The sequence below is a fragment of the Ambystoma mexicanum genome, chromosome 11, assembly GCF_040938575.1.
Source record: "Ambystoma mexicanum isolate Mex_15411 chromosome 11, UKY_AmexF1_1, whole genome shotgun sequence".
NCBI classification, from domain to species: Eukaryota; Metazoa; Chordata; class Amphibia; order Caudata; family Ambystomatidae; genus Ambystoma; species Ambystoma mexicanum.
This window is the reverse complement of record NC_090934.1, coordinates 467802015-467946193: the sequence shown is the minus strand read 5'-3', so window position 1 is coordinate 467946193 and position 144179 is coordinate 467802015. Positions and strand designations below refer to the sequence as shown.

Genomic DNA, 144179 nt, shown 5'->3' with positions numbered 1-144179 from the left:
ACATGGGATCTGGTGATGGGGTGGGAGCAAGAGTTGCCCATTATATTTATTTGTGTTTTCAAGGAAGGTGGCGTGTGTGTGAGAATGTATATGTGTCTAGCTTCGAGTTTCTGTGACTTTGATGGTGTGTTGAGTGTGTTTGTGGCTATGTGAACTGTAGGTGGACAGATGTTCCTTTGACTTTATATACATATATCTGGCTATGTCCTTGATTTGCATGTGTATCTTTTGTTGGTCAAAACAATAAAACAATAACAATTTGTAAAGAAGGTAAGTGCAGGTGCTTCCTTTAAATAGAGTGAAGCAAGTTTTTACAAAGAGCCATGTTAAGGGGGTGAAAGGTGGGCTTCTCTGATTGCCCCCCCCTCACCCATGTAATGCATACACGGGTCAGAAAGGGCTCTTTTGTGCATACCATTTTTCTACAGTAGTAGTAGGAGCCACTGCTGTACTTTATCTATTTGTACCTTCACAGTGAAGGTGAACATGGCTGCAAAACGTTTCAAAACACCTCCACTGGTGATTAACTTTGAATTGGCTGCTTTTTCAGAAATTCCACCAGAGGAGGTGGTAACAATCTCCAGTGGTATTTCATTAAAAAGTCCACCCAACTCTGAATGACCCCCTTTAGTTTGTATTCTACTAGTAGCTAATACCGGAATATTACATCTATTTGTGTGTGTTTTTCAGCTATGTCCAAAAGTGAGTAAAACAAAGAGTCCAGCCGCCATTTCCAATAGCACCATATAGTACCTCTACGGCTGCTATTAAACTCTTTTTGTAATGAATACGTGTGTGATTAAGAAATTCAACAGAACATAGGGGAAGCATTCTTACAGAATGAAATATAAAATCAAATGTCAAACTCCAATAAGATAAAACACTACTAATTTGGGAAGTAGCAGTTACGATAAGCTGCTAGCAGTTTTGCCGTTATTTATTTATTTTTATTTATTTAGTGTTTGCTTGTTAGGCACGTATACAATAAGAAAATACTGTGGGCCTCATTACGAGGTTGGAGGTTGCGCCATGACTACCTCCAATACCTGTACCGAGTCCGCCCTCGTTCAATGGGGACTTACCGGTCTAGTCCGACCTTTGCGGGACCGGCAAGTCCCCATTGAAAAAGCCATTCCCCATTCCCATTTGAGCCCCCATTGAGCCCGCAATTTGCGCTACCGTTATTAGTTAGAAAGTCCCTTAAAAGGCCCCATCCATAAAGGCTGGTAAAGCCAGGCATTAAGGAAGGGACCCGCTGAGGGACCTCGAAATAGGGCGCAAAGGGATTACCGGCACCGGTGTCCTTAACGGTGCCTAGTATCCCTTTGCGCCCACCTCGTAATGAGGCCCTGTTTCAAAGTGCCCTTACCATCCAGGGTCACAGAAACTAAAGGTATACATTGCTTCTGGGTGGGATGGGCATGCCCCTGCAGCCCAGACTCTTCTCCCTTTTCCCGCTCACTGACTGTGGAGGCCCATGGATAGGGGGCACGCAGGCACAACCACAACATTGCTGAAATCAAGGCGAGTGCCTCGCTTCATCGTCACAGAAGTCTAGCAGACCTTGTAGCACTTGGATCCTTTGAGGCAGGCTGGATTCTTAAGGATTTCGTCTTTTTCAAGGTTTTCATTTACATTTTGCAGCTCTGGCCCATGGAGCAACAGCCCGCCTGCCTAGGGGGCAATTGTCCCCTTGACCCACTTCCCAGCATGCCCTGAGAGCTATTAAAAAAACAATAAACGGGTATAACAGCGACGACAAAATTCCAAGGACATATTTCACATTTTTGGGCCAGCACTTTTCCATTAAGTTACAGCATGAATTTCTGTTTGATGAACCCTCTACGAAGATTGCATGTCTGTTATCTTACTCATGTGAAAGTCCAGAGGAAAACAGACTGCTGATAGACGATTTTATTTCTTTAAAACCATAACATAACGCCGTCACAAGCACCAGCTCGGGTTCATTCCGCTTCACTTAATGGGGCCCACGATTTTCAAGGGTGATTGATCTCTCCTCACACGTCGATGCTTTGGAAAGGCCATTGGGTCTGGACTTGCCAGTGGCGTATCTTCCGCACGCACTCTGGCCAGTGCGGATTCTTCAATATTTATTTATTGTGTTACAGTTTAAAATAAACTTTTCACACTGCGTGATTTAAAATACGATAATAAAGTATACACAAGGTAAAACCACCTCATGTATGTAAAACAATTAAAAAACCTACATAATATGTAGGTTTTTTTATATTTTATTTTTATTGTTATAGTTGTCTTTAGTTCAAAGAACTTTTACAACTTAATACACATTATCATTCACATAAAATAACATACACAAAAAGTTAAATCTTTCATTCAATCAACCATGATATGTATAATGTGTGCAATCATGTGATTGCCTTTGTGGAGTGGCATTTGTGCAAGTCATGAACTGAAATGTAGTAGAGTGCACAGTTCTGCTGGATGGTTTGCGATGGTAAGACAGGCAGAGAGGACTGATGGACTCAGGCTGGTAGACAGACTAAATAGTTACCCGTACAGCAGGGATTAAAACTGCTTTCCACTAGGAGCTATTTAGTTCCTGCTTGAGCCTAGAAAAACCTGGTTAGCTTGACACCAACATCTACAGGGAGCTACTCTGATCTTCCCAGTATATCTGGTGTCATATAAACCTACCTATGTGATATTAACTCTGTCCTTGGCAATATGTATAAAAGAGCTCCAGGACACGTCTAGAAGAACTGTGACGCAAAATGGGTCATACATATTGCACAAAAAGAAACAGGTGCATTTTGTCTGGAAGTTAGATATGAGGCACGCTCTGAGCTAGCTCGCGGTTTCCCAGGGGTAGCTCAGGCTCACTGGGTAGCTGCGGCTCCTAGCTAGGAGCTGCTTTTTTGATTGAGAGAGTGCGCGAGTAAAGGGCCTACACCTCATCAAAGTTGGAGGTAATGGCATGGTGATGCGATGGGACATGTAGATGGCTGTTCCCCTTCCCTCTCAGCTTTTCAAAGCCATCAGCCTGTCATGGAAAATGTGTATATTTACCTACCGAACAGTCCAGCTACACTGCCCTTCCTGTTGTGAACATCATCTCACAGCACCCTTCAAATGGACTTCTGGCTCAACAGATTTGATGAGGCAGGACAGGCGTGCCTTGCGATTTGGGTCAGGGCCGCTCTCACTGCCCGGGGCTATTCGTGTTGTGGACGCGGAGCCCCAATTGAACGCGGCCGTATCGGCATCACCCTACGACAACTGGACGGCAACCTGTGAGCACAAGGCTTAGACTGGTCCTATTGATTCAGCAGCACTGCCCGGAACTAAACTGTCCCGACAAGCGCACTGCGCCCTCAGTAATGAGGTCGATATCCCTGGGCCTCACCCACATCTGGCAGTGGTTGCATGAAAGGGACAGCCTCCTCAACCTCGGATACTATTAACGCCAGAGTCTATGGCTCATTTACAACAATTTTCCATTTTAAGGAATGCACATCATTTCGAAAGACTTTTTCAGGATGAAAACATTGTCTGTGGTTGCCATAAGTAGCTCGATTTTGTTTGATCATTAACAATCCCAGGTTATTTGTGTGTTTTCCATTATTAGCAAGAGATCCCCAGGGATTGCGCGCAATATGCACCCTGGTATGCTTTATGGGAGGGTGGGAAACATTTCAGGATATAGTTGTGCAGCTGAAATACCTCCATAGAAAATCCCTCTCTTTTCGTACTAAATTGTAAAGCTATGAACTTGGCAAAGACCGTTTCTTCCCGCTGTTACTCTCTCTCTTTTGCCTTGCACTGCTAGATTGATTCACTGTACCCTATGCCCCTTTCCCGTAGAGCACTCTCAGCGCAGGAAATGGGCCGGAACAGGGCTCCGGCAAAAGATCTCTTGCCACTCTGTCCCCAGACCCAGGAGCTTGCCTGCAACACTAGTGTTTCAACAAATAGGTTGCCTCGTCTTCTGAAAGCAGCCTGCTCAATAAAGTTCAGTTTGTTTGTGTGGTTGACAACTCTGAACATGATGCTCCCAGCAAGATTTCTCCTGAAGCCGAATTATCACAGATACGATCAACTCACAGTTCAACAAGCAGTCATTTTCACTAGACTCAGCGTGGGCAACTGAATACAGAAACAGCCAAAGCCTCACATAATTGCGGTAGCGGTCCAGACTGGTATAGATGTCCTGCAATGTAGAGACATGTATTCTTAGGGTGAGTAGTGGGACCAATAAAAAAACTGCAGAGCCCAACTTCCATTATTCGCTCAAAAGGGTTTCTTACTGAATCACAATAAGACAAGTTTCAAATTTAAAATTCTGGATATACTTATGTTCCCATAATGCTCGTTGCTTTTATGCAAATCGCCAAGGATTGGGTTCTATGAAGAGATACTGGCCCTGATTCATGGAATTATTTGCATGTAAAATAGGGATTTGCGTACTTTTGTGCCCTCAAATCCCTGTTTGAGGAATGGGGGTTTGCGGGCTGAATGGCATGCAAATCCCTGTTTTACACGCAAATAATTCCATGAATCAGAAAGACTGCAATGTGAGACTTGGCCTGGGATGACATCCCTCGACCCCGCTGCCTCCTCCCTACACCCCCTTCCTTCCCATGGCCCCAGCCCTCCAAGGATGAGTGTTCCCCCAGTTCATTTTTCCCATTTCCAGAACTGAGCACTCTGGTGTTTCCAAGCTACATTTTACACTCAAAGCATCAATATAGACACATATGTACATCTCCACAAACTCAGAGGACAGTTTCCGAACAGAGACTCTCACGCTGCAACACTTTTATAGTGTTGGAGATCTTTGGGACTAGTCTTCTGACTACCAGGGCTATCCTAAGTGCAAGTTTCATTTGAATGGAGTGGGATCTGGGTCCAAATGATAGAATTGGGTTTCCTACCAATCTGCAGGTGTGCGTGTGCTTTGGCAGACATTTCCAATGAGCAGTCAGACCATTATTGGTTAAGTCTGTGGTGCCCACATTTAACACTTTGATCCAACTCGATAGCAGTGGCGCTGACTGGGGTTGCACTTGCATTTTTGGGTTTTGAAGGATCAGATTTTGTTTCAGTAGAAAATACAAACCTTCAGTTAATGGGAAATTTGGACAGTGTCTTGGTTTCTTGACAATCTGCCTGTCACCCCTTAATCTAAGGTATGACAAGGAGTTAAAAACACCACTGTTGGACAATAGGTATCAAGGCTGAAAAGTCAAGCTAGACATGAAGAATTAATTGAGGGTTTGTAAAAAATAAAATTGGATAGACAAACCAACAATATCATTTTGGATAAGTTACTTGTAACCGAAATAACATGGGCAACCAAAACACATCCAAATAAAAAGAAATCACAAAAGACAATAGGCATAAGCCAGAGTTTGCCCAGTCACTCTATCTGGCAGTGTAGTCATGTAGCAACGGTTGGAAGACTTTCTCGTAAGGGGTAAACCCTCTTACCATAGCCAGCTGCCCAGTTTGTGTGGTGGAGCTATGGCTTCAGCCCATCAAAGGGGTTTCATTCTGGACTTAAGTCCATGAGTGCAAGGAGCGGCCAAAGTTAAACTGCATTATGCTGCTCAACACATCTCAGGCTTCTTGCTGAGGGAAGGCTGGCATGAACAGGGCGGTAGCAAGATGATGAGGATGTTCCCCTGCGATTAGGCAACGTAGATTCTGAGATAGAGTTATTAGGCTGTTAGGAGGGAAAGAATGACTAGTGTAAGATTCATAGGGTGATGTACACATTGGTACTCGCATCAAATATACACACTAAAGAAATCTGGATATGCAAGGATGAGGCCTCTCACTGAACAGTCACAGCAGTTCATTCCAGGCTACCTTTAATATGCTGTACATGCTGTTTCAATTGTTATCATTTGAGGTGTCTTCTCAGTGACAATGGTGACCATTCTCAACTGCTCATTATGCGTGTTTGCTTGTTTTTCAGTCGGTCTTCTGGTCCTGTGCCAACTGTCTTGCCAGTTACCCTATTCGTCGGAAAAGGAGACCCTCTCAAACCATAAGAACATCAAGGGAGATGAACGAGGGCCCACTACAACGATACACATAGACATATGAGATTGAGTTAAGGGAACTACATGCAGAAGCACCACTGAATAACATAGCACGAAAACCATGTAAAAGCAGGTCTCAGTGTTGTTCCATTCGCAATGCCCTCGCCAGGCAAACTGTGGACTCTTGCGCTGAATGTACTGACCTGTTAGTCTCCCATTCTTCACTGGTCTCCTATACCCTCCAGACAGGGGCGCTGAGTACGCAAGTGCTCCGGGGCCTGGGCAACCCGGCAAAGGCAGTCTGCACTATATGGTCATATACTTTCAATGGAATATCCCTACATTCTGGTCACTGGCATCCTCCTGGGAAATTCAAAAGTTGGCGCTGCTGCCGTCTCCAGATATGATATGATAGTTTATTTATCTTGCATCCATACACAAGTGTTTCAGGGTGTGCCAGGGCAAGGGGGGGTACAAGGGAGGGTAGAAAACAATAAAAACAAAAACGACCTTACTAGGCCCAGTGACAATGAGAACGCGCAAGTGCAGGTGAGAGGGAGGAGGGGAAGTGCAAGGGGAGGGGAGGAATGGAAAGTGCAGAGAGCAGATATTAAAAATGATAAATAACAATAATAAATAACAAAAAAAAGTGCATTCGGCAAGTGGCACTATAAGCACAGACACGAGTGTCAGATAAGTGCCAGTAAGGGGACTGTAGGGTTGCAGATACAGACCCAGTGCATAGATTGCCAAGAGACAGTGCAGGTAAACAGATGGGTGGGCAGGGAACAGGGTCTGGATACAGAGAGTAGACCAGGGCAGAAAAGGACAGATCAGCAGGGGAGTTGAAGAGAGAAGACAGAAGCAAAGAGGAAGGTCTTGAGGTGCTTCCGGGACCGAAGGTTGTTCTCCTCGAGTATCAGAAAGGCAAGGTGGCTATTCCAGAATGAGGCCCCAGCCGAAGAAAGAGACCTGCCACCCACTTGTTGCATGGAGAAGCGACTGACCCTGAGGGAGTTGGAGGTAGAGGAGCGAAGGGCTCGGTTAGGAAGGTATTTCCAAAGGGAGAGCTGAAGGTATTGTGGACCAAGTCCCAGAAGGCTTTGTGGACAATGCAGAGAGTCTTGAATCTAATCCTTGCAGCCAATGGGAGCCAATGGAGATATTTCAGGGCAGGAGAGATATGATCCCTGGGCAAAAAGCCATGAACAAGTCTTGCAGTCCTGTTTTGGATGAGTTGCAGAGGGCAGAGAGTGGAGCCAGGCAGATTTAGAAAGAGGCTGTTGCAATAGTCCAGCCTGGAAGGAACTAGTGGTCTAGAGACAGTGAGCTTGCGGGGGAATGAGAGGAAAGCAAGAATACCCCGGAGGAGGTGCAGTCGGTAGTTTGATTTCTTAGAGATGTCAGAGATGTGTGGAGAGAAGGAGAGTGTTGAATCGAAGATGACCCCAAGGTTCTTAGCCTCAAAAAAAGGAAGGGGGCCATGGGAGGCCGGCCAGAAAGTGGTAGGAAAGGAAGGTGCAGGAGTGCCAATGTGAAGGATCTCTGTCTTACTATCATTAAGGCAGAGGTCATTGGTGGCACACCACTCCTGGATTGCAGACAGACAGTCAGGGATGAGGGAGGGAGAGGAGGTGGTTTAGGGGAGCCTGAAAACTAGCTCAGTGTCATCTGCATAGCAGTGAAAGTTGGAACAGAGAGCTGCTATGCGGTGAGAAAGGGGTGCCAGGTATTGGTTGAAGAGCCAGGGAGAGAGGTTAGACCCCTGGAGACCACCGCAGGTGGAGAGAGAGATAGAGGAAAGGAAGGAACTGAGTTGGACCTGGGAGGGTCTGTCAGATAGGCCAGGGCCTGATCGATGATACCCAAGTTATCACAAAGGCAGTTGAGCAGGATGCAAGGTTGATCATGTCAAAGGCAGAAGAGAGATCAAGTAGGATGAGGACAGAGGGGATTTTATAATCAAGGTTGGAGAGCAGGTCTTCACGGATGTTCAAGAGAGCAGCTTGCATGCTCCTGGCAGCTCTGAAACCAGACTGATGGTCATGAAAGCAGCCAACAGAGTCAGTGTGGAGGTTAAGCTGGGAGATGGCCAGCTTTTCCAGCAGTTTGCCCAGGAAAGGGGTGATAGAAATTGGACAGTAGTTAGCCGGAAGGGAGGGGTCGGCTGAGGGTTTCTTGAGAAGAGGGTGCATGAGAGAGTGCTTCAGAGAAGAGGGGAAGGCGCCAGTGGCGAAGGAATGGTTGCAGAAATCAGCCAGGGCAGGATTGAGGGTGTCTATATGGTTCTTGATGTTTTTTGAAGAGCAGGGAAGAAGCTGTTTTGACAAGAGTTTCATAGATCAGTCTTGTCTAGAAATCTCATCAGGGGAGAACAGAGGAAAGGAAGAGAAAGGGGGAGAGGCAGATGTGAGGTTGTTGGAGGTAGCGGAGAGAATAGTAAGAAGAGGAGGCAAGGAAGAGCGAGTGGACAGGATGTCCTGATTTTTTGTGATTAAGTGCAAAGCCAGGGCAGTTAAGTGGGCCTGGGAAGGGACAGGTGAGGTGGGTACTTCAGCAGGATTGGCCAGCTCCTTCCAGATTTTAAAGAGTTCGGCCGAGTTGTTAATGCTGCAGAGACGGGGCTTGGATATGGGCTCTCTTCTTAGTGCGGACAGAGAGCCGGTAATGTCTTAGGAGCAGGCGGCAGGCCAGTTTGTCAGAGGATGCACATGAAGCCCACCATTTCCTCTTGGCAACCCAACACTTGCGTTTCAGGGTGACGAGGTAGGAGTCATACAAAGAGTTGCACTTGGCTTTAGGCTTCAGGCGAATCCTCATGACAGGGGCAAGAACATTGAGAGTGTCAGAGATAGCAGAGTGGAGCTTGGAGAGGGCAGTATCAGGATGAGAGTCTCCCGGAGGTGGAGGAGGGGGAGAGAAAGGGGCATATAAAGCTGCAGCTGACACATGCTTCATAGGTTGGGTGACTGAGAAGGTAGGTGGCAGTGCCGGAGCTGGCTTGGTCTGCAGGGAAGAGAGGGAGAGATGGGAGGAGAGGAGAATGTGATCACTCCAGGAGAGAGGAGTGGTGAGAGGGTTTGAGAGGGGGAGGTCGGGGGAGATAAGAACATTGTGAGTCTGCCCTGCAGAGTGAGTCAGCCAGAGGGAAGAATATAGAGAGAGAGGGAGTCGCATAGGTTGCTAAAGAGTTGAGAGGAAGGACAGGAAGCATCCATGTGGATGTTGAGGTCTCCAAGGAGGAGGAGTTGAGTGGTCGAGGGCAGGAAGGAGGAGGAGAGGTCAGCCCACATATTGTTCCCTGTGTATCGTAACACTCTTATGTACTGTCTTGTTGGAACCCGTGGACAGAATCTTTGTTTGAAATTATAAAATGACACAAAAATCCAAATATGAAGATCTCAATGCAGCTCACAAGGAGAGAGAGTTAAATATGTTCTGTCAATGGAGGTAAGCAATGGTATCCAGTCATTTATTTGCAAACATTACATAATGGTACATAGCAGAGCGGACAATAACACCGAAAAACAATGAAAAGATTAAATAAATATATAAAGGGAAATGGGGTAAGAGGTTAAAATGGATCTGGATCGGGTTGGGGTGGCATTATAAGGGCAGAAAATCAGAGGGCTTGGGAGGGAAACCCTCCAAATTAAAAACAATTTAAAAATCAGTGTTTTGCCAGCAATGAAATGTACCGCTCTGTAAATGTGGTCGGTAAAATCACATATAATCGTAAGTAATATATGTTGTTCGGAGTCCGGACTCCATGACTGATGCCTTAACCCATTATAGATCTGAGCTCCACTTCGTGGTGTCCTGGGCGCAGAGGAAAAATCACTGGTCCATGACAGCATGAACAGAAGCTCTGCCAATTGCGAGTGCTAACCTGGGAGAGCAAAGAAAATAGAGGTAGAGAGTTACAATTTTGGATCTACAAAATTTGTAAATTTCACTTCCCAAAAATGAATCAGTATATTTTCAGTAAATGAATTCCACAAAAATGTGTTTTCCAGTATTCAAAACCCACCAACATGTTAGACAGAGACGGTTGCTGATGATTCTCTCATAAAAATAATGACACTTTTTAAACTATTTTGCTAAGAAAATCTGCAGCATAATTTTATCTTTTAGTTTAGAGTTTGCTACAAATGATTGCTTGTGGATTTATTTTCAGCATACAAAATGAACATTCTTCATTTGAGTTTTACAATCAATTTGCTGATAAAAATCCAGAAAATCTTTATCAGACGTCACCACTTATTCCGCAGATAAAATCCTGCACATTTATTTTTGCAGGCTTTTAAAGCTATTTAGGTGAAAAACCCTTTTCAGTATTTTTGTTTTGTTTCTGTTAAAAAAAAAGCTGAACAATGTTTTGTGCAGGATTTGTTTTCTGCAATGTCGCCAGAAGCATACAGGAAAGAAACGTTCTATTTTTGTTGATTTAATTAAGTGAAAAATTAAGAAATTCAGCCAATTATGCTGGCGGAATGTACTTTTTGCATTGCTTTAGCATCCATCCCTGTTGGTGTGCTGCCTGTGGAGCACTGTTTCGAAGAGATCCCAGGTTGGGCTTCAACCTCTTCTCAGATCTGGTGTGTGATTTGAAGAAAGCTAGCATCGTGCATTCTCGAAAGTTTCTAGCTACTTTACAAGGGTTAGACATCCTACTCTGGACCAACAGGAGAGTGCAACCTGCAAATAGTCTCTCCGCTGCCGGTCCAGACAGTGATAGGTAGAGGCTGAATTCCTGACGACAGGAGGTCCCTTCCGGCACTGCTCTGCAAGTATCCCTTCTGTGTGAGTTTGTGCGCAAGAGATCTACTTCTCGGGATCTTACAGATCTGTTGATCTGTCTGTTTATGCATCTATTGGACCACACCTGTCTGTCTAGTTCTCTCTCTCTCTCTCTCTCTCTCTCTCTGTTATGTTATGCTATTTGGCATTTATATAGTGCTCTTTATGTCATTGGTATGACCTCAAAGCATTCATAGGTTGAACGCCCTCGGGGACCGTAGACCAGATCAGTCGAGAGAGTAAGGTGTCATAGGGTGCATGGCTGCACCAGTTATGTGTGCAGCTGATGCAATTGCACGATGGTAGCTGCATCCTAGCATTAGGTGTGGTGGTATTGATATCAGTTGAATGTGTGCAGTCTGGAAGATGGACACCAAGACTAGGTTCTGGCTGCGTTAGGTCTGTGCGAGACGCTTATGTGTGCAGCTAGGCCGGTTTGTCATGGGATGTAGCTGCGTTTTATTAGAATGATGAGGTAGCTGCATATTTGCATAGGGGTTTCTTTGTACATAGCTCCATGTTGGCCCTTTTGCAAGTCCCCTGCCTGTATCTCTGTCATAGCTTGAGGCTGTGGAAAAATATAAGAAAATATGCACTCATATGGTACACATTTCTATGGGGAAAATGGTAAAGTCTGCAAAGAAAAATTATAAATATGAAGACACGTGCAATGTATGTAATTATACCTCAATCTACATGAAAGTGCACTCACTATCTATATTTATTGAATGCCAAGGGTCCCTGCCTGCTGTGTTGGCAGCCTAAGCTTAGAGCTGACATTTCAGCTCTGCTTCCTGTGCTCCAGTCCTTTCCTTTAGGGTGCTACTGGCATTCTCTATGCCTTGAAGTGCAGCAGTGCTGGACATTACCATAACACTGTGAGAAAATCTGCAGGAAACTTCCAGAATGTTCAGAATTAGCAGATGATTTCTAAGGTCTGCAGAGAATTTGAAAGGCTGCCCTAATTAAGAAATGTGTGCTGTCTGTTAAACTGAACGTAGTACGAGTGTGATTGACCACACTATCTATTTTACCACAATGGGAATCTCAAAGTTAAGATTTCTAGACATTTAATACCTTTTTTGTACAATGCCGAACCAAAGATTGTTAGGACAGTAAAAAAATTAAGAAGTGACGTGTCAGGAGGATTGTGTCTCTGAGGGTCAGGACTTGATGTTAAAGGGAAGGGCCAGTTTCTCAACAAAATAGGGTCCTTCCCACTCGTCCAAAAGGGCGCACCAAAGTAGTGGTCAGTCTCATCCAGTTCAGCAAAATAGTTCAAATAGTCAAGCAGTGGGTGCAAACCAAAGAGCTCAAAGGTTCCATGCAGTCTCTACAAACTATAAAGGTCAAATCGAAAGGTTCAGTTATCAGGGAGGGATGTGTTACTGCTCCGATGGTCAGATCTGTGGGGTTCATCCCATCCTTACATTTTTACTTCAGAGTGAAGATTCTTTCCTGCCACAGATCCCTGGCTTTCTGATGTCCAAATGCTTTCGGGCTTCTCCAGCTCACTGTTATTTCCTTTGTGTACCTGGTTTACAGCTTGGAAAACTGTTCTGGTTAGACTGGGCAAAACAGTGGCGCCTGTGAGGGTTTAGATTTGCCTTAGGTAGTCTAGTGGAGAAGCATGTCCCTACCTTCTTCTTGCTTGCCCTGCTTCTCTCTAGTCCCACCTTGGGCTCTGCTCCTGCCCTGTGTACTCCGGTGCTCTACTTTTGGTCTCCAGACATTGTCGTGCCTTCTCATTACTCCACCTGCCTTTTCGCTATCTTCTTACTAACAGTCTCCACATATTACCCTCTATCTGTCATCTCTCATAGGGTATCTGCTTCCCCCTCTCTAGGATTTCAACACTCCTTTATCCCTCTTGTATTTCCACATACCAGTCGCTATGCTTGCCTTTGGTCTCCACTGGCTGCTCTGCAGTTTCTCTCCCTTCTCGTATCTTCTGTAATTGAATAGTTTCCAATTTCTTTCTGCAAATTATTCTCTAGTGTTTTCAACCTTAGAACCATGCTTAGTTCTGCCTCCCTTTTAACACTCTCTTCATCCCTTCCTTTAGGATGCACATACATCTTCCACATCGAAACAGTGTCTTCCAAATTCCTTCGTCTGACACCATCTAATTCTATATGTTTTATACAAGTCAGTTCTACGCTTTGTTTAGCCACCTCGCTTAGCCACCTTGTCTAAGGGAGAATAGCTCAGGGGCAACGTGCTTGACTTGGAAGCAAGACGACACAGAGCAACAGGTTTGATCCGCAGTCCACGCTTAGAAACCTCTGGGTATTAAGTGCAATTATAAATAATGTATCATATCTTCCTCACTGAGGGATGTCTTTCCTGTATGTGTGTCTGCTCTTCCACTTTCCAGGTGATACCCATCGCCTCATTCTCGCATCTCTCCATTCTTTACCCACAACCCCCTCGTGGGTACATTTAGTAGCTTTCTTCCTGGCCACGCCCATTACATTCTGCTTAAAACCTTCCCCTCCCCACACTTCAGTAGACTTTCCTCTATGCCCTCCAGTTCTTTGTTTTCCTTAACAACCAACTCTGTCTCCCAAGGACTTGATCTCTTGATCTTCTCCATTATATTCCCTTTCAAGTTCCCTTCTGACTCAGTTCTGACTTTTCCTTTAAACTAAAGGGTCTTTCTAACTTCTTAATACCCCCCCCCAAACCTCAGCACATATTTCCTTAAAGCATCAGAGTTCCGTATTTCCCTTCACGCTTAAAATTGTTCTCTAAAAGACTTCCTCTCTGTATTTTTAAGTTCACATTCACTTTCTGATCCAATTCCCCAACTTCCTGATTAACCAAACTAGTTTCTTCCTTTTTCAAACTTTCCATTTCCAAATAGGATACGAAACCTCTATTCTTTACGTACAACTTTTAAATCCTTTAATCATGTACACACCTTTCTCCCAGTATCACTCTTCAATACCTGGTTCATAGGCTCCCTTGCTGGCCCTCTTTTGAAAAGGTCTTCCTGCATGGGGTCTCCTCTGAAGTGATAACCTATGGCTGCTTATAAATACATTGTCTGCACCTATCTTGCAGCGGTTGTTTGTTTTCTTGATTGGGTCATATGCAGAGGATCATATGGTGTGTCAGGAAACTGGTTTGAAGGCGAAAGAGGGCTAGCAGCCACTTTCCTCTCTACTCTAGCTTCTAGAATGGTACAGTCTGCTGTCTGCCTGTGTGTGCTGTTTACTGTTTCTTAGTCCGTGATTAGCTTAGAGGGGTTTTAGATTGGTCCTTAAGGTTGAAAAATAGTTGAAAACAATTTTTGACTTTCCCATATGTTTACGGGTTTGCAGACCTTTAAAGCAAATTCAAATACTTTTTCTGTGGATTTGTGGATCAAAAAAGTCTGTGAATCTGACCTCTGGATCTGCCAATCAACGCAGATCTGTGAATACCGAGAATGCATGAAATTGTGTGTCATGGGCATTCAGCGTCTTGGGGACCCGCTAGAGGTTTCCAGTAAGGCACAATGCGGCGTTCCGAGAACTTAGGGATTGGGAACTCACACAGCTGTACGTATATGGACTATAGTCATATCTATTTATGCTGTCTCTTTGCCTTCTCTGCAGTTATGTATACCTTACCAGTTGCCTGTTTATAGGTTATTTTGCTAGTCCCCTTTGTCGCTTTTTCCCTTTTTTGGTCCTGCATGGAGCCTTTTATAGCTGTCAGTCCATCATACTGTCTTTCTATGTTCATCTGTGTCTCGCATGCTGTCTGTTTGCTGTCTGCAATATGTAAGTGAATGTATGGGTAAGTAAGTGAGGGAATATGTCAGTGAATGCATGAGCTAGCTTGTGGGTGAACATGTGATCAATGAACTAAGTGGGTGTATGGGTGCATGCCTGAGTGAATGTGTTAGTTGCCAGTTTGTAAATTGGGGTTGATGTTTATGTGAACATATGTAAGCAATAATGTTGGTTTCCAAAAGACTTCATTGGGTGATAATGACCCACACCTCAAGTTAATATGTTTGAGAGCCACTCAGAATGGGGGCTGGCGGAATAGGGCTTTTAGCATCCTTTTCAAATGGCCAGGGTACTAAAAGCCACTATTTGGGACGTAAAAAAGGACCTGTAATAAATACTATGGATCCCTCACTAAACCCCTGCCTAAAGTCTCCTCCCAAGTGGCCAGGGGAAGACTGACGCTTCCTGATCCCAACCTTGTGGGTGGTGTTCTGCGGGAGGATCACGTGGGAGGAGAAAAGGCCCAGGGGAGTGGGAGGACTCCGTGGGATGAGCACAGTATGTGTCTTTCTCTAAGGAGGATGTCACCTTAATGCCAAGGTATGTAAAGGCTTGTTGTAATAATCATCATTTAATTCCGTGTGATACACATATAAATAGGGATGAATACAATCAACTCCGAGGCCTTGGGAGAAATAAACAGCCATCTAAAATCCAAGAGACTTGTAAAGCTAAAAACCTCTATAAAACCCAATGCTATAGTGAAAGGTGCCCACTAAAGAAATCTTGGAAGTCAGGAAACCTAAAGCATTGAGAGATTACGCTTGCAGATGGTGCAGAGAGCAAAAGGAGACTCTGCACCACCTGATTATGATTTGCCCTAGTCTGAAGAACCAGAGAAATAGATGGATGGGAACATTTCTTGGGAAGTCTGTAACAAGAACAGCTGATCACTGGTGGTCTGCTGTTCTACAGGGGGAAAGCACTGTGCTGGTGCTTGCTGTTCTTGGCTTTGTGAAAAGGATTATTTCTGAGCTCGAAATGATGGAGGAGATTAATGATTTAAGCTCAGCTTAAGTGTTGTTTTTTTTCTTTTCTTTTTCTGCATGGAGAAATAGCCATGGCATGACTGTATAATGCACATTTAGGTCCAGCATAATTGAATTTTAACCTATGTGTGAACTCTTTTTCAAATTTTGATAGTGGGCTGATGATGATGCTGCTGTATTTCTTTTTTAAATGTTGCTCATTAATTTAATTTCTTTTCTTTTTACTTTGTAAAAGCTTATGGTTTTCAATTATAAAGCCAAATGCTTATAAATAAAAAAAATAGTGAAAGGAAATGTGTGAACAACAGCCAAAAGGAACTGCCCTCCTCTTTTCAATTCGTCTTGATAACAAATCCTTGTGATATTCCTTTTAATAATATTGTAAAGAACAGACTGGGGCTTAAAAAAAAAAGCAAACTCAAACTGATTTTGACATTAGGGACCTTAAGTCCCATAATTCCCTAGGCAATGGGATGAAGCAGAGGCCTGAGAAGGTACAATGTTGCAGGAGTGGCCGGTTCATTAGTTTGAATGACCCACACCTGAGGCAAACCAAGAGCCTTAAAAAGGCCCCCTGGTGAAGGTTTTAGAGAAAGCAGGAAAGCAGAGGAGCAGAGAATACAACCAGCAGAAGCAGTGCGGTACTTGCTTGCAGCCTAAGCAGAAGCTGGGAGAGAGAGAAGACACTGGGACTACTGGGCGGCAGAACATGGCTGCCAGTCCTGAGAAGATCGGGGACTCTCAAATCCTGAAGTGCAGAGGCCGCACAGCGGGATGCGAATGAAAGGGAAGCTTTCATTCCCAGGAGGCCATCTCAGGTGGCTGGCGTGCACCCAAGAGGCTCACAGCTATTTCTGGTGGCTGGCGTGCACCAGAGGGCCTCAGTAGCAAGAGAGAGACTGTCTCTGGTGGCTGGCATGCACCAGAGGGTCTCCTGAGTGACAGGGGCCCCCCGTTTCAGGTGGTATGGGTGAAGGCGGACTCCAGGAAGAGGTTTGCTGGGTCACAAGGAGCCACAGAGGAGGACGTCCTGTGAGCGGTGAAGGGTCAGGAGACGCAAGGCTTATCCGGTGTCTCTACATGCTGGTAGTAGCCCCGGAGTGCTCCTTACCTGTTTGCGTGCCCCAGACAGGCATTCACTTGAAGAGCAGCACTCGGGTATGAGTGAAGGTCACCCTGAAGTTAATCTTGGATACCGAAAAAATTGGAAAGCGGCAAACACAGTACTTGCGGTTGAGTGCAAGCATTCCCCAAAGCAATTGTGAATACTGAACCGTTGGGCAGCAGCGAAAAATGTAAGGTTAAGCCAAGTTACTATAAAACCCAACCACCCAATGGGGCAATATTGTTGAAAGGCATGCACACAAGTATTGCCCAAGCCAAAAGGTGCAAAATAAAGGCAGATACAAACTAATCAACATTACCAAAAAGTGCCTATATTTTATACAACATTGGGTAAATGTTGGGGTAGAAAAGACCCTATGCCTGTCAATGTTTGGTTGCTGTTGTAGTGGGAAACAAGAGTGACAAAAAGAGGCTGCCCCTCTGGAAAAGATATTCAGAAAGAGAGGAGCATTATTTATTGAAGAGTATTAAAGAGCACAAATGCGAACCTTGCTTTCAATAAGGAGTTGTTAAGAGTTTTGAAGATGCAATTTGTTGAATACTGCAAAGCTCTTGTGAACCTCTTGTAAGTTGACCGTAACCACAAAAGCACTTGTTGTTGTGAAACACTGTTCGGGCAGGGGAGTATACCCAAATGGCACACCTTTGGAGGTAGTGGGACTGGCATGGGAGTAAACCATGTGGAAGTTAAAGAAGTGCTACGAAGTGGTTTTGACAGAGACATTGGGCCTCATTATAAGGGTGTCAGTCACTGTATGAACGGTGCCGGTAAGGCACCGGCACCGTTCATACCGGGTCACCGCAATACGAGTTCTGCTTGCGGGTTCCTGACAGCCCACCAGGTCTTACCTGGCGGCTGTGCGGCACCCGCGAGCAGAACTAGTGATTGCACCAGCACCATTATCAACGGTGCCGGTGCAACCATGCTCCCCACCCCCATTCTGCCCTATGGTGCAGAATGGGGATCGGGAGCACAGCATTACCGCCACCCGCGAATGGCAATTTCTGGCCCATTCATCTCTAAATTGGCTGGTTATTGCCCAATCGCAGGAGGCGGTGCCGGTAGCGAGCATGGTGGTAGCCGTGCCTGCCATACAGGCACGGTTACCGCCATGCTCGTAATGAAGCCCATTGTATGTGCTTGTGCTACTGAAGCTAGGAGCTGTTTAAAGCTGCCAAGGAGTTGTGTTTCTTTAAATGTATCAGTTGTAGCAAATAATCTGACCAAGTTATTGTTTCTGTTGATAAACTGCAAAGTTGTTCATTGTCTGAAGAAGTTAAATTATATAAAGACGAAGAAGAGCCTTTTTTGTTCACTTTGTGTTGAACAATTGAACTTGCAAAGAACTGTGTTAGAACATTGTTTCAGACAAGGATCTCCCTATTTTCGTTTCTTGAACTGTGAAGCAGAAAGCTGGGGATGGGGAATATCCTCAGATTCTAAGAGACTGTGGTTACAATCAATATTGCTTTGAACTGACATGCATGTCCTTATTCATGTGGTCTATGTGTAAGTGTGAGGGACCTATATCCTTTACAAGACTGTTTCCATTAGTTATTTTAGGCAGTGAAATTGTCATTAGGGTAGGGATAGTGAGGCATTTATCCAACCTTGTTACAATAATAAAATGGCATTTGTTGAGAAAATCTTACAAAGTGGCCCACCTCACATTCCTGACCACTCACAGGCCAAAGAGAGCAGGTGACACAGATTTACACACAAACTGATAAAAGTTGCCTAAATATGGCTGCCAGAGAAAAAAAACAATAGGGCTCTGTGGATTCCATTACAGATTTCCAACGCATGACCCCAACAGAGCAGGTGTGGAGGAGTGATAAACCTGCAGCAGAATGCAGTGGGGAAGTGAGAACATGTACGGTACGGTAACAGAGAGCAATTGTGGCCTGGCTAGAGGCTAAGGATGTTGTGAGCAGTGCACATCTTGCTCAGAACACAGGCATTAATTATGACGTTCATTCCCACTCAGGAGGGCGGAGATGGCTGGTAATGGCTGACCATACTGAGATAAGGCAGGTCCTGCGCAAAGTGAGGGCCCCAGCCCTGGCTGTGGGCCGATACTGGCCATTTCCGCCCTCCTGAGTGGATATGAAGTACATTCACACCCAAGGTTCATTTGGGGTGCGAATGGCTTTCATTATTTTTCCTCAGGAGATTCACTGGCAGCGATCTCTATGAAAAGAAACAAAAAAAGCAAAAAAGATGGCTACTTGCCAAATGGAAAATGGACTAAGTCCCTTTTCCATGTCTATTGCAGCCTAGAAAACAGGAGGTGCGCCCCCGGACCGGAGTGCAGAGCTCCGGTCCTGCAGGTAAGTGGGGATGGAGAGAGGGGGTGGGAAAAGGGATCGTATTTTTGGGGGAGGGTTGGATAGTGAGTCAACAGGGAGAGGCTCACTACTGCGTCCCCACATTAACAACAACAAAAATGGCACCTCGGGTGACTGGGACAGCGGTCAGGGAATGTGTATTCTCGCACACTGGTCCAGCCACCTGATTGGCTGAGCGTCCTTCCCTGAGTGCAAATTTTACATAAAGTCTACAATCTGAGCAGGCTGATGCACCCGTCCATGGGTTCAAATTGGATACATTTGCTGAGCAGAAATTGTGTTGACCTGATGGCCTTTTCCAGTGGTCAGCACACCTCAATAGCTATGCAGCCTGTTCACATACAACTTGGATTAACTTCACGACAAATTAAAGGGACCCACACGTTGTGTAACAGTAACCTCATACGTGCTAAGGGCGTATATTTTGTGCAGCACTTATTAAGACATAGTAATTGTTTGGTTACTACTGAACTGACACCCTGTGTCCTGCTGGCTAGTCTTGGTGTACTGCTCAACCTACTTAAGGATCGTTTATTTGCTTAGATTTTATGTGCTTGTGTCTGATTATGTCTGTTTCTCTTCTTTGTATGCCTATATTTGTTTTCAATATTTAAGCCTAGCTCTTTAAAATGTGGCTTTTACTCTATGTGTGGTCGCAATGTATTCATTTGGGTCAGCACATTATTGTTCGTTGTCTCTTTATAAGCATTTCTGTGCATCTATTTATGTGTCATGGACATTTTGCATTTCTTTCTAAATGTGCCTGTATTTTATACTTGTGTACCTTTTAAATACATCTATGTGCATTTTGTGTGTTTGCGCGCACATGTCTAAACCTAGAAGTACCATTCTCTGTAGAGGTTGTATTTTGGTGTGTGTCTGTACTCTATATAGCAGGGTACTCTATATGGCAGTGTGTATGGAGTACACATGACCATATGTGTGTATGTGTTTAAGTGCAATGGTGCATATATAATATGCAACCTCTGTCATGTTGTCCACCTTGAGTTAATGCAGTTAATTTGTCGTGTGTGTGTGCATGTGTGTGTGTGTGTCTACACGGGTGTCTATCTTAAGTTTCTATTGGATTCCATGTGGGTGGCTTTGAACAGTTGCTATCTGTTTCTCTACACAGTTTATGTATCTCCACGTGTGTGTAGAGTATATATCTTTCTAGTTACTGTCTAGGGTGTCCAGAATGTTTAATTGTAGCTAGATTTGCGTTATCATTAGACTAAGAGGTAGTTTAGGAGTGTTGTGCCCATTTCAGCTGACATTTTCAGAGCCATACAGGGTCTTTTTGAAGAGTAATTGGGTAAGCTAATGATGACACCTTTCGAGGGTGGCACACTTTGGAAGTTGAAACTATATTGGTGCAAAAGGTTTACATAGAATTTCTATAATTTCTCTTTTTTTTCATTTGTACCAACCATTCCTTTCATTCACTTTTGTATTCCCTCATCTCTCTGTCAAACAGTTTTCCTCACTACTTTTCCACCCCTTCGCTTCTCATCACTCCCTTCTTCTGTTACTCACCTTTTATTTCTGATTCATCTGATCTTCTGGCAGCAATAAGAGATGTTTACTTTCATCACTCCTCTCTCACAGAAGGCTTTCTCCATAGCTGTAGCCTGACCAGCATTCACCCATTATCAGAGAAGCTACAAATCCTATTCTTACAAGCAGGCCATTTGACTATTTTGCAGAAGCTTGTCGGGGTAGGGGGACATTGTGTAAAAAACAGGACTGTAACCCCTAAACCGGGACAGTTGGCCATCCTGTATGTTTATGTGTTTGTCTAATGTGTTAATGTCTATTTGTAATGTAGTGTAGTGTAAATTGGTTTTATATAGTGCCACTCTTGCTATTTTGGCACCCTCTTAGCACATGGTTCTAGAAGAGATGGGCAGAAGCTTTAGTGGGAAAGGATGCAGGTGCAATCTCCACTTCTGTCCTGATGGATGCAGGCAGCAAGTACAGAGACCTGTGTGTTGGTAGATTGTAGTTGGTGTGTGGCGGTGGACAGTCTGTGTATCCTCAGATGAAAGGCCCACAATTGATTAGCTGCCAGTGCTGGAACACCAGGAGAGCTGATGATAGGAAACAAGTGGGATATTTCATAAGGAGTAGATAAGGTCCATCTTAAAGGGGGTTTGGGGTTCCAGAGCACATACAAATGTAGGCCCCTATTCATGCCACAAAAATGAAGAGACTGCAATAATCACTGGTTGAACCCGCTATAATTGTTGGAATCACAATCCATTGCTTGATATGTTGCCATGCTGGTGATTAAACTGAGCAAGGGAACTCCCATGAAGCCCCCTCACCCCCTTCATCGATGCTGGAATGAGAATAATAAACGAGTGGCATTACAAGGGCAACATTTCCTATACACGATGAGTGTACTTGTGTCCTATCTTGGAAGCAAGACAACGAGGCTCAACACAATCTCAACACAGGTTTGAATCCTGATACAGTGCTTAGAAACCACTCGTTGGTATTAAGAGCATTATAAAAAAACCATTAAATTGACCAAAGCATAGGTGCAGGACAGAGATCATCAGGAAAGGGACAGAGATCATCAGGAAAGGACACGGACATATCCGACCCGAGAGGGTAACTCCCATGACACCTGGACGGGTGACACCGGATAGACTGGAACACAAGCGGCACGCACGGAGACTGAGTCAACTACCCCAGACAATCCCACCAACACTTTCGCCCGCCCCTTAGTTACCGCCAGGTACCACAGTAGTGTGGAATTGTCGAGATATTGGCAATCACCACACTACCTGAAAGGTTGACATTGGCAGGTGCACTGGCCACAGGAGTATGAAGGGAGGATAAGGGGAGCTATGAGCGAGCATGTTAGAAGTGGGGGCCAGAGGAGTAAGGAACTTTGTATACCAGTCGTACCCAGATCAGGACAGAGCCGCGATCAGGGGAGACTACACAAGCCGAGCGCCTCAATTCAGGATAGAGACGCATACTAACCAACCCTACTAACAAATTCCCTTTCTGCATACACCTCTCAAACTCCAAACCAAACACAACCAAAACCTACAGCACAGCAAACTGCACAAACCTCACTACATTGCAATAAAAAAACACACATAGTCTTGCACAACAGTACACGATGACTACCGGCCGCAAACACCCCAGGCCCAGCCAACGGACCCACCGGGCTGAGGCTGCCAACAGCACATCACTGCTCTCTTGCACTTTTCCTGCTTCCTCCCAATAACTTAACCTCCCCTTCTCTTTCAGAGCCGCCAGAGCGCCAGGGGACCACTCCGGTGGTGATAGTGCGCGGTACAAATGTCCTTTAACATTAGCATTGACAGTAGAAGGATCCCAAAACAAGCTACCTATAGATGGCTACATCTAGGTTGGAGATTCAGGATGGTGTGAGGTAGCTATGAGTCAAAATCTTGTGTGCAACATATATCACAAGATATGAGCAAGGCTGGTATTACAAAAAATATATTGAGTTTTATTTTGTGGTACATCATAAAAGGAAGGACATATAATTGTCCATTCTTGATTTTAATTTTTTTTTTTTACATATAAGACAACATGAAACAAAAATACATGAAACACAATTTTCAAAAGTACAAGTATCAATTCGCATACGTCAAAACTGAATCAAGCTCATCATTAACTTGAGGTGGTGTTAGTACAAAAAGGTGACTTCCAAATATACATATTATAGTTGATTTGTCAAGGAGGACCCCTTAGGAAATGTGCTCCTTGATAAATACATTTTTTGTAATACCAGCCTTGCTCATATCTTGTGATATATGTTGCACACAATATTTTGACTCATAGCTACCTCACACCATCCTGAATCTCCAACCTAGATGTAGACATCTATAGGTAGCTTGTTTTGGGAACCTTCTACTGTCCATGTATTCCAGACCACATCCCACAAGCCCCTAACAAAACAGTGGTCTTTTTTGTGCTCACGTAGCATTGTTCTCTTTAATATTAGCATTAACATTAACATATGAAAATGGTATATATATGACAGCACAGACACAGAACTCAGATAAGTAGCCTCACAAATTATGCAAGTGCTCGACGATGGTCACCAGCGGCAGTTTGGAATAAGCAAGAGTACACATAGCATAGATAGAGGGTACAGATTAGAAGTTACCAGTAAGGTGCACATGTGCAAAGAGAGGGGAAGATAGTCCTAGATTTAAAACGTTTCTGCCATGAGTTAGCCAAGAAACAACTTGTAGTGTGCAGTATACCAGTGGCCACTATTATTATGTATAAGGCAAAGCTATAACCTGTTAAACCATAAGTGAGACATTTCTGAAGAATGTTCGCTGAGAGCTTGAGAAATAAGTTATGTTCAGTCAGTGAAAAGTTTAAAACATTGGGAACTGAGAGTTTTGACAGGTTAGTAGCTATGAAATTAAATGCATTGGCCAGGATCACACGCCATGGCTGAGGGGTTAAGCTGGCATTTGAGCTAAGTCTACAATGTTGCCGCTTGACCACATTGTTTTTTATTTCATGAAGTACAACATGATCCAGTTATTTGTGAATGCTTGACTTTCATGAACTTAAAATAATACTGTTTTGTAGATATGAATCACAGCTTTAACCAAAAAGACAATATTTATTCACATAATTTGTATCGTAACATGTTTTGCAAAAGGAGAACAATGTTAGCTTAATTTTCTCCATCATAAATGGTACTCTACAAGTATCGGACTACTAATTTATATCAGTCCAAATTATCTCATCTTTTGTCTTCTTCTGTACTTAAAAGATGAAAATACACGCAATTAATCACTTGGTGATAGGTTCACCTGCTTATAGTCATTTGTACATATACGTGCAGTTTGTTATTCATGATGTCAATAAGAACATTTGAAATTTTAGAAAATAGCAAACTGAAAATTGGATTGCCTGCGACATTTAGTCCTCTCTCTCTGGCCTAGGACCTCTTAACTCAAATGGCCTGCAAGAAAAGAAAGAGCAGTCAATGGGCTAAACAATGTGACCAGAATGTGACATGGCAAAACCTTTCAAAAAGGCCAGCCCAGCATTATACAGTGAGTCAAAAAGCTATGTCCACGATCATACAGATACAAATCAGGGATATGGACCATGGCACTTCAGCTCAATTGTCCCAACTTTAGCTCCAAAATCACCCCTTGACTAATGCATTGTGATCTTAATGTGGTGTTTCTAATCAGTGTTTACAAACCTGCTATGGAAGTAGAAAGCTACAGAACTGCATCATACTGGTGCTTTTGGTGCAGTTAGGTTGCTATGGAGAACTGTTGGTATTACTATCACCAGAGTTTATATGCTCAAGTTTATCAACTTTAGAGAGCAAAAGCCTAAGTCTGCCTTATTGCTACTTGGAACTGTGTTCTGACATATGAAGAAAGATCTCTGCAACAAGTGCTTTAAACACTGGGCTATCTTCTGAACTATCATGGGATTGAAGTTTAGCAGTATGAATTTCAAGTTTTGTTAGTGAACACACAAACGGTATGCACTGTAATACATGCACACTACACAGAAGGCATTGTGGGATTAATTGAACAAATCAGACCTTAGTTGTCAACAAGCAGGTAGCATGCTGAAAGCCTCAGCATTGTACCATACATTATCATGATGTGTTACTTATGTTTTACATATAAGTCTGGGAGGATAGCTCAGGGGCAACGTACTCGTCGTGGAAGCACAATAACAGGGAGCACTACAGGTTCAATCTCTGGGTTTGCGCTTAGAAAGCTCTGGGTATTAAGCGCATTATAAATAACCCATCATGTCATGTCAAATGTGTACTGACTTCTTTGTATGAGGCAGCTACATGGGGGGGGGCACTCCCAGTGAGCTGATCTGCAGCATTCTGCCCTTTTGCCCTCCAATCAAGACATCTCTGTGGTAGGGGTGTTGTCAGTTATGCAAAGAGAAATCTCCATAGCTCTGCAGTGACTACAGTGGTGGTGGGGTGGTAGCAGACTTTAGTTTTGAGTTTGTATAGGGATTTATATAGACGTAGTGCAAGGTGAAAAGAAATTGAAAGGTGAGTAGGTTAGCTGGGGGTTACAAAGGGGAAAGGAAATGGACCTTTAGTGTTAATCCAGATGACAAGATTCTTTGTATTTTATTTGTTTGTTTTTGTGATGATTGCTGGGTGGTGGTGGTAATTTGTGAGATTCTTGAAGAATACTTGGTTCGTGGTTGATGTGCATGACCCACCTAGAAGGGTTTTGATCAGCAGGTAGATACGCAGAGGAATGTTTTGGAATGTTAGTAGTGATGAGGACAGTCAAAGATTTTTGAGTTTGGTTCACTTTTGAGCTAGTGGTTGGGTGGCGATTATTGGGTGTTAAAGAATCCTGTGTCTGCCGTGATTGTTTGGCTAGAGTGACCGATCAAGGTAGCGGTCAGTAAGTAGGTGCACAAAGATAATGCAATGGAAGGGAGGGCTTCAATACAAGTATGTGGAGGGTGGGTGTCCAAGATCAAACATATTGCACCAGTCTCCCGGTTATGATTGTCTTATCTCCACTTTGGTCCAGCGTTCAATGGCTTATGTGCATGTCTTGGGTCTGCTTTCGAGAGCAAGTTTGCAAGGCTAACACATCTGTGTCTAGCTTCTAAAGCTTTCTTGGTCATGACTTTATGCTCAGGTGGTTCTGTTTCTGCAATTGTGCGTTATACAAACTTGATTGGGTCTAGACTTGGGAAGGAGCTCATCAGTGTCAGTAAGTTTTCTGTGGTTTGGAGAACAGCCAGATTTTATGGCATTCTCAGAGGGTCACCTGGGCTTTGTTTTTCCGTATGGTGACTGTCTGTAATGAGAAAGAAGATTCTCCTTGGCATTTCTGTTTATGGTGTGGTATTGTTTCTAGGATGGGACAAAGGAGTTTTGGCAGGTATGTAGTTGATGAACCTGTTGTATTCTTGGCCCATGAAGTAGAAGGCACAGTGAGTGATACCAAGGGCTTTGAATTGTATTCTTTGTTTGATTTTGAGAAGTGGTGTTTTCAAAGCACCAGGGTGATGTGTTCACAACTTTACAGTTGTAAGAGCAGAGTTGCTGCTATGTTTAAAAACAAAAGTAATTAATTGTATATCAACACACAGAATAGACAATACACACATGTAATATCATTCACTTGAATTTCGTTCAATGTGTTACCCCAACTTCCATCCCCCCTTTCCATCTCCCCTTTGGTTAGCCTTGATATAATCTCCTTTATTATCTCTGCTGGTCCTACACTCCTATTCGCCGTTGCTGCCCCTCAGTACATCCTAATTCTCGCTGTCTCTCCCACTTTGGCTGAATACAGTTAGTGTGAGGGCTGTCCATTGAGGCATGTCTGAGCTTGGGTTCTTGCTTCTACTCCCCTGTCGCCTTTTCTCACACTCCCATTTCTGCTGTTGACCATTTACGTAAGTCTCCCCACCATTTTTCCACACTCGGTCCCCTTTCTGCCTTCCAGTTCATGGCTATGCTACGTTTAGCCAACACATATATTAGATCTTTCATCTTTCTCCTTGCTTTCTCTTTTGTGCCTCTCTGGAAGAGGCCCAGCATGCATGCCTTGGGGATTGGATATCTAAGTTTGTGCCTCCTGGGGCCACCTTATTTGCAATTTGCCTTTAGAATTCATGTGTGTCATCCTGGCCTTTTCCTTTTTGCATTTTGGACATCTCTGTCTTCCGGCCCCCCTGAATTTGGATATCACTTCTGGTGCCAGATAAGCTCTTTGTGCGACGTATAATTTTATTAGTTGTAATCTTGCATTCCTGGAGACTTGCTTGTGATATTTGGCTACCTTATACCAATCTTTGTCTGCAAAGGGCTTCCACAGTACAGCCTCCCATCTCGCCTTGCACATCAACTCCTCCATGGATTGGCCCTCTTTCAGCATATCATATAGACTTGATACAGCATGCCCACCCTCTGAAATATATATTATTGTTTCTATGTCTTCACTACCTATTGTATCCTGCCCTTTAGTTGGCCATCTGCATCTCAGCGTGCTTATCATAGAGCTATGTAATAGGAATTGTCGCCCGCATATGGCTGTCACTTCCTGTAGTTCTCGAAATTCTAGTAGTTTCTAGTCTCCCCTCAGGTCCCCTATCGTGATGATCCCACAAGTCTCCCAGTGTGTGTGCATGCTAGCTCTTAGTCCTCTACCATCCATCATCACTACAGCTAGTGGTATCTGCAGTGATATTGGGTCTTTGATTCCTATCTTTTTGCAGGTTCTCTTCCATATTTGCATGCCTCGTGACACTAGGTGTGTGTATCCATGGAGTTCTGTCCAGGCAACCCATATTAGATCTTACTGGTGTAAGTGTTTTATTTCTGGTTGTAGAAGGGTCGTATCAACAGTGGGGTCATCTGCCAGCCAGCTTACTACGTATTGCATCTGGTATGCGAGATAGTACAGCTCAAAATTTGGAATCCTCAGCCCCCCTTGTTCATAGGGTCTTTGTAGCGTATTGAGTGCCATTCTTTGTCTACCCCCATGCCATAGGAAGCCTCTACACTCTTTGTCCAGTCTAGTGAAGAATTGCCTCAGTATGCTTTACGGTATGTTCCGGAAGCAGTACAGTAGTCTCGGTAGTGCCACCATTTTCAATAATGCCACCCTCCCCATAACTGACAGCGGCAGCTTCCCCCAGAATTGCTTTGATCTTATTAACCCTTCCTTAATTTTAATAGTGCTCTGTTCGTGCTCTAGTATTGGGTCGTGGTAAATGTATGGTTTATAGTGATAAAATTGAAAACAAAAAGGTCGAAAGTCAAAATATCGAGAAAAAAATGTCGAAAAAAAATCACATTTTTTTTATTAGGTTTTTTATTCAAAATGGGGGGGTTCCCCCCAAGCCCCCCTTTTTTTTCTTTTTACTCATTTTTTTTTATTCCCGGACCCCAAAATAAATATATAATTAAAAAAAGGAATTTGACTTCTTTTTTTTCGACTTTTGTTTTTCGATATGACTTTCAACATTTTAGTTTTCGAAATTTTGACTGCACACCAAATGTATAATCCAGGGTATCGGAAGGAGTTCTTACTCCATGGTAGTTGCAGGGCCGGCAATGCTGCATTGTTGCTTGTAGCTAGTTTGGCTAGCAGGAATAGGCAGGATGTGTACCTCTTTATTACTATCCCCGATAATTTGCTAAAATTGTCCAATACTTCTAATACAAGTTGTAAGTTCTCTTCTGGGTTCTGCAGATAAGAAGCATGTCGTCCGTGTACATTGATACAATGTGTCGTACCCCATCTATCACTATTCCAGCTCCTCATATTCCTTTCTCAGAAATGCAGCTATTGGCTCCACTGCAAGTATGCACACCATTGGGGACAGTGGACAGTCTTGTCTGGTGCCTTTCTGTAACTCCCATCTAGTCCTAAAAAAGTGCTTACTGTACATACTCTCTCCATAGGTTTACTGTATATCAATTTCACCCGCCTCATATCATTTGGCCCAAATCCCAGTCTAGCCAATGTGGCATACAGCCAGTCCCAGTGCATTGAGTCAAATGCTTTAGTTGCATCTAAGGAGGCCACTGCACAATGCTCTTTCTTGCCCTTCGTACTATTGATATCATGGTGTAACCTTTTAGGTTCCAGGAAATGTTTCTGCCCGGTACATATCCTGTTTGGTCAGGGTATATCATTTCTGTTATTACTTTCCTGTGCATTCTCGCCAGCACTGCTGTAAGAATTTTGCTGTCTTAATTCAGTAGAGAAAGGGGTCTGTAGCATCCACATTCCTCCACATTTTTATTGGGCGCTGGTAGAGGGATAATTACGGCCTCTCTCGTGCTATCTGGGAGTAACTCTGTTTTGAATGCTTCGTTATATACCCTTGCCAGGATTGGTGCTATGTTGTCCGCATATTCTTTATAATATTCCCCAGGTAATCCATCCATACCAAGCACCTTGCCCAAGGGCAGTATTCTTATTATAGCTAACACTTCTTCTGCCATTATGGGCTCTTCTAATGTGTGAATTTGTTGGTCCCCCAGGTGTGGTAAGGTAATGAGGTCTAGTGCTTCCTGCAATTTCCCTTTTTTATCAGCATGAGAGCCTTTGTATAGCTTTTTATAGTATTCATATAACACCTTATCCACTCTCACCTGCATGTTATCTATGTGTCCCTCTGCAGTTTGGATTGAGTATATTGGTGTTTTACTGTTGTTGGTATTGTATAACAAAGCCAGCAGTTTGCTAGGCTTATCTCCTTGTGCATGGATTTTTCCTAGGTATTGTGTATAGCTGAACTTGCTCAGCCTGTCCCATTGGGTCAGACACTCTTGCCTCAATTTAATTTCCCCTTCCAAGTGATCTTCTCCCGCACTTGTCTGTCTCTCGATCTCTGCAAGTTTTTGTTCTGTTTCCTGTATTTCTGAGGAGATGGACTTGCGCACTCCCCCTGCTTTGGCCATCGTCTCTTCGCTGATCACTACTTTATATGTTTCCCATATTGGACCCACACTTTTGACACTACCTTCGTTAACCTTGAGGAATTCAATTGTGTGTTCTCTTACATGTTCTTTGAATGCTGGTCTAGGAGTGCCTTGCTCCTGAGTCTCCAGGTTGGATTCGGCGGTCAAGGGGCTCTTATCACCCATTTCAGTATTAGCGGAACATGATCCGACAAAACTCATGTATTCCTCCCCCATGAACAAGTAGTCTAGTCTCGTATGTACTTTGTATGGGGCGGAGTAGTGAGTATAGTCTCTACGTGCAGCGTGAAGGGTCCTCCATATGTCGACTAAATGGAATTGGTGTAGAAGGATTCTCAGAACCTCAGTCGGTGAAGCGAGTCTTTTGAATCTTTCGTCTGACCTGTATAGTATGGGATTAAGTGTACAATTGAAGTCTCTGCCCCATATCATGACCATGTTCATATACGGTCCCAATATAGCATATAAGGACCTGACGAATGTCATGGCATCATGGTTTGGTGCATACGTATTCACTATACATATTTCTTTGTTCTCAAGCCTCCCTTATATTATTATCATTCTAAAACGACACAGAGCAACACAGGATCGATCCATGGATCCGCGCTTAGAAACCTCTTGGTATTAAGTGCGTTATAAATAAGCTATCATATCATACCTTCGTCATCAGCATTAGTGTGCAGGACCTTTAGAGGGATTGTCAGGGCTACCCAAATGACGACTTCCCTGGCATATGCATAATATGTTCCCAGCCATCTTCTCCTTGTTTGCTTGCGCTTTTGGGTGCTTCTAGTGTAGTCCATAATATTTTGAGGGACTTGTCTTTTTGTATGTGAGGACTTTTTAATTCTCTTTCAGTCTTCCCACGTCCCTTTAAACAAACTCCCCACCCTCTCATGTTCAACAAAACCTTTCCAGAATTGAACTGTCCAGTATTACGGCGCATGCTTAGACTTCCTCGCTTGCGCTCCTTGTCTGCCCATCGATTGACTAGGTGATTGGTGCCCAATGGTTGGGTACTTGGTATTGTACCCTAACAAATTTGTATGGGGTAGTAGCAGCTCTCCTATGCATATGTTCCACCTACCAAGCAGCATGTGTACTTTCTGCCATCATCCTGCTTAATGTCTTAGTGTGTTGATGCTATGTTTAGCACTCTTCGTAGAGGGCTTAGCAGATATTCTGGAAAGCCCATGTAGAAGCAATTGGCATGATTGAGACTACAGAGAACTAGGCCGCAAACTGCCATGGTTCTGTGCATGAATATCAGGTATGGAATGATGAACCCAGTGATCTTAGTGCAAAGAAACAGCTTCTCGCTAGAGCTTTATTTTAGGGTTTAAGGATGAGGGAGGTGTCCATAAAGATACCAAGGTTTTTGAAGGTTATTGTTGACTTAAAGAAGGTACCTTTCTACCACTATCTATGCGCATGTAGTCTTGTCCAATTGTCAACTTGTCTCATCTCTCTCTGTCTTGTCTGCTTGCTCCCTGCAGTGTGTCCTTCCCTAGTGTTCTTCCCGCCCTCTTCTCTCCCTACCTACTCTATGGTGCTCTCTGTCTCTCCTATCTTTTCTAACTGCTTCTGTATCGACTATCCTACTCTGCTCACTAAATCTGGTAGGGAGAAGTTTAAAAAGGACATCCTTGTGTCCAACCCAGGCCTCCCTATCGCTGACACCTATACCAGTGCCTTCTACAGGCAAACTTTCACCGACATCCTCTTTGTCGTTCCCTCGCCAGAGCTGTGGACTCTACATGTGGTCTCTGTGCTCTCTCCCTTCTCTTCCTCGCCCATTAATGGTGGCACCCGGTGGGAGGCCCTCTTGGCTTCCACTTCTCTAAGGTCATCATTAATGTTAACTTGAATGGTACCGTCTTGGTCCAAGGCCCTCAAGCCAACCTTCTCCTCTTTGATAGATGCTTCCCACGCCTCATCAATTTCCTTTCTTCTCCTGCTGTCCCCTCTCTCTCCTCCATGGCTTCCTCGCCTGCCTCTGCTGTCTCCTCCTTGGCTAACTTTCCCTCTTCTGCCCCACCCCCCCAGGCTGCTTCTACACCTCCGCAGGGCGTACCCCTGATTTGTACCCCTCCCCAGAAGTCTTTCAAGGATGGAAACCTTCTCCATATTGCCACACTAAACTCTCGCTCATCTGTCAAACACTCCTTTGACATCTGCCGCCTCCTGGAGGAACTTGACGTCGATGTTCTCGGTCTCACAGAGACATGGTTCATGGCCAGCTCTGTCACAAGCTTTGACACTCTCCTCCCTGATGGCTACAAGATCCTCTCTGCACCCAGATCCAACCGTTATGGAGGGGGTGTAGCCCTGATCTTCCATGAGTGGATTCCTGCCTCTGTCATTCCTACGCAGGCCTACTCTTCTTTTGAATGCCTCGTTTGTAGGCTCTCTCTCGACTGGCCATTCCCTTACTGTGGCTAACATCTATTGGCCACCTGGTCAGATCTTCTCCTTCCTCTCTGAGTGGGCGGACGTCTAGTCTTCCCTCCTGGTCTCAACCATTCAACTCCTCCATCTTGAAGACTTCAACATCCACCTGGATGCTTCCTATCCTTCCAATGGACTCTTTCGTGACCTCTGCAACTCTCTCTCACTCTCTATTCTCCCCTCTGGACCGACTCACTCTGTAGGGCACACTCTGGATGTTCTGATCTCTTCAGACCTTCCCCTTTCTATCCCTCTCACCACTCCTCTCGCCTGGAGTGATCACTTTCTCCTTTCCTCCCATCTCACCCTCTCTACTCCTCAGGCCAAGCCAACTTCAGCACTGCCACCTACCTTCTCGGTTATCCGACCCATGAAGCATGTGTCAGTTGAGGCTTTCACCACCACTTTCCCATCCTCCCGCCCCCCTTGGATCACTCACACCCTGACAGAGCCCTTTCCATTCTCCACTCTGCTATATCCAACACTCTCAATGTTCTTGCCCTTGTCATGAGGATCCGCTTGAAGCCCAAAGCCAAATACAATTCTTGGTCCGACTCAGACCTTGTCATCCTTAAACGTAAGTGCAGGTTGGCTGAGAGGAAATGGCATGCTTCCGGTACATCCTCTGACAAACTGGCCTGCCGCCTGCTCCAAAGGCAATACTGGCTCTCCGTACACACCAAGAAGTGAGCCCACATCCAAGCCTTCGTCTCGGCGGCATCAAACAACTCAGCCAAACTCTTTAAAATCTGCAAGGAGCTGGCCAATCCCGCTGCAGTCTCTCCCTCTTCTGTCCCCTCCCAGGACCTCTGCACGTCCCTGGCTTCTCATTTCATTTCTAAAACTCAGGACATCATGTCCTCTCTCTCTTCCTCTCCCCCTCCTCCTCTACTCCCTGCTCTTTCTCTGACGCTTCTGCAGCCACCTCTCCTCAGACGAGGTTTCTAGACAAGTCTGATCTATGAAAGTCTCATCAAAACAGGTTCACCCCTGTTCCTCCAAAACCATCAAGGACCACATTAACACCCTGGCTCCTGCTCTAGCAGATTTCTGCAACCACTCGTTTGCCACTGACGTCTTCCCCTCCCCCCAGAAGCACTCCCTTGTGCACCCTCTTCTTAAGAAACACTCTGCCAACCCTTCCTGCCCAGCTAACTATCGTCCAATCTCATCACTCCTTTCCTAGGCAAACTCTGGGAAAAGCTGGATATCTCCCAGCTTAACCTTCACTCTGAATCTGTTGGTTGTCTCCATGACTATCACTCTGGCTTCAGAGCTGCCAAAAGCACAGAAAATGCTCTCCTGAACATCGGTGAAGACCTGCTCACCAACCTTGATTCCAACAGCCCCTGTGTCCTCATCTTACTCGATCTCTCTTCTGCCTTTGACACAGTCAACCATGCCATCCTGATCAACCGTCTCCATGATAACCTGGGTATCACAGATCAGGCCCTGGCTTGGATGACCTCCTTCCTCTCTGATCGGCCATCCCAGGTCCAACTTGGGTCCTTCCTTTCCTCTATCTCTATCTCTACCTGTGGTGTTCCCCAGGGTCTAACCTCTCTCCCTGGCTGTTAAACCAATACCTGGCACTTCTTGCCCACCACATTGCCTCTCTCTGCCCCAACTTTCAATGCTATGCTGATGACACTCAACTAATTTTCAGGCTCCCTTCTGCCACCTCAACTCCTTCTCTCATCTCTGACTGTCTGTCTGCCATCCAGGAGTGGTGTGCTGCCAATGATCTCTACCTTCATGCCAGAAATACTGAGATTCTACTCATCGGCACACCTGCTCCCTCCTTTCCTGTCATTCTTTGGCCGGCCTCTCCTGGCCCTCTTCCTGCTCCCACCTGTGAGGCTAAAAACCTTGTGGTCATCTTCGACTCCACACTTTCCTTCTCTCCTCACATCTATGACATCTTTAAGAAGTCACACTACCAGCTGCACCTCCCCAGAGGTATTCTTCCTTTTCTCTTCTTCCCCCACAAGCTAACTGTCTCCAGAGCTCTGGTTCTCTCTAGGCTGGACCACTGCAACAGCCTCTTTCTAAATCTGCCTGCCTCTACTCTCCGCCCTCTGCAACTCATCCAAAACAGGACTGCAAGTCTTGCCTTGGCCTCAGGCCCAGGGATCGTATCTCACCAGGACTGAAATCTCTGCACTAGCTCTCAGTGGCAGCGAGGATTAAGTTAAAAAACCTCTGCATGGTCCACAAGGTCTTCTGGAGCCTGGGGCCTCAACACCTTCATCTCTCTCTTCCTAAATATCTTCTTTCTTGAGCTCTTCGTTCATCAGCCTCCAACTCCCTCAGGGTTATTCTCTTCTCCAAGCAGCGAGATGGAGGTAGATCTCTTTCTTCTGATGGGGCCTCACTCTGGAACAGCCTCCCTGCCTCTCTGAAACTTGAGGAGAACCATCTCCGGTTGCGGAAGCACCTCAAGACCTTCCACTTTCCTTCTGCTTTCTCTCCTCCTCTGCCCTGCTGATCTCCTGGCTGATTCTGAAACTGCACTGGATACCTGGCTACCTTCTGATCTCGGGCCCAGGTCCACTCCCTGCCAGTTGCACACCTACACTGCTCCCCTTGCAACACTTGCACTCGGGGGCTGTTTCTGTATCCCTACAGCCCCTACTAGCACTTGACACCTGATGTCTGCACTTACCGTTGCACTTGCCACCAGCTGGCCGGACATTTATTTATATTTATTGCCTTTATTTATTTTACTGTTATACTATGTACTGCGCTGCCCCCTCCCCCTTGTGATCTCAATGTCACCTGGCCTAGTAGAATCTCTGTCTTCCCTCTGTTTCCTCTCCCTTGCCTTGTTGTGCCTTGAAACACTTGTGTACAGGCGCGTTATAAATTCCATATCATACCATACCTATTTCTTCTGACCAAGGGATATTAGAGTAGTGGCATGTTTTGAGTTACAGATCATATGCTATATCTTAGTTTTGTTTAGCTTTAATCAATTTGCTGTCATCCATGAGTCCACATGAAGGTCACATGCAAGGCTGAGGCCCGCTTGATTTATGGTTGATAGTTGTGTATGTTTGTAGATAGCTTCAGTAAAGTTTGCATAGTTGTAAATGCTAAGACCTGTGTTGCTCATGATTTCCAAGTGGACGGCCATGTAGATGGTGAAAAGTGATATGAATATTATGGAATCTTAACCTACTCCACATGGGAAATTCAAAGGAGTGGATATTTGAATTGGGAAACATAAATCAATACTTTGCTGTTTGAAAAGAAGGATGTGATCCACTACAGTAATATTTTGTCCCGTTTGATGTCTAGAATTTCATTTAGGAGGATTTTGCCAATGATGGTATGGAAGGTCACAAAGCTGTCCAGGGGCATGAGTGCACCTGGTATGTCTGTATCAGAATTATTCTTCAGAGTGTCCCTGATGGATGAGAGAGTTCATTATGTTCTCCTCATTAGTCTGAATTGGTGTTGTGATTACTGTAATTTCTCAATTACTTTTTGCAGTGAAGGGAGTGAGCTTATGGCCGTTTAGTAACGTGCATGCAATGGATGGGTTCACAGAATAACAAATAACCGAACCAACTCAGGAAGATGGCAAAGTACTGTTTTATTAACAATTATCTAAAAACAGGGAGTTACAACGAACATCAACTGACATACACTTGATTTCTCACAGCAATCTTTTCATAAAAACAAGATTATATACTCAAAATATGTCAGAGGTGACGTCATACAACGTGGCAGATAATGAAAAACCTACTGGGGATCGGGATAGATTTAAGGGGGACATCTAAGTTCATACTGTATAGGAACTAGGATTGTGATTGGCTGCCCACTGACAGGTGGTCAATATATGACTACCTCTAAAACATGTCATCTTCAAAAACATTAAGTACACAGTTTCTGATTGGTCTTAAAACTATAAGGTCCTTCGTTACATGGACCTCTACAATTGGTTGGCATGCGTGTGCCATGTATGGAACATTTGGTTCACTTAGCAGCATGTAAGCCAGACCCTATCTCCAATTAGCCCAACATCTCTCATCACCCAAGCCTTCTGCCATGAAGATTGTATTTAAACTTGTCCTTGCATAGTACCCTTGTCTCTGGGACCACATGGGAGTGCAGGTCCTCACTATCGTTGTTCTAGGATTCCAGGTTCGACCCTATTTTCATCATTTGCTCACATGACAGGAGACCACGATTTGGTCCATTTTGCAGCTTTTAAATGTCTTAAATGAATAAAACATGGCTCTCTTGGCGTTCCTTCTTTCCACCTTAACAAGGGATGATTTATCCTGTGTACATTTGCTCCTTTCTATAATAGTTAGCTGACCTTGACTGCTTCAGTCTTGACTTTAAGCCAGATAACCTCCCCATGCAGCTCCAAGATTTCAGCTCATTCTTGCTGCAACCCAATTCTCCCTTTCTTTTTCATGGGTCCTGGCTTACTAAATTCATGATACCGATGTTCAGCTTCTATACCATTGCAGCATTGGCTGCATTCTATTCACTACGTATAGCCAGCTTCTATGATGACTTTGTCTATCTTGCGTTTCAGTGTCTGTACAGTTATTGAACGGTTGATTCTCTGCAGCACTTCGTGTACGTGTAATCTTCTTTTTCATATTTAAGAGTTCACTCCATTCTTCACTCCGTCATTAGTTTCTGTAGGATCCATACATCATTTTCAACCAATATGCTGAGATGTTGTTCATACTCTCTTATGACGTCACATACTTCTTTGTTTGCTATTTTTCATATTTCTTCAGGGAGTTCTTCCTTCAGATTGCCATCTCTTCGGGGATACATTCGACAGGGTTGTCTCAGTGGGTATCTTCTTTCAAATATACGCTGCGGTATTGGCACAACTGCTGGTGCAAACATGGCATGATCTCAGGATTCCAACAAATAGGAGGTAGAGGGGCGGGATTTCCTGCAGGGGCATGCAGCTGCTCCTCTACAGGAGTTTCAAGGATGGGTGTAAGCTTGCGTCGGTGTGTGAGCTTCAGGATCAGCTGTGGTTTCCTTTAGAAGAGGATTGATGCATTTTAGTTTGAAGACTTTCAGGACAACACCTTGTACGCCTGATGAGTTGTAGATTAATTGGACAACAGGTGTTAACCCAAGTCACTGAGCAATGGCTTTTTAGATGTTTAGGGGACCCAGAACTCCAGGTAATTGAATTGGTTTGCTGACTATCCCTATTGATTACTGTATGGAAAACAGATGCAAGGCTCTGAGGGTCAGTGTGGGTATTTTGGTGGTTATTTGTTCAGCTTGGTGATTGGGTGTTGCTGTATGCTCTGTTTTTACCAAAGTTTTCTTGAATCTGTTGGATTTGTTTAATTGAAGTTGGTGAAATCACAGAGTGGTTCTGAAAGGGCCAATTTAGTGTTACAGGCTTATGGGTTCTCAAATGATTTGTTGATTTTAAAAATGCCTTCTGGGTGCTGTCACCCAAAAACATACTCTGGCCTCACTGTGGTCCATCATTTATGTACATACATACTTGGGAAAATCATCCATGAATTATATTATACCCCCTAGCAACCTCTTTGGTCTACCGTGCAAACTACATTAAACCTTTTTGGCACTCCATCTCCCAGTTACTTTTGCGTTGTCAGACAGCAGCTATTGGTGGGCTGACACTGTGACGTCACACCATTGCATGATGCCGACGCGATGAAGTCACGCAACAAACGCAGTGATGTCATGTGTCCCGCGAAAAAAACACAGGGAAGAAAATATGGACGATGCTCCTGCATGGCCCTACATTCTGCAACACTGACCCCACATAGAGGCAGTGACTTAGTAAGGAGCAAGGTAAATATGTAAATATAATGCACTAATTGCATTAGATGGATTTAACACCTTCTCTCTCTGTTCTTTAACACCCATTTTAATATTTCTCTACCCGCCACCCGACCGCCATCCTTTTTGGGTACTTCCTACAGCGTGTTTCCAAACCCATAACATGGTGATATTTTAAGACTCAAGTAAACAAAGTTCTTTTAGCATGGCTGCAACAATAATGCTAATTACCTATATGGTTGTGTAGGCTTTTGCCTAATGTATGTTTTCATGTACCTTTCATTATTTTTCCGTCACTGTAATATCACATGATGATATTCATTGACTGCAGGTAAATCATTGAAATACCAACCATATATTTTGATGCAATGAGTTTAACCCTAAGAGATTTTAATGACAATTGTTTATTTTGCTTTTCTCCCTTTCTTCTTTTTTGCCTTTATTTATTGTCTGTGTTTTTTAACTTTTATTCTGTGGATTGAATATACATAATACTCCATTCATGATGAATATTATTTTTGGCTGGGTTCTATGTGTGGTGAAACTTACGCATATATGTGACACATTTGAATTGTGTAAACTATTATTTTGCTGAACTGAGCTACAAAGCAAATCTTTTCACACATGATGATAGTTTATTAACTTACATACTGTGAGCACCAGGTCAGTCCAGGGTTGGTCCATGATTTTTATTCTATTATATTGTATTGTAACATTTCGTAACTTCTGTTTCAGCTCCCACCTTTTTAACCTCTGAACCTTGTAAGGCACACAGAGACCCTCTGGGTACGACCATTGCTAAACACAAATTTTAAAATCAAACAAACAAAAAAAGATTTTGAGAGCTGTGCAGCGCCCAGAGCTATCTTTTGACATTAACTCTGTGTCCTGGGAGTTCACACAGACCCATGCAGCAGGCCCATTAACTCCATGCGCTATCTAACTGAAAACTGCGGCCTTCATGTTCCACAAACATGTTGGCAGCATGCACATTAAACATAAGCCAGTCCCCGCCCTCACCCTTGCAATTGGTTAGGATAGTCAGGTGTGTCTCTGCCTTGCTCCTGGCAGCCATTTCGACTTGCCTTCTGGACTTTTTTTCATTTCTCTGCCGCACCTGTGTGACCTCTCCCCTGCCCCTTGTCTGTGATTGGCTGTTTCCCTCCAGCAGGCAGGCTCTTAACCACACCCCCTAGGGCAGCCCACTGCCCGTGCATCCCCTTCAGATAAGGGCCCCAAGGCAAAGGGCAGGTCTCAAAGAAGCAGCTCCAGACCGTGTTTGCCTGTATGCGCCTGCGAAGCCAGTAACTAGCCATCAACCAGCAGCGACTGACAAGATAAGTGTGGTCTGGGTGGGGAGTACAGCAATCACTGTATTCTAAAAAGCCATGCCTCTCTTATTACCTACACAACATAGCCATACCAAAATTTGCTGAAAACTAGCAATAATTGCACCAATCACACACGCCCGTGACATCTTCTGGGAAGACCAGTGGGAATCCAAGTACACTTAAAAGCCCTTCATATTTTGAAGCCTAGGCCTTTCCCCCGCTGTCTAGGAATCTCAAACGTAGGTGTGTTCATATCTGCAACTTTGTGAAAACTAGGCCTTCACCAACTGTCCAGGAACATATGGCTACCCACTGAAAGCAAATAACCATAGCTTGATCACTACCCAACTAAATAAAAACCAAGGTCAGGTCATTCACCTCCCACAACCAACTGATAACCCAACTGCCTACTTGCCTACTGTCTCTCCAACACTTAATATCCCAACACCACTACACCTAGACCCTCTACCCACAGGAAAGAGAGATATGAAACCCAAATCCACTATTTAGGCAGTCACCCGGGAAGCCCAGAATACCCCAAATATCTCAATATCACTCATACGCAGACACCCAACAGCGGCCCACTATATCACAACTACCCCACAACTAGCCCCGGAATATAACTATGTACAAAGGAAGTGAGGCCACATAGTGCACCATGCAATCACAAGGCAAAAGGGCAAGACTCAACACCATCCAAATCACAAGAAATCTGCCAGGTGGGCTACAGCCCCTGTGACTCAAACCAAAAAAGGAAAATAAATAAATAAATAAATAAATCCAAGCCCTACGACCACTTAGGGCCCCAAGATGCCCCAACACAGAACAGGACGCCTCCAAAGAAACATGGAACAAGGAACAATTCCAATGCAGCCGCTCCCTCTTCCAATAGAAACTGCCACAAATACAGAACACACCCCTACAACACCACAACAAAAAAAAACAAACGTCATGAGAAGAGGAAAAACCCTATATCTAACACCGTACCCTGCAACTCCCTCCACACCGCAATACCCCAATGCCACCAGCATACAGACAGAAAACCTATTGGAACCTCACAGGGAAAAGAAGAGAAGATCCGAGAAGAGAAAGGAACTAAATCAACAACCTCACTCCATATATCACAAAAATACAAGGGCAGCGTCAACAACTACATCAAAGCATAGAAGATGAACAAGTTGAAGATTTATCAAGCACAGCTATCAATCTAACAGAACGATTCACTGACGAGCAGAGCCCATGGAGCTCCAATCAATTTGTGTAAGCAAAACAGAAGCAACCCAACAGAACTACTGCAAAACAAAACAGAAACAAAATAAAAATAAAACTAACTCTGTTGAAAAGATAAATTGTAACCTAATCTATGCAAGATCAATGTTCAAACATGCCACCAAGATTTTTGACCTCCTATGCAACGGGGGTATTGACATCTTATTCATAAACAAAACTTGGCTAGACGAAAAATACAAAATCACACTCCACAACTGGCTCCCTGACAACTCCAAATGCTCACAAGCAAGCAGAAAAAAACAAAAGAGGAGAAGGACTGGCAGTAGCTTACAAGGAACACCTGAAAATTAAAACGGATGAACCACTAAGCATCAAAAACTGTGAATCCCTAATCGTTCACCTAACAGCAAATCACAAAAAAAACTCAAATTTGTTCTAATTTACAGACCAATGACATATGATGTGACTTTCGTGGATGCCTTCACAGACCATGTGGACAGCAGCACCGGATGACACTGATTACAATACTTTGCCAAGCTGTTCGCAATATTAGATGGCTCATAGGAGTTTCAGTCAGAGCACACAAAAACGGTTGTAAGGATTCATCCACTACATGGAATAATTTCGTCCTCATGACCTGAGCTACTGCCAGATTCGCATACAAAACAAAAGGGTTAGAATACCGATTTACATCATTCCTCAAATTACACCCGTCCTGATGAAGGCCCACTAGAACAACACATGGTATGGTTGCCCAGATGGACGCACCATTAGCGAAAGGGCCGAAACTTCTGTCTCAACGCACTTTGCCGAAAACAACATCCAAGCAACAAACTGAATAATGACGACTGTGTACACTTGCGTGTAGCCACCAGGTGCTTCAACCCTGAATACACAACCACAACTAAATAAAATAGACTGTGATCTAGATAGGGGGAAAAGTGACATGAAATTGGTTCCCTCTAGATACAAGACATTTTTGTGGTTGCTCCACATTCACCCGTGAACACACTGTACAATAATTCTGAATATTAAGATTGATATTTTGATTGCAACAAAAGCACTATTGAATACTAACCCCATTTGAGAGGCAACTAGAGATCAAGCCTAGATCATATTGTATGAGAAACTGTTGTTAAATGTTTTAATGTTTGTCATGATATGTATGTTTTGAATATTATGACCTAATATGGAGAGTGCTTAACAAGCAGGAATACAATTATCTTGTAAGCACAAATAAACAAGGTGTAGTGCATCTCTAATAATATGTATGCACCAGAAATATAGTTTTCACTGGAACTGGAGCTCTGAGGGAGGGGTAGCTTTCCACTTCGTTCTTTATGACACATGTGCCTTCAAATAAGTCAATATCAACTAAGCCATCGAGCAGGAACACCTGATAATCCTGGGAGACTTCAACATCTGGTTTGAAGAAGAAACTGCAAACTCACAAAAATCACTAGCCAAACAATTGAAGACAATGAAACTACATCAGCTATTCAAAGGAACAAATCACACAGCGGGTCATACACTAGACGCAATCTTCGCCAACAGAAACCTCATCACCATGGCACCACCAATACAAATCCTCTGGAGGGAACACCTCATTATCCCTTTCGTAATCAAGATACCCAGGACAACAGCCAAACAACAGAACAAACTGACCACCATCATGAAAAGAAACTGGAGGACCATCAAAGCTATCAACCTTATGGAACAACTGGAAATCAACAAACCACTGACAAGAGCCATGGACGAAGCTGACCTCGGCATAAAAACAGAACTACTGCACAAGTGGATCGCCAAAACAATCAATGACATCTCCAAGGAAAAACCTTTCACCCCATCAGGCAAAAGAGCAACCGCAACATCGTTCAACCCGCTTCTCAGCGACATGAAAAGACAAAACAAAATGCTTGAACTTGAGTGGAGGAAAAAATATGACCAGGCAAAGAAATAATTACAATTCCAACGACAAATCCGCTAATACAAAGAGGAAATCCACAAGGCCAAAAAGGAATTCTGTGACAAACGAATCTCCAAAACTGCCAACACTCAAAAAGAACTGTGTAACATCATAAACAAAATGGGAAACCTCCCTGGCTGCAGCAACACACCCATGCTGTCACTGAAACTATGCAACTATGCAGTGACCTTGCAGATCCCTTCAAGAACAAAATCAGCACCATCCACTAAATCATACAAAACAGACCAATCTACCACAACACGCAACCAACCTTGCTAGCCGAGGATCATCAGAACAAACTACAAAACTTTCCCCATATATCAGCTGAGACATTCGTCAAACTGGTAAGAAACAGCAACAAAGCTGGGTCCGTGCCCCCCAGACATACACAAATCAATCCTCAGGCAAGGAGCACACATGGAAGACTACAGAAACCTTTTCTACCAATCACTGTCAACAGATAAAGTACTGCGATCATTCAAATCGGCACACATCAAGCGGCTCCTCAAAGACACAACAGGCAGCGTGGAAGACCTCGACAACTACAGACCCATATCAAACAACCCCTATCCAGCTAAACTGCTCAAAACCTACCAATAGACCAATATAGACCATTATAGACCAATCTAACATTACATATTAGAAGAACACCTTCTACTGGACCAGGCACAAGTATATTTCAGACTGATGAGAGAAACTGAAACAGCACTGCTCTCAATCTGGGATGACCTGAAGGCCAATGCAGACTCAGACACAAGCACAACTCTAATACTTCTGGATCTCTAAGCAGCATTTGACACAGTCAACCATGACATCCTCATCAGGAGATTGGAAGAAATAGGAATCACCAACCGAGCCTTATGCTGGATTCAATCTTTCCTAACAGATAGAACAGAAACTGTCTGGATCAAAACCTTCAAATCCACCCAAAGGGAATCCACTAGTGGAGTACCACAAGGATACTCCCTATCTCCGCTGCTCTTCCACATATACCTGGCTACACTAATCAAGCTCATTAAAAGACATGGTCTCACATTCTACAACTACACTTATGACACACAGATCATCTACAAAGTACAAAACACACGCAAAGAAGACACAAACCTGCAAGAATGCCCACAAGAACGCTACTACTTGATGAACACAAAAAACCTCAATCTCAACCCTGGAAAAACAGAAATAATGGTTATATCCAAAAACAGCCACTACATCCCATGGCCAACAGAACTAGGAACAGCATAGACACCATCGACAACAGGAAAGAACCTCAGAGTCCTGATGTACAATGAACTAACACTTGCGCCGTAAGTAAATGCTATGATCAAGAAATACTTCTTCCTCCTGCATAGAGTAAAACGGATCCTACCGTTCCTCTCCTTCACCCACAAAACACTCACCATCATCACACTCATCATGTCCAAAGTAGACTATGCCAACAGCCTATACTTAGGAATGCCAGAAAGCCTACTGAAGAAACTTCCAAAATGCAACAGCCAGACTCCTGCTGAAACTACCACAAAGAGAACACATTAGCCCAGCACTGAAAATACTACACTGGCTATGGATAAAACAGCAAATAAGGTTCAAAACAATGAGCATAACGCAGAGAGCCCTCCACAGTCGAGGAGCAGAGTTCCTAAAGAAGAACATATCCATATACCATCCAGCAAGGCAACACTGCTTAAGCTACGACATTTGTCTAGAGCCAAAACCATACAATAAAAGAACATTTGGAGGAGCATCTTTCTCACACCTGGATCCTAAACCATGGAATACAAGGGATCATCTGGAATTCAGAAAACGACTACTAACGTGGCTCTTCACCGCTGAATCAGAACGGAACGAGCAGGAATCATAAATTCTGGAAGAAACAGGAAGCCCAGGGAGGGACCTACAATCCATTGCCTTACCATCCCCAACTGGATGGCGTAGGGAGGAAATGTTTGACCTCTAATACACACACACCACTAAGCTTACAGAGGAATTCCACAGTAGGCAGGGACCCTCGACTAGAAGTCAAGGGAGCGACCGATAACATTCCTAACCTAACCATCTCTAACACTGGGGCGGGGAGGAACACACCTCCACGATCAATGTCCACATACCTCTAGACTTCTACAGAAGATAATTACCACATTGCAATGTACCTACCGACTAGGATGCCAAACAATATCAAAGCACACAGGATGGTCATAGATGCCAACCACAGAAACCAAAGCGAAGAGGTACAAAATAACCCCCTGCTAACCCAATACTAAAACTACATTTTTCCGCAAATTCTTCTATAGAACTCAGATGACCACATCTTTGCACAGGAAACCGCACGTACTTCAGCACACTGCAACAACATACAAACAATACATAACCATGCACAACAGCACATGGGAATTGCTCATAATCGAAAATCGCACCTAAGCTCAGCGAACAGTGCAAACCGAACTGAAGCTGCCAACAGAACACCATACCTCACTTTCCTGTTTCTACTGCACCCTACTAACTGCTCCCACAGCCAGTCTGTTTCACATCGTCCTTTTTCAGATCCGCCAGAGCACCAGGGGACCACTCCGGTGGTGATAGTGTGCAGTACAAGTAACCTTTAACATTAACATATGCTTACTTAGATCTGTCCCACACTCTCTTTCATGCCAAGCTCACTCTCACCAACTCAGTCCATCCTCTCTGTTCACCTCTCCACTCACACTGAGTTACTCGCCTTCTCTTGTATTCTTCCTGTCTAATCACAACCTTCTTTTATGCCCACTATTGCTCCCTATGTTCCTCTGCCCCTGAAAGGATGCTGTGAAGAGGGCCTACTGCCCCTGGCCTCCTATGTGTCGACTGCGTGTGATTGCAGGCTCTGGCAACGCTGTGCACGCAGGTTATGCTGCAGAAGAGGCAGCTGCATGAGCTTTGGAGCCTTGTATTTGTATTTTGTTTATTCATATAGCGTGCCGGGCCCAAGGGCATCTGGGCGCATATCTTACGAGGCAAAGTTGCGATTACATACATGGAAAAATAGAAGACTCTACCAGCTTACAGTAAACATGCAGGTAGGACTCCGGTGTGACAAAAATATATACAATATAAAATAGAATGAAGCATGTACAGGCAGGAGGGATAAACAAACAGTTGCTCTAACAATGAAAGCATAAGAATATAGGAGGTTCACACGAAAATATAGGCACAGGAGGATAAGTTATCTACGTACACGATATATATGCAAAGAAGAAACACACGTTATATACACGTGGACTATACAGCAGAATGCTAAGGTGAGTGACTAAGTGGCAGTAGCTGTAGTATGACGTCATATATCTCATATGTTTTGTGCTGAGAGCCACACTTTAGTTTTGCTCTTAAAGGATTGGAAGGAAGGCTCAGTTCTAGGGAGGTATAAACTGTGGGCTTTGGCCGCTCTCATGGGATGAGTGGAAGTGTGGGGTGTGAGTCAGTTGGCTAAGTAAATGGGGACCTGGTTGGTCAGGCACTTGTGAGTCAGGGCAAGTATTTTCAAGGAAATTCTATGCTTAACAGGAAGCCAATGTAGATTGCGCCTCAGGTTAGAGATATGGTGATGTCTAGGTATGTTTAATGCTGCTCCAGTGGCATTGTTCTAAATGACTTGAAATTTGTTAATGTTAGGTTGACTAGTCCCCAGATAAAGTGTGCTTCAGTAGTCTATCTTGGACATGACGAGTGCTCTAGCCAGGGTGATGCAATTGGGAGTAGTCAAGAATGGTCTACAGGCAGAGATAAGTTTGCATGTATAGGCAGACGCTGAGCTGATAGCGTTGGTTTATCTGCACAATGATAGTGTAGAGTCGTGGTAAATTCCTAAAGTTTTAGTATCCTTCTCTGGGGCAGGAGACAGTTAATCGTTTTATTCAAAGTTGTCTGGTACGGACACAGTTAAAAGGGACATGCTGGCAGGTAGTACCAAGCACACAGCATACTTAAAAGATGATGCAGGGGCCAGGCAACCTATTTGCATTGGTGCTGCCACCAGCTGGCAGCAAGATTTTCTTTCGATTGTCTGGTAAGCACTAGTAAAGAGAGACAAGGAAACCTGCCCTGACGGCGCATGCACAATTAGCCGATGAGCTGCTTACACTAAGTGAAAAGCTGTGCCTGGCAATGTCATGTGCTATGCCCATCTTGCTTAATGTTAAATCTGCCTCTACCTGGCGACCTGTGTTTTTGCATGAAAAGGACATGGACAGCACATAATCGCTGTTACATACATTATTGCCAATATTGTTAACAGGTGGTTTCTCTAAAAGCAACCTGCATGGCACGTCTCTGCCTCCTAAAAGGGCACACAAGAAAATGATTTCCGCGACACACATAATGCAACCTGGGATGTAATTGCCTACACTGCTTGATATTGCCATATTAAATGCACTGCCTGACAGGTTAATACCACTGTACTGGCATCCTTAAATGCATTTCCTGAAATGGCCTTTGAAAATGCTGCTTGATGCCACCATTGAATGCTCTGGCTGGAGACAATAAACATATTGTGTGGGGTCATTTGTGAATCTTCTGCATGAACGGGCCTCTGTTGAATATAATGACTGAGGAGGCTATTACCGAATGCACTTCTCAAATACTCTATTTCTCTAGGGTGCATAGGGGATACCTGGTGAAGCCATGAATAAACATTTTTGTTTCAATTATTTAAGAAACGTTGTGTCCAAACCATTATAGAACGTGCAGCATGATGGGAACTTTACCGAATATACTTTGACATTGCACTGCATTATTTCTTCTATCTGTAGCGCCGTATGCCAAGACACTTTGCAAACGTTAATGAATTGCAGCAAATGATGATATGATGGCGAAAAAATGAAGCAATAGGCCCGAGCAAGGTGTGCATTACCACTTCATGTAATGCCCCGGGACCCATAGTTACAGGACAAAGTGAAACAAGGGCTTTAACAAAGGACCCGGGGCATTACCTGGAGTGGTAATGGCCCCCTGCGAGGGGCCTATTGCTATTAGTACCCCGCCCCATAAAACCGGGGTACTGAAGTATTTTTTTTCTGCTCTGAAACGCTTTGGCATTTCAGAACAGAAAAAAAAAAGTAAAAATAATGGCTGCCACGGAAGGGTAAGCAAAGTCCATTTTCCCTTTCCATGGCCGCCATTGAAAAAAAATGAAAAGCAGTTAACAAAAAATGGCCACCATCGAATCAGGAGAAGGGACTACATGTAGTCCCTACTCTCTTTCCATGGCTCCCATTAAAAAAGTAAACACAAAATGGGCGCCATGGAAAGGAAAGAAGGGACTACGAGTAGTCCCTTCTTTCCTTTCTATGACATCCTTTTGCAGATCGGGAGCGGACGGGCTGGGGACAAAAGTGTTCCCAGCGCGTTGACATCCCGAAATGGACTTCAATGAAGGTAAACCGGGATGGGGGGCAGGAAGGGAATTCAGTAGGTGAGGGGATGGGAGGGGAGAGGGGAGGTGGGACACCACTTATCTCATTCCCCGGCGGCTGCTCGGAGTGGAGGGATTACTGCTGGTAATGCCCCTGTTCCGACCCTCCTCATTGACTAAGAGGCGGCCACCCCTCCTCCCGCTGGGTACTAATAACGGATATAGAATCGAGAGAAAAAGAACCAAAGAAAACCAGCACAAACATGAACATGCAGTGCTGATCCATGCATCAAGTAATAATGAGGGTCAAGCAACATAACGAACTATGCAGGGCCAAACACGCAATCCACTCTCAACAATAAATAACAATGTGGGGCGGGGCCAATCCTAAACGTCTAACAGTTCTACTATATAGTAATCCAGTTTAATATAAATGAGAATGTATTGACACCCAACTATCTGATGGGGGCGTATGGGTGAACATTATTTCCTACATTTATTAGGGTGTATTGGAAGTCCTAAGCTGTCACATCACTATGTTGTGGGAGCGCCAAGGTGCTACAGGTTTGATTGCACTCTCACTCAATGCAATATGGGCTACTTCAAAAAATGCTTTCCAGGGTTTTGATCTGAATTCACTCTTGCCGTCTCCGTCCATCACACACCTCTTTTCCACCTGACTTGCTCCAACTGTCCCTAAAAGTATGCAATTTTGTGGTTAGTTTTGACAATGACCTTAACCTTCATCACTTTGTTAACACAACCTCTCATGCGGCCAGAAGGAATCTCCTTCATATTGGAAAAGTCCACCCGACTGCTCACTTACAACTCTGTGGAAATAATGACACTGACCTCAGTCCTTTCTTGCCTAGACAAGTGTGTCCGCCTCCGCCTGGGTCCCCCATTCTACTCATTTTCACCCTTTAACAAAGTTCTAAACTTCACCACCCAAACCCTCTACAATCTCCCCCGCTCCTCCCCCACCTCAGACACTGACTCCACCTTCATTCCTGATCTCCCTGCATGTCCATACATTTTACATATCTGTGACGCATGGCTGAGGGAACACACAACTATGGACACCAGAATAAGGTTAAAGCATTTAATTTAACAAAAGTAAAACATACAACTATTGCATGGGAATTGATTCAGGAAGGCTGTAAAAGGTGTAGTCCTTGAACCCAGGAGTATAAATGGAGGACAGGCAAGAAAAGGGCATTCAGAAAGATCCAGACAGGAAGGTATACTGTTTATGTCACTGTAGCATGCCGTCTTTATCACCTCTTCTAGGGACGTCAAGGCCTCTCTGCCTCTCTCAGGATTTAGGGCTGCCTCCTTTTGCCAAGTGTCCTCCTTTACGCATTTCACTCTTCCCAGGCCAGGTGGCTTTCCCCCTCTGTTTTTTACTCAGAGATATGGTGCACTTCTGAGCTCACCCTACCACACCAAGAGACATAGTGCACTGTACACTAATCCACACCAAGGTGTGTGGCTCCCTATTCACTGTCCAAGAACGATAGTGTCATGCTCGTGCTCTCTCCCTCTTCACTGTAGAACACCCCTCTTCTGGATTCGAGGGGCACGCCTCTTCTGTTACACATCCCCTCATCTAGGGCCAAAGCCACTCTCTCCTATTATTTCTCTCTCCCCTTTGCTTGGGTCTGGGGTCTCTTTCGTTTGGCCAAGGGGCTCCCCTCTTCTCACTGGAGCCCACCGCTCTTGTAGTGCTCCAAGGGCTCACCTCTTCTTCACAGGAGTACACCATTCTTCCAGGGTTCAGGGGGCTCTTAGCCCCTTATCTGGAGAACACCCCTTTTCTGCGGAACATGGGGGTTGTTTCCTACTCACTGGACAGGATCCCTCCTTTGGGGTACAGTGGAACTCTCTCCCCCTTACTGGAGCACGCCCCTCTTCTAGGGTTCAGGTTGCTCCTATTACCCTCACTGGAATACACCCATCTTCTCTGGTTAATGGGGAACCTATCCCCTCTCACTGGAGCAGGCCCCTTTATTGGGTGTCAGGGGGGGTTATTCTCCCCTCACTGGTGAATATCACTCTTCTAAGGTTCAAGGGGGCTCTTTGCCCCCTCACTGAAGTAGACCCCACGTTTGCAGTTCGCAGGGCTCTTCTCTATCTCACAATAGTATACCCTTCATATGGAGTTTAGGGGGTACTTCTCTCCTTCACTGGAACACGCCCCTCTTCTGGGTTCAAGGGGCTCATCTGCTCTGGTGCTCTCCCGGTTCCTCAGCAAACTCCTCTCAGTTATAAAACCTTCAGCGTTTTTCATTTGGTTGAGGCAAACATTTGAAGTAATTGGCTAATTACTTTCCTATTCCAAGCCAGTGGAAAGAAGTCGTCCTACCATCTTGAATTTCTTTCAGTCCAAGAGCTGGTGTTTGTCTGCTGCTCTGTCTTGTCCTGGTGGCCCCCCATCCCCCGTACAGACCTTCCTTTTGTGGGTTTCTGATTTTAACATGTGAAGGTGGCCCATATGATAGCCACCTTCACCTCCAACTTTCAGTGTTATGCGAATGACACGCAGCTCTCCTTCAGGCTACCCTCTGCCTCTTCCTCTTCCTCACTCATACCTGACTGTCTGTCAGCAATTCATTCATGGTGTGCTGAAAATGACCTCTGCCTCAATTCCAGTAAGACAGAGATTGTCCTCATCTGGACCCCTGCTCCCGCCTTCTCTCTTTCTCTCTGGCCTGTGTCCCTTGGCCCTGCGCCTCCACCTACCAACAAGGCTAATTATCTGGGTGTCATCTTCGACTCCACTCTCTCCTTCTCTTCTCACATTGCAGACATCTCTAAAAAGTCCCGCTACCAACTGCACCTTCTCAGAGTTATTCTACCTTTTCTCACTTTCCCATGGAGGCTCACCGTCTCCAGAGCCCTGGTCCTCTCTAGGCTGGACTACTGCAACAGCCTCTTTTTCAACCTTCCCTCTTCTAACCTCTGTCCTCTTCAACTCATCCAGAACAAAACTGCAAGACTTATCCTTGGCCTCATACCCAGGGACCACATCTCTCTGGCACTGAAATCCCTTCACTGGCTCCCCATGGCTGCAAGGATTACGTTCAAGACCCTTTGCATTGTCCACAAGGCTTTCTGGGGCCTGGGCCCACTCTATCTGCAACGCTCTCTTCCTAAATACTCTCCTTCCCGAGTCATCCGCTCATCCTCCTCCAACTCTCTACGGGTGAGCCGCTTCTCCTAGCAGAGACTTGGGGGGAGATTTTTATCCACGCAGGTGCCTCCCTCTGTAACAGCCTCCCTGCCTCTCTCCGTCTTGAGATGGATCTCCTTAAATTCCGGAAATTACTCAAGACTTTCTTCTTTGCCTCCTCCTTCGCTCTCCCACTCCCCTGCTAAACACCTCTTTTTGCTCTCTCCCTCTCTCTCCTCTAATTCTGCTCAGTTTCGCTGTCTGGCTGCCTGGCGTACCTTCAGAGTCCCAAAGGTCCCACGCTTTCCTCACCAGTCTGCTGCACTTGCTCCCGAGCCTTGCACTTGCTGCAGCACTACTGCACTTAGGTTACTACCCATGAGGGTGGTATCTCTCTGCACTTTACCCATTTTCTGATGGGACTGGGTGCACTTGGTCCCTATTCCCCCCCCCCCCCAACGCACTTCCTGTTCTGTTCACCTGCATGGTCTGAATGTACCATGCCTAGTAAGATCGTTTGTCTTGTCTTCCTTATGTGTTCTCCTCCCATGCATGGTTGCGCTTTGAAACATTTGTGTATAAGCGCATAATAAATAAACAATCAAATCAATCAAACATGTCCATCACACATGCAAACCTCTAGTGAGTTCCCACCTTTGCAAAAATCATTTTTACTTTTAACTTTAGGCAGGTTGAAGGAAATATTTCTCTTTTTAAATGCTGCTGGTGAGATAGGAAACAATTCTCTTTCACAAGCACTGCTGCTGGAGGGTTTGGCATAAGTTAGGTTTTTCCCTTCTCTGATATGCACCTGTTGATCAAGTGTGAAGAATTTGACCACCTGCACGGTGGATATGAGCTCTCCTGGGCTTTTTTTGAAATTTTAAATGAAATTAAATTATGTTAAATCAACCTCCGGATAATGTTTGGGGCTCATCTGCACACAATTTCTTATGCTCACTGCATGACATATGCATAGACGTGTGTAGTCTGGGTGGACACAACCTACAGGCGCCGTCCCCTCAGTCATGTGTATTTGGGATCTGACAGGTGGAGTACACAATGCATCTCACGAAGGGGGAGGGCCACACCTTCCCCTTCCCATGGCCAGCCTAGTTAACTAACAAAGGCTCCATGGATCCGCCCTGTCCTTTTGTTGAGCCCTGTAGCTGGTTGCACCATTCACATACTAATGCGAGTATAATTAAACAGGGCCACATGGAGCCTGGCAAAAGAGGCTAACAAAGTAGGCAGCAAACCCCAACACCCTTTCATATGCACTGTGTCAACCTGAAGCCAGCTCCCGCCCTCAGTATCGATTGACAGTGAAATGTCATGTCTGGGACTACATGTTTACAGTAGTCATCCCCGCAGGGGGACCCCATTCAGAAGGTACACGTATGTGGTTTGACGGAGCCAGAAAGTCTGGTCTCGCTGCAGCTTCAAGGGAGACCTGACGCTTTAATCTGCATCCAGATAGAGCTCCATTAATCAGACGGCCCCTTTGATCCACAACAGACAGGAAGATGGGTGGGACTTTGTATTACATCTTTTCACCCCTTTACCTTTTTTGTTGCAAAGCACTCTAGTTATGACCTCACGCATACAGGTGGGGACCCAGGATTGGTTTATTAAGGTAGGCTTAGCCTACACTAATACCTGTTGTCCAATTGGCTTCAAAAGAGGGCCAAGACCCTCTTTTGGCAGACCATTTGAAGGCTTCACCAGAAGCAGAAGGAATAACTCATCCTTGGACCCTGGCTGAAGGTGCAGTCTGCCTTACATCTTCTGCCAGTGGAGGAAGGCCAGGACCTCCAAGAGGGAAGCAAGATTCCTCCCCTAAACATCTCCCAGGGAACAGAGGGAGATACCAAATCCAGAGGACCCTCCAGCAGCTCCAGAACCGGTACCCAGCCAGCACACAGCGTGCCCTTCTAGGCTTTGCAGCAAGCTTCCTTGGTGGGAAGTGCCAGAGAGTCTCTGAACCAAGACAAGGAACAGGCTGCTGCCTGCAACACTCTCCTCTAGTTTGGGCTTTCCGCCTTAAAGGACATCAAAAGCCCATTGAAGAAGCTAGGAGGAGTGCATCGACAAGCATATACCGACGTCTGCCTTTAAGGACCTTTTTGAGCCAGATGAGCCACTCAAGCTGCAATGATTGCATCACCTAATGTTGTTATGCCCCAGTCGCTAAAGCCATCTTGACACCTCGACTAGTGCCTCAGAACCGCCGACCAGCACTGAGACAGTGATTCCTGACCGTGAGATACTGTGTAGGCCAGCCTGCAGAGGTCTGCTCAGCTTTGCTCGCCGATCTGCCTTCCGCCTGATACCCGCAGTAGTATCCCGTCTTGAACTCTGGCGCAGAAGCTGCAAAGCGCCCTGAAACTGACTCGACCCTGTCGAGCACCAGTAACTCCTACAGCACAAGGTACATTGTGGTTCTGTCCCCCTGGTCCTCCTCCGAAGGCCTCTAGTGCCATTGTACGAGCCATTGCTCCCTTTTTGTTGAAAGCAAGTATCCTTGAACTATTGTGATTAATTACTATACCAATTACCCTCTTATCAATAACCAGAGTGTATCCCTTTTACTTCTTCAAAACTGTCTGTCCTCTGCATTCCTTTACAGGGTGGGTTGTATGTTGTAGTGTGCTAGAAATGTCTATTGTGATAATAAAAAAAGTAGACATTTGTGTACAACCTTGACTGGACAATCCCTTTTATCATTGGATAACAATTGTATTTTCACTGTGTTGCAACTAACCAATGATCCACAACCTTTCGGAGATAAGCCTGCCGTTCCATACATGTTACCAAAATTGGACAAGGAGGTTTATAATTTGCTTGTGTTTCCAATCTGTTTGGATCCCTTCTGGTGTACTAGAGGTGTGGGGCTGATTGATTACCCCATAGCACATCTTCGGCTCACTCCCTGGATGACACTTTGGAATCCGCTTTGTGTTTTGAATTTCTAAACCTGATGCATCTTGGTCTATTCAGTTTCGAATTCCCTGTTTCCTTGGGGTCTGGCACTTTCTAATTAGTTGCTCATTCAGAGGATTTGACAATAATTCAGGGCTGGTCCTATCAGTCCTGATCCCAGGCTGACTGGGGACTGAATGCAGTTGCCCTGTGACTTTGTCACACTCTCTATGTGTAAAGTGTCCATGAGTGTCTCTGTGGAGTTTGTATTTGTGTGACAGTATGTGTCTAAATATGGAAATCTATAGAGAGTTCTGTGTGTGTGTTTACAAGTGTGTGGTTTCACAGTTGACTGCATCTGCGTATGTCTCCATACAGTTTGTGTGTGTGTGTGTGTGTGTGCTCGTGCCTGTGTTGAGGTATGGACTATGGGGCATCTGTAAAGTTTGGGAGGGGTTGTGTCGGTCAGTTCCTTGACATGACATTTTGATGTACAGTTCACACTTTTTTCTCTGGAGTAAAACGTTCACTCTGTGTGATGACGTCTCCACAATGTATTGTGTTGGGTTCTAATCTGTCCCCTGCTGTTTTTTACAGTCGTTTCTATGTCTGGCTGTGGCGGTGATTCCCTGTCAGGCATGGACTGGCACATGGGGAACTCTGGAGATGTCATGGTGGGCCTCTGCACCCTGGGCCTCTTTTGTGTGGTAACCTATTTTATATCCACTTTTCCACAGAGGAAAAGGGTTGGGCTTGCTGAAAGTATGCCATATGGGGCCACTATGAACATTATTTCCAGGGCCTCTTGTGGTTCCTTGTCCACCACTGTTCCCTCTCCTCTTCCCTGCTGTTCTCCCGATCCCTTTCCTGCTGCCCTGGCCTCCTTTTCCTTCTTCAAGCTTGCTGCAGTCTATGTGCATACCTCCTTGTCTCTGAAATCCCATGGGGTGGAACGTTGCAACAGGTTCGGAGGAGGTCAGCTGGTGGTGGCTGAAGTTGGCAGAAGTTCCCTTGTGACTTTGTACTGTATTGCTTTAATTTAACTACTTTGAGGTACTCACCCAGTGCCTCCACAATATGTGGAACTTGCCCGAAGTACCAGGATTGAGCCTTGGGGATGCTGCTTCACAAGATATATCACTAATGCCCATTGATACATATTCTTTTATGCATGTATTTCTGTTCTTAATTTGTTTTGGATGCACCGAAACATGTTGCTTCACTGCCGCTTCACAATGCTTTGTGACAAATGGGTAAGCAGAGTCAGTTAGGTGGGTTAGGTAAGAAACATTTGTCACACGCACGTGCATAAGGTTTGTGACGGCATGAGCCTGGTGAATTCGTGGCATAGCTCCTGCTTCTTTATCTTACTGTCAGGGGAGGCCTGTGTGAATAATGTTGATTTCAGTTTTTTCGTAAATTGCAGAGATCTGTCTTATGCTTCCAGGGACGGACACGGGAGGTTCAGAGTGAGGACTCGGAGGCGGGGAGGGCTGGCACTCTGGAGAGTTCTGGCCCTCTTGGGGATGGCACCTGTTCTGCTCAGCGTGTCTGATGTTGGACTGAAGATTCTAAGCTATGAAATAAAAATATGGTGAAAATGTTGAAGTGGATGCAGTGGTTGGCAGTTTCTATACACTGACTGTGCCCTGGCCCCAAAACGTTTGTCTGTGATAACTGCACAGGGGGTGATATTTTTCAATGTTTTCTTGTTTCATCAAGTTAAGTCATATCTTGCGCCTTGGTGCTATACCGATTTCAGTTTTTGATTGAGTTCTTTGCAAGGGCCTTGGTGGACAATATTGTCTTACCCACGCCATTTGTGATGATCTACTAAGCTTCCCTCAGTTATTAGTCAGTATGGTGTTGACGTACATTTTTCTGGAGCATTTTCCATGAAAGGTTCGTTCCCTTGAGGACCCATTCCAATATTTATGTTAGAGCATGAAATGAGGAATTTGTTCTGCTTGGACAGTCTTAAAAAGTAGGCCAATACTACATTTATAAAAAAAGACATAATTCATATGTTTTAAACTTTCTGTAAATGAAACTAAGCAACATTAGTGTTGGGAATTCGACAATCTGCACGGGGAGTGTGCGCGTGCCTGGGCTTTTTTTGATTTTTTAAATGAAAATGAATAATGGGAGATCAGCGTCCGGAAATGTGTCAGGCCATTCCGCACACATTTTTCCCCTGCTCACCGGACACCAAAAGCATAATCTAGTGCACTCTGGGAGGACAAAGCCTAAAGGTGCCATCCTCCCAGCATGTTCAGCTGGAATGTGAGATCCACGGGTACATCAAAGCATCTCACCTTCCTCCTGCCATGGGCAGCCTAATTAAAATATCAAAGGCTCCATGGATCTGCCTTCCTATTGTCTAAACTACTGGTAGCAGTGCATGTAAATAGGAATTATTTGGAACAGGCCTGCGACAGGCTTACTCGCAGAATGGACAAGAGGAATGCTGGACTAACACCTCTTGGATATGTAATGTGTCAACTTAAAGCTAGTTCCTAACTCTCTGTATGATGGACAGTGAATGGCATGTCTGGGTCCACTATTTACCGTAGGCAACCCCTGCAGAGCAGACCCCTTTCAGAGAGAAGAAGTATTTGATTTGGGGGAGGCAGAAGTCTTTTCTCACCACAAACTTCAAGGGAGACCTGCGCTTTGATCAAGATCCACAGAGGGCTCAGTAAACCAGAGAGACACTTTGATCTACAACAGACAGGAATATGGGTGGGACAAGGCCGTTGCCTGCAAACACTCTCCTCAGCTTTGGGCTGTCCGCCTTAAAGGATGACACAAGCCCTGCGAAGAAGCTAGGATCAGTGGCAAAACAAGCATTAACCAGCGTCCATCTTTTAAGGACATTTTCAAGGCAGTCGAGCCCTTGCACTGCGATTGGCTGCCCCTCTGACTGTTTTCACGCTGTAGTCACTAAAGCCATCCAAGACACCTTGACCAGCACTCCTGATCTACCAACCAGCACAGATGCGATTCTTGAACATGAGCCACCATGTAGGCTAGCCTGCAACTGTCCATCCAGCCTCGCTTGCCGAACTGCCTGCCACTTTATACCCTCAGCTGTCTCCCGTCTTGAACTCTGTTAAACTATTTAAATGACCAAATCACTGTACATGTTAATTTTGATATTAGGTTATTGGATACAACCTTACCTGTTACTGAATTCTGTTGAATATCTGTGAAAAATGATAAATAAAGTTTAGCAAAAAAAAAAAGAAATGGCATTCTGGTGGCTGGCCAGTCAAGAGTTGAAGACTTTCCTTTGATGTGTTTCATTTACTGCTGAAATACATGATTAGAAAACCTTTAGCAAAAGGTTGTTTTTCGTGTCTGGTGAGAGCATATGGACAGTTGGTAGAGTATGCCTGGTGGAAGCTGCCTGGATGGTGAAACCTCCTCCACCTTTGGAGGAATATTTAAAGGAAGGGGAACCCAAGAGGCAGAGGTTGCCACTATGCAAATCCCTACCTGCCGATAAGTCACTCGTTTCATTCAGATCTTTAAAAGGCCAAACTAGAAGACATATTTTAAATAAACAAGCTATCTTACTGAGGTGCCGGTCCCTGACCTGTGGACAATGAAAGGAGCATCTAGACTCTGAGGTAGGTCATTTTTTCAGATCTTATATCACTCGTATTGCCATGTTCTGTGTCCTTAGATGTTTGCTTAAAAAGGAGTTGGCCAGATTACCTATAAAACATTAGCATAACCCAGCCTGGTAATGATATCTGCCCCAACCATCAAGCACTGGGTTTCTTTTCTAAACCATCATCATTTTCCTCAGGAATTTAAGCTGAAATAAACCATCATTGACCCCTGCATTCAACAGAGGTCCCAGAGAGAAACATTCATCAGAGAAGGCTCAGATTCTTAATCGTTTTTTCACATGGATGAGGTATTTAAAGAAAGGGGTATAGTGTTCAATGAATGACCTGAGCATGGCCTTACTTACCTGCCCTAAAAAGAGGATTTCTGTTTTATTTGCATGTATTTCATAGGTGTCTTTACCTCTGTTTTCTGCTTTATTTCGTCTGTGGGTGAGGAGCTTACAAGTCAAGTGTACTCATGGTGTTTGAGTGAAGCGAATGAAACTGGAACTCTTGGGTTTTGTTTGTATATCCTGTGAGGCTGGATAAATTGTTATCTGTGTTATGAAAATCAGCTTGGTTTACATCTTTGATAAACCTGTAAGTAATTGGATCTGGATGGGCCCGCATGCCAGGAAAAAGGAATTCATTTAGTGTCAGAGAGTAGGAGTAGATCAGTTAGTGATCTTTTGATTTCTGGAACTATGCTTCTACATGTACTGTTTTGAAATTGTGTGAAACACCTAGATCTATTATGTGCCCAGATGTGTGATTCAGTGATTTCTAACGTCTCTTGAATCCCACTGTATTTGCAGTCTGTGCATTTTCCTTCTTGTGAAGCTATGTGGTCTTGTCTCCCACATTTAGACATTTGTAGATGTATGGTCAGGTTTAGGGTTTCTTCATGGACTATTGTTTCATACAGTGGTGTAGCCCTGCCTGGATGGAGGATGTAGTTGCACAAGATGTGTTTCATCCTTTTAACCACAGGGCTTCTCACACCATCATTATAGGTTGCACCTACTCCGTCTCCCTTTCAGGCCTCTTTTTACATATTACTGTGTGGCCTGGAGAGAGCACCTTGTTGACTCATTTGGCAGAAATATTGAGAGTTTAACCTGGTCTATGTGAGGCAAAAGCTGTGACTATGTGTTTGTTGATTTAAACTTGTTTTTATTGTTTGACTTGACAACACACTTGGGAAGACAGAGCAAGGGGCAGCCACATGGCTGCTAAAACAACAAAAGCATATATTCATACATATACATCAGCAGCAACACACGACTGTTCGATTGTGGGACAGTGGAGCGAGTACTCATAGATCCAATTGGATATCAGCATTTGAAACAATCAGACGTAACAGATGAACTTGTTAGACACTTCATTATACATTTTAAGGGGAGACATCTGCTGAGCATGAAGGAGAAGGCAGGGAGGCCATGTAATCCCGGAAGCTTTGCCAGACATCAATTGGCCGACAGTGTGGATGTTGCATTGCACTCCAGGTTTCCTAAGTGTCATGAGCCCACGTAACTGATCTAAGCCATTGTGAATATACAGGCGGTCTGGGACGGAGCCAGCATAGCAGAATGCAGCGGACCGCCAGCAGCATACAGAGACCCGCCAGCCTCCTAGACTTCCGGCCCAGCTGGGGGAATTCATGAAAGAGACAATGTAGTGGTGTAGGGGTAATGGGGTGTTCCAGTATGTCTGATAGCGTGGAGCAAACCTCGATCCAGAATTGAGATAGGCGTGGGCAGTGCCAAAGCATATGGATGTAGGTTGCCTGCTCCGTGCCGCATCTGGGGCAACTGGAGGGGGAATCTGGGTACATGTGGTGCAGTCTCTTGGGTGTGTGATGGTATCTATGCAGGATCTTAAACTGTATAAGCTTGAATTTTGAGTGATAGGAGACATCTTGAGTGTGTTTGTTGATAAGTTGATACATGTTTTGGGTGTGTTTGGAAGCAGAGAGGTTGTACCCTTTTTCTAAAAGGAGTTGGCTACAGTTACATGAGGTTTGGGGGCGGGACACGGTTACTTATCTATGAGGTGTAAATGCATTGATTTGGGCAGGTATGGAAGTGCTCAAGGTTCACTGGTAGTGTTGTTAGTGGTTTGAACATGCGTGCTATGCAAACTGGTAGTACTTTGGTTTAGTCCATTATTCACCAGCTTTAGGATTACATGGATAGTACAGTAAGAGTTATTTTCAATCTGGTCTGTAGTTTTCAGTGGTATGCTTGTTGGTACAGGGCAACTCTAGTATAGGTTTGTTGGTGGTGAGTCTGATATTAAATCTCATCTAAATTATGAGCCCTTTCATTGTCATCATAGTTTCTATTTTCAGGAATTAAAAGAAGCTAATTTTGTTTGTAGTGAAGAGGAGGAGCCCTATTCTGCCTATATGTTGACAACCGGAAATTACGACATGTGCAATACTAGTGAGAATGCCAATACCATGCAAAGTCCTTGAAACAGGGCATCCATTGAGAAAACCATATATGTATCCGCGAAGAAATGATGATCTTCTGAAGGAAGTTCTGGAAGAAGTGTGAAAATGAATGAAGAAGGAACTGGTAGTGTCGCATGAAGTTGAGGTGACACAATCAGAAGAGATATAAATGAAGTAAGAACATAAACCTTATAGAACCTGATGGTGAAGTAAGGAATAATATAACATTTCATTCCTGAAATGAAGATTGCATGTGCGGGAAGCACCAAAAGAAATGCAAAACCATTTTACAATTGTAGATACGCAGTAACGCAAGTAGACAAAATAATAATGAGGCTGGCTACATAGTGAATAGATTGCGGCGATGAACCAATGTATATAAATAGGAATATGTAGAATCTGGATGTTCCACAAATGCACTATAGCAAACTTGGACGCCGTGAATGGAAGAATTGGAAGTGTGGGGCAGCAGAATAATAGCTGACGGTGAAGGAAGATTCGAGAAAGGCTCGCCTGGCCCAGAGTCAAGAGTTGGGGCCGCTGATAGCCTTGTCATGTACTCGAGAAGATACTAAAATGTGAGAAGCCAGCTCAGCTCCTGTTTGAGGTATAATGAAAACCATTGAGGGTGCTGTAAGAAAATATATAGCGTTTTACCAAAATGTAAAGGTAAAGGCATACTGTTTACTGGCACTGGCACTGCTGAAATGCATTTTAAATGCACAATGGCATTTTTTTTCTTTCTCTCGTTCTGTGTTAGCTTGTGGAAAGCAGAGAGAAAGTATTCGCAACAGGAAATAAATTGAAACAGTTGCTCATAGAGCAAGGATTTCTTTGTTCTGGAAATGAAGGGTGGCACAGAAAACATGCTTTTGACCTAATTGGAAGAAGGTGTCTGCAGACATGCCACGTAAATAAAGAAGGAAAGCTTTGAGTTTTGCTAATGGCAAAACCTGCGGTGAGGGGTTAGTTTGTGGAGACTGGACTGTGAAGACAGAACTCCAAGGTGTCACAGAGCGCTGTCTAGAGAGTTTCTCACCGTGCTTCCCAGACACACAAGATTTACAGAAGCATTCCGTGCTGGCTGGGCCTGTCTTTACGAGTGGAACAAGGTCGCATGGGGGACATTAAAGAAACATTTTGGGTAAGATAAGTACAAGTGAGGATACTGTTAAATGCTGCATGAATGGCTGAGCTTTAGAACAGCGTAGAAAAGCAGGGAAGTCACTGAATGTATTTGTTTGCCATATTCAGAATGGGGAACAATTAACCATGCTTTAAAAGGCTTGTTTGTTCTGTTTTCTCTTTCTTTTTTGTATTTCAGATGATGATGATGCAATGTATCCATGGTAAGATTTGTTAATATGTGAATAAGACTCCAAATAATAAGTATTCAAGAAAACAAACGGTTTAGTGTAATTTTTGCATCTGTGAATGTGTGTATAAATATACAGGGGAGATTCATTTTGTTCAGTAGTGCATTTGTCAATTTACCACTGCAGATGAAACAACAATCCAAAAGAAGCTAATAATATTCAGTGATAAAGCAGTTTAGTGCGTGTGTGTGTGTGTGTCTTCATTGCATGATGATGGGAGGTAATCTGAGATGATATATAGATTACTGGACGTCCATGAACCAGTAATATTTTATGACATAGATCACTGTATGTAAATATGCCAGTGATACCGGCCACAACCTATAGGTGGCACTATAAATAAAATTGTTGTGTTTCTATCATGTGCATAGGTTCAAGGCTCTCTATAGACCACTGGAAGGTACTCTAATAGAAAGGAAGGTTTTGTTTTATGATGGGGTTATAATATAAGGAAGAAAACCATGCTCTTCACTAAATACCACCCCAATATAAGATGAAAAGGTATGGTCACTAAAATAATATGAGGCCAAACTCAATCTAAATGCAAGGCTAATTTACCACCAAAATACTGCTCATATTTTGACGGTAAGAAAATACTGCCAAACTCCAAATTTACCCCAATAAGACAAAATATCCTACAGATAATGGTGCGTTGGCTGGGAAAGTGGCTGTAGAGCGCCTACTGGGCGTGCCAAGTGTGTCTCACACTACCATACATGCATTAAAGGGAACCGATTTCATGAGAGCAGTGTGACACTAGAAGTGAATTTCAGGATGTCTCAAATGGAGGCCACATTCCCAGAGTTAGTGCAATATCTGGAGGCAGAGCTATATGCACATGGGACATGGTAATCAAATAAAGCCACAGAATGGCGTGACCGCATATATTGTGAAGTGTAGAAAGCATCATTGGACAGCATCTTTGCAGAAGGTAGCATAATCCAGGTCTGCCTTTTGAGATTATTAAATGCTGCTGATGAACATGGAGAGAAAGATTGCCTGATACGGCTATGCGCTAAGACATGGGTCATTTTAAATAGGTCTCTACGAATGCAAGAAAATGATGCCAAGCTGATTAGCAGATTAAACATTTAGCTGGATGGAGCTAGTGAACAAGAGGAACAATCAAGAGCAGAACTAGAGGTATGTCAAAAGGACATGCAGTCAAATTTAAAGATATCAACATTCAATTGTCTCAAAGAAAGAAACAGAGGATAATGAACAAGAATTAAAACACTTGAAAGCATTGGTAGATCATATTAGACAAGATAATGATGAAGTTGTTTTGGAAATGCAGATTTTACAAAAAGAACACTTTGAGAAAGAAAGTGATCTTTAAAATGCGGAACAGGAAATGGTTAAAATGTTTCGAGAAATAGACAAGAGAGACAAAGAATTCAATGAATGCCAAATGCAAATTAGCAATGTGCAAAGTGTGATTAATAAGATGAGTGATGAAAACAATTATTTGCGTAAGGAGGCAGATAGGCTCCTTAAAAAGTGCAAGGATTTGGAACAACAAATATGCATTTCCAGGTCCCAGGACAAACGGCAGGGCACCACATTCAATGGAGTTGAGGTGAATTCTATTTCTACACAGAGAACTAGTGCCCCAGTGGCGGGGCCGGGGACTGAAATTGGTTGCAGCACCCTTGGGGGATTTGACACACCCATTGGGGGCCGCCACCAATTCCATAAGCCTGAAACAAGGGTTGAATCACAAAGTAGTGCAATTCCATGCATAGCAACGAGTAACCCTATTAAAATAATGAAAACAATCAAGGCTCTGATCAAACCATTTAAAAAAGGAGGGGAGTGCTGTATAGAGGACCACTCAGAAGTGGTGCACAATATATTTAAAGCCCTCCAGATACCTAAAGAGCAATACAGGCAATTTTTTCACTTAACTCTGGACGCTCCCACAGCCAGCATCATTAGGGGATTCAAAGAACAGCAGAACAAGGCGTGGACAGAGTTTGAAAAAGAGATTAGACATCATTTTTTTCCATTCCAATCATTACAGGAAGTGAAGAAAGTTTCTTACACAATTACGGCGGGGCCTAATACGTCACCTCGCCAATTTTTGCAAGATTTAAAAAGAGCTTTTTCTCGCTTTGATGTATCTTTTGACCCCAATTCCAATGAGTTTAAAACTGCCTACTTCTATGGGCTACAGAAAGATATCATATCACAGTTAGTCCATGAATTTGACGTGACAAGTCCCTTGAATGGATTGTGCACCAAAGTACAAAACTATATGAGGTGCTATATTGTCAGGGTAGAGAGAGTGATAAAATGAAAGACACTAAACCAAAATCTAAAGAATTCTCAGCAACAGTGATGGAGATCAGGTCAGCCAAAATGTCCCTTGAGTCCGCTCAAAGTCCAGGTAAAAATAATGTGACACCTGAACAAAGGGGTAATCAACAGAGGTTGTCATTCTCTGCACCAATGCTTCAATCACATGATCCTAGTAATGGGGAGAGCTACATTAGCCCTAGGTACTTAGGAGACAAACCCAGAGCAGGATATCAGCCTGATATGTCAGGTATGAACAATAATCAGAGACAAAGTCAGGATCAAAGAAATAATGGTCCCTACCAGACATTGGGGACACCATGATATATGGTAATCAGGATAGGCCCCGATATGTGGATCGATTTATTGAAAATGGGAATCAGCATAGAGGACAATACTCACAAAATGAGAGACAGGACATGAGTATGAATTATGCCCCACGTCAATACAATGAATCACCATCACCAGGGGACTACAACCTAAGGATAAGTGCACCCTGCTAACCTCCACATATGAATCAAGAGTTCAGAAACAACCCCAATAGAAATCATTCTCCTGAGAGATATCATAATAGATTCAATGAGGGGGAAAGCAACCAATATCGAACTAGGCCACAAAGAGAAGATTCTAGAGAGATGGAAAGATTCCAGTGTCTCAAGGCCCAAGTGAAAATGTTGGCTGAACAAATAGGAAAGCTCTGTACGGCACAAAAACAGTCATCAAAGAAGGGGGCAGAAGGCCATAGTAATGATCGGGTGACTTCTGATAAGTGACTAAATATTACTGATACCTGAGATGCTAAAAAGACAGATTGCCCTGGTTTGATTTTGCATAATGACTCTGAGATGCTTAATGGTTTAAAAACAAAAATATCTGCAGATCAACATGTGACAGAAATTGCAAATATATCTAAAAAAGAAGTTTGATTTAATCTAGAATTAAATCAAACATTGGAGATTTGCACAACTGAAAAAGGAAAACATGAAATGCCAAAAGAACAAAGGGACAGGTTTAAGAAAGACAACTCATGCATGGGGAATACAATTTAAGAGGGAGTAAGTGGGGATGTTAGAACACTCTCCCTAGACAATCAAAACAATAACAAAATACAGGCAGAAAGAATAAGTACTCAAAAGGAGGGTACATATTAGTCACCTGAAGAGTTTTTTGAGCCAAAGATTTTTGAGGAAGTTAAAAAGATTGGTACCATGCCAAATAACCACACATGCACAGAATCAGAAAATGAAAAATTGTCAAGTAATGTTTTTACGCATATTCAGTTGGAGAAATGTAGTGTGATCTCTGATGACTCCCGGATGGAAGGGTGAACAGTGGCCACACTTCAAAGGATCCCTGAATATGGGGAGATGAGTAAGGTTTCTCAAACAAAAAATGGACATAAGGGAGGGAAAAATGTCCTTTCATTTACCAATGTGTTTAGCCAAAAGTGAGAAGGGGCTGAGAAAAGCGAGTCCTGAGATCAGTAAGAATTCATACTTTTTGTGTGTGTTAGAGGAAGACAGATATTATGCTCCCATTACAGTGGAAGAGAAATGCAATACATTTGCAATTATGTCCAAAGATTTGGTAAAAAGTATCAACGAAGGGAGATCTCCACAGAATCAAGTCACAGTGAGGCAGTGTGAAGGCCCAGTGCATAACTTTAACGGTGAGGAGGTGCCTATTGTGGGTGTCACTAAGGTTGACAGAAAGATAGGAAAACACAGAATGAAACAGGAAGTGTTGATCACATCTATTTGTGAAATTCCATTCCTAATGGGAACAGATTGTCTGAAAAGATTGTCTCCTCTCATAGATGGGGTAAATGGAGTACTGTGGTCCTTAACAAAAAAAAATATTAAGACCTAAGAAAATAAAATCACAAAACAGCAGTATAAATGAATGCCACACTGTTGCCAAAACGAATGATGCAGTGGAGGTATACCTACAGAATAGCTGTGTGCCTAGTGTCACTGTCATTTTGATGTGTCAAGATAAAATGCAAAATGAAAAAGAAAAAAGATCTGTGCAGATTTATTTGGATCCCAGGAAGAAATGGCAAACTGAAATAGATGAACACACATTGAGCTTCTATTTAAAAGAGAGGAAATGCAAACAGAATACTATTGCTAAAACAGACACAGAAAACACATTACCAGCCTTGCTGAAATACACATGGAAGACAAGCACCACGGATTCACATTGGTATAAATGACCATTCTAGAGTGATAAAAGCTACTTTGGCGCTTGAACAGGAAGGGAGCTTTATTAATGAGAAATTACTGCAGAAAATAATGGAGAGGGAGGAGATCCCAAAATGTAGAATTAAAAATAAATATGTCTCTGGTTTGGACAATCCAGACTTTGAAAACCGAATTGCAGGAAGTTGCATGCTAAATATTAATATTGGACAAAAAAAACATTTATCACAATGGCCCTCATTACGACCCTTGCGGAAATCGGAAAACAATGGCGGAAATGCAATACCGCCATCGAATAGCGCTCGGTGCGACTATGACCCATCACCGCAAAGTACGAAGCCATTAGCGACACCGTAGTGAACGCCAACGCTAACTGCACCAAGCACGCGCGCGCGCGCCATGCGAAACCGCAAACACCACCATGGCGCAACGGTACGCCAATTCCGACCCTAGCGGACATGTACCTAACGCCATCAGGCATGGCGTAATGTACCATTCCGCCATGGTGAGAAGTACGGCATCGCGAATCAACCGTAAACGGCCCCACTGAGTGCCTGTACACCGCTCCCTGCCCACAAAGTACAACTCCCCGTAGGTGCAATGAAGCCACAATGCAACCATTGAAATGTACAAGTCACCCATGCATGGCAACGAACAAAAGAAACACAAGAGGGGCCAATGGGAGCTGCAGGGCACAGATGGCACGAACACAGAAGCCATCCCAATGGACATGACCACAGTCCCCCACCAAGAAACGCACGCAAACACAGGCACCTGTGACCAGCCATATTCCGAGAATCACATCATTCCACCAGTCCACCTGGCTGACCGGCATCTGTTACACAAAACCCAATCCCCCGCCCCTGAGCATGACAACATTCAAACTGTCATATTGGCAGCCCCCATCCCTGACCTCACGGGCTTAGTAGGCAAACGCGCCCAGTACAGTACCACGCAACTAAACTCCGAAGCTGGAACCCAATGCAGATCTCCTCACAATACATCGCCCCCCAAATAGGCATATGCCACATCACTTGCAAAGAAAAACGCTACACGGGCCAAATCAGAATAGAAATTTAATGCACATCAAAGTCACCAAGCCCATACAGCCATCAGGCCATGAACTCCTAAACACCAATCACCATTGTGGGCTGCATCCGCAAGAAATGACCAGCCACTACTTGTGTGTCGTCCTGTTCCCTCATGGTACACAGAGCCACATTCACGTACGAAAAGGCAACATGGAAGCGCACAGAACCGCAGGGCCGTCCCAATGGGGAGGCACTAGTCCAGCCGAAAGGCCGAAATGTTGCTCCGAGCCACCAGTACAGCGTAAGGGCATGTGGGCCATTGGCGATCGTCCCATAAGATCGTAATGCTGCTCCACTGATTAACACGAAGCAGCAGGTGTCGGGAGTAAAACCCATCTGCAGGAGTGGCATACAGATGGCAGTGGCAAAAGGGGAGGAGATACCTGTCAACCAAAAGAAAAGAAAAAGAACAGAATGGCCATCAGAACTACATTCCAACAACTCACTTCAATGATCACACGAAATCCACAGCCATATGCATGCTAGCCCACTCCAAAGGATCATCACCACCCCAAAACCACTTGCGACTCCTAACCATCTATATCGAGGTGCAAACACCATCACAAACGAGTGTACCTGTGCATGCGTCTGTCAAAACAGAATCCATCAGATGGGAATGTTAATGTGCATGGACACAAGTGTCTGAGGGCGTGTCGAGACAGGGAGGGCTCAACAAGGCCAGATAGACGATGGTCCCACCATGGCAGCCCTGCATCACATAGCGTAGGGGAGGCGGATAGATCCCAAGAAGCCCTGTACATGGCAAACTCTGTATCAAATCACCTGCCCATGCATCCATTCATCATTCCCTCATCCCGGAATCAAAACGCCTGAATAATTACTCACATAACATTAGAAACATCCATTGAGTCTGTGCGTTATGCAGCCTGCAAAATCCACAGTGCCCCAGCCCGTAATTCCAGTGTTGTGAAGTAACATGTATCTGGGAACGGCCGGCCCCATCGCCCACGTAGCAATTGCGCATCCCAAACTATTCATATCAATCATTGCTTCCTCGCCATGGGCCCTGTCTCAAGGACATTGAACAACAGAACGTTATATTTGCAGTCAGACCTGTGGGCATCTCCTCGCCGCTAGCTGGAAACCGAAAGCGCCGCCCTTGGAATTCCACATTTGCAACATCACGCCGAAAAGGCATCTGTGGCCGTTTGAAATCACTAATTATTCCATCGAGTGCGGCTGTGTGTGAAAATGGCAACTGCCTTCACCCACAAATGGGACGCCCCGCCCGTCATTGCAACTCGGTAAAGTGATGCATGAGGGCCCACCGTTACTCGAGTACTACGTTCCACTGACCCTTCACAAGTCTGTTCGCGACTGCACAGATAGTATGTGCAACAATGGGACCACAGCAGAATGAACATGTCAACCAATGTTACACGGCCATCGGGTACAAATACATGATTGCAATAGCAAGATGCCATTCCCAGATTTGCAGCGTTGTGCGCGGGACGTGCTCGGCCAAAGGGGAGAGCAGCTTGCACAGGTGGAATTAATCACCACAGGTGGAGGCCATACAGCCTGAAAACACATAAATTGCACAGCCAGTCTCCTCCCACAACCACACCGAAATGCTACCGGCAGGACTCGCGATGTTGGCCCTGGGGGACCTGATAGCACTGCAAGTACTCCAACTCCAAGAAGAAGACGAACACCAACTACAACCGGCCGCACGAAGGAGACGCAGGAGGAGGAGGAGGGCAAGGCAGGGCCAGCAAGGGCCGCCAGCACAGCCACTACCACCACGCAGGCAGCCCGCAATCCCACGCCTCCGAGCACATCCGTTCAACCTCACTGATGAGCAGATCCACACCCTCTACCGTCTGGACCGGGACACCATAGCCGCCATTGTGGACATGACACAGGCTGACCTTGTCAGCATGATAGATAGCCCAACCGCCATCCCACCCCTACTGAAGGTGGTGTCTGTACTCCACTTCCTGGCCACAGGCACCTACCAGCACACAGTCGGACAGTTGCATGGCATTTCTCAGCCACTGTTCTCACGGACACTATTGCAAGTGCTCGATGCCCTCCTGCAGCACGCAGACGACTACATCTCTCTACCACGCTCGGAGCAGGAAATTACCAACACAAAAGTGGGATTCCATGCACTTGCCGGCATACCGGGTTGCATTGGTGCCATCGACTGCACCCATGTGGAATTGGTCGTCCCACATGCAATGGAGGCCCAGTACCGCAACAGAAAACAATTTCATTCCCTGAATGTACAAATGGTGTGTGACTCCAACAGGATCATTACACATTGTTGTGCCCGATTCCCTGGATCTACCCATGATTCTATGGTCTTGAGGAACTCTACAGTACCACGCTACATGGAGCGACACGCAGGGAACAGATCCTGGCTACTCGGTGAGTCTCATTACATGCATGATTATGTGGGGAATGTGATTTGGCAATGACCTGGCAGGAAGGGGGGGGGGTGTGCGTACGTAGCAATGGCATTCCACATCATAGGTTTCTCGTCCACATACAGGTGATGCTGGATATCCACTGAAGAGATGGCTCCTCACACCAGTCCGGAACCCACGGGACCAGCATGAGGAGGACTACAACCATGCCCACTCACGTACCCGTGTAGTCATTGAACAGGCATTCGGCCTACTGAAGACTCGTTTCCGCTGCCTCAGCAGGTCTGGCGGGGCACTCCTGTACCGCCATGAGAAGGTTGCAAATATGGTGATGGCATGTGTCATGCTCCACAACATGTGCGTACGTAGAAATGTGCCCATGCCCCCTGACGCAGAACTGCAAGCACCTGATGATGGTCATGATGAGGGTGGGGATGTGGCAGCACCTCATGGAGTCTGCGAGGCACCGGAGGCCCGTGACATTCGTCAGCATCTCATTGATGTATGCTTCTAGCACTCACGCCTGGTGGCTGATACATGGACACGGGACTCGTGGCACTGTGCGTGTCTGGGACATGCACAATATGGACTGTACGCCTATGATGGCCTAGTACACAAAAATCAATGTCCACACATCTCATTGGTTGATTGTGCACTTTATATGGCATATGTGATGTCATGTTGAACACCCTATCGACCCGCCACCCAAGTGAGCCCAACACACCCCCTCCACCCTCCTACCTCCCCCCCGAACCCCAGTGTCCAAAGATGCTCATTGTCAGTGGGCTGTCGCTATTTCAAGCCCCCTCTGCGGGTATCAGGGGCACCCCTGCCTGTGGAGCGCAGGTTCCTTCCAGATCTACGTTGGGGGCTGCCCTGGACGGAACTTGCAACGGATGATGTGTCTGCCTGCTCACGTCCATGCATGTCCCTAAGGGTTTGCGAGAGCTCAGTGAGCACACGGCGCACTGCGGCAAGTTCGGCACATACGTCTTTGGACGTCGCATGCAGTTCCCCCCTCAGGCTCTCGGTGCTTCTCTCCATTTGGACTCTCAGGCTCTCGGTGCTACTCTCCATTTGTGCCCTTAGCGTCTCTGTGCCTCTCTCCATTTCTGCCCTAAGTGTCTCAGTTGATGTTTCTATGTCTGCCTTAGTGCCCCCACATTCATCGGCATGGTCCTTGAGGAGCGTGGCCATTTGCTGCTGTTGCACGATTAACTTGTCGAGGGACTGTTGCCTCTGCTGGGCCATGCCCATTTGCGGGGGTGTCACAGAGGGGCTGTTGTCCTCATGTTGCCTTGCCACAGGGCTTGTGGGGGATGGCCAGTCGTTGTCTTGTGGGTGCCCCTGCGTGGTATCCTCATGTTGTACGGGATGGGACAGACAGGGGGATTGGGACAGGTCATGGATGGATCTGACTTCGACATCCCCGTTTTCTGTGTCGGAGCATGCTGCCATCAATGGGGTGTCACCTATGGTGCTGCTGCCACCAGAGGCAGTGCCTTCTGTGGCATCCATTGGGGGGACCTGTGGTGGTGGTGTTGTGGGCATGCTGGCTGCTGGGGTGCCTGTTGATGTTCCCTCCTCTGTGCTGCCACCTGATTTGTGCTGCTGCCGTGTCTTGATGCGTGCAGCTGAGGTGGAGGGTCTCTGGCCGTTGGTCTTGGCCCTCTTTGCAGGTGTGCTGGTAGGGGTGTCCTGTAGCTCGTCGTTTGGATCGGACCCTGTGGTGGAGTAAAGGAGGGCGAGGGTTAATGATGGGTCTGTGGGAATTGGAATGGCATTGTATCACATGCTCTGGGGTGGTACCTGAGGGTGATTTGGGTCGGGTCCTTGGAGGTGCTTTGATTTGTGTGTGGAGTGAGGGTGCAGTTGTTTGGCAGCCTGCAGTTAGGGTGTGCCTGCTGCACGTGTAGTGCGTGTATTAGGGGTTTTTAATTATTTATGTATTTATTGTGGGTTTTAACGTGCGCTATCAGGCCGATGTGTGTGGCCGTTCTCCTGGACATGTGTTTCTGTTGCACTATGTGGACGCATGGTACTTCACATGGATGGACTGTGTGGATTTGGCATTGTTTTATCTGGTACACCTACCTGAATCTTCGGATGTCTGCACTCCTTTCTCCATCCCTCCGACTCCCTCTATGCTCTCCATTCCGATGGTGGAGGCACAGATTTCTTCCCAGGGGGTCAACTTGATGGGTGATTCAGGACCTCCCCCGGTGGCTGTGGCAATGTTGCGGTTGGCAGAGAGTATGCTGCGGACGCGTATCCGCAGGTCGTCCCATCGCTTGCGGCATTGCTGTGGGGTGCGGGGTGCGGTCCCCACCGCACTTACCCGCTGTGCCACCAGAGCCCATATGGTCTTCTTGTTTGCAAGTGCCGTTCTGGTCATTTGCGTGGAGAAGACGACGGCAGCATTCTCCTGGAGGGTCTCTGTTAGCACGGTGAGTTCCTCGCGGGAGAAGTGGACCTGCCGCTTGCGGTCGCACGCTTTCTTCGCTACTTTTCCCATTTGTCTTGGTTTCGCTAGGGTGGGTGACTGGTTGGGGTGTGTTTCAGGGTAGTGATTTTAGTGGTTGTGTGGTTTTAGTGGTTTTATAGGTGTACGCCGGGATGTTTCCCGTTCCGGGCCCATGTTTTAACTTCCGTTTCCGTATATTTCCGGTCACCGTACTTTCCGGTAGGCGCACACTGCGGTGACCGCTAAGAGGGGTGGCGGTATTGCACCTAGGGCGCCGTACGGCGGCGGTGTGGGCCGTTTTGGGGTCATTTCCGCCATCGCGGACTTTGCACTTCCGCCGTGGCGTGGTGCTCGTGCCCGATGGGTCGGAATGGGCCGCACTTTGCTCCTTCGTGCAATGGCGGAAACGCTATTTACGCTGTGGCGCTCCGGTCAGTCGCTTTCCGCAAGGGTCGTAATGAGTGCCAATGTGTGGATAGTGAGTGGAACACAAAATGATTTTCACATGGGCAATGATATCATGCACAGAATGTGCATGGTGTTAGAGTTCCTTAATCAAAAAATATGGTCCCGGCTAGGAGGGCCTGCACCTGAATTTGAAGACAAGAGAAAGGCTTATCATTGTGCACCATTGGTACTATATGCAATTGAATTACAAGTGAAAAAGGGTGTTACCATTCCTGCACTCACCAAGCAGGCTACTATAATACTAAAGTGCAAGAATGGACAGCAAATGTAAGATTCTGGTGCTTTTGTGTGCTTGAATGAATCCATAAAACAGCAAGGCCTGGATTATGAATACACCCCATTGATAGATGTTGGAGAAGGATCTGTCAAAATTATGGTGAATAATAAAGGCTGTCTGGATATTCATTTAGAAGATAATTTTTCATTAGGAATGGCCATACAAAAATCTCATTATACTGCAGATTTCAATAACATGGTAATTGGAAATATCCATGAGAGATATGTAGATGCACAGGGTGTGTTGCCAGAATATCTGGATTCTCAGCCCAAAGGGATCTATACAATTCAATCTGTATATCCTTATGATTCAAATGAGACAGTGTGCTGTCACCAAGAGAATGGTATAGTCTTTGACTTAAATGAAAATGAAATATAAAATCAGCACATTGAAGTGGAGGCTGATATGCCAAAATATTTAAAAGTGCCAGCTTTACAGAGTGACACAGCAACACAGTTGGAAGAAAGCACAGAGATTCCTCCGCTGGAGGATTTCCCAGAATGTTCAAAAATGGTAGAGGAGCAGAGTTTGTTAGCAGATGCATGTGATAGCGAAGAGGATAAAAATAAATTGAGGAAAATATTTATGGAATTTAAAGACGTGTTTGCCAAAGATGCATATGATTGCAGCCTAACTAATTTACATGTTGCCACATTACCGGAAGGGTGTGGTATAAATCCGGTATTTGTGCACCAATATATATTACCACTGGCATGTTTAGAGTCATTGGCAGAAATAATTAAAAACTTGGAGTCTCGGGGAATTATCAGGCCCATTCATAGCACCTCCAACACACCTATTTTGGGTGTGTTAATGCAAAATGGTCAAGGGCGCCTGTGTGCAGACTTAAGAGAGTTAAATAAAAGAGTGCCAGTGTCCAGATGGCCACTGCCATTTATTGATTAAGGCCTTGTTCAGGTGCCTGGCTCAAAGGTGTTTACTACCTTAGATCTCACATCTGGATATTGGTGTGTGCCACTGGCAGAAGATATTCAGAATTTATTCTCATTTTCATTTGATAAAACACAGTACGCATGGGCTAGAACACCATTCGGCTATGTCAATAGTGGGAGCGAATTTGGCATATTTTTGAGAAAGGCTATGTCTGATGCAGCGGAAAGAGAAACTATAGTTTATGTGGATGATGTCCTGATAAAAAATGAAAACTTAAAATGCCATTTTGATGAAATTAGACATGTACTTGCAAAAGGCGGGTGCTAAAGTATCTTTACTGAAACACAATGGTGCAAGAAAAAGGTGAATTTTCTGGGCCATGAAGTAAATGAACATGGACTAAATCCACAAAAGAAAAAGGTGGAGGCCATACAGAAATTGAAAGATCCTAGGAATGTGAAAGGTTTAAAAAGTTTATTAGGAATGACGGAATATAACAGGAAATGTATTGAAAATTAAGCTGAAATTACTCAACCATTAACTAAACTATTGACGCTGAATACGCCCTGGAAATGGGAAAAGGAGCCATCTGAGGCAGTTGCTAAATTAAAGGAATGTCTCATAAAGGCACCATGTTTAGCTATCCCATAAAAAACAGGGATTTCTTTATAGAAATAGGTTTCACTGAACATTGTATGTCAGCAGTGTTATCTCAAAAACAAGATTTGAACCGCAAAACCATTGCTTATGAAAGTAAGGCATTTTCTGAAGTTGAAAATAAATTCAGTGAATGTGAAAAGGCATTTTGACCACTGTGTGGGCGTTGCAGCATTTTCCCCCCATTGTTCAAGGAGAAAGGTAATCATTGAGACAAATCATCAACCATTGCAGTTTTTAAAGAGTAAAAGGATTCAGTCAGGCAACCTAGCACATTCCAGAATTACTTCATGGACATTGGCATTACAAGGATTTCCTGTAGAAGTGAGGTATGGCCAAAATAAAAAGAGCCCAGTTGCTCAAGGATTAGCGGATTTACATGACTGTGCAGCTGAATGTGTATCAGATGAAGTAGAGGTAGAATCTAGTTTGCAGGAGGTTGAACAATCACCACACAAAGATTTTGATGAAAAGACATGCAAGAATTTGTCATGGTGCATGCTTCAAAACCCCTGGAACTGATGGGCCCACCCCAGTTACTGGCACCCATAAGGGCTTATCTAGCCCCAAAGGAGTGTCCTAGAACCTCCTGGACTCAGTCCTCGCGCCGTTGGCACCAGGCTCATAATATGTGTTGAACTGCTTGGAACTACTTACTCAGCCTAGTGAGGCTGAGCCTTTCTGCATAACCAGGGTGTGGATGAGGGACTACTTTACCTGAATGGCTGGCTGTGGTAAAGGGGCTACTTTACCTGGAACTACTTGCAGGGCTATTTAAGCCACACCCTGCTGGCAGAACACGCTTCGCGTTATTCTGCACTCCTGCAGCGTAACGTTCACCGTGTCTGCTCAGTCCTCAAACTTCTACAGCCACACCTGTTCTGAGATTCCAATCCATCTGTACCTGAGAGAAGAAAGAGAAGAGAATAGGAGTTAGTACAGCAAAGAAGTCCTTACCTGGAGTACTTCATCCAATCGGTCGCTCCTTCAGCTGATCTCCGAACCACCGCCCTTGCGGAGAAGAAGGTATTGCACCAGCATCCAATACTCACCCGGGGTCGGCATTCTTCCGGAATACGTTGGGGCGGTTCTTCTCAGAAAAGAAACAGCAGGTTAGTCGCGCACAAAATAGAACAGTTATTCAGACATCCAGCGCCCCTCACTCACACTATTACTCACCTGAAGGAAATCTGCTCAGCATCTTAAGAAGAGTCATTCTTCATCCAAAATCCGCACAAGACCACGCCTGAAAGAAAAGACAAAACACGTTCAAAACTTGGGCAACAAGGACTTTAAGTACCTATACCAAGCATCCATTGGCAGAGAGACTTACCTGCTTAATCCAGCTATTCCAGATTCAGCCACAGCCACACTGGATCAGTGAAGTAACTAGGTCCGGGCAAAGACTGTGCTTACTGCGCCCCTGCTAGAGATTGCAGGACGGAGAGCCTACCCCACAAAACTCCAAGGTGAGACAGAAGAGGAGCAGGGCATCAGGAGGTGGAAGGAGGTGGGACCAAGCCAGCCCCACTCAGTAGCTAATATCTTGTTTCGACCTTCCAGACAAATGCCTCCTGGTGTGATATCAAGGGAGAAGACGCGAGCAAGAATCATCATTCAAGCAGTGCCACGCCAGTGCAGACATCATTCGTGCAGCTACTTGCCCGTGGAGACCAGGTGAGCGTGACAGAATGCAAGGCCTTCTACAAATTCTCTACCTGGCCATCATGGAAATCTCTGAGACAGACCAGCTAGCCCATCTTTTGGGGGAACTCAGGGCCGAGGTACATTCAACTCAACAGGAAACCAATGCCTTAAGGAGAGAACTGGTTGTGGCCAAGGATCGTACCGATGAGCTCGCTAGACAACTGTTTCAATCACAGGCGGGGCAAACAACGTTACCAGGATTGGGGTCAATGGTTCCAACCAGGGGAGTTGCTAGGTATGGAAAAGACCTGGGGCTATGCTGATGTCAGAACTGTTGAGACTGGGGGCTAGCTGGTCTTTTGGCTGTAGCTCCCGAGATTCTATCCAGGGCTACAACCAAAAGATCAGGGGCTATAGCCCCCTCAGACCCTCCTAGCAACGCCCCTGGTTCCGACTACACCAAGCAATCCAGTTCAGGTGGTCCTTCCAGGAGCCGTACCTTTGGCACCTCCAGAACGCTTTGGAGGAGATCCAAAAAGGTATGCGGTTTTTATAAATCAGTGCCAACTACATTTCCTATGTAGACCAGGAGCTTTTCCAAATGACCAATCTAAGGTGGCCTTTGTGCTTTTGTATCTCAGTGGCAGTGCTGCGGGCTGATCGGTACCACTAGTCAATCAGGACGATCCCATCTTAAGAGACTTCCAGAGGTTCGAATTGGACATGGAGAAGTTGGTTGCCCGCCACTCTCAAGGTCGGGATAATGAACTCTTGTCTTTGCGTCAAGGCAACCAAGACCTGTTAACTTACATCGCAACCTTTAATAGACTGGTAGTGGAAACCAATTGGACGAACGACAAAAGAACAACCCTGCTTTACCGTGGTTTGAGAGGGGAGTTAAAGGATGTTTTAGCTCAAGTGGTCAACCCTCCCAGAGATTGTGCTGAATACATAGACTTGGTGGTTCAGCTTGATCATAGACTACAGAGCCGTAAGGCAGATCGAGCTAGAAAGGACACTCGAGTATTTGTGCGCCCAAAAGGAAAATGCATCCAAGACCAGCGACTTGGCTGAGCCCATGCAGATTGGAGGAGTGCGAGGGCCGTTATCCAAGGCTGAAAGAGATAGGAGAAGACAACAACAGTTGTGTTTGTATTGTGGGTCAGCTGGCCATTTCCTCTGAGAATGCCCAGTAAAACCACCCAAGAAAGCAGTTGGGGTTGCTGGCAAAGTTGAAGCAGAGCCAGAGTCGGAAACTTTCTCTGCCCGACAAGCGTAGAGGTCCGCTTGTCGAGCGAAAAGAAGGACTCCCAGACCTCGCACCTAGCCCTGCCAATGATCCTCATAAGTCACCAACAGCCTTTTCGAATGCATGCAGTCAGAGCATATATAGATAGCTGAGCTATTGGAAATTATATGGATCAAGAATTGGCTACAAGGATGAATCTTCCTGTTTGCGGAAAGGCAACAACAGATTGACAGGCCGATTCATGGAACAATTAGCGCGGCGCAGGTGGGCAAAAACGTGCGATTCGCAGTGGAATAGCGATAATCGCAGTGCAAGTGCGAAAATCGCACGAAAAGCAGCGCACATCGATTCATGGATGGCCGTGCGCGAGAAAACCATCGGATGTGCGAAAAGAAAGTGCGTGGCGCACGTTGGCGCACAGGCCATCTAACTGCGTGCGCCAGGTCACAGCGAAAATCGGACAGGCCACAGCGAAAATCACACATAGCGTGGCGCACGCAACAAAAGTAGGCGGAACACGGGGCGTAACACTCGGAATGGGGAACAACTTGCCAAAACGTGGGCGTCACGGGGGAAGTACAGGGTACAAGTGCGCGGAACGCCCACACGCTCGCCTACAACACGAATTCATGGAATAGAATAGGGCAAAAAACCGCACGCTCAAACCAGCGCACAGGCACAAACACTACTGCCACAAGAAAGCAGGCGGTAGCGTCTCTGCGCCTGGAACAAATGTGCGCCAAAAGGTGCGCCAACAAATAGCACCTATATACAGCCATGAAGAATGTTTTATACTGTGGCCCTCCAGGACAAATGACGTGCAAAGGGGTACCCACAAACACGGAAAGCCGCTGACAAAAAATTACATGTGCGTGTATACCGGGGTGCGCGGGAAGTCTCACACGCGATTTCGGCAGGGTACGTGTATTACATGGGTGCGCGGGAAGTTCCACACGCGATTTCAGCAGGGTACGTGTATATCAGCGGTGCGCGGGAAGTACCACACGCGATTCGAGCAGGGTACGTGCATTTCAGGGGTGCGCGGGAAGTCCCACATGCGATTTCAGCAGGGTACGTGCATTTCAGGGGTGCGCGGGAAGTACCACACGCAATTTCAGCATGGTACGTGTATTTCAGGGGTGCGCGGGAAGTACCACACGCGATTCGAGCAGGGTACGTGCATTTCAGGGGTGCGCGGGAAGTTCCACATGTGATTTCAGCAAGGTACGTGTATTTCAGGGGTGCGCGCGAAGTACCACACGCGATTCGAGCAGGGTACGTGCATTTCAGGGGTGCGCGGGAAGTACCACACGCGATTCGAGCAGGGTACGTGCATTTCAGGGGTGCGCGGGAAGTTCCACACGCAATTTCAGCAGGGTACGTGTATTTCAGGGGTGCGCGGGAAGTACCACACGCGATTCGAGCAGGGTACGTGCATTTCAGGGGTGCGCGGGAAGTTCCACACGCGATTGGCCAGTGCGAGCAGGGTACGTGTATTTCAGGGGTGCGCGGGAAGTTCCACACGCGATTACAGCAGGGTACGTGCATTTCAGGGGTGCGCGGGAAGTCCCACACGTGATTTCAGCAGGGTACGTGCATTTCAGGAGTGCGCGGGAAGTACCACACGCAATTTCAGCAGGGTACGTGGATTTCAGGGGTGCGCGGGAAGTTCCACACGCGATTGGCCCAGTGCGAGCAGGGTACGTGTATTTCAGGGGTGCGCGGGAAGTTCCACACGCGATTACAGCAGGGTACGTGCATTTCAGGGGTGCGCGGGAAGTCCCACACGCGATTTCAGCAGGATACGTGCATTTCAGGGGTGCGCGGGAAGTACCACACGCAATTTCAGCAGGGTACGTGGATTTCAGGGGTGCGCGGGAAGTTCCACACGCGATTGGCCCAGTGCGAGCAGGGTACGTGTATTTCAGGGGTGCGCGGGAAGTTCCACACGCGATTTCAGCAGGGTACGTGTATTTCAGGGGTGCGCGGGAAGTTACACACGCGATTTCAGCAGGGTATGTATATTTCAGGGGTTCTGGGGAGTACTACACGTAAATTGGCCGTGTGGGTCCTCCAAGGTGTACGCTCCACAACCTCCACGGCCCCTGCAGGCAGCCCACACCACGGGGGACTACCCTGCACCCCTGCTCATGTCCCGCAGGCAGCCCATCCACCATGGGCATGCCCCCCAGCCAACCCACATGTCACCTTGCACTACTGATCAACAATGCATGTCTCCCACCACCCCCACCCCCCAGCCACCAGGGGCACCCTCCACCAGGCCCCCACTCATGTCTCCCACCACCCCCACCCCCTGCCACCATGGGCAGCCTCCACCAGGCCCGCACTCATGTCTCCCTGCACCCTCACCCCCGAGGAGTGCAGGGGCAGCCTCCACCAGGCCCCCACTCATGTCTCCCACCACCCCCACCACCCAGCCACCAGGGGCACCCTCCACCAGGCCCCCACTCATGTCTCCCACCACCCCCACCCCCCAGCAGTGCAGGGGCACCCTCCACCAGGCCCCCACTCATGTCTCCCACCACCCCCACCCCCCAGCATCCAGGGGCAGCCCCCACCAGGCCCCCACTCATGTCTCCCACCACCCCCACCACCCAGCCACCAGGGGCACCCTCCACCAGGCCCCCACTCATGTCTCCCACCACCCCCACCCCCAGCAGTGCAGGGGCACCCTCCACCAGGCCCCCACTCATGTATCCCACCACCCCCACCCCCCAGCATCCAGGGGCAGCCCCCACCAGGCCCCCACTCATGTCTCCCACCACCCCCCAGCAGTGCATGGGCACCCTCCACCAGGCCCCCACTCATGTCTCCCTGCACCCTCATCCCCGAGGAGTGCAGGGGCAGCCTCCACCAGGCCCCCACTCATGTCTCCCACCACCCCCACCACCCAGCCACCAGGGGCACCCTCCACCAGGCCCCCACTCATGTCTCCCACCACCCCCACCCCCTGCCACCATGGGCAGCCTCCACCAGGCCCGCACTCATGTCTCCCTGCACCCTCATCCCCGAGGAGTGCAGGGGCAGCCTCCACCAGGCCCCCACTCATGTCTCCCACCACCCCCACCACCCAGCCACCAGGGGCACCCTCCACCAGGCCCCCACTCATGTCTCCCACCACCCCCACCCCCCAGCAGTGCAGGGGCACCCTCCACCAGGCCCCCACTCATGTCTCCCACCACCCCCACCCCCCAGCATCCAGGGGCAGCCCCCACCAGGCCCCCACTCATGTCTCCCACCACCCCCACCACCCAGCCACCAGGGGCACCCTCCACCAGGCCCCCACTCATGTCTCCCACCACCCCCACCCCCAGCAGTGCAGGGGCACCCTCCACCAGGCCCCCACTCATGTATCCCACCACCCCCACCCCCCAGCATCCAGGGGCAGCCCCCACCAGGCCCCCACTCATGTCTCCCACCACCCCCCAGCAGTGCAGGGGCACCCTCCACCAGGCCCCCACTCATGTCTCCCACCACCCCCACCACCCAGCCACCAGGGGCACCCTCCACCAGGCCCCCACTCATGTCTCCCACCACCCCCAGCCCCCAGCAGTGCATGGGCACCCTCCACCAGGCCCCCACTCATGTCTCCCACCACCCCACCCCCCAGCATCCAGGGGCAGCCCCCACCAGGCCCCCACTCATGTCTCCCACCACCCCCCAGCCACCAGGGGCACCCTCGACCAGGTCCTCACAATCCCCAATCATGTGCGTTATGGTCAGCCTCCACAGCCAAAAAGCCCTACCAAGTAACCCATCCACCCACATGGAAATGGAAATTACATGTCACACCCCCAATGTTCATGAAGCTAATGAACCCATGTCTGTCACACACAATGTTTGCAATTGAATGGGAAAACACCCAACATGACATGCATGAAACCAATGAGATGATACCACACAGTGAAGCATGAAAACAAAATTGTATTGAAAAAAAGAAAGAATGCTAAAGAAATGAAACAAACTACAATGGGAAGTAAAAAAAAACAAGCTGCATGTCCGCATAAAAATAAAGAACTGCTAATCATAATCCAAAAAAATGTCCTCCAAAGTCAAATGTAAAAAAATTATCCATCAAATCAAGAACTATGTAAAAAACTCGAAAGGGTCCATGAGCCCAACTGAACAAAGGAAACCTAAAAATACACCTAACTAAAAAGCAACTATATACAAAAAGTGGAGCAGTGTCCGTCGACTCCAAATCATAAGAAAAAACAAAGGAAACCTAAAACTAAAGAACTATATACAAAGGCGGCGGGCAAGTCCAGCGGCTCACTCAGTGGTGTTCCGGGCCAGGGCATCATCGAACTCCTGTTCGATGTCCCGGAGGCGGTCCAGTTCCATGGCCCCGAGGGTCCGCAGGGACGACGCCGTGTCCTCCTCCAACCCCCTGTGGATTGCCTCGAGGCACTCGGCCCGCCTCAGGGCCCTCCGCATGGAGTTCTCCGCCCTGACCATTGTGAGCCGCGCCTCTTCCGCCCGCCGCCGCTCCGCACCTATGGCGTGGCCCAACCGCTGCCACACGGAAGACACTCTCTGTCCTGGGTCCTCCTGCCCTCCGGCCGATGCCTGCCACTCCGATGTCGAAGGCCCCGAGCCTTCATGGCTCCCACCATGTTGCTGCTGCTGCTCTGCCTCTGCCCGTGCACTGCCTCCTGCTGCCTGCACATCCTCCGCCGGCTGGGGTGCAGTAGTTGATGTGGCCACCCCTGCTGGACGTCCGACTCCCGACTGTGGCAGGGATGCCTCCTCCACCAGCCTGGCCGCACCGTCAGAGGCAGCTCCAAAGGGCACCCAGGTGACTGATGGGTGGGAAGATGGCACACAGGACGACTGGCGCATAGGGGGTCCAGTTGAGGAGGGGGTCGGAACAAGCCCCATCAGACGGAGGAATCCGGTCTGGGTGATGTGTCCCAGCAGGCTGACGTGGTCAACGAGACATTCGAGATGACGTGCAGTCTCTCCATGAAAAGACTGCAGGTCACCTTGCATGGCCCGTTAACGCAACGCCACACCAGCCAGGACAGGCTCTACCCGGACCTGGATAGCCACGTCCGCAGGCAGAGGAAGGCCAGTTGACGTCAGCTCATCCCCTGCCTGAAAACGGGTCTGGACGTAGGCATCCCTGCTGGTGCAAGATGATGCAGGGACAGGATCGGGGACAGGATTGCACACAGGCACCTCCCCGGCGGCCTGTGCTGCCTCCTGTCCCTGGTCCTGGACTGCACCACCAGCACCAGTGGGATCCCCACCTCCAGACCCCGTCTCTGGTGCTTGCACGGCCTCCTCCTCCACCAGACCCCCCACCAACCTGGATGACTCCGTGCCATCTTCCCCTGTTGGGCCCTGTGGGCTCCCAGCTGCCCCTTCTGCTGCCGAGGCGTCCAACTCCAACCTCCGCCTCTTGGACCTCCCCCCGGCAGCTGCGGCCTGGGACGCGGCACCGGACTCCTCACTCCCCGACGAGATGACAACACGGGAGGGGAGCCGGGCCTTGCGTCTCCGGCTGGCGGTCGGATCCCCGCTGCTGTGCTCCACAGCACCTTCTCCGCTCTCTTCATCAGTTGACGCTGCAGACAGGGAGAAACAAAACACAGGCATCAGGGCACTGTACAATGGACACATACACACATGACAGTTGCACATGAGTGGCATTGGCAAACCTCAGACATGTCATCACAATCCCCAACACACATGTCATTGCAACTCGCACACATTAGCCATACCACAGCCATATCGCAACTGCCACCACCATCCATACACATAGAACAGCATTAGCAGCCAAAGGTGACCCAGACATCACATGCAACACAGGAAGTGCACCACACATGTACACACACCACCACACTTGCATGCATGTGTACACCTCTGCCAAGTGTCGCACTGTTCAGACGGGCATCCATGTCACATCTGCCAATCAGGCTTCCACATACCGCAGTCACATGCATCCATGTTGCATCACTGTTGCACCCTTGTCAAATACACACACATGCACATGTACACAGTGCTCGTACATGCAGCCCAAAACAACATACATGCGTGACATCACGGACATGTCTACTTACATACACATTCATCCAAACATGTGTGCACGCACAACTGCATTTGCCATGCAAGCCTACGCACACAAGCACCATCCATGTCTCACACATCACAGCCCTCGCATGTGTCAGCCCCACGGCCCTGTACACCCCCACCCATACTCGACCCCATACAAACAGATGTGCAACCTGCACAATACCGAATTATCACCACACGCACTGCTCACAATCAGGATGCATGTACACTCACCGCTCGACTCCAGATGGGTCTGCTTCTCCAGGACCTGGACGTGGAGCGCTGGGGATATGCGTTCCAGGAACCCCATCTGTTCTTCCGACAAGTGGCCCCGCCGCCCCTTGGCATCCGCTGCCTTCAAGAGGCGCCGGGCCTTGTTCAGGGTCCTGGAACTGAAGTCCTCCCAGCGCTTCCTGACATGTTGTAAGTCCCGGACTGCCACCCCCTCCGCGTTGATGGCAGTCACGATGTCAGTCCAGATCCGAGTCCGTCCTTCCTTGTCGGCGTGGGAACTTCCGAAGAGGGCATCATACTGCCCCAGGACTTGCTCCACCAGGACACCAACTTCGGTGGCACTGAAGCTGGTGCCCCTCTGCCTCTCTGGCCGGGGGTTTTCAGTGGTCACAGATGGTGTTTGCCCCGACATGACAACCCAAGAGGCAGGAGTGGGTGGGCAACTGGGTCCTGGGGCTGGGCTGTGGAGCGATGGAATTCCAGTCGGGAGTCTTCAGTTCCAGCAGGGGTGGTCACAGCAACAGCACCCCTGGCTGATGTGCAGGCAGCAAATGGCAGTGCACGTGGGCAGCAGGCAGTCAGGCAGCAGCAGATGGTAGGTGGGAGCGTGCTCGGGGCTCTGGGGGGCAGTAGTTCGGCCTTCTGGGCAGGAGCGTGGTCTTCCGTGTGCTTACGCGTGGCCAGCTTGGTACGGAGTGATTTGGCACGTGAAAATCCTGCACGTCAGCGTGAAAATCGAGGAAAGGCCCTTAGCGCGTAAGCGCGTCAGCACGCATACGCGATTCTATTGGACCAAAGGCCCTCAGCGCATAAGCGCGTCTGTGACGTGACCCGCACGGGTGTTTCCCACACAGCATGTGATGACAGAGCACACGTGGAAAGACTGCACGTCAGAGTGTCATCGCGTGTAATTGGACAGCACGTCAGAGTCTCATCGCGTGTGATTGGTGGAAATGGCCCTACACGCAGAAGTGACAAAGCGTGTAATTGGTGGAAATGGCCCTACACGCAGAAGTGACAAAGCGTGTAATTTGTGGAAATGGCCCTAGCGCGTACACGCCGCGTAAGTGACGCTGGACGTGTGGGCCTGTATAAAAGGTACGTGTACAACACCATTTCCTTGTACGTGCTTTTCGTGGAGAGCGAGTGGGTGAATTCTGTACTTCTTGTCGTTTCACATGCGATTTACTTCACGGCGTTTCAAGTTCGTATTCCCTGTTACCTCTGACAGCTTTTTCGCTTTTTCTCTTTTTTCTCTTTTACTGGTTTACCTGGGCCTGTTCCCTCAAACAGTGTTCCCTTCTACTGTTGTCCTGCGTACAAATCTTCTTTTGGCGGGGGTGTTGCCAACCAAACGCGCTCCTTTTACACGCTCGTTTACCAGGCAGACGGTAAGTCACGCACGTATCTAACATCTGTGCTTGCCCCGTGTGTAGCCTACCCCTTCAGAGGTCATTCTAGGCTGCGTGTGACACGCATACGTTCATTCTTGTGTTACTGGGTGCCACAGCGTAGTGCAGGTTTTTCTTTCTGCACACGTGGTCTAGGAGGGGTTGCGTGCACGTCATCTCCCTTTTTTGGGGCTCCTGTGCATAACGTGACCCGTCATCTTTCCCCAGGGGTTACAATCAGCCTTGCAAGAGCACTAGGCTACAATTACCATCTGGTACCCAACCCCTTTGACCCCCAATTGCCCAGGACAATAGTTTACAGCCACTCCCATACGCACATTTACATCAGTGCCATGGCTGGGAGGCGAGGATTCCGTAAGGGTGGCAAAGGTGGAAGAGCCACAAGTGGTGGCCGTGGTGGATCCGGTAGGGGACGTGGTTGTTACTTGCAGGGTGAGCCTGTCCCCCCATGTGTGGAGGACCAGTCAAGGGCACCCATAATCCCCCCCCCTCCCGTTGAGGCTGATGTGGCTGACACCATCCATGCTCAGCCCTTGTTGGACCAGCCCATTGTGGCACCAGACCTGGCTGACTCCATGGCTGACTTCCAGGTCAGCAGGCCTATGACACGTGCGCTGGTGCACGTTAATGTCACCATGCCACGTGCATCTGGGGCAGCAAGGTCATCTGCTGCACCAAGTAGGCAGGGCGGAGAGGCTGCAGGGGCAGCTGCAGCTCCATCCACCCCAGCCCTCACACACCCAGCCAGGACAGTGTCGGTCCTAGTCCATGCTGCTGACATTCCCCCTGACACCATCACACTAGAGCCAATGCCTGCACCAACTCCCATGCTGAGTGTGCAATCCCACACTCCTCATACAGAGTCCACCAGGGCTCCTGCCCCTAGTGTCCAGAGCGGCGCAGGACACTCAGGATCCCCACCACCTTCCAAACGGAAGAGGAAGAGTGCTCGTCCGGCACAGGCTGATGCCCCAGACACGGCTACACAGTCCGGCCCGTCCAGGAAGCCCAGCTTCACGGATGACGAACTGAATGCACTTGTCGAGTATGTGTCCGCACATGACAACGAGATGGTCATTGTTGCAGGATCCAAGACCACACCTGCACAACGCCAGGCACACTGGCAGACTGTTGCGGACATCGTAAGTGCCCTTGGAATCGTGAGGCGCACAGCCAATGATTGCTATAAGAGCTGGAATGACCTAAAGCGCAGGGCAAAGAGTAAGCTGGCCTCAAGTCATGCCGCAACTCTAGTGACTGGAGGTGGGTCTCCAGTAGTAGACATGGAACTCACTCCACATGAGTCAGTTGCTGGGACCTATGTCACGGAGGAACAGATCCAAGGCGTGGGAGATCTGGCTGATTACGAGGCATTGTCCGGTGAGTGCACATGCATGTGTGTGTCATCCATGTGCATGGTGTGTGTGTGAGGGCTTCTGTTTGTGTGCCAGGTGAGAGTGTGTGCGCCTGAGTCGTATGGGTCAGCCATGTGCTTCATGCAATACATCCTGCGCAGCTGCATTTGTCCATAGCAGTATCCCTTCTGCCAACAGTAGACATCTAGCCCAACTGCACGCCAGTTGCCCTTGAAGTGTCACCTTGCCACAACATTGTTGCTTATTTTTCACTGTTCATTCAGTCAGATTGTTTGCATTCCACCACTTTTACTAGGCATGTCGCAGTCCACTAGTCACATGTCTGACATGGCTATGGTAAAGTGGAGTGACTTTGTTACCTGGATATCATTTGTTCACACATGTCCTTGTGCAATTGGACCATTTCAGACTGGCAACTCCAGGTGAAAAATCTGACCTGTTAGAATTAGAAAAGCTATTACATGCGGGAACTGGACTGAATGAATAGGTGCTGCCCTCCTCTCCATCTTCACTCAATAGCAATGGTACATGCCATCTGTGTGATGGCATGTGTGTTTCACCTGACAATCACAGGCCAATGTGTGATGCCACTGCCAGGCAGCATGCAGAAAATGTGTTCATCTTCCATCTTGGTGTCATCAGTGTGTGCCATTTGCCTGCCCTTCATATGCAGTGAGGGTGCATGCATGGGAGGGTTTTAGTCATGTGGGACATGTGTCAATCAAGTACTGGTTCTCTTGCTTCTCAGCCCTCATTGTGTGCCATGGTGCTAATGCCTGTTTCCATTTCTTTGTTTTTATGTCTTTGCAGGGGAAGACGCACCTGATACTGCTGGGGTTGTGGAGATGGTGCAGACCCAGGAGGGGTCCGAGGGCCGACCAACCACCAGTGAGGGACGTGGTGTGGCGGTGGGTGAGAACCCACAACTGCTGCAGGTCCTGCTCTCAAGGGGTGTCTCTGGCTGCACCTCCCCCGAGCTGTACTCAGGTGTTGATTCGGATGAGACCTACGTGCCGTCGCAGGTGAGTGTTCCAGGGAGGGATTCTGTTCTGTCTCACCCACCTGCACCAGGGTCAGAACCCTCAATGGGGATGTCAGTGTTGGCAGCTACGCCTTTGGTGGTTACGGATGCAGGGTCACACTCCGCGACATCTGATCCTGTTCCTGGGCCAGCAGATCAGAGGGGGAATGCAGTCCTGCAGCCTCAGGCAGTGCCGGCACAGCAAGGCGCAGTTCGCCTTGCCCCAGACAGGTGTGGTGCCCGCCGACGTGGTGGCCGTACGCCACCTGGCAATACCGCATGGGAGCAATCCATTTACCGTATGGCAACCCAACAGGCTGCATCATCCGAGATGATGGCTCAGGCCATGGATAGGGTGGCCACTTCCATTGTCCCCCCTGAAAGGCTGATGGAGCGACTAGAGCAGGCAACCGACTCCATCTGCCAGTCACACAGGGAGGACATGTTGGGGTCCAACAGGGACAGGCGGGCGGCACTGGCGACTCTGCAGGAGGCCATCTCCATTGAGTCCCAGGGCCACAGGGAAGCCCTCAGGCAGGAGCTCCTTCACCTCAGGACGACTCTTGTTGAGCTTGAGGCTTCAACACACCAAAGGACAGAACAGCAGCTGGAGCGTCTCACCCGTACGCTCTCAGCTGAGATGCAGGCAACGAGGGCGGAGGTCCGGGCATCCCGTGAGTTGTTGCATGGGGACCTCCGCACACTCATCCTCCAGAACCAGACCTACCACACCCGCATGCTTGCAGCCATGGAGGTGCAGACTAGGGCCTTGCGTGGGCTGCCTCCCATAGTGCAACCACCTCCGGATGCAGATGCACAGGGTGATAATAGCGACAGCAGTGATACTCCCACAATAGGGTAGCCGTGTGGGCCATGAGCCCATGGAGGTGTTTTATTTTCACAGGATCCACGCAGGTGGGTTCTGGTGTGCATCCTGTCCTTGGACCTCCTGGGAGGCCTCCCCAACCCCTCCGGGCCCATCAATGGCCATTTTTTATTTTTTTTTTTATTTTTATTTTTTTTTTTATTTTAATTTTTATTTATTTTATTCCCTATTTTTTGGGACGATTTGTTGGCTTCCGTGGTTCCTGTGGGCATACGCTGCATTGTGGCTGGGCACATGCAGGCATGTAATGTATTTGGTTCAGATGCTTGGGTTTGAGTCACACACACCCCTCCTGCTTCCCGTTTCCATGGGCTTGCAAAGGGTGTGCCCAAGTGACAGTGAATTACACAGTGACATTGGACTCCCATGAGCTGTGTGGGCAGTCTGTAGTCAATACTGTGTATACATTCCTAGTGCATATTGCTGTTGTGTTGTACACTGCATGTTACATTGATGTGTAACTCATCTTCTGTGTCTACCTCCCAATTTGCAGGTCCCTTCCTCATGTCTACACAAGGACCTCTAGTCTGGAGATGGGGTCCATGTTGGCAGCAGTGCACCTACAACTCTACATGGCGCCAACACTGCACAGTTGGTAGTGGTGGGAGTGCAGGCATTTCCAGGTGGTGAGACTACTAATATTTCACATTTGTGATGTCATGTTAATGGTAGTACGTGCTCAAGTTTGTTGTTGGTCCGGCATTACTGTGAGCATTTCAGGTGTTGCAAGTTTCTAATAGGGACACTGTACATGGTGACACTAGTGTCATGTTGTGGGGATTACTTTGTTTACCTGCAAATAGCATGACATGGCACGGTGTGTCGTGTGGCGGTGCTGGGGTTGGGTTGGCTGACATGGCACTGTCCTCTTGTTGCATTTAGTAAGTGGGTATTCATTTTAGCTGCTTGAATGTGTAACTTCACAAAACTGCATTGGTGGTGTCTGTGTGGGTAGGGATGCACACATTGTGACACTTCCAGGTGAACAATCTCAGGCTGATATGGTATTCACGGTTCATTCTCCAGACATTCAGGATCAGTGTCAGGTTGAGTCATCATTGATTGTCAGATGGAATGTGCCAGGGCAGTGTGCACTCCACAGGGGTGTGATTTCTATGTGAAGTAATTAGCCACTAGCTGTGTACAGGCTGCCTCCGCCCGTGCCCTTTCCCCTCCCATGCGCAGCGGCTGTGCATGTGGTTGGGGATGTGGGGCCACCACCATGTCCACGGCCAGGCCGCGGCATGTTGCAACGTTGTGCAGGACACATGCTGCCACTATGATCCTGCACACTACTGGGGGAGCGTACAACAGCTGGCCGCCAGAACGGTCAAGCGAGCGAAAGCGTGACTTTAGCACTCCGAATGTGCGCTCCACTATGCCCCGGGTTGTAATGTGGGCTGTGTTATATCTTACCTCGGGTGGCGTGGTGGGGTTCCGAATTGGCGTCATCATGTGGGGGCTGAGAGGGTAGGCACTGTCCCCTGTGGAGGTGATGATTGGTATCATTGGTGGGGTTGTGACCTTGCTCAGTATCTGACTTGCATGCATGTGCAGTGGCATTCATACTCACCAAGCAGCCATGTATCGCCATGCCGCCCAGCTTCTAGGTCCCGGCTTAGGGTCGATATTCGGTAAATGAAGCTGTCGTGGGTTGACCCGGGATAGTTTGCATATACTGAGGTGATGATTCCCTTGGCATTACATACTACCTGCACGTTGATGGAATGCCAGTGCTTGCGGTTCCTATAGATGTGCTCTGATGCCCTGGGGGGACGTAGAGCCACATGGGTGCAGTCGATGGCACCTAGCACTTTGGGGAATCGTGCCACACCGTAAAAATCCAGGGCGGCAGCATGCCTTTCTGCAGGTGTTCTGGGCAGGTATATGTGCCTGCGGACTGATGGCCGTGCAGTGATGATGTTCAAGACCTGATGTAGGCAGCGTGACTGGGTGGCCTGTGATACACCACCCACAATGGCACTTGTCCGCTGAAATGATCCAGTGGCTAAGAAGTGCAGTACATTGAGGACCTTCTCCAGGGGGCTGAGTGCTTGGGAGCACAGGGTGGGTGATGTGAGGTCATCCTCCCACTCACTCACCAGGTCCAGTATGATGTGTGGTGGAAACCTGTACCTCCCATGCACCTGGTCATCAGGCATCCCGGAAAGGCTGGTTCTGGGTGTGAATATTCTGGCCCTGACTATCCTCCTCCTCCTCCTTTGGTAGCCCACGCCAACTGCTGCTAGGAACGGTATGTTCATCCAGGGTCTGAGCTTGTTCTTTTGTTAGCACGCAAATTTATGCGTTGCGCGTGTTGTAGGCGAACGTGTGACCCGCGCACCCCTGAAATCCAGTACCCAGTCCAATAGCGTGTGGAAATTCCTGCGCACCCCGGGATACAGGTGCGCTGACGTACTTGCGTGTGTAAGTGTCCGCGCACCCCTGATATACACGTACATAGGCCAATCGCGTGTACGCGCACTTTTGTCCAATTACACACGATGACACTGACGTGCTGTCCAATTACACGCGATGACACTCTGACGTGCAGTCTTTCCACGTGTGCTCTGTCATCACGTGTCACAGACGCGTTTACGCGCTGAGGGTCTTTGGTCCAATAGAATCGCGTATGCGTGCTGACGCACTTACACGCTAAGGGCCTTTCCTCGATTTTCACGCTGACGTGCAGGATTTTCACGTGCCAAATCACTCTGTACCAAGCTGGCCACGCGTAAGCACACGGAAGACCACGCTCCTGCCCAGAAGGCCGAACTACTGCCCCCCAGAGCCCCGAGCATGCTCCCACCTGCTATCTGCTGCTGCCTGACTGCCTGCTGCCCACGTGCACTGCCATTTGCTGCCTGCACATCAGCCAGTGGGGCTGTTGCTGTGACCACCCCTGCTGGAACCGAAGACTCCCGACTGGAATTCCATCGCTCCACAGCCCAGCCCCAGGACCCAGTTGCCCACCCACTCCTGCCTCTGGGGTTGTTATGTCGGGGCAAACACCATCTGTGACCACTGACAACCCCCGGCCAGAGAGGCAGAGGGGCACCAGCTTCAGTGCCACCGACGTTGGTGTCCTGGTGGAGCAAGTCCTGGGGCAGTATGATGCCCTCTTCGGAAGTTCCCGCGCCGACAAGGAAGGACGGACTCGGATCTGGACTGACATCGTGACTGCCATCAACGCGGAGGGGGTGGCAGTCCGGGACTTACAACATGTCAGGAAGCGCTGGGAGGACTTCAGGTCCAGGACCCTGAACAAGGCCCAGCGCCTCTTGAAGGCAGCAGATGCCAAGGGGCGCCGGGGCCACTTGTCGGAAGAACAGATGGGGGTCCTGGAACGCATATCCCCAGCGCTCCACGTCCAGGTCCTGGAGAAGCAGACCCGTCTGGAGTCGAGCGGTGAGTGTACATGCATCCTGATTGTGAGCAGTGCGTGTGGTGATAATTCGGTATTGTGCAGGTTGCACATCTGTTTGTATGGGGTCGAGTATGGGTGGGGGTGTACAGGGCCGTGGGGCTGACACATGCGAGGGCTGTGATGTGTGAGACATGGATGGTGCTTGTGTGTGTAGGCTTGCATAGCAAATGTAGTTGTGCGTGCACACATGTTTGGATGAATGTGTATGTAAGTAGACATGTCCGTCATGTCAGGCATGCATGTTGTTTTCGGCTGCATGTACGAGCACTGTGTACATGTGCATGTGTGTGTATTTGACAAGGGTGCAACAGTGATGCAACATGGATGCATGTGACAGCGGTATGTGGAAGCCTGATTGGCAGATGTGACATGGATGCCCGTCTGAACAGTGCGACACTTGGCAGAGGTGTAGACATGCATGCAAGTGTGGTGGTGTGTGTACATGTGTGGTGCACTTCCTGTGTTGCATGTGATGTCTGGCTCCCCTTTTGCTGCTCATGCTGTTGTATGTGTAGGGATGGTGGTGGCAGTTGCGATATGGCTGTGGTATGGCTCATGTGTGCGAGTTGCAATGACATGTGTGTTGGGGATTGTGATGACATGTCTGAGGTTTGCCAATGCCACTCATGTGCAACTGTCATGTGTGTATGTGTCCATTGTACAGTGCCCTGATGCCTGTGTTTTGTTTCTCCCTGTCTGCAGCGTCAACTGATGAAGAGGGCGGAGAAGGTGCTGTGGAGCACAGCGGCGGGGATCCGACCGCCAGCCGGAGAGGCAAGGCCCGGCTCCCCTCCCGTGTTGTCATCTCGTCGGGGAGTGAGGAGTCCGGTGCCACGTCCCAGGCCGCAGCTGCCGGGGGGAGGTCCAAGAGGCGGAGGTTGCAGTTGGACTCCTCGGCAGCAGAAGGGGCAGCTGGGACCCCACAGGGCCCAACAGGGGAAGATGGCACGGAGTCATCCAGGTTGGTGGGGGGTTTGGTGGAGGAGGAGGCCGTGCAAGCACCAGAGACGGGGTCTGGAAGTGGGGATCCCACTGGTGCTAGTGGTGCAGTGCAGGACCAGGGACAGGAGGCAGCACAGGCCGCCGCGGAGGTGCCTGTGTGCAATCCTGTCCCCGATCCTGTCCCTGCATCATCTTGCACCAACAGGGATGCCTACGTCCAGACCCGTTTTCAGGCAGGGGATGAGCTGACGTCAACTGGCCTTCCTCTGCCTGCGGACGTGGCCATCCAGGTCCGGGTTGAGCCTGTCCTGGCTGGTGTGGCGTTGCGTTAACGGGCCATGCGAGGTGACCTGCAGTCTTTTCATGAAGAGACTGCGAGTCATCTCGAATGGCTCGTTGACCACGTCAGCCTGCTGGGACAGGTCACCCAGGCCGGATTCCTCCGTCTGATGGGGCTTGCTCCGACCCCCTCCTCAACTGGACCCCCTACGCGCCAGTCGTCCTCTGTGCCATCTTCCCACCCATCAGTCACCTGGGTGCCCTGTGGAGCTGCCTCTGACGGTGCGGCCAGGCTGGTGGAGGAGGCATCCCTGCCACAGTCGGGAGTCGGAGGTCCAGCAGGGGTGGCCACATCAACAACTGCACCCCAGCCAGCGGAGGATGTGCAGGCAGCAGGAGGCAGTGCACGGGCAGAGGCAGAGCAGCAGCAGCAGCAACATGGTGGGAGACATGAAGGCTCGGGGCTTTCGACATCGGAGGGGCAGGCATCGGCCGGAGGGCAGGGGGACCCAGGACAGAGAGTGTCTTCCGTGTGGCAGCGGTTGGGCCACGCCATAGGTGCGGAGCGGCGGCGGGCGGAAGAGGCGCGGCTCACAATGGTCAGGGCGGAGAACTCCATGCGGAGGGCCCTGAGGCGGGCCGAGTGCCTCGAGGCAATCCGCAGGGGGTTGGAGGAGGACACGGCATCGTCCCTGCGGACCCTCGGGGCCACGGAACTGGACCGCCTCCGGGACATGGAACAGGAGTTCGATGATGCCCTGGCCCGGGACACCACGGAGTGAGCCGCTGGACTTGCCCGCCGCCTTTGTATATAGTTTCCTTTGTTTCTTATTATGATTTGGAGTCGACGGACACTGCTCCACTTTTTGTATATAGTTGATTTTTAGGTAGGTTTTTTAGTAGGTTTCCTTTGTTCAGTTGGGCTCATGGGCCCTTGGTAGTTTTTTACATAGTTCTTTGTTGCATGGAGATTTTTTTACATTTGACTTTGGACAACATTTTTTGGGATTCTGATTTGCATTTTTTGGTTTTTATACGGACAGCAAGCTTATTTTTTCTCATTCACATTGTAGCTTGTTTCCTTTCTTTAGCATTGTTTATTTTTTCCAATACAATTTTGTTTCCATACTTCACTGTGTGGTATCATCTCATTGGTTTCATGCATGTCATGTTGGGTGTTTTCCCATTCAATTGCAACCATTGTGTGTGACGGACATGGGTTCATTAGCTTCATGAACATTGGGGGTGTAACATGTAATTTCCATTTCCATGTGGGTGAATGGGTTACTTGGTAGGGCTTTTTGGCTGTGGAGACTGACCATTACGCACATGATTGGGGATTGTGAGGACCTGGTGGAGGGTGCCCCTGCACTGCTGGGGGGTGGGGGTGGTGGGAGACATGGGTGGGGGCCTGGTGGAGGATGCCCCTGCACTGCCGGGGGGTGGGGGTGGTGGGAGACATGAGTGGGGGCCTGGTGGGGGCTGCCCATGGTGGCAGGGGGGTGGGGCTGGTGGGAGACATGAGTGGGGGCCTGCTGGAGGCTGCCCCTGCACTGCTGTGGGGTGGGGGTGGTGGGAGACATGAGTGGGGGCCTGCTGGAGGGTGGCCATGGTGGCAGGGGGGTGGGGGTGGTGGGAGACATGAGTGGGGGCCTGGTGGAGGCTGCCCATGGTGGCAGTGGGGTGGGGGTGGTGGGAGACATGAGTGGGGGCCTGCTGGAGGCTGCCCCTGCACTGCTGGGGGGTGGGGGTGGTGGGAGACATGAGTGGGGGCCTGCTGGAGGGTGGCCATGGTGGCAGGGGGTGGGGTTGGTGGGAGACATGAGTGGGGGCCTGGTGGAGGCTGCCCCTGCACTCCTCGGGGGTGGGGGTGCAGGGAGACATGAGTGGGGGCCTGGTGGGGACTGCCCATGGTGGCAGGGGGGTGGGGGTGGTGGGAGACATGAGTGGGGGCCTGCTGGAGGGTGGCCATGGTGGCAGGGGGGTGGGGGTGGTGGGAGACATGAGTGGGGGCCTGGTGGAGGCTGCCCATGGTGGCAGGGTGGTGGGGGTGGTGGGAGACATGAGTGGGGGCGTGCTGGAGGCTGCCCCTGCACTGCTGGGGGGTGGGGGTGGTGGGAGACATGAGTGGGGGCCTGGTGGAGGGTGGCCATGGTGGCAGGGGGGTGGGGGTGTTGGGAGACATGAGTGGGGGCCTGGTGGAGGCTGCCCATGGTGGCAGGGGGGTGGGGGTGGTGGGAGACATGAGTGGGGGCCTGCTGGAGGCTGCCCCTGCACTGCTGGGGGGTGGGGGTGGTGGGAGACATGAGTGGGGGCCTGGAGGAGGCTGCCCATGGTGGCAGGGGAGTGGGGGTGGTGGGAGACATGGTTGGGGGCCTGGTGGAGGCTGCCCATGGTGGCAGGGGGGTGGGGGTGGTGGGAGACATGGGTGGGGGGCTGGTGGAGGATGCCCCTGCACTGCTGGGGGGTGGGGGTGGTGGGAGACATGAGTGAGGGCCTGGTGGGGGCTGCCCATGGTGGCAGGGGGGTGGGGGTGGTGGGAGACATTAGTGGGGGCCTGCTGGAGGGTGGCCATGGTGGCAGGGTGGTGGGGGTGGTGGGAGACATGAGTGGGGGCCTGGTGGAGGCTGCCCATGGTGGCAGTGGGGTGGGGGTGGTGGGAGACATGAGTGGGGGCCCGCTGGAGGCTGCCCCTGCACTGCTGGGGGGTGGGGGTGGTGGGAGACATGAGTGGGGGCCTGCTGGAGGGTGGCAATGGTGGCAGGGTGGTGGGGGTGGTGGGAGACATGAGTGGGGGCCTGGTGGAGGCTGCCCATGGTGGCAGTGGGGTGGGGGTGGTGGGAGACATGAGTGGGGGCCCGCTGGAGGCTGCCCCTGCACTGCTGGGGGGTGGGGGTGGTGGGAGACATGAGTGGGGGCCTGCTGGAGGGTGGCCATGGTGGCAGGGGGGTGGGGGTGGTGGGAGACATGAGTGGGGGCCTGGTGGAGGCTGCCCATGGTGGCAGTGGGGTGGGGGTGGTGGGAGACATGAGTGGGGGCCTGGTGGGGGCTGCACATGGTGGCAGGGGGGTGGGGGTGGTGGGAGACATGAGTGGGGGCCTGCTGGAGGGTGGCCATGGTGGCAGGGGGGTGGGGGTGGTGGGAGACATGAGTGGGGGCCTGGTGGAGGCTGCCCATGGTGGCAGGGTGGTAGGGGTGGTGGGAGACATGAGTGGGGGCCTGCTGGAGGCTGCCCCTGCACTGCTGGGGGGTGGGGGTGGTGGGAGACATGAGTGGGGGCCTGGTGGAGGGTGGCCATGGTGGCAGGGGGGTGGGGGTGGTGGGAGACATGAGTGGGGGCCTGGTGGAGGCTGCCCATGGTGGCGGGGGGGTGGTGGGAGACATGAGTGGGGGCCTGCTGGAGGCTGCCCCTGCACTGCTGGGGGGTGGGGGTGGTGGGAGACATGAGTGGGGGCCTGGTGAAGGCTGCCCATGGTGGCAGGGGGGTGGGGGTGGTGGGAGACATGTGTGGGGGGCTGGTGGAGGATGCCCCTGCACTGCTGGGGGGTGGGGGTGGTGGGAGACATGAGTGGGGGCCTGGTGGGGGCTGCCCATGGTGGCAGGGGGGTGGGGGTGGTGGGAGACATGAGTGGGGACCTGCTGGAGGCTGCCCCTGCACTGCTGGGGGGTGGGGGTGGTGGGAGACATGAGTGGGGGCCTGGTGGAGGGTGGCCATGGTGGCAGGGGGGTGGTGGGAGACATGAGTGAGGGCCTGCTGGAGGCTGCCCATGGTGGCAGGGGGGTGGGGGTGGTGGGAGACATGAGTGGGGGCCTGCTGGAGGCTGCCCCTGCACTCCTTGGGGGTGGGGGTGCAGGGAGACATGAGTGGGGGCCTGGTGGAGGCTGCCCATGGTGGCAGGGGGGTGGGGGTGGTGGGAGACATGAGTGGGGGCCTGGTGGGGGCTGCCCATGCTGGCAGGGTGGTGGGGATGGTGGGAGACATGGGTGGGGGCCTGCTGGCAGGTGCCCCACAGTGCTGGGGGGTGGGGGTGGTGGGAGACATGCATTGTTGATCAGTAGTGCAAGGTGACATGTGGGTTGGCTGGGGGGCATGCCCATGGTGGATGGGCTGCCTGCGGGACATGAGCAGGGGTGCAGGGTAGTCCCCCGTGGTGTGGGCTGCCTGCAGGGGCCGTGGAGGTTGTGGAGCGTACACCTGGGAGGACCCACACGGCCAATTCACGTGTAGTACTCCCCAGAACCCCTGAAATACACATTCCCTGCTGAAATCGCGTGTGCAACTTCCCGCGCACCCCTGAAATACATGTACCCTGCTCGCACTGGCCCATTCGCGTGTGGAACTTCCCGCGCACCCCTGAAATACACGTACCCTGATGGAATCGGGTGTGGAACTTCCCGCGCACCCATGTAATACACGTACCCTGCTCGCACTGGCCCATTCGCGTGTGGAACTTCCCGCGCACCCCTGAAATACACGTACCCTGCTCGCAATGGCCCATTCGCGTGTGGAACTTCCCGCGCACCCCTGAAATACACGTACCCTGATGGAATCGCGCGTGGAACTTCCCGCGCACCCATGTAATACATGTACCCTGCTCGCACTGGCCCATTCGCGTGTGGAACTTCCCGCGCACCCCTGAAATGCACGCACCCTGCAGAAATCGCGTGTGGAACTTCCCGCGCACCCCTGAAATACACGTACCCTGCTGAAATCGCGTGTGGAACTTCCCGCGCACCCCTGAAATACACGTACCCTTCTCGCACTGGCCCATTCGCGTGTGTAACTTCCCGCGCACCCCTGAAATACACGTACCCTGATGGAATCGCGTGTGGAACTTCCCGCGCACCCATGTAATACACGTACCCTGCTCGCAATGGCCCATTCCCGTGTGGAACTTCCCGCGCACCCCTGAAATGCACGTACCCTGCAGAAATCGCGTGTGGAACTTCCCGCGCACCCCTGAAATACACGTACCCTGCTGAAATCGCGTGTGGAACTTCCCGCGCACCCCTGAAATACACGTACCCTGCTTGCACGGGGCCAGTCGCGTGCGGAACTTCCCGCGCACCCCTGCAATACACGTTCCCCGCTTGGCGTTTGCTGTTTGCCAGCCCGGTGAACTGGTCCAGGGTTAGCGCAGCCCTTTGCGATGATTTTGCGATTTTGATGGCTTTTCCTTGAGCGAGGGCGTTCTTGGGGGCGTTACTGGCGCTGCTGCAGGGTCGCTGCAATTCTCTGCGCCACGGCTGGTTTGGAAGCCTAAAATCCATGAATACGCTGTGCGCGGAAATCGGTTTTAGCGCACGTGCGTGGCGCAGTCAATCGCACGCGGACACTCTGCGCCAGCCGCTTGCGACACTTTTCTGCGAAATTCTATGAATTACCCTGTTAGTCACCACTGTCGACGGAACTGAGATTGCTTTGGGTCCGGTAACGCACTCAGTGACAGACATAACACTTTTGTGCCAAGACGGACATCAGGAAGCCATTGTGTTTGATATAATCAAGGCTCCACAATTTCAAATAATTCTGGGAATGCCATGGCTAGAATCACACAATCCCTGCATCGACTGGCGTGCTAAGAGGCTGACCTTCTCAGTCGAATGTGCTCATACTTGTTATCAAACAAAAGAACCTTTGGTCAAGGAAGTGACAACAATCATGAGGCTAACTAACCCGCTACTTCTGGTATATCAAGACTATAAGGATGTCTTCCAAAGGATCAAGCTAACACTCTTCCTCCCCATAGATCGTACGACTGTCAGATCAACCTCATACCTGACGCACAGATTCCATGAGGTCGAATCTATGCACTCACCGAAACTGAAAATCTGCATTTAAAAAAGTATCTAGACAAGTACCTGGCTAATGGTTTTATCCGCCCGTCCAAGTCCCCGGCAGCCTCACCCTTATTCTTCGTGCCTAAGAAGGAAGGAGACCTTAGGACTTGCATCGATTACCGTGCATTGAACCAAGTCACTGTTAAAAACCGTTACCCCTTGCTGCTGATTCCTGAACTATTGGATCAAGTTAAAGATGCCCGAATTTATACCAAGTTAGATCTCCGAGGAGCATACCACCTGGTACGGATTAAGAAAGGAGATGAATGGAAGACCGCCTTCCGCACCAAATACGGGCTATTTGAATACCAAGTGATGCCCTTTGGCCTTTGTAACGCCCCAGCGGCGTTCCAGTATTTCATGAATGACGTCCTGCGAGAATTGATTGATGTGTGTGTCGTAGTATACATCGACGACATTCTGATATATTCCCCATCTGAACAAGAACATGTGAAACATGTCCGTGCTCTTCTGGACAAACTTCGTCAACACAGACTATTTGCAAAACTGGAAAAATGCTTCTTCCATGTTACTGAGGTAGAATTCCTTGGATTTTTCCTAACCCCTCATGGTGTACGCATGGATTTGCGGAAGGATGATGCCATCCTCAATTGGCCTTCTCCAACCTCAATTAAAAGAGTCCAGAGTATGCTCGGATTTGTGAACTTCTATCGTCGCTTCATTCCAGGCTTTTCGCAGCTAGTACATCTCATCACCTCTCTACTGCGAAAGAACAAATGTTTTCAATGGTCAGAGAAGGCAGAAAAAGCCTTGCAGGACTTAAAACAAAAATTCATCTCAGCTCCAATCCTGAAACACCCTTGTCCCGATCTACCGTACGTGGTAGAGACCGACGCTTCCAGTTTGGCAATGGGAGTGGTCCTCTCGCAAAAGGATCCTGAAACAGGTCAACTTCATCTGGTGGCCTTTTGGTCACGGAAATTCACGGAACCAGAGCTGAATTATGCCATTACAGACAAGTAACTTTTTGCCATCAAGGCGGCCTTCAGGGCTTGGCGGCATTATCTTTTAGGAGCAAGGCATACAATCACAGTGATCACTGATCACCGCAATCTACAGTACCTGAAGGTGGCGAAAGCACAATCATCCCGCCAACTCCGATGGGCATTATTTTTTGCTGAATTCGACTTTGTAATTACTTACCGACCTGGTTGTCGAAATAGCAAGGCAGATGCCCTATCTCGTGTAGGGGTAGACAAGGAATCCACCAACCCCGACCCATCATCCCCGTAGAAGAGATCTAAGGAATTACAACGTCTCTAACCTTAGATGACATCCATGAGGAAATCACACATCAAATGGATACCAACACTCTGAGGGATTGGCCAACCCAAAGTGCTCACCACTCAGTCTCAAACCAATTACCATATTTTCAGGGATGTCTCTACCTGCCCAGCAAAGAACTTCAGGAAAAGCCCATCTCAAATGACCACGAATCACTGATAGAAGGTCATCCTGGGATCGCTAAGACCAAAGCCAAGATCAAGCAACAATTTTGGTGGCCAACATGGCGTAAGGACATCAAGCAGTTTGTGCTATCCTGTGGAGTTTGTGCACAAAACAAGGCCCAAAAGAAGAGATCACCAGGTCAACTGCAACCACTGGATATTCAGCCTTGGCATACATTGTCTCTTGATTTTATAAATGACCTTCCTCCTTGTAATGGGTTCAACACAATTTTGGTGGTGGTGGACTTGTTTTCAAAAATGGCCCATTTCATCCCACTGAATGGCTTACCCTCAGCTTCAATCCTGGCTAAATAATTCTTAGAACAGATAGTCCCAATACACGGATTCTCTTCCATCCTGATTTCAGATCATGGCAGCCAATTTATCTCACGATTTTGGAAAAAGTGCTGCAAGTTAGCTCAAATCGATGTAAGACTTTCCACAAGCCACCATCCCCAAACTGATGGTCAGACGGAGAGGACCAAACAGACTTTGGAGCAATACCTCAGATGTATGTTACACCAAATGGAAAGCTGTTGGAAAGATGTTTTATGGATAACCGAATATGCCTATAACAATTTTCTAAACTCCAGCATTCTATACCATTTATGGGATGCATCCACGAACCTCTAATCTTGACCCGCCTCAACCTCTGGAAATGCCAGCAGTAAGAAGTTTGCACAATACTGTTACTCAAGCCTTTAAACAAGCAACTGACCATCTGAGACAAGCTAAAGAAAGATAAAAGAAATCAGCAGACATGCATAGAAATGAAGCTCCAAGGTATCAAATTGGAGATGAAGTGTGGTTGGCGTCAAAGCACATACCAATTAAAGGAATCTGCACCTTCAATCCCAGATATGTAGGTCCATACACCATTAAGGCCATCTTCAACCCGGTAGCTGTGAAATTGGACTTAGCTCCACACATGAGGATTCATCCCTGTTATATAGTGAGCCAGAGACTATAAGGTAGGGTAACAAATGAGGTTTATTATACAGCTCACCGAGGCTCTGTAGGTTAACTTCAAGGCACTTTAATACAGTTCGAAAGGCAAAAACAAGGATTCTGTGCCCCTCCTTCACTGAAAGGCAGACTGCAATGAGTGAACCCAGAATTACAGCAGCACTTCAAACAAAACGCTGTTCATAGGTTGAAAACCATGGGTACAGCTGTCCCTTGAAATAAATGCAGTTCGTAAGGTTGGCTGCCGTACTTTGCAAATAAAATGCCATTCTTTAAAGTGAAAACAAAGATTGCAGCTGTCTCTTGAGAAAAATGCAGTTCATAAGGATTAGGGCGTTTTTCCTCTGCACGCCCGTCAAAACAAACAATTGTTTACCGCTCTGCCGGCTTGGGTCGAATCACCCAATAAACAAAACTCCCTGAAGCCCCTTTTCACCTCCTTTCCAGCTCCTTTTCCATCTGGCGCTTTCCTTCCTTCCGCAGACGGGCTGGCCTGCAGGGCAGATAAGGCGCCCACCGGAGGGTGTTCCTTTTCTCACTAGTAAGCCCACCAGTACTGGGGACTGGCCTTGTTCCACTCCATGCCTCTGCCGTCTGTCTCCTTCCATTCCTAAAAACCGAGAGAGAGCTGGAGTCGTTTTGTGAGCCTTTTAACCTGCATGCCCCTCCTCCTTGGAAATTAACGTTGGGTGTTCCCATCCCCAGTGTTATCACACCTGATGCTAATTCTCCTCCCTGCTTAATTCTTGTGGAGTGAGTTTTAGTGTTAAACCCTGACTGTGGAAGTCCACCTGAATAGGGAAATGCGGTTTTTCGTCTCCTTTGCCTGATTTCTTTTCCCCTTTTCTGGCTTTTATACTGATGAGGTCTTTGTTGAGGCATTCTGGGATATGTAGTCCGTGTCTCTGTTTGCTCATTTCCCTCATATTTAACATTATTTTGTCCTGTGTGATGACTGGCTTATACCCCTCCAGACTGTTCAGTTCCGTATATTCATCCCTTGTTAGGGCGGCCGCTACTGATTACCTATCACAATCCCGTGTTTCATGTCTCCCTTTAAAAACCAGTGCAACCTGGGACCCGAGTACAGAAACCACCGAAAACATATCACAGTCGACGGAGAACCTGAATTTGAAGTTAAGGAGATCCTGGACTCAAAATTATCAAATCAAAACTATTTTATCTAATAGACTGGAAAGGATATAGACCACATGAAAGATTGTGGGAACCTGGTGAACACATTCATGCTCCACAGTTGTTGAAAAGGTTTCATCATAATCACCCGAACAAACGGGGACCAATGGGAGAACCCACCGTTAGGGGGGCTTTAGGGGGCAGTGCTGTCATGGTGCATGCTTCAAAACCACTGGAACTGATGGGCCCACCCCAGTCACTGGAACCCATAAGGGCTTATCTAGCCCCAAAGGAGTGTCCTAGAACCTCCTGGACATAGTCCTGGCACCGTTGGCACCAGGCTCATAATATGTGTTGAACTGCTTGGGACTACTTACTCAGCCTAGTGAGGCTGAACCTTTCTGCATAACCAGCGTGTGGCTGAGGGACTACTTTACCTGAAGGGCTGGGTGTGGTAAAGGGACTACTTTACCTGGAACTACTTGCAAGGCTATTTAAGCCACACCTTGCAGACAGAACACGCTTCGCGTTATTCTGCACTCCTGCAGTGTAACGCTCACCGTGTCTGCTAAGTCCTCGAACTTCTACAGCCACGCCTGTTCTGAGATTCCAATCCATCGGTACCTGAGAGAAGAAAGAGAAGAGAATAGGAGTTAGTACAGCAACAAAGACCTTACCTGCAGTACTTCATCCAATCGGTCGCACCTTCAGCTGATCTCCAAACCGTCGCCATTGCAGAGAAGAAGGTATCTGCACCAGCATCCAATACTCACCCGGGGTAGGCATTCTTCCGGAATACATGGGGGTGGTTCTTCTCATCGCCGTCCTGGAGCAGCGCCACGCCTGCAAAGAAAGAAAAGAAAGAGCAAGTTAGTCGCACATGAAAAATAACAGTTACTCAGACAATACTCACCTGAAGGAAATCTGCTCAGCATCTTAGGAAGAGTCATTCTTCATCTGAAATCCGCACAAGACCACGCCTGAAAGAAAAGACCAAACACGTTTAAAACTTGGGCAACAAGGACTTTAAGCACCTAAACCAAGCATCCATTGGCATAGAGACTTACCTGCTTAATCCAGCTATTCCAGACTCAGCCACAGCCAAACTGGATCAGTGAAGTAGCTAGGTCTGGGCAAAGACTGTGCTTACTGCGCCCCTGCTAGAGATTGCAGGACGGAGAGCCTACCCCACAAAACTCCAAGGTGAGACAGAAGAGGAGCAGGGCATCAGGAGGTGAAAGGAGGTGGGATCAAGCCAGCCCCACTCAGTAGCTAATATCTTGTTTTGACATTGCAGACAAATGCGTCCTGGGGTGATATCAAGGGAGAAGATGCGAGCAAGCATCATCATTCAAGCAGTACCACGCCAGTGCAGACATCATTCGTGCAGCTACGGGCTACGCCCCCGTGGAGACCAGGTGAGCGTGACAGAATTTACCAACTGTATATGTTGATGGTTGTGCTTTTCACATTGAAAATGACAGTAATAAATAGTTGGTATCAGGTATAGGAAATGTCTGGTCGAGATGTGAAGGTATTCCTAGTATAGGGATGGAATTGGAGTTAGGAGTAGTCAGGTAGTGGAATTGGCAGCAATTATAAAGCAATTACTACTGCAGTTGATAATAAATTCAGTGCAATCATGCTGGTGACTGATTCTGATTATGTACGGAATAGCTTTGTGGAATATTTGCCTGGCTGGAAAGCAAGAAGCATGCTTACATATAATAAAAAGCCCCTCAAGCATGGAAAAATGATACAGGCTATAGACAAATTAGTGTTAGAGAATGATTAAACAATTTATTGGAGGCTCCAAAAGAGGTAGAACAACCAGTAGTGCAATGGAGTTAGGATACACCAAATCAAGATCAAGATCTCATGGTTGGTACCCCTTTCATTCAGAGGGCTAATTTTACACCATGCACATGATGCAATAACTGCAGGATACAGAGGTTCACAAAAAACTTTAGAGCTACAGAAAGATTATGCTTATTGGACACATATGTCCCAAGATGTGGAATTATATACTAGAGGGTGCCTAGTATGTGCCCAATTTAAACCCGCTTCACCAATGCATAGAGCTCCACTGATGAAAAGAAGCTTAACCCTTTCATGGTCAGATTTGCAAATAGACTATGTAGGGCCTGTAAAAAGGTTGAATAGGGGGAACGTTTATATTTTAAGTGTGGTTTGTTTGATGTCAAAATGGATAGAGTGTATTCCTGCACCAGACTGTAGTGCACACAATGCAGCTACATTACTGGTAAACCATATATTTTCAAGATTTGGGTTACCACAAAGAATAGAATCAGATAGAGAAAGTCAAATTTAATGAGTAAAGTATGGCAGATACTGGGGTGAAAAGAAAACTGCATATTGCATACCGACCTGCCTCTTCTGGGAATGTTGAATGTTGCAACAGATCTGTTGTGGAGATATTAAAGAAATTTGTGGCAGAGGCAGGTTCCATCTAGGATTTACGATTACCCTTGCTTTTGATGGCAATCAGATCAATTCCTGCCAAAGCAACAGGTATCAGCCCTCATGAGGTGTTAACAGGAAGGGAAATGGTACTGCCACAACATTTATTATACAGGACACATGAACAGACACTTGTAAGCATCTACGGTTCATGAAGAAGTGGAAAAACTGAGGAAGCATTTACAACATGCATTTGTGTTTGTGCAGCGAAATTTAGAAAGGGCTGCCGACAGTGCAATATTATATTATGATAGAAAGACATCTGTGAAAGAGTGTAGTGCAGGGGATCAGGTATATAAATTCCATTTTGGAAAAGGTAAACATAAAAATTCAAAATTTTTGGCAGCCTGGCATGGGCTTTTTCAAATTGTAGATAAGGTGTCTCCAGTAGTCTACAAAATATTGAAGACAGAGGGTGAAACGGTAACAGAGCAATTTGTTCATGTCAATCAAATCAAGCTCTGTCATCCCAAACATGCAATCAGGAGACTTGCGCAAGTACAAGCAGCTTAAGTGCCCTGAAAACATGGAAGGGAAGACACGGTGGCTGTGTTCATAATATCACACATCATAGAATTAAATATTGTTGTGGTCCCTATTATAGAGATACATGTAAATGAAAATACCATGGGTGATAAACATTGACATAAGAGGCTGAAGCAGGTTGAATTATTATGGTACAGGTACAATATTGAAATATTTTGATGTATAATGGTGTTTTATGTATATGTTTGTTTTCTCTCTAACATGTGCTTAGTTTCAGCGGAGGAAATCAGAATGTTTTGGACAATTTCTTTTTTATGATAGAAAGGGTGAAATTGGTATTGCGCTATGTACAGCCTGTCTCTTTTCTATTTGATTTAGAACGACTAATATATATTTTTAGGTCGGTGGTCGCAGGACCGGAGGACACAAGAGATGACAGATTCCTGGAGTCCACCGGATGAAGGTCAAGTAATGCCTCCGGACCGAAATATGGAGGTGAAGACAAAGTAACCGGGACGCCCAAAGAGATGACTTCTCTGGAAAAGAATACAAGGGTGAATTTTACTTTTATTATGATTGAGCAGTGATGTATTATGAAAAATTTCAATGTTCATTTTATTGAGTTGCAATCACATCCTTGTATCCCATAGAAAGTATATGTAGATGTTCCCTGTTGACCAGCCACAACCCCTAGTAGGATTTCTTATTTTGTCATGTGTCCTGGTGTCACTCAGGATGAATATTTAATATAAAGGCAATGTTTTTTATGAATTATGTTGAGATATGTCCGTTGATGTCTGTTGTACTCCCTGTTTTAAGGACTTGTTATTAAAACAGCTTTAACTTTTGCCAACTTCTTGAGTCGGTCTGATTATTGATGTTTCAGTAAGATCTGCATTCCCATCCATCTCAGATACTGTTACCTCATCTTGTCCGGGGTCACTAAAGTTCCGTTATTCAGGGAATTGTGTGTGGTTTAAGGGTCTCATTTCCAGAAACTAACCAATTTAAAAATAAATCCTTTTCCAGTTATTTTTAATGTTGGTGTGCATTAACTGCTCACTGCAAATAAGTACAGAAAAACAGGCCTGTGTTTGTCCATTAAACCACCCAGCACAATTTCCTGGTTATAGTCTGTCTGCCCAAGTGAGAGAGGGTTTGCCCAGACATTGATGCTTTGCTTGCTGTGCCACAGGAAGCCAAGGTTCACCTCACTGATGAGCCCCAACAATGCTGAAATATGTTAGGGTGTCACCTGTGTTTCTCTGTCGAGAGGACATGACCTGGCAGTTCGGGCTTGACTTCTCCCATTGGTGCATTGGCTTGTCCCCTTCTGCAGTACCACAGATGTGCTAAAACACAGGGGTGAAGGTTGCCAGGAGCAGTGCAAGTTGTTAATATGTATTCTAAACCTTCCACCCATCACATATTTACTTGTATTCTGTCCATTAAAAGCCAGACAACCACAGGCCAGGCAGTCCACATCTCCTGTATGCCATAGCTGAATGAATCCATACAATTCAATCATGTATGTATTCATGTATTTGTATTTCTGTGCCACCTTTGTCAACCCAGTTCTTTCGCCAGGGGTGTAGCAGTATGCTGGCTTTACTGGAAGCACTCTTTTACAAGAAAGAAGCTGGAATTGGCACGTTGGGGACAATGATGAACCAGTCCTTTACATTGTTGGCGCGTTTTATTCTTGACTTTTTAACTAGGATACATACCTTTTGAAAATAAGGAAAATACATAAAATTATCAACTTCCCTAGGTAAAGAAACACAATGTACTAGTATTACCAAAAGTAAATCATGTGTAGTATTTCTTATGGACAGCGGAGTAGGACATACAAAGGCCATGTTTGATCTAATGATGATAACAAGTTGTCAGCAGATTGTATATATTGCACGGCATGCTACTGCAATAAGTCAGTTAAAAAGACACATACATTATCTGCAAACCTTTTCATGGAAGTTCCTTTTAATACCATACCTCACACACTCCCCTCTTGCCTATGTTTTAAATTAAAATGAACTTTTGCCAAGTTGTTTACTATTTTACTGTTATTTTTCATATTGTGTACTTACATGGTCCTACATTGGAGAAGGATTTGACGTGTGGGCTAAACGTATATCCATGGAACGTCATTGTGTGATTGTGCAAGTATGGCTCATATACCTTAAAAGAAAATTTGATTCCTCTGAGAAATTTTCTGAGAGATTTTCCACTGAGACTAGCTCCTTTGTTACACTGTAGCACCTGGTCAACCAATCTGCTGATCCTTTATATTGGGCTTGAGAATAAGGCTACCGAGTACCAAATTCAGATTTGACCGCTTGCTCTGGGAAAATGTATATTCTGTTTTTGAACATAAAACAAAGTCTACATAATGAAAAGTAAACTAGAATCAACTGCCTGCAAAAGAGAGACAATTACCTTTTTGCTGCCCTAAAATATATCAAAGTTAATATTATTAGCTGCATAAAGCTCAAATCTACAAATGTTGGGAAGCCAATGCTCATATTTGACATATTATTAAACAAAACCCACAAAAAACATTACATTTTTGTGTTGGAATTGATCTTAATGTGTGAATGAGTTAATAGTATTTTGTGACTTGTTTGTGTATTAATGGTGTATGTGTGCTTGCATGCTGTTTGCATGGGAATGTCATAGTTTAATATGAAATAATGTGTGGGCTTATAACATAATCATTCATTGTGAGTTAATATGGTGTGTGGGGAATGCGTTAAAATGTAATGTGCATTCATGATAAAGCAGTCATAATATGTGTTATTAGTGTCTTAACTGGCATTTGGGTGCAGCCAGTCTAGCCATTTCTTACTGTGGCATGGCATATTTCTCCGGGCATCTATAATGAAGTAAGGATCATAAGTGTTATTACGTGGCCAGACTAGCACTCTGGTGCAGCCAGTATAGCCATTTCTCACTGTGGCTTGACATTTTTTTGCTGGGCATCTATGATAAAGCAATAATGATAATTGTAATTAGCTGGCTAGATTGGCCTTTGGGGTCAGCCAGTCTAGCCTTTTCCTACTGGGGCATTGTATATTTTTCTGGGCATCTATGATAAAGTAAGTATGACAAGTGTTGTTTTGTGCTTAGACTGCCCTACATTGTGCAGCCAGCTTGGACATATTTTCTTATTTTGGCATTGTATTTTTTAAAGCAAATCATCTGATTAATTAAAGCATTAATGCTACTGTTCACTGTTGGTGGCTTTCATCTATTGGATTTTTGAATTGGAGTTAACCCACAAAATAAATTGCAAACGCTCAGGATTTTTACCAAACGTTTCACAGAAAATGTGCTGTAGAATGCACCATTTTGACCCATTATTCAAACCTGTATCTTGGCGGAATACCCATGAATCCCCTATGGCAAATGTTTATGCCCCTTCAATATAAAAATTCACATGTTTTGCTGGCATTTTTGGGCAAAGACACCTTTATGAACTTTATTACATTGTTTGGGTTGTGGGGTATTTTAGCACAAGTAGGCATGCAGACTGGTGCCATGACTCGGATACAGAACCAGGTTTAGGTCCCTGATCACCCGAGTATCACCTTAATTTCTGGACCTTTTCTGAGTAAACAAACCCCTGTTCTGCGAACCACACTCCTACCATTTGTCTATTTTCCTTCAGTCCATTTTCCTTCTTTTGCAGTCTACAGACCAATCCCAGAGTAGAGGATTTCCTGCAATCAGAGCTGCCTGCTGTACCTGTGCGCGGCTGCCGGACCAAGTAGTAAGGTAAGAACTTAAGTATTAGTCGGGCGCACTGACTTTGCCAGCTTGTAGCTTGAGGGGAGGGCTCCTATTCTGTGAGGGAGAAAACTCTGGAATTGGGAGGCAGGCCACAATGGGGAACCCCATGTGGGAGATCCCAGTCAGAGCCACAGTTTAGGCCCAGGGAGTCAACAGACCTGTTGGGGGTGCGTTGTGTATGCAGACGGACTGGGTCCCCCCTCTTGTAATAACAGGCAGGTCACATGGAACAGTTGTAACACAATGAAGTGTTACAACATCTTTGTAAAAACCAGGATCAGATTTATTACAGGAAGATGAGTAAGCTTTTTGCTAGCACGATAAATTGGACACACTAGACTAGCTAGGGTGGGGGACACCAGGGGAGAAAGGGAAGAGTTGGTGAAGGGGGCCGGTAGAGATGGTGAGTGTAAAAAGAGAGGGGCAGGTGCAGAGACACGGGGAGACAAACACAGAGATACAAGGGGGGGGCAGAAACAGAGACACAAGGGGGACAGTGAAGCATAGAGGGACAGGGAGGCACAGAGAGGCAGGCAGGGGGTCATAGATTGAGAGGCCAGGAAAGAGAAGCAGGGAAAGAAGAGACAAAGAGACCAGGAGACCCACTAGTGGAAAAATAGAGCAAGGTTGTGGAGGAAGGGAACCAGGGAGAAGGATAAGGGCAGACCAGGGGAAGGGTACCTCCCAGAAGGGCCTCTGCAGGCTCTGCAGCCTTTGCCCCAACCCACATCCACACACCACACCGCGAGCAGCCAAGGAAAAAAGAGAGCCCCTAGTCCTTTCTCCATAGGCTTATATAAGGTTGCAGGCCCACAACATGTGGTTGCCAGGGGAGATGAGGTTCAGGGTGGGTACCCAGTTTCAAGTAGCTTGCTCTCACCCCCCTCCCCACAATGGGGAAAACTCAGAGGCAGCCCCCCAATCCAGGAACACAACATGTGATTGCCAGGGAAGGTGAAACTAGGCAACTAGTCTGTTTGCTTAGTTGTCAGGGACAAGTTGTGTCGCTCCACCCCCTGCAAGCCAGTTAGGGAGGGGAGATGGGCAGCACGTTTTCCGGTATTCTGTGTGAATCCCAGGTCATGGGGTTGCAAGTTGAAGGGTAATTGTAGGGTACGGTGCAGGGCATTTGGGAGTTGCTTATTGCACTGAGTTTACCTTGGTGAGTCAGGATAATTACAGGGTGTGCTTGCTAGAGCCCCCCACCCATGATGGATACAAGTGGATTGACAGGGTATAAAAAGCAGGCCAACTGTCACTGGGTACTTGAAGAGGGTCTCAGCTCTAAGAGGCTGCTGAACAGGTTTTACGACAGGGGAGTTGACAGGCCTTTGGGAGGAATGATAAAATACAATTCAGAGAATACTAATACATAATTGTCAAATAACATTCACTCTAACTAATGTGCAACACAACCAGACCCACTAACATCACCAGTCACTCCATCCATACTAAACTCATACAAATCTAAAGTGCATACTTCAAATACAAAAGTGATCTCAAAAATACACTAAAAGTGCATAAACATCAGCAAAACACTTGCACAAAATGTTATAGCACCATGAATCAATTCTGGTCAGTAACGGGTACTGTACTACTAGAAGATAAAGTGTCCAGAAAATGGAGACCTTAATATGTCATATTAACTGACAGTTAGATAAAAACAGAAATAGACCAATCAAAGAACCGACTTTTTTCTTTCCATCTTCATAATTGAGTTAATTGCGTGGAAAGTCATCAGGGTAAACTGAGGTCTGAAGTCTTCAGTGATAAATGGTACTGGGAAGTTGCACACTCTATATACCAGTCTTGACCTGGCACCTAAACAAAAGAGCAGAAATTACTGATCTCATACCAATCAATTCAATGGGTTCAGTAAATACCTGAGTAACGCTATATCAATGGGCGTTAAAGCAAGGTGAAATGACCTAATGGCGAGAGAATTCACCTACACGCGGTCAAAAGCAAAAAATGGGCTGACCTGCAGGGCATAGAAACTGAATCAATGAAGTTCCAGCCCAATGTACATTGTAAGAGAGCGAAAAACAATTAAAAATATCCCATGGATGGTCTGGAAAATAACGGTATAGAATCAAATTCACAGCCACCAAAGATCAGTCAGAATCTAATAATACCACACGACATAGGGTGGAAAGGGATTGCTTCAATTGCATTATAAGTTATACAATCTGAGAACAAGCAACACATGGAAGGTTAACACCGTTCTACTAATGTGGCAAAACCCCGTGGGCCTAATTAAGAGAAATAAGAATCTCAAAAAGATGGTATAGATTGATAATGAACAGACATGAACAGTCTGAAATGGTGCCTGGATTATGTATTACAATCAGAGTAGAGCGGAAATTCCATCAAATTACACTTACTCTGCCGTGAGCCGAATTCAAATGTGTAAAACAGTGGGTCAGTCACATAATGTTAAACCGAACCCTGCAAAACCAAGCGTAACTCCTGGAAAGGCTCACCCTGCCAGAAAAAAGCACAGAAACAAACAAAAAATGCAGGTGTTGAATATGTATGAGGTCCAAGTAAAATACAAGAACTATTACTAAACATCACGTTAAGAACAAAAGACAGTAGCACTCAAATATCACCGATAAACTGGGCAAGTGAAAAAATGATGAAGACCGAAGACACTTACTGGCTAAATCAGTATCAACAGAGGCGTAGTTTAAAGTTGAACCGTGATGTGTCCAATCCCATAATTAAAGGGAAATTCACAAGAGATGAGGAGGCCGCTGCAGACGTATTTCAAGTCCGCTATTCATAGTGTCTAATAAATAAATAAACCCATGGGCAAAAGTCCCATCACTCGATTGGACGACCAGAGAATTCAAACAGTAACATAATGCGCGACATATCACCAGCAAGGATGTGTGCACATAACGTAACAGAGTGTCTTTAAAAGATGCATGCAATGATGGAACACATGCTATAGGGAAACGACCACACCCTCATAAAGGCGGCAAGAGTAATCAGCCCGTGTAGAGTATGGGCCATACAACGTATATCTCAGTTGTCAAAGACAAACGTGTGCACAAGTTCCCGTGATACAAAAATGAAAGATGGGTGCACAACAAGTATAACACCGTAAATGTGTTAAACATACCCAGTGGTGGAAATGGAAAAAATGTGGTGGGGGATCCCACAAGACCCGGGTGGGGGAGGAGTTGGGGAAGAGGGGGCGTGGTCTAGAGGGGGCGGGGTTAGTAGTGACCAGGCGATCAGATAAATACTTTAAAAAAAAAGAAGAAAAAAAAAGCACCCACAAAGGCAACATTGCCTTTTACCACAGGGCTTTAAGTGGGACGGGGCCTGCCGGTGCTCAGCCCCGGTAGGCTCCGAAATTCAATTTGAGGCAGGGCCCTGTGGGGCCCACTGATCTCCCCTGCCAGACCCGGCCACTACACGAAAAGGATTTTTTTCTGAAGCCTCAAGCTCTCGCTCGTGTGCGAAAGCTTCAGGCTCCAGAAAAAAATGCCTTTCAGCCATAATGGTGGCGCCGCACCTGCGAGGCATCCCTTTAAGCAGGAGATGCCCGTGGGCCGGTGCCACCATTGTGGAGAGAAACGTGAGGCCGCTGGAAGCTGAGGCCGTTTTCCTGAAGATTGAAACTCTGTGAGTTTCAGTCTTCAGGAAAACAGCCTCAGCTTCCAGCGGCCTCACCCTTTCAGCCTTAATGGTGACGCTGCCCCTCCCCAGCTGCCGAGGGGAAGCGTCACCATTAAGGCTGAATAGGCGAGGCGCTGTTCCTTGCCAGGCAAGCCTATAGAAAGTAAATGCAGAGATCAGCACCCTCTCCCCCATGGGAGAGGGTGTTGATCAATACAAAAGGATGCCTGGCAGGGGTGCCAGTTGCCCATTGAGCCGGGCTCTTCCGGGGGGCGTGGCCTAATGGGCCAGCAGGACGCCTGCAGTTAGGCCAGGCCCCCTTGATGAGCCTTGGCTCATTTTGTTGTGCCAAAAAAAGAAGAAAAAAAAAAAGCCCGCGAGGGCAGCATTGCCTTTTATGCGGCTCTGGCACTGGTGTGTAAAGCACAATGCTCGCTACATGTACAACTGATTCCTTTCAGTTGTACATGTAGTGAGCATTGTGCATTACACATCAGTGCCAAAGCCACGGTAAACGGCAATGCTGCCTTCGCGGACGCTTTTTTTTTTTTCTTTATTTTTTCCTGCGCGGTTCATGGGCTTGGGCGGCTGACTCTGGCCGGATCCCGAGATCCGGCTACACATCTGGTGCTGGATCTCGGATCCTCCGAGAGCCGGCCCAATGACCAGCACTGAACCGTGTGCTCTACCGGTAATCTGTGAAAAGTCAGGTACTTACCGAAAGCAAGCGCCCAACTCGTGTCCAGTATGAGAGTGAAAGCAACCTCTCAGAAATAAAAGAGGGACTGGTAAAGGTCGATGCGCCGGCTCAATATAAGCCGTAAAGCATCATGGTATCAGTCGGATGGAAAAGCAAGCTGAAGCATAATGCGAGCGGCCATGTTAAAAAGGTGAAAACAAACACACAAGTGTATTGTGGACCTGAACGCTAGAAGGACTGGAAAAGCAAAAATAATATACGAGATGATTCCTGGTAACATAATGGAATAAACCAAAACATTTTTTTAAACATACTGGAATAAACCAAAAGAATTTTAGGAATAAACCACCAAACATTTTTTATAAGCGTCTGGAATCAGCAATGGAGCACGAAGGGGAGGTAAACATAAAATGTATCTGTTGTAATATGATAACAACCAAGAGACTAGATTTACAGAACAAGGTCTAATTGTTCATTCAAACCAATCAAATGGCTTTTAGTTAGGAATATTAACCACATTTCCTCTTTCACCAGAGTACTTCTACTTGTATTACAGCCAGTTGCAGTGCGTATCTTCTTTAAGACTGTCCATTCTAGATCATCACAGTCATGGTTGTTCGTCAAAAAATGACCGATCATAGGCGCTGCAATGTTTTTATTCCTAATGCAGCTCTTATGTTCAGTAATGCGGGTCTTCACTTTGCGTTTGGTTTGTCCAATATACAATTTAGGACAGGAGCACCAAATGGCATATATCACTCCATTGGTATTACAATTTGTGAAGGCATGCTGTTGCCAAGGTGTTGTAAGTCCTATATCCACAGATGTGGTACGTTTGGTAGATGAACAGCATTTGCACATGCCACACGGGGCATGGCCACGTGGTCTAGCCAGACCCCATTGTTCGGTGATGGTAACCTGGGATTCGGAGTGATTGCTGATGTCATTCCTGGTTATGAGTTCTTTAAGGTTACGTCCACGTTTAAAAGCACATCTAGGTACCGGAATGGGATTGTCGCCGTTAGATAAGAGATGCCAGTTCTTCCTGATTATACTTACAATCTTGTGTGACAAAGCACTGTAAGTGCTCACAAACACTAAACCATCGGGGTCAGATGCAGAAGATTTGTTCTTATACTCTAGCAGGGCTTGTCGGTGGTTATTAGAGGCCCTTTTGAAAGAACGTTTTACAATTTTATGAGGGTAACCTCTTTGGATGAGATTCTCACTTAAAATAGTAGCTTCTTCCCGGAATATATCAGGATTGGTGCTATTCCTCTTCAACCTCAAAAATTGGCCAAAGGGGAGGTTATCACGAAGTGTTTTGGGATGGAAACTATCATACTTTAATAAAGAGTTACGGTCAGTAGTTTTACGAAACGGTTTGACTTGTAACGTGTTGTTACTGTTCACTGCAATCGTAAGATCTAAAAAGTCAATTTTGTGTCTGTCATGATGGATCGTGAACTGCAGAAAAGGGTTAATACCATTGAGCCAATCGAAAAAGGCCAGTAGTTGGTGTTCATCTCCGTGCCAATATGACGTCCCAAGTGAATTGTGTTAATCTCCTTTGTGTCATCAGTATACTGTGGGAAACCCTACAGAACCCTTAGCAAAACCCTGCTTAAAGTCTCCTCCGAGCTGGCCAGGAGAGGGCAGACGCTTCCGGATCCCAATCCTTGTGGTGGTGTACTGCGGGAGGATCACCTGTAATTGTAATTGTAAAGTGCTTATACACAAGTGAAGTGCTTCAAAGCGCTTCAAGGCGGGAAGGGAACAAGAGAATACAGTTGTCATTCTTAGGCCTTGAAGATTCCGAATGATCTAACAACAATAGCTACCATACTAGGCCAAAGGCATATCTACTAGTGAAGTGCTTGAAAAAAAAGGAGAAAAAGGGGAGGTAAGAGGGAGGAACATACAGATCAATAAACTACAGCACCGGCCTGGTGACATTGCAGACTGCTTGGTAGTTGGTCATCCAATGCACATATGAATGAGTATTTCAAGCATGACCAAGTTAGTGAGGGGAGACAGGAGGAGGACCGGACAGACAGACTTGCAAGGCAGACAGACTTGAAAGGCTTAGAACATTCAAGGTCGTGCAAGTGCTCAGAACAGGAAGTGTGAGGGAGAGGGACAAGTGTGCCCAGTCCAGCAAGTGCCTTGGTTAAATGGAGAGTGGTTGCCCCTCTCATGGAGCATAATACAGTAGTGCCAGGCAGAGTGCAGAGGCACGGAGGCAAGTGCAAGACTGGTGGGGTAGCCTGGGACCTGTAGGGATGAGGGGGTGCACCAGGTGACCAGTCGGCGAACTGAGCATGTTGCGGAAGAGAAAGAAGGTGGGAAAGAAGTAAAGATAAACTATGTTAGCGGGGAGAGGGAGAGAGAAAGAGGAAGAAAAGAGGTAGGTCTTGAAGAGTTTCCAGAATTTAAGGAGGTCCGGCTCAAGACAGAGAGAGGTAGGTAGGTTGTTCCAGAGGGAGGCACAAGCAGAGGATAAGCATCTACCCACAAATCTCTGTTTGGAGTTACGGCTCATCCGCAGAGAGTTGGAGGATGCCGGGCGGGGGGCTCTAGAAGGAGAGTATTTGGGAAGAGAGCGTTGTAGATAGTAAGGTCCCCGGTCCCAGAAAGCCTTGTAGACATGCAGAGGGACTTGAACTTGATCCTTGCAGCCACTGGGAGCCACTGGAGTGATTTCAGCGCTAGAGATGTGGTCCCTGGGCTTGAAGCCAAGGATAGGTCTTGCAGTTCTGCTCTAGATAAGTTGAAGAGGTCAGAGAGTAGAAGCTGGCAGATTGATAAAGAGACTGTTGCAGTAGTCCAGTCTGGAGAGAAGCCAGGCTCTGGAGACAGTGAGCCTCTGGGGGAAGGTGAGAAAAGGTAGAGTACAACTGAGGAGGTGCAGCTGGCAGTGAGACTTTTTTTAATATGTCCGAGATGTGAGAAGAGAAGGAGAGAGTAGAGTCAAAGAAGATCCCCAGATTTTTTGACTCACTGATGGGTGCGGGCGCAGGACCAATGGAGGCCGGCCAGAGTGAGAGTGGGAAAGTGGGAGCAGGGGTCCCAATGAGGGCGATCTCTGTCTTGCTGGCATTAAGGCAGAGATCGCTTGCAGAACACCAGGACCGAATTGTGGACAGACAGTCAGGAATGAGCGAAGAGGAGGAAGAGGCCGAGGGTAGCCTGAAAGAGAGTTGTGTGTCACCCGCATAACACTGAAAGTTGGAGGTGATGGCAGAGATATTGTGGGCCAAAGGGGCCATATAGACATTGAAAAACCAGGGGGTTAGATCAAATCCCTGGGGACACCACAAGTAGAGAGAGTGATAGCAGAGAGAAAGGACCCAAGTTCCACCTGGGAAGGATGGTCAGTGAGAAAGGACGCAGGCCACGTCAGGGCCTGATCTCTGATGCCCAGGTTGGTGACATCGCCCAGGATAGAGATGAGATTCAGTGGGAAGAGGCAGAGTATTTCTCCTCTAAAATGGACACTATTAACACCATGACAGAGGAGGTTCTGACTTATTTTCTCTTGTATATATCTCGAACTCCTAGTAAGACTGAAATTGTAAACTCCAAGGTTGTAACCCCACAACATGTTATATCAAAAGAACACTTTCTTTTTTGTAGCCATAAAAATAAACATCTTTCACAATGCCAAAGGTATACGAAAAGGAGTCACAGAAATGTTGCCTTTTTTATACCATCTGTCTCTAATAAGATTAAACCCCATAATCCCTCTTCTAAAAATTTAAGGGAATTAAAACCACCCTTAAAGGGTAAAAGGAGTGGAAAAACCTAATTTCCAAAGGGATTGAGACGAAGAAGGCATGTAGAAGTAAAGGACAGGAACGTAGGCCTCATAGGCTTTGCCAGTGTCAGGCAATTAACATTAAGGACCTCCACCTGAATTCAATTGTCCCAGCTGAGAGCCATAAAAGGCTGCAGCAGGAAGGGTTTGAAGGAAGGAGCAGGAGCAGCTGGAAGGCTGACTGTAGTAGTAGAACGAGAAGATCATGAGGCTGGCAGTTCATGAGGAAGTGTGATTACTTAGGGGGTGCCGGCACGAGAGAAGAGCTGATTTCATCTGCAGGTTCTGAGTTGGACCTGTGTTCACAAACCCTGCATTGCTGTAGCTGCACTGAGAGAGACATGCTTAAGTTAAAGTCTTCCCAGGCGAGCCTAGTAGCTGTGACTATAGAACTGAGATTGTGCTGCAACCCAAGGCTTGTGTGCAGAATCAAGCCGAGGGACAGAGGAGTGAAGGAGACTCACTGTGGTCGGAGTGAAGGAGACTCGCTGTGGTCGAGGCCGGACCGGAGACACCCATGCTGCAGAGCGGTTTGTGTCCCAAGAGTGCCTGAAGTAGTAATAGCAGGAAGAAAAGTTAGTAAGTGGAAGCAGCCCGCAACCACAGTGTTTCCTGCGCAGGTGAGTGAAGCTCTGTACTCTGATTCACTGAGAAACCCTTGACGGTAACTGCAACCAGCTCAATTATAACTCGTGCAGAAGTCGGTCAAAGTTGTTTGTTGCTGTGAAAAGTCTTAACAACAAAGGAAATGTAACACGCAAACAGTTAATGGCAGTTAGAGTGCTTGCGTAAACGAAAAGCTTTCAATTTTCCATTGTTGAACTATCTAACTTTACCAGAGTGGTCGCTTGACTCCAAATAAGATGGAGAACACTGTTCTAAATCACGCAGAAGCTTAAAACTCACTTTCACATATTGTTACAAGAACTATTACATCAAAGAAAGGTTGCGTCTGCAAAATTGTTGTTCCCGACCAGATTCAAAGTATCACTCCATATGAATGAAAGGGAACGCAAGCCCTTACAGTTCTTTGAAGTTAAAAATCATCATCAAAGAGTGGTAGTGTGTACCTAAATCTGTTTCTCTTGTGAAACCTGGAACTTATAACATCCAGAACAAGTAGTCTGTAATTGCAGAAGTTGCTGAAGTAAGGAGAAAAGCAAGTAGAACCGAAGCCAGTAGGTGAACCCTTTCTACGGTGAAACCAGCCTCATTCAAAACTAAACACTTATATTTTGAAGTTGTTAAAGTTCTTAAATCTCCGGTATCCTCAGATACTCAGATACAAGGGTGAAAAGGTCATCCAAAGCTGGAAGAGTAGCAATACAGCTTTGGGGTAGCTACTGGAACCAAGAAGGTGTGCATAAAGCTGGGGAAGGGAGCGGGTGATTGTAAGGAGATTAAGTTAACAATTTGTTAAGCTGAGGCTGTTGAATCTGAGAGAGAAGCAGTCTGCAAGAAAAGGCAGATGATATTGGTATCAGTAAGACAGACAGAAGAGGCCAAGAGGCTGCACTTTTCTTATAACATAGGAAAGAAGAGTGCCTTGACTACCTTTGGAGGTTGAAGAGTCTTATCTTTAAGTTGCTTAACAATCATAAAGTACCAAGTTGAAGAAGAGCTAACAGAACTGTAGTTGACTATAATATTATCAGAGACTGTTGTATTGAAGTAGGTTGAAGCAGTAGCATGCTGTGGAGCAGAGGAGCATGTCTCCACAGTGATAGTAGGAGAAGGGAGTTGTCAAGAGGAAAGCAACAACTTAAGAAGAAGCATCCTGACAGGTTATAATAAAGATGCTGCAGAGGTTACAAACATGTGGACAGTTGTTGAAGAAAAAAAGTGGTACTTTTATGTTTGAACTGTATCAGGTCCATCCTGGAAGGAAGTTATCCAGGATTACCAATGGTGCTGTTTTCTTTGCTGAAATTGGAAGGGGAACTTTTCAACAGGTGGATAAAGAACTGTTACCACTGGATTTTTGTTTGGGTGAACTTTTGTTTCTTTTGGAACTCTAAAGAACTGGTTTAGGACTTTACTTTTCTTTGTGAACAATGGAGAGATTGACTTTGGACATTCCTGGGAAAGGGATTTACTCAGGACAGGTGAAGGCTATCCAAGTCATGGGTTATTTGGTAATTGTTTATTTATGTTGTTTATAATTTACTTTGGATATTTTGTTGTTTAGTGTGAGGGCCAGTTCTGTGTATGCTCGGTGAATTTCCCACAGAACACAGACTAGTTCGGGAACTCCCTGGTAGAGTAGGTTTAGTTATGTTTTCTTTGCTCTTTTTGTTATCAATAAAATGTCTAACATTCAGAAAACCACAACCAGTTGTCCGCCTCGCATTATTGAACCCCCACAATATCCAATGAGCATTACGTTTCAGGTTTACGGCAAAACATTTTTTTTTGCTTCATATCATTTTTATTTGTTAGTGAATCGGTAACACGAAGATTGGTTTTAAGTGGATACCATTGGATAAGGGTACAAGAGCTGTCTGTCCTGAGAAAGGCCTAATGGAGAACTAAGGGGAGATATATTTTGGTCAGACTCTTTGATATACAAGCCAAAACACAGATATGTCAACATGTTTAATTTTTTCTTGTACATTCAGCTGAGGTGTTCAACTAATGGTTTGAGATTTTCACAACTGTAACATAGTTCTGGAGGTATGTAATTGTGGTTCTGCATTAATCGGACTGTCATTCAAGATCGATTGTGATGAATAACTAATTGGCAGTTTGTAGGGTGTTTAACAAGCATGTTTTATACAAACCCATACAAGGATGAATATGAAAGCTCAGAAATGTAAAAAGGGCATGATGTTTTATATCACTCGTTTAACACCTGCACAAATTCTATTGAGAATTTGTTTTGATCAAGGATGGATTATGGTTTTAGCATTTTTGTAATATTCTGAAGAATGTTTATTGATTGAAAAAAATGCATTATTTGTGACAAGAAATAAAAGAAAATCAATAATCAAATAAAGTGTTTTCGACAAATAGAGCTGTGTGCGCATGAGGGTGTTAAGGGATAGAAAGGAGCTTTACTAGCGACTCAAGCAGTTCTCCCACTTAGGTCCTGTGTTTTGCAGATGGATATCATCCAGAGCTGCTAAAAGCACTGACTCTATCCCACGGCCAAAATTAAACCCTGCTTGAAGAAGATGGAGGAGTCAAGACGATTTGATACAACTTTAAAATTTAAATATTAAAAAGATTTCAGCAGTTAGCAGACAGATTGCACTGTGTATGATTATGTTAGGTGTAGTGTTACCATATAGATTTACTTCATACCTTTGATAGTAGAAACTTGCTTATAGGGCTTCTTTTGATAACTGAAATTTGATAACAGAGATTAGAGTGGACTTGGAGCAGCACCATTATTGTATGTTGGCACTTCTACTTTACTGACACTTGTAAAGTTGACATTACCACAGAAAAATGTGCATTACTTTCAAGAACAGTACAAAAATAGAATGTGTACATATTGGTAATGTTGATCTCTTTCTTCATGATTGGTAATTACTGAATAATTAACTAGGAAGAGGAAGAATTCCCCTCATTGAATATAATCATACAATTCGTTTTTTTTTCATACTACATTTTCACCATGGTCATGTATATATATATATATATATATATATATATATATATATATATATATATATATATATATATATATATATATATATATATAATGTCTTTTCTTTATGAATGATCGTACAGTTTGTGTTGCTATATTTTTTATCATTGTAATGCCACACACTTCAGTCACAGCCATGGTATTAGTTAAATAATATATTCCTATGTATTCCTTGTTGATTCGGAAATGTGGCATTGGTGTGGTAAGGTGTGTGTGTGTGTGTGTGTGTGTGGTGTGTGACAGTCAGTGTGTGGGGAGTGTGTGGTGTGATATGTTCTGTTTTAGGGGAGTCTTTTAGGCCTACTGTAGTGATGGCGTTTGTGTGAGAAGGGGATGATGAAGTTGTTTGTGGGATCATGTGTGCTGTTGAGTCTTCTGGTATGCTTATGGCACAGGTTTTGAAGTGTTTTTACCACATGTGGATGATCATACACTATGTGGCTCATGTTCGTGAATGGTGTAACATAAGACACATGCATAAAAGCCTCAGTTTTGGGGTGCCAACATGGAACCAGTAGTTAACCCTGAGGTGAAAAAGATTTCCCCCTCATTCCTGATTAAGCATTCGCCCAATGGAATGACCCAGTATTAATGGAGGTCCTCCTCAAGGTTATTCCTGAGGAGGACAAAGACACAAAGAAGGTTAATTTTTTTTCCTTAGACATAGGTTTCTCTACAGGGGTGATGTCGGCCCGGATGGGACCCATCGCTCCAAATAGTGGAACCATGCAGCCATAGGAGGTTGGTTCTAGAAATTGTCCATGCCCACCTTACAGCTGGACATTTAGGGACTGCAATGACACAGGCCCAACTAGTAAATCGTTTCTATTGGCCTGGGGTTTATGCAGAAGTCACAAACATTATTCTCACTTGTCCCATCTGTCAGAAAACCAGTACACATAGTACCGCACCAGTTCCTTTACAACCACTTCCCATTATTGATCTCCCATTTTCACGAACAGGCATGGACATTGTTGGCCCTCTGGAACCTTCCAAATTAGGGAACAGATATATCTTTGTGATATTAGACTATGCCACCCGATACTCAGAGGTCTTCCCTATGAGGTGAAATACCACACAACAAAGCCTCCAGCACCTTCTTCCCTTTTTGTCTGGAGTAGGTTTTCCCAAGGAAATCCTAACTGACCAGGCAACCACTTTTATGAGCCAGTTCATGGCCAAGGTAAAAGAAGCTCTAAAGATTAAGACCCTTAGAACTTCAGTCTATCGCCCGCAAACTGGTGGGCTAGTACAACAATTTAATAAAACCTTGAAAACTGTGCTTAAAATGTTGGTTGAAGCAGAGGGTAGAAATTGGGATGCCATGATACCCTGGGCATTATTTGCTATTCGAAAGACTCCACAAGCCTCCCTGGGTTTCTCCTATTCAATCTTCTGTATGGGCGAGACCCCAGAGATGTTCTCGATATGTTTAGAGAAACATGGGAAGAATGAGAATAGGGCATGTTACCCTTATCCCAGACTGCCCAGCGTCAAAAAGAACATATGGCCATAGTAGGATCTATAGTTCAATCTCATTTGAATAGATCCCAAGAACGGCAAAAAGCCAATTATGACAGGAACACCATTCCTCATTCCTTTTATATTGGCCAAAAAGTGTTGGTACTCCTTCCCAACTGCAACTATAAAGTATTATAACTGGATAGACGAGCCAAAACACAGATTTGTCACATCAATTGGTTGAAGGAGTGGAGGTAGGACCGAGTTGAAACAACTTCTGTAGTTATGGCCAGTCTCCTGGCTATTGAAGCAGATAGAATTAATGTAATCCCTACTGATCTACCACCTAGTAGGAAATAGGACATACAATCCCTGTTAGACCAGTTTCCAGATGTCTTTGACTATGAACCAGGAAGACTTCAAGGTTATTTTCATTATATCTGTACTCATCATGGTAAAGTTGTCAATCTAAAACCCTATCAGATACGAGAGGCCCGGAGGGAAATAGTCCGACAGAAAGTGGAGCAAATGCTGGCTTCTGATATAACAGAACCATCACAAAGTGCCTGGTGCTCGCCAATAGCCTTAGTAGCAAAACCGTATCAGTCGTGGAGATTCTGTATTGACTTTAGAAAGTTAAAAGCATTATCCCAGTTCGATAACTATCCTATGCCTAGGATAGATGAACTCATTTATCGACTGGGATCTATAAATTTCCTCTCCATGATTGATCTAACTAAGGGCCATTGGCAGGTACCAGGCAATCCATCTGACAGAGGAAAGACAGCGATCTCCACTCCTGTGGGAATATTCCAGTTTAATGTTCTGTCATTTGGTCTCTACAGGGCACCCACTACCTTTCAGAGATTAATGGATCAAGTCCTACAACCATTTTCTGGGTTTTGCAGGGCCTAGTATGATTACATAGCTATTCATAGTAAAACTTTGGAAGAACACATAAGACAGCTCTATGAGGTTACCTGAACTTTGAGGAAGGCTTGGCTTACTGCCAAACCAATAAAATGCCATTTGGCACAATCTGCTTTTAAGTATGTGGGTTTGTTTGTTGGCAATGGACTCCTGCAACCCAAAACCAAGAAAGTTAAAGCAATACAGGAGGGTTGTAGGTAAAAAGATCTAAAACAAAAGGATCGAATGCCTTTTTTTCGACACCAAAAGTGCCGGAAAAAAAAGTTTCAAATGCTTTTTTAAACGTTTTTTTTATTTTTATGGGGAGTTCTCCCCCAACCCCCTGTTTTTCTTTTTAAAAAAACTTTTTTATGCATACTAAACTTAAAAATATATAAATAAATAAATATAAAAGCATTCCATTTTTTTTTTTCAGTTTCGAACAAAAGGGCATTCGATCCTTTGTTTTCAATCCTTTGACTGGACACCGTGCAGGAGACACCAATACCAAAAACTAAATGAGACTTAAGAGTATTTCTCTGCTCGGTGGGGAATTACAGACAGTTCATACCAAATTATTCTTCCATCACTGCTTGCCTTACCAACAAATTAAGAAATGCAGAACCCCAAAGACTTAAATGGGATAAGACCGTCACTGCCAACCTTGTTTCAACACCTTGAAATCTGTCCTGTGTAGTGCCTCGGTGTTAAAAGTATACAATTTTGGCAAATAATTTATTCCTCAAACAAACTCCTCAAAGGTTGGCCCAGGAGACGTTTTGTCCCAGGAATATGAAGGAATAGAACACCCAATAAAGCACATTAGCAGGAAGCTATAACCCAGAGAGAAAAACTATGCATTAATTGAGCTGGAGGCTCTGGCCATAAAGTGGGCTGTGGGGTACTTGAAGTATTATCATACCGGTAGGAAGTTCTGGCTAATAACTGAACACTCACTCCTCATTTGGATGAGTCTATATAAAGATACAAACCCCGGAATGATGTGCTAATTCCTTGATCTCCAACCGTATTACTTCCGTGTCGAACACAGGAACGGTAAGGAGCAGGACAATGTAGACTTTCCGTCCAGTTTTCCGGTTGGAGATGAGGAAACCAGTGACATAATTGGAAAGGTATGTGACAATTCTGAGGATGTCATCCCTTCTCCTCTACGGGGAAACCTTTCCACTGTAGCTAGAGCCGTGCACCCATAGTACAATTTTCCTCCTGGGGGTGGTGCACTGAGGGAGAATCACATGGGGAGGGAATCTCCCTATGGGATTGGGGACAATCATCACCAGAGAATTTCCCTGCTTTGTCATATCCAACTCTCCTCCCAAATCCTCCTCTTCCCTCCCTGAATAGGGCTAATATGTATTGCTATCAGATTAGCCAAACTAGCTTACCTGACAACACTGAAAGATCAGACCATCCAAAGTACCTATGCATGTAGATTTAACGTTGATACTGTGACGATGAAGATGGCTAGGAGTACAAGGATTATGCACGTGAAGCCAAGTGAGCAGTCTAGTTTTCTGAACCCAGCAATTGGCTCAAACAAATACATCAGCCCAACGCATGAGTTCAAAAAGGAAGCCAGAGCCAAGTTCAAGCTGAAATGAATGCGCTGCAGAAACGCGAGCCAGGGAAAGCCGTCCCCTGAAGCGAAATAGCGAGAGGCTTACACAAGGCGAATTGTGAGGAACACAGAACACTCAACCAGAGGGAAGTCTCAGTTGGCACGGATGCTGCAGATGGTGCTGGGCACCCAAACATTACTGGAGACTCCAGGAAGAGTACAGCTGCCCGGGAACCCCCAGTACCACAAAGAGCGATGCAAATAGGTACGTGGGATGCCCAGGAGCTGTGAGAGGTGTAGGGAAGTGCCAGGTTGAGTTAACTGGAGAGAGAGGTTCTGGCACCCTGTAACCAAAGAGAGACGGTTGCGTACTTGGAAGGAAAGTGAACCAAGTATATAAAGAAGCAACGGTGCAAGTCTGGGTCCCACACCTAAGAGAAAGGGGGTCTGGGACCCAAGAGAAAGAGAGGGTCTGGACCTGGAAGAAAATAAGATACAGTTGTATATTTGGCAGGAGAGTGAACCAAACAAATACAACGCAACCGTTCAAGTCTGGGACCAGCGCTAAAAAGCAAGAGTGTCTGGGACCCTGGAGAAAGGGAGGGTCTAGGACCCCGAAACAAAAGATAGAGAGTTGTGCATTTGGCAGGAGAGTTAACCAAGTAGATACAACACAACCATGTGAGTCTGGGACTCGTACCCATATGTGAAGGCAAAGTTTGAAGTGAAGAGGGTCTGGGATGCAAATAGGAGAAAAGAGACATCACAAGTGAAAACACTTGCTTGGCAGGAAACCATGCTAAGTTAGTAGGATACAGGAACTGGGAAGGCAAGCAACAGTTCCTTGTGAGTTATTCAGAGAAGAATAAGTCTAGGGGAAAGGAACACAACCCTAGTTTTTAGAATTCTGTATTTTGGAACATTATTTTGCATCACTTTATTACCAGTGAGGCTGGGGACTTTTCTGTTGTCCGAGGGCGCAAAGAACACTTTCTACTTTAAGGAAAAGTCCTCCTTACACAGTTATGTTAGATTGTTAGTGCTAGGGACAGTAGTTGGCTTCTGGACATGACAGTGACAGATTTTTTAGTTTCGGACTTCCTGACAATTTCACTGGTTTTCTTTTAGGCAGGAAAACCCCTCTTAGCTCTGGGGATTGAGAAACATTTTTCTAACCCTCTTATTATTAATAAATGTCTTTATCCAAAATATGCCACCATTGTGTCCGAGACTTACTTCTGCACCCTTACACCAGTTAATGTTCCCCACCAACACATTTAAGGTTTCCGATTAATGCTCTAGCATGGCATGTTTTAGTCCTTTTCAATTTCTTGCCACAGGTGAAATTTGGCAAGCAGTGAAATTGTTCATTTACTGGCAAGATGGCTGTGGTGTACTTTCGACTTGTGGTCATGTTGCTTATCAAGCTTTTTTCCAGAGCTGACACCTATGTTGTGGCTTTGTTTTGGCATTGATACTGTAACAAATGTACCAAGGTATTGTTAGTTAACCCTGCTTTAGTGGCGTGTGATTTGTTTTTTACACATAAATAAATGGTTAACTTTTTCCCACTATCTCAAATAGTTACCTTTCTCAGCACATTCTCATTTGATCCACTTTTTCACATATTTTTAATTGGTTCACTTTTTTCGCACATTCTCAGTTATTTCAATTGCCAAAAATTGCATCTTTAATGTCTTTGACATGTCTGCAGTTCTGAGTTGGTTCCTGTGGCAGGTCAGGTATATGTCTGTATCAGAGGGGCCAAGGGATCTCTCTCAACTTATGCCACCATTGTGGTTAGATGGTATATAAAGGCAATGGCAGAGCCAGACCTACACCATAGATGATGTCGGGGAGTTGATGAGGGCCCCTGTCCCTGCTACCCCTGTGTGGAGATGTGTCTGAACATTGGTACCACTTTCTCTACTCTGGTGCCTAGCACCCTCTATCTGCCTTGCCATACTTCTCCTTCATTTACAGAGCGTCTCCAAGATGGTGAGTGGCCCGAACCCAGGTAAGGCAAGCCCACACGGAAACAAAAGCTAATGAGTGAGACTACAGGACCCAGCATGCTATGCTATATGTCTCCCGACTATGATGACGGTGGCGTTGCTGAAGAGGAGGGCATGCGCCGACCCCGGCATGAGCCCCAGAGCAAATCGCAGGTGAACTGGTGGAAAATGACAGTACCTGTGGTACCAAAGTCCCATGGAGCACATCAGCAGTTGGAGGAAGAGCTTTCCAATTTTGGGTGGAGGCTGTAGAAAACAATACTCTCCAACCTGACCTAGTGGGAGAAAGAACGCAACGCTAGTCCTCCCAGAAGAAGGAGGAACTGAAATAGCTTCAGTGCGACCAGGACTGGACATTCAAAGGGAGGGGAGGATCTAGCTAATAAGATGAGCCCCGAAGACAGGCACAAGAAGGGGAGGGTTATAAAAGCCTAGGGAAGAAAGGAAGCAGTGTCGGCTGTGTGAATGTGTGCGAATAGGTGTTTAGTTCACTGAGCAATATCAGAGGAGCTAGTGCTGGGACTCGGGAGGTTGAGTAGGTGCTATGTGATCTGAGGAGACAGTTCAGGGGCACTGGGGGAAGGGGAAGAGTCTTGTTACACACCAGCATGGACATTTTCTTTAACTGCTGGGTAGCCTATTTACTTGCATTTTGAGCCCAGCCAGCATGGACATTTTTTGTTTTACACTGGCATGATGCACACTCTCAAGTCGGGATACTACATGGTGCAGCCAGTATGGACCCATTTTCTTACAATGACATGACATATTTACTGGCATTATGGGTAAAGCCAACATAATGAGTGTTCTAATGTGGGGATATTGGCCTACATTGGTGCAGCATGTATGGATATGTTTTCATGCACTAACAGCATTTTTACAGGTATGATGGTCAAAAACATCATGAACATGATGAGTGTGCTGAAGTGAGGAAACAGGCATACATTGTTAGAGTCAGTAAGGGCATGATTCCAACCAGTACATAGCATTTTACTAGCTTTATGGGCAAAGCCAACATGATGAGTATTCTTACATGGTACCGGCCTACATTGGTGAAGCCAGTATGAAAATGTGTTTTGCATTGGCACAACACTGGCCAATACTTTGGGAACAGGCATCATGAAACTGCGTTGGAATGTGCTCCTGTGCACTGTTCATGATCAGACCTCTATTGGACGTTTTTCTGCCTTACCCCACAAAACCTCAAAATTCTCCTTGGTTGATTGGGGCTCCCTCACTCTGGCAAGGCGCTTGCTCCCAATTATGCAACATGTTTTCACCCCTCCAATTAAAATAATTCACCAGCCTCCATTTCCCATAAATGTAATGTGGTGCCAGCTTACATTCATTTGATTATTTATGTATGTATGTATGTATGTATGTATGTATGTATGTATGTATGTATTTATTTATTTATTTATTTATTTATTTATCGATTTATTGATTGATTGTTCAATTGTTAGGTACTTATACAGAAAGCAAATTCTGTTTCAAAGCACCCAGAGGGCAACAGGGAGGAGACAGGGGATGATAGACAAAGTACTTACAACACTGTTAAATAATTAAATACAACAATATAAGAAGAGACAATGGGGGGGGGAGACAAACCTACAATGCCTTGTGAATGTTCAGAACATGCAAGTGCAGAGGGGATAGGGTATGGTATAGGTGATGTGGTGCTCATGGAGAGAAGCAGGTGAAATGCTATGAAGAAAGGTAAGTGCAAGCCTCCAGTGGTGGAGGGTGAGCCGAGGAAAGTGCAGAAGATAGACAGCAGCTGATATGATAAGATATGGGGGATTTAGGGCCCTGAGGATACATAAGGGCCCTGCACACCAATGAAGCTACTGTGCGATTAGCAGGGGAGAGAGGGAGCGACGGAAGAGGTAAAGATTAAGGTCTTGAGGCTTTTCTGTAGCTTAAGGAGGTCCTGCTCAAGACGAAGAGTGAGGGGGAGGCTGTTCCATAGATGGGAGCCCGCTGAGGAAACCGATCAACCACCTGCCCTCTGTTTAGCAAACCGCTTTACACACAGGGAGTTGGTTCCAGAGGAGCGCAGGTATCTGTATGGGGGATATTTAGTCAGAAACAGTTGTAGATAGAGTGGTCCCCAGCCCCAGACAGCCTTGTGGATGATGCAGTGGGATTTTAATTTAATCTGTGCTGCGATCGGGAGTGAGTGAAGTCTTTGGAGGGCAGGAGAGATGAGACCCCTGGGCTTGAGGCCAAGGATAAGTCTTGCTGCCCTGTTCTGGATTAGCTAGAGGGGTCTCAGAGTGGACAAAGGTCGATTAAGGAGGAGGTTATTGCAATAGTCAAGCCTAGAGAGACCCAGAGCCCGGGTAACATTGAGTCTCCGGGGAAGGTGAGGAATGGAAGAATTCCTTTCAGAAGGAAATGCTATACGTGGGACTTCTTGGCAACGTCCTGAGTATGAGGGAGGAGGAAGAAAGAGGAGTCTAAGATGACTCAGAGCTTTCTGGCTTCCGAAGAGGGAGCAGGGGGAGAGCCCATGGAAGAAGGCCAGAGTGAAGGAAAGAAGTAGGGTGCTGGGGTCCCAATAGGGAGGATCTCTGTTTTGCTGGCATTGAGGAAGGGATCATTAGAAGTACACCAGGCCTGGGTGGCTGAGAGGCAGTCAGGGATGATGGAGGGTTCAAGGGCATCTGTAGGAAGTTTGAAGAACAGTTGTGTATCATCAGCATAGGACTGGAAGTTGGGGGAGAAGGAGGAAATGAGGCATGTCAGCAGCGTAAGGAAGATGTTAAAGAGCCAAGGCGATATAATGGAGCCCTGGGCGATGCCACAGGTGGAGAGGGAAGTAGGGGAGGAGAAGTTGCCCAGTATGACTTTGGAAGAGCGGTCAGTTAGGAAGGAGGTAAGCCAGTCCAGTGCCCACTTCGGGATACAAAGGGTGTCATGGAGACTTATTATGAGCATGAAGTGGTTAACTGTGTCAATTGCAGAAGGGAGATCAAAGAGGATGAGGACAGCAGGGGAGTTGGAATCAAGGGATTGATTCCAACCTATACCTCTCAGAGACCTCAGAACATTATAGAGTAGAGGAGCAGTCGAAAGCCTCAGCAGGAAGTCCCACCCCCCTACCGCGTGTATGTTGGAAGCCTGAAACTGCACCATGCTTGACACCAGTAGTTATGACTTGACCGCCATGAGTATTCGAGAAAAGGTATCCATTAAGAAAGCCATACCAGATGTATGCCCGAAGGGATGACACTCTCTTGGAAGAGGCCCCCGAATGAATATGAAAACAAGAGAAAGAGAAGCTGGTGATGTCACAAGAAGTGAGAGTGATGCACTAAGAAGATAAGTTGAAGGAGATGTATGGACCTTGTAGAAACGAATGACAAAATAAGGAATCAAGTGAACGATCCTATGCGGAAAGGAAGATTGCATGTGTGTGTGTGTGATGCACTTCAGAAAATGCAACCCGTTCAGTGAATGTACAGATGGAGCAGCGTAAGGAGACTAAGTAATCATAGAAGTTAGCTATACGCTGTGAATAGACTGCAGGCGAAGCCGCCATTGTATAGTGTCTGGACATCGGTGTCACAAATTTTAGTAAGTTCAAAACTATGGAGAAAGAAGAATCGAGAGCTGTGTGTCCCAACAAAGAATTAGCTGTAGATCCCAGACTTGAAATGTGAAGCCGTTTGGGCTGGTTTCAAAGCTGGAGCAAGCCAAGGCTGGTTAGCTATCCTTGAAGAACAAAAACCGTGAGTTGCTGAATCATCTCTTGTTAAAGTGCAAAGAAAGAACACCATGAGTGCCAAGTTTATTAATTTAAGACAATTAATTGCTGAAAAATGGGCCGAGTTATGGTCTCCTGTCACGTGGACTAAGGATGAAAACAGGAGTTGGGCATGCAGACCAGAACTATGATAAGTGTGTGCCCGTACTCCCTTATATTCCCAGAGACGAGAATAGATTGCAAGACCAAGTTCAAAGGTAAATCTTCATGGCAGGAGGCACGGGCAATGAGAGATGTTGGGCTAACTGGGTGGGAAAGCAAAGTCAGGTCCACCTCCCGGCACCTGGGTGTGAGCTTACGTGCTACTAAGGAGCTGAATGTTCCAGACATGGCATGAGCGTGTCAACCAGTTACAGAGGGCCATATAATGAAGGGCCTTCTAGTTTAATAGCCAATATCATTCTGTTTACTTAATAAGTGTTGAGGATGACTTGCACTAGAGGCAGGCTTAAATTGTCCACCTAACAATAGATGTCCTATCACAACCCGACCCCATATAGAAAGTATACTTAGATATTCCCCCTGAGCCAACCACTATCCCTTGTAGGCTTTACTTATTTGCTGTGTAGGATGACGTCACTTATGACAAATTTTTAGTACATAAGTGTGTTTTTATGTAAAATGTATTGAGAGCTTGTGCAAATGTCCGTCGATGTCCATTGTAACTCTGTTTTAGACAATTGATATTAAAACAGTCCAATTGGTCTTTGCCAACTTCCTGAGTCGGTCTGATTATTTGGTGTAACAGTTACTCTGCATCCTATCCTTTGCATGACATGTTACTGATTAAGGACCATGTGTTCAATAAGTCATATTCATCATATGCAGAGTTTAAAGGTGAGAACAAACACATGTAAAATGCAGGGTAGGTAGAGGAAACAAGAAGTTGGATGCAGAGACAGAAAAGGTAGAGAAGGGAAACCACAGCCTATGGCCTAGGGGCTGTATACAAAGTGCTCTCCATGATAATAACTTTACTTCTTTCTTTTGTCTATGGCACTTTCCATATCTGTCCATTCCCTTACTTTCTGCCCTCAGTCATTCTACCCTTTTGTCATTCGTTCATTCGTTCCTTCCTTCCTTTGCTAGACTTGTTCTTTCTGCCCTCCTGTACTACATTATTTCCTTCCTTCCTTCCTTCCTTCCTTCCTTCCTTCCTTCCTTCCTTCCTTCCTTCCTTCCTTCCTTCCTTCCTTCCTTCCTTCCTTCCTTCCTTCCTTCCTTCCTTCCTTCCTTCCTTCCTTCCTTCCTTCCTTCCTTCCTTCCTTCCTTTCTTCCTTCCTTCCTTCCTTCCTTCCTTCCTTCCTTCCTCTTACTTTATTGTTTCTTTCCTCTAACCTTCAGTTCTTCACATCTTCCTTTCTTCCTCTACTTCCACACCTTGTCTTGATGTTATGGTCATTCTTTCTTTAGTTTGATTTATTTTGCGCCTTTGTATCTTGTTTTTCTTTCTGTCCTTCCTTCATTCGTTCCTTCCATTATGGCTTTACTGTTCATTCTTTCACCTATTATTTTTCACTTTTTTCTTCTATCATTTAATCTTTTCGTTTGATCCTGTATTTTCCACTTTTAATCACGTTTTGTCCTGCGCGTCTTTATCTCTTAATTCATATGTATGTCTTTCTTCTTCACTTCCTCTCTGTGTGTTCCCTTTATTCCAAAACACTTTCCTTCCGCTCCATTAGTTACGTTTCTGCTGCCATTTTCGCGTTCAATATTGCATTTGCTTACTCTACCCGTCTATTTAAGGAGTCACCCCTATCCTCCCAACCCCTCCCCCCCACTTAATTCTGCTGTCCCCCCCACAGCTGTCTGCTCCTGTGTCCGCCGGTGATGGGCTATTGTACACTGTGGGTGGGGGCTGCCTTGTTTTCACACCTGTCTATGCTTTTCAGTCCGCCTGGCTGAAACATTAACACCTTCCTCGAGAAATCCTACACCGCAGCGAAGTCAAGGCTCCTGGTCCCCACTAAACCGCTTCCAGATGCTGGGGATTAATGCCTCTTTGCCTGTCGCTGGGAACTGCCTCGCCCACTCCATCATTAACTTCCTGGTTATTTATTTATGTCGCGTGGTGATATTATTAAGCATTGCAACGTTATGTTTCTGCAGGAGAGGGGACAGAACGATCGACTGCCACCTGAACGAAGCTATTACGCAATAACGCTCATTTTGGGAGGCTGTAACAAGTGCTGTTAACAGCAGAGGCTCAGAGCAGAGCAGAAGAGAGGATTACTTACCCGGCTAATCTTAATGACTGAGCCCTACAATGTATTTATTTATTTTTTACATTTATAAAGCACACACAGCAGCCCTCGGCCATCGTGGTCGCTGTTACAAGCATGGCTTACTTAGTTACTTAGTTATTTTAGCAGAACTTACTTTTGAGGCAACCACTCTCAAAACATGAAGCAAATAGCAACTTTGCTCCCCAGTTGTGCCCCTCTCGCCCCAATGCTTGCATGTATAGACCTCTACCTACCCACAATCCCTTTCATTAAGTAGTCTCCACTTGGATCATGGGCCCGCATTGGAGAGAGGAGAGAAGTAAATACTGTGGCGAAGAAGAGTAGGACTAGGATTTATGATGAGTAGTGGTAAGTAATCCTATACTACCGCCATGTCCCCTTTCTCGCGTACAGGAGGGGCTTATCATGAAAACACAGACCAGCAAGGAGGCTGCACAGCACCAAGCACCTTTATTTCACACATCTGGTGAAAGAGCTTCAACGAATGCCTGAGCTCAGAACACTTTTTTTTCACAAGTGCAGGATGGATGGCCCTCGACAATGACTCTAAAGTGCTCTGTGAAACTGTTTGGGTCTGCTGGAGTGACTGCTTTACACATGTCTTCCAGTGATCTTCCACACACGTTAACACAGGATGTGGACAGACCCGTTGTTGACAGAGGCGTAAACAGGGTAGAGCCTGAGCGGGCCAGGCCCACCCAAAATCTGTAAATGCCCACTCAGCAGCACTGCATGGGCATTTACAGATGTTAGTGTCACTGCAGTGGGCCCAACTACATTAGCTTCAGGCCTCACCTGTTGGACAATCCTGGCTACTGGCTACGCCTCTGGTTGTTGATCAGGGAATCTGAGAGTAGATGGTATCTCCCCTGACTTTTCATCTACAGAGTTAATCTCTAAGCAGATCCACTTACTGAGAGACAGGACAAAGGCTTTTCTTTCCTGCTCCTGGGGACCCAAACATCACCCAAAAACTATCCGACCTATTCAAGGAAGAAGTTTTTTCCTGCTATGCCAATACTGTCCTACAAACATCCAGATGGTGCCCTAGTTTCTACACAGGGTTCTGGATTGAAGGCTGGAAGTATCACAGCCTGATGGCTATAAAAACCTAATACCCTGGGAAGGAAAGAAGAGGTCACATTTTACAATTGTGGCTTCTGGAAAATCTGTTTGAAAAAGGTGGAAGACCACAGGGCCCCTATCTCACTCAACTTTCTGGTCAGTGTGATTGGTACCAGAAAACACATTTTAAGGGTGAGAAACGTAGGATTAATCTCCCGAAGACGCTCAAAGGGACAAAACTGCAGGGCCATAAGGACCAGAGGCTGGTCACGAGGGTCAAACCCTGCAGAGTCTACTGGTCAGGAGAGAAGGAAGCTTTATAGTGGCAGTTTACCAGAGGCTCCTATTCTGATAAACCAACCTAAGATTCTTTGGGTAGATACTGGCAGACTCTTAGAGGACCCATTGTGGAGGAACTGCACAGCCACAGGGCCACAGGTAAATTAGAATCAATTGGATGAATGCCCTTCCCAGCTTCACCAATCAAAAGCATTTCTACCTTCTGCGGTGGGCAGTCCAGGAAGAGGGGAAAAATTAGCCATCTTGGTGAAAGAGTCAATAGTTACAAGGATACAAGAACAGCCTTGCGAGACTGGTAAGTCCACAATAAAGTCGGTTGTGACGTGATTCCATGGATGAGTGGGAATGACATCTTGTTGCAACAAGCCCACCAGTCTGTGAGTATTATATTTGCTTCGGGTACACACGGCACACGTCTGTATGTACTGTTTGACATCTTTAAAGAGATTGGGCCAGTAGAATGCCCTTTTAACTAGTTCTAGAGTACCGGCCAGTCCTCTATGACCTGCTGTCTCGTGATCGTGACACCAAGATAGTACTTTCTTCTGTAACTCTTTAGAAGGCACCCACAGCTGTCGCCCCTTAAACAACAACCCATCTGTTTTGAATAAACCATTGGGTTCTTGATGATTGACCGTGGCTTCTTTGAACTGTTGTAGAAAGGAAGAAAGGTAACTAATGACCTTGTTCCGTGGAAACATCTTTTCTGGAGCACTGGTGGGCAACCTGGAACTGTAGGTTGTTCTGGAGAGCGCATCCGCCAAAGTATTTTGACTACCGGGAATGTAGGTAATCAGGAAATCATATTGAGAGAAGAAATGTGCCCAATGGGCCTGTCTTGAGTTAATACAGTCCATAGATTGCAACACCTGTAGGTTTGTATGATTGGTCCTTATGATGAAAGGGTGACTGTTACCCTGAAGTAGGTGCCTCCATTCTTCACATGCCTTTTTCATAGCCAGGAGTTCTCTTTCTATGACAGAATAGTTGCGCTGGCTTTCAGAAAGCGTTTTAGACAGATAGGCCACCGGATGTTTTATGCCTTGATATTCTTGCAGCTCTACCTGTCTTTGTTTTTTGTATTTCTTATGCCCGAGTCTGCTACGTGTCACCAAGGGCATACCGAAGCTCTTTGTTTACAGTAATTTAGGTGCATGACAGAACTGCTCTTTAAGACGACAAAAACTATCTTCTGCTTGTGCATTCCAGGCAAATGGCATAGAGGCTTTCTTTAGCAGATTGGTTATGGGCAGAACAATTTTGGAAAACCCAGAAATGAAACACAGGTAAAAATGTGCTAGTCCCAAGAACTGCTGTACCTCCTTTACGGCGGTAGGAGCCAGCCATTGAAGTATAGCGTCTACCTTGCTCTTGTCCATCAGCACCCCTTGAGGAGAAAGAATAAATCCCAGATAAGGAACGGAAGAGACCCCAACAAGACACTTCTCCCTCTCAGCCAAAAGGTGGTTACTTTTGAGTCTGGATATCACTTCAGTAAGATGCTTTGCATGGTCAAGCATATTACTGGAAAACACTAAGATATCGTCGAGGTATATGAAGACTGAGATGAACAAGAGATCTGAGAAGATGCGGTCCATAAATCTTTGGAACACTGCTGGAGCATTTACGAGCCCAAAAGGCATCACATGATACTCAAAGAGGCCGAACAGCGTTCTAAACGCAGTCTTCCATTCATCTCCCATTCTGATTCTGAGCAAGTGTTAAGCGTTTCGTAAGTCCAGTTTGGAGAAAACAGAAGCACCTTGGACGGCTGCTAGTATATCTGGAATCAAAGGCATGGTGTAACGGTCTTTTTTAGTTACTTTATTAAGGCCTCTATAGTCAATGCAAGGTTGTGAATCCGTGGAATCCTGTTTAGGAACAAAAAAACGTGGAGCTCCTGCAGGTGATTTGGACGGCCTAATGAGACCATTACATAGATTGTCGTCCAGGTATTTCCTAAGTACGTCCTCCTCTTTACTGGATAATGCAAACATTCTGCCAAAGGTTACCAATGCGTTCGGAACCAGGTCTATGGAACAGTCCTCTGGCCTATGGGGAGGCAATTCCAAGGGAGTAGTGTCAGCGAATACTGCATCAAAATCCTCGAGAATCTGTGGGATTGAATGAACACCTACCGTAGTGTTTAGCGTGCTGGAAGTTGTTTAACTGTCTGATATTGTACATCCTGGAAACAGTGTTTTTGGCAATAAGTAGAACTGAAGTCTAGACGATTGGATGTCCAATCAATGTATGGATTGTGTTGACGTAGCCAAGTAATTCCCAAGATGAGAGGAAAGTGCGCAGCTCGGATAATGTCGAACGTTATGTTTTCAGAGTGTTGGTGGATGGTGAGTAGTAGTGGTTCCGTGGATTGAGTGATTAATCCAGAGCTCAAAGATTTTCCATCCACACCCTCAACTTTCTGACCTTCCTGTCGATCAATGCGTTTGACTCCAACCTTATTAACCCATAGGGTGTCTGCAAGGTTTCCTGCGGCTCAACAGTCAAGTTGAGCCAATGTCTCAATCTGGTTTTCCCCAATGGTAACTTGTACGGAAACAACCATAAGGCGAGAGTCTCCGGAAGTATCGGCTGAGCCAATCGACATTGAAAAATAGGGACTATTAACTACCCCTTTGCATCACGTCTCTTCTAGGATTGAGGGTGTTCGTTTTCCGACTGCTTACTGGATAACTGTGTGCAATTCCTTACAGAATGTTGATCAGATCCACAATAAGCACATAGCCCCTGGTCCCTCATTCTCTTCCTCTCTTCTGGAGTAAGGGAGCGGCGTGTTGCGCCTATTGGCATCGGTTATTCTGTCCGTTTAGGCGTAGCAGGTGGAGGAGAGGGGTTGCTGGGGAAATAAAGGCTGAGTCCGACGTCTCTCTTGTCTTCTTTCTTGCATTCTGAATTCTATTTGAAGAGCAGCTGTCATCAAATCAACTAGAGATTCAGGACGGGGAGAGTGGGCCAATTCGTCTTTTAAATCCTCTCTAATGCCACGCCGGAATAAGATGATCTGTAACTGTTCCGACCAGCCTGTTTCGAAGGCCAGTCTTTTAAATAAAGAAATGTAAGAAAGCACGTCAGTCTGTCCCTGACGAAAATCTAGCAGGTCTCCCTGCTGCCATGGCAATCTCGGGTCTCTCGAAGTTACTTTTGAGAAGATCTAAAAAAGCCCCATAGTCCTGGAGCACTGGGTCTGCACCGGTTACCAGGGGGGTAGCCCAGGCCAAAGCATTTCCTGAGATATTCGAAATCATGAAGCCCACCTTTGCATGATCCGAGGCAAAAGTGCGAGACCTGAAAGTGAAGTACACCTTGCAAGCGTCCAGAAATTCCCTTAATTTCTTAGGCGACCCTTCAAACTTGCCCAAAGAAAGAGCCATGGGAGGTAAGTCTGTGGATGGTGGTTCCCGGGCTGTTACCATCTGTTTTAACAGGGCATTCTCAGCCTTAATGGTTTGCATCTCCAGGGACAAATTCTGGTCCGCGGCCACCAATTCCTGTACTTGCTCAGGGGTAGCCATTGTAGGTAAAGGGCGTTGCAAACTGTCAGATTCTGTATTCAGAATGTCTGTAGTGCCCAAAGTACTCTCTTCTTCTTCCCCCTCCTCACCCGTGTTACAATGGTCGTTGTCCTCTGGGCTGAGGGACCTCCGTGATCTGTAGTCCTTCTCTTTGTGGGGCATACATGTCTCACACGAGAGGAATCCACAGTGAAGGCTGGAGGTAAGCACCCCACTGTGACCCTGTTCCCAGGAGGGACAATGAGGGGAAAAAAGCTGTTGGCTGCAGAAAAAAACCCCTGCTGATGGCACCGGGATCCTCCTGGAAACTGGGCTCCATGTGAAGGGAGCGAGTAGTGTAAAGCGCCAAAGAGAATGCAGAGCAATGGGCTAGCGAGCCAACAAGTAAACTGAAGAGCATCCAAAGTATAAGGGGGGAAGAGAAAAACAAGCCGGGAAGCCGGAGGAGGAAAGGTGGAAAGAATAGAGGGAATGAAAGAAAGACCGGAAGCGGGCGAGAAACAGGAAGCAGCAGAGAAACAAGGAGGTAAGCACCAACCGAGACGGCGGGGGCTGAAAAAGAGGCAAGAAAAGAAAATACACAGCGTTTTGCAACAACGGCAGCATCTGCTGACCGAGAAGGTTGCAACGTGAAACGCTGCAGAGGGGACGTGGCTATGAAGAGCTGCGTACGTTCGGGGCGAGAGACTAGACAGCATGAACGTACGCTACACAATATGTGAAGTGCTACCTAGCACTAAACCGGAACTTTGGCCACACACACCAGGATGGAATTAGGCGCATTACAACCACCTGCACTGAGAGAAGCCTTCTTAACAGATCCTGCCTCTCATCTTTCAGTCACCCCAACTTCATCTACTGAATTGATGGCCCAGGTGAGGAACTACCACCAGGCTCTGCTAGGCAGAGGTTCAGCCAAACCTCTCCCACCTCTTGTCCAAGCAAGATGGTAAACCAAGGTCCCCTTGATCAAAAGGAAGCTACCAGGGTAACTGTTGCCCCTGACTCCCTGATCTTGAGCAGAACCCTGGAGATCAGAGATATATGAGGGAAGGCGTAGCAAGGCTAGGGTCATCACATCCACCCACAGTCTCCCTCACCCTGAAACCTGTAGAAGAGAAGTGCTGAGCTCTCCAGAGAGGCAACAGGTCCAGGGGAGGATCCCAGGATCTCTGGCACATGTCCCAGAATGCCCACGGACCCAGCAACCAATCCTGAGATGGGGGAATTTACTACTGAGGTAATCGAAAGATGTGTTGCCTGCACCTTTTTTGTGGACTCGTCCCAGTGAGGAATGGCTTTACTCTGCACAGGAATCTAGATAGAAGGCCAGAGCTGGAAGCTATTAGGATTTGCAATGTCCTTGCGTGTTGATACAGGACATAGCAGGGATATTGTTGGACCACACAATCATTGCCCTCCTGTAAAGCTAGTTTTTGAACCATTGATGGGTTCTGAATGCTATCTCTAATTCCTTCCAGTTGGATTAGTTTTGGAGGGCCTCCGATTCCCATCTTTCTTGATAGTTCAAAGGATTGTGTCACCCTAGCCAACTATACTGGTGTCTGTGGTGAGGGGTGAATGAAAAGGACATGCTTAAGGAGAGTCCTCTTAGAAGTTTGTACTCCAGGAGCCACCACTGCATTGCTTCTCTCAAGCCTGTATCCACCGGAGTTTGTACTGACTTCAAAATACTGTGATGAGGGGATCAGTGTTTGTGGATGTGGGTCACCCATGGCTGAAACTGAAGTGCTTCTATGCATGCTATCATTTGGTCCTGCATTTGTGGGAAATATCTTGCTTTTGGTAAGTCCGTCCGGAGAATCTGAATCAGCAGAGTCCAGATTCAGAAGCGACAGACTACGTTTCTGGCTGTCATAAAGTGACCCTCGATTTACTGTAGCTCCTGAGTAGGATTGAATTGAGAAATCTCCTGGTTGATGTCACAAGAATCACTCCAAATCTCAGAAGTGGCTCAAGGGTTTTTATTGAAGTCTTTTTGGGCTCTTGGGTTGTTCCTCTCTTTCGTCTTGATTGCACCTCCTCCTTAACCCAGGCATCTCAGACAGGTTAGTAGATAATGATGTTTAATCCCTACTGTCCCATTCTGCTCAAAATAGTTGTAAGGACCTAAAGGCAGAAGGCTTAGTCTCCCTAAACTTCCTCAGGAACTTCTTAACTGTCCCTACTATGTTCAGGTGTTCGTGTTTTACTGGGACATGAGAATTGTTCCTAATAGACACCCCGTTGGACTCAGTCCTCTGTTTAGCATGCTCCCACTCCTCTCTCCCTTTTCTACCCTTTCTTCTATTCCCCTTTCTCCAATCTACCCACTTTACCACACTCCTCCCTCCATCCTTCTATCCCTCCAATGTATATCACTCTTTTAAGCTTACCTCCACCCTTTGACATGATTCCCCCTTCAACTACTCCCTCCTTGGTATTACTATTCCCTCCTCCACACTACTGCTCCCTCCGCCACACAACTCCTCCTTCATCTACACTACTACTACTCCCTCATCCAACTACTACTCCTGCCTCCACACTACTACTCAAACGCCCACCTTTCAGTCAGTACCATACACTACACAATCACTCCTCACACTTATCTTCCTCACCATACTTGCACACTAACACGTACACTCGCATTGCATTACTACTTTCACTCACTAGCCAATACCTCACTTTCTTTAGAAATTTCCTCCACACAGTACTGCTCCTTCCTATTCCTGCTGGTCTCTTGGTTGTTCACCACCTACTCTGACCTCACCTGGATAAACCACACTTCCTGCTTCCTGTTGCTCTTCTTACATACTTACCTCCCTCCTGGCATTGGTCCTATTTCCGCGGCCAATTTGTCCATGTCTTCCCCAACCAGAGCAGTGAGATGTCATGTAAAGTTGGAAATAATGGGCTAAGCCCCACTCGCCTCCTTATTGCGGGCCCGCTGGGGAACTGCACTGGTGGCTTGAAAAGTCCAGAGTCTCTGTTCGAGTTAGGGGGGCCCCATTCCGGGTATCCATATGGTGAGTGTGCCAAACTGGATTCTGCTCCAAAGGAGTACAAGGAGGAGTAGGGTTAACATGGCCCATTCAGCCCTCACACTTCTAGAATCCAAAACCCAATGCAATCATAAAGGTAAAAAAGAGGCAGTTCAGAGACATACCTCCTTTGCCTTTTCTAGTAACATGGACCGAGGGAAGGCTATGCTCTTAAGAGGCGTTTGAATGTGAACAAGTAGTGACCCAAACAACATAGTATGCTATGCTACTGTTAGGAAAGATTTCTCTTTACTGCAACTGTCCTTCCATTTTTATGGAGGCTCAAACTTTGCGCTTTTATTTTTGATCCTCACCTGTACTTTTTACAGTGCAGTGAACCCTTAAGCTTTGCTACACTGTCTTTTGCTCATCTGTTATACTGAAACTGACATGTCCTTCAGGCTGTCAGTACTGGGAGACATTGTTTCCCTTAGTCTTGCGACTTTGTTACTACGTTTTGTAACCTGTTATCACTAGTGGTAACTTTTATCATTGTACAAAGCATCTTACAATGTAGCACAATGGAGTACAATTTTTGTTTTGCCCTAGACTAACGCTCAAAAGATTTTTCGTTACTCTAGGTGTGCTAAATGGACAATCTGGTGGCAGCAGTGACTTTTTACAGTTTTTTGGTTCTTTTCGTTTTAGCCTTACTGCATTTGGCTAGTAACTGAGGCTAGTGTCCATACATGGCAGTGCTACATGGTTTTTCGCTTATCCTTTGGCAATCTTGTTCTTTAGGGTTCTTTCTGGACTATGGGGCCAGGAAAATCTTTATATGTACTTCCAGTGACCGGAAAAGCAGAGGCTTTTGGCGGACTACTTGAGGGCTATGTGTGTTTGCTGGCAGGATGTGGGCTGGGACTTCCTGGTCCCAATCCACAAACTGGTTTCAGTGTGTCTGAGTGTTATGCATGAGTGTTCCCACCAGTGGTCCTGATTCGACCACTGCTGGGGTGTGTGTGTGTGTGTGGGCTAGTCCTGCTATTGGCTAATGGGAGTTTCAGCTCTTACCTGGCTTTTAGGATAAGAAGAGGGCCCCTGCTCCCATTCTTCAGAGATCCTCCCACCAGCAGCCATCACCTGTGACCGCCCCTGCAGCCTGCCCTTTAATGAAGGGACACCACCCCCCATTCCCTCTCACCTGTGACACCCCCTGCAGGCATCCCCCTCCAGATGAGACACCACCTGCAAGCAGCCCCCTCCAGAAGAGACACCCCCTATCAGCACCCATCACCTGGAACACCCCCTGCAGGCAGCCTACTCATGAACAGCCACCACCACCAGGCCCCATCACCTGGGACATGGGGGGCGTGGCCTGAGCCCATGGAGTCAGGCAATGCTGAGCCTTAGCTCCCGACGTGGTCCTGAAACAGATCCTGAATTGCAGTGGTTGGTAGTGACCTGCGCTAATCTAACGACACCTGCGAGAGTAGGATACGCTTCCCCAGCTGAAGGAAACACTCCGGGGTGAAATCGGTGAGGTACTTGTGAGAAATGACCGAATGAAGGTGCGGAGACCGCAGACAAAGATGGCGGCCGGGACTTCGACCCAGAGCTGAGGCGGAGGAGGGGCCGTGAACTACGCTGCTAGTAAGAAGTGAAACGCACTGTTGGGCGCACCAGAAGCTTGTGTGGACCCGAGCGGCCAAGACACTGCAAGGAGAGGGAGCGGCTGGAATCAGTGACCATGGGAACAGTTTCGGAGCCCTGAGACCATGGGCAACGGAGGAGAGCGGAGGGCAACCCCACGCCCCCATAGTGTGCGAGGCACATGAAATTGAAAAAAACAAAGACATTTGCAGTGCAGAAGAAATGCTGCGACGGGGCGCGTAAGAGCCTCTGGAGAACCAAAGCAGAGGATAACGTGTGATGCCGGACAGCTTCAAAGTGCACAGAGCAGACTGCACAAAACACCGAAACAAATAGGAGGGGGCCAGGCACCAAGACGAGAGCACTGAAAGGTACGTGGACGTGGGAACGCAATCAGGGGTGTGCACACACTCCCAAAACCGTGACTGTACGCTAGCTAATGGGCACAAAAGGAGGCGCACAGGGACACAGACACCGCCATCAAAGAGATTGTACAGACCGCAGCCACTTCTAGGGGACGGCATAAGAACTATGCTCCTAGGAACCTGGAAGGGACACAGAAAGGGGGGCCAATTGCAGCAAGCCACATAATAGTATGACGGAGGGCGCTGTACCATGGCACTATGTACTAACCACCATTTTAAAACTATTGCCAACAAACTGAGCTCTACCTCTCTGTTTGGGGTCTAGTTGTGCTGGAGGTGCCGACATAGGGAGGCAGATAAGCAAACGACACCAGGATAAGCTGGGCATGCGGGACTGCCCGCACTGCGCATCACAAGGTGCACTGGCAACAACGTTGAGAGCTAGCAGGAACAACGAGAAAGGAGACAATGTACAAGGACACTAGGATCTGTTAATCGCTGCCGGAGTACACTTCGCAGGTGCTGGGGCAACACAGGTTTGAAGAACCTAGCGAGGATTACAGGGAGGGGGCCAGGCTTGCAAAGACTCGGAAGTGAAGCAGTACGCCCCTGGGGGAGCCTGACTGGCACTAACCTGATGTTCTGGATCTGGACAGGGGTCAGGAGCCGTACAACCTGGATGGGACACGCACCATTGGAGAGCGCTCCTTGCCCTGAGGCTTGGAGGAGGGGCACAATCAGACTGTCACACAGGAGTACCTGATGCACATTCACAGGGATGAACGAAGGAAAGATCGGAAGAGGCTGTGAGCACAGTGTGTGCTGACACATAGTCTACAAGCAGCGTAGTGTGGTTGCCTGACACACCGGGGCCATGCATAGACACTTGAGGAGAAAAACACACAGACACAGAGAAAAGAGGCCAGTATACGCTGTACAGTGGCCCACTTTGAAAGCACCAGGCAGACAATGCAGCCAGAACTTACGCCAGTGGACTGCACAATGTTCCCAACCAAAGGGAAGAGTAAGAATACAATTATGGACTCATTTGGTGGAGCAGCCAAATCCCGAGAAACGGCACATGACAAGACTGCAACACAGATGACTGAGGGGTTGCCGGGACTGAGCAATGGGAATGATAAGGTGCTGGCAGCAATAGCAACACTACAGTCTTTCATTGAAAGATGCACGCAACCTGACAGAGAGATTTATGGCTGCACAGACCACCATGAAGGAGACTAGTGAAGCCACAAAAGACATGGCGGTGCCACTGAAGGATCTTGAAAGAAGAAATGCTGTGCTGGACCTCCGCGCGGAGGTTGCGGAAGGGCGTGGTCAGCGGAACAATTTCCAGTTGCTGGGGATTCCAGAGGGACTGGAGGGCTCGGACCCCACTGGTTACGTGGAGACACTGCTGCTACAGGAAATCGGGGCTGGCAAACTCTCACAAGGATTTGTGATGGAAAGGGCACACCGGTAGCTGCAGAAAAAAACACTGCTGGGATCTCACCCTTGCCCAATGATAGCTAGAATCCTGAACTTCCAAGATAGGGATGTAATACTGAGATTCTCATGGGAAGGGGGGTCCATACAGAGAGACAATTCCACCATTGCCATATATCTGGACTACACGCCGGTGGTTCAGAGAGCCAGAAACTAATTTGTGCTGATCAAAGATAGACTGCGACAACTCAACATTAAGTATATGCTTATATAACCGTCGAGATTGAAGGTGATACAAAAGGGCAGGGCAATCTTCCTTGACACCCCGGCGGCGGCTACGATGTGGATGGA

General features: G+C 46.8%; 1 protein-coding gene across 1 annotated transcript; it reads right to left on the bottom strand.

Annotated features, from left to right (window-relative positions):
* Window positions 1-75199: 75199 nt before the first annotated feature.
* Window positions 75200-137386, bottom strand: LOC138505007 (protein LDOC1-like). Its single transcript, XM_069625364.1, has 3 exons — window positions 137014-137386; window positions 102722-102791; window positions 75200-75233 (listed from the first exon to the last, which is right to left on the bottom strand). Exons 1-3 carry the CDS (start codon window positions 137384-137386, stop codon window positions 75200-75202), a joined length of 477 nt encoding a protein of 158 aa, XP_069481465.1.
* Window positions 137387-144179: the final 6793 nt, after the last annotated feature.

Coding starts and splice junctions, on each gene's coding strand:
- LOC138505007 (XM_069625364.1), bottom strand. CDS start 137,386: ATGGCTACCCCTGAGCAAGTACAGGAATTGGTGGCCGCGGACCAGAAT. Junction 102,792..137,013: donor TTTTTTAGATCTTCTCAAAA/GTAACTTCGAGA, acceptor CTTTCTTTGCAG/GCGTGGCGCTGCTCCAGGAC. Junction 75,234..102,721: donor CGGAAGAATGCCTACCCCGG/GTGAGTATTGGA, acceptor CTTTTCTTTCAG/GCGTGGTCTTGTGCGGATTT.